Below are 144,179 nucleotides of genomic sequence, written 5' to 3'. Positions count from 1 at the left end.
TTTCTGGAAGACAACCTAGAGGCGGGAACATGATAAGCATTCTGATTAGTTTGTTGTTATGTGGCTCATGTTTAAATTAACTTGCTCTATGGGGAAATTGCGGTGGGGGGTTTCCATTCTTAGGTGAGTCTGTAGCCCCGAGGGGCAGTATCTCTGCATGGTTGTTTGACCCATGTGTGGGGCGACACGTCATGCTGGGTGTGCCTCCCCGAACTCGGTCCTTTATAGATCACGGCATATTCCAAAGTTTGTAGCTCATACCTTATTGTCTTTAAATTTCCGCCGTGTTTCTTTATTTCATTTGAGCAGATAACAGTGCGTTGTCTCTTCGTGGCGACTTTCCTCCTTTGCCGGGTTCGTCAGTAACCTGGGTTTCACAGGGATGCCATCCATTGGTTGTTTTGTGGCTTGTCTTTTCTTTTCTCCTTTCCGATCGAAACCTTTTGAAACTCTACCAATATTTGCACTAAAAAAGAACGAGAATGTGAAAAACAAATTGGTTCCTGCGGATACTTCTTTGCCTCCACAAAACACCTCCATCCATGCCCTCCTGAATCTCCCACCAATCAAAGGGCATAAGAAATGCAGAAATTGCGTGTCATGCTCAAGTACACTGGAAGGAACCACATTTACATATGGCCTGAAACAAATCAAACATGATGATTTCACGAACTGTAACACAACCAATGTTATATATTGTGTAGTGTGCCCATGTGGCCTTGTTTATGTGGGCAAAACAAGCCAACCGGTTAAAACAAGAATATCACAACACCGCTCAAGAATCAGATGCAGGAAGGAAGATGCACCTATGGTCCCACACTGTATTGCTATGAATCATGGACCAGATGACATAAAATGGACAGTGGTCAAACATATTAAAGGCAAAAATGTGCCCCATAATTTATCAAAGCAGGAAGCTATAACCATCATGTACCTTGGCACTGTAGACAATGGATTGAATGAACTTGCAGAAATCTCCAGCTTTGTATGATAAAGTTCCACCTCCCAAGGTTTAAAGGAAGCCATCTCTCTGATAACGTCATGACACAGACAACTATGGAGCCACATATGACGTTATGACACAGACAATCATGAAGTGACAAATTATTTGCTGTCATCACATTTAGAAACCCGAATATACACTCTGTATAGAAAAATGTGAGTTAACCAATACTTTCTCCTCAAAAGAGCTGGCAAACCACAGCCCAAGATAAACGTCTTTTAAGTTCACAGCACTACAATAAAACCGGGAAAGTAACTTTAATTTCCAAACGTCATGGAAACGGACCGGAACGATATAGAGCCAACAACTTAACATCCGGAGAAAATGTACCGCAATATTCTTAAAAAGTTACAGATGGCCCCAGAGACGCACCAGCTCATTATAGAAAACGTAAAGCTTCCACAAACCCGGGATAACCAAAAGCTTTCTGTTACCATGGCGACAGGCCCCTCGACCAATAGGAAAGCGGAATCTTTACCATAGCGCAGCTCAACCAATGGAAATATTAAAAAGTCAGGCAAAGTGCAAAAATAGCCAGAAAACGGCAATCAGCTCTACCTCAGGCCGCTGATTTCTCAAGAACAACAGATGACACACAGGACAACCTGCCCCCATGACTTGTAATGGTGTCTGTGAATCCACATGCTCGTTAAAACAATTTAGTCCCGATAACTCCGGACCCATAGAAAGCACAACGCGCCATGGCAACCCGCCTCACACCCAATAAGCAAGCTGCTTTCAAACCATGGGCGAGCACAACCGATCGGAAAGGAGAAAAGAAAAGACAAGCCACAAAACAACCAATGGATGGCATCCCTGTGAAACCCAGGTTACTGACGAACCCGGCAAAGGAGGAAAGTCGCCACGAAGAGACAACGCACCGTGATCTGCTCAAATGAAATACAGAAACACGGCGGAAATTTAAAGACAATAAGGTACGAGCTACAAACTTTGGAATATGCAGTGATCTATAAAGGACCGAGTTCGGGGAGGCACACCCAGCATGACGTGTCGCCCCACACATGGGTCAAACAACCATGCAGAGATACTGCCCCTCGGGGCTACAGACTCACCTAAGAATGGAAACCCCCACCGCAATTTCCCCATAGAGCAAGTTAATTTAAACATGAGCCACATAACAACAAACTAATCAGAATGCTTATCATGTTCCCGCCTCTAGGTTGTCTTCCAGAAAACCCCCCCGGAAAAGACTCCCAAACACGAGCCCACCCCCAGAAGAAAGCATCATTCTGCCGGTTGTTTCAGCGTTTGAAACAATGTAAAGACACGAAGGATAAAATATGAGAACAACCACTGTTCTACTATAATGGGTACGTGATCCCTAATATTTACTAAACACAAGTGTACATAAGACTTCTGATCCCCCAACTAAAACATGCCCCTTATAAGCCTACAGGTATAGCATGATGTCCTACAAAATACTACCATGAGCCCTGATGAAGACCTTTCCTAACTCACATCCTGTTACTTGAAAGAAGGTCGAAACGCGTAGGCTTACTACCCAGGCCAGGAGAACCAGATGCCTTATGATCTAATATACTAATAGGACATACAGTGAGAGACGTATCTCACAATAACGGCCAAAAAAGCCTCAAAAGACTTCTCCGACCTCATACAGGACAAAATTCACTGTTTCTTTGTTGGAAATAATCATACCTCGAAGAATAGTTTATTCAGTGAAAGAGAGTAGGACTGTTCTAGCGAATTTGGCAAAATAACAAATTTGCAAGCCCACTTTTTGTATGTTTTAAGAATCATAACATCAAGATCAGAGTTTTCCTTAATGTTGTAAATTGTCCATTTTTGTCTTTATGTAATGTAATGAAATGCCGTAAAGAATTTAGTTTAATTATTGTTTCTTGTTGAATGTATTCTACTAATGGAGATGATTTAAACAAATGTGCTATCACCCTATTGTGCAATATTGAAAAAAGTTTTTTGAAGAAAATGCAAAAATTTAAAATGCTCACAATGTCAATAAAATAGGACATTGGGTAAAATCGATTGTACAATTCATGGTGTCAGAGGCAACTGCCTTTTTGCTATATGAAAGGCAATGGGTGCCTTACAACTAAATTATTGTTGTTGAGGTCTCTAAGGTAAGTGCATAATCTAATGTCCTCCCCGCGGGCTTTCTTAGCAATAACTACTGGAGCAACCCAATCTGAGCAAGTGGTTACTACTACCACAGTGGTAACATTTGAATCTATAGCTTTCTACTCCACAAATGTGGCTGGCACTCCTGTCAGGTTTTATTTTACATATGGTGCAGGTTGAGCCTTGCTTGCTGCCATAGTCACCCTAAAAATGACCCAAAAAGGGTATAATTCTCAGAAGAACTAAGGTTTTTGAGTATCTGGGAAAGAAACAACCAGGGAAATGTAACCCAACATTATGCAATTCAGAAATGAAACTGAGAATGACGTGCAAATGGCGTGAGACGGTCACCTGTAACCTTTTCAATGTTCCATTTTTCTTATGAAAATTCCGCGAAGTGACGCATATTGGTTTTGAGAAATGTCCAAATGGTGGCATGATTGACGATTAGGACTTGTCTGGTGATGGACTTGCGGTCAATAGTTCATCAATAAAAGAGTATAGCCCACATTCCACTCGACGAACTACCTCGCAGAAGTGACCCCTCGGGTCATGACGCTTGTGTAGTCTCCCTCAGCCATCATCTTTGGCTGAAGCTATAATGCTTATTGTATTTTGAAATGGTCTCTTTCTCTCTCCTCTGCATTGCCGTTATTTAAAACATTATTATACTCCTTGATTTGAGAGTTCCCGAATATCTCTGCCACTAGCTGAAACGCCTCCACCAAGACAATTATGCGTGAATAAGATACAGAAAAAATGGTGACCTGTCCGCCCCTTTCCCTGTCGAGAAAGGGATGCGACAGGGAAGTGTTCTGGCCCGACACTTTTCTCCCTTTTTTTAAATGGCCTAATCAAAACCCTGCTAGATGGGAAAGACATTGATGCGCCGAGGTTGGCGAACCGCAAAATTTCAGCTCTTATGTTTGCAGATGATACGCTTCTACTCTCCAAATCTCCCATGGACATGCAGAGGGTGCTTGAGGTATTCAGCACCTTCTGCAAAAATCGGGGGCTGGAAATGAATCTACAAAAAACCAAGTACATGGTTTTTAATGCCAACACTTTGAATTGCCAATTTCCCTGATCAGACAGCAGGCCCTTAGAGAGGGTGTCCATCTTTGACTACCTCGGGATCACACTAACTGAAAAGATGGAATGGAGGTCACAAATAAAGAAAGTTAGCCTCAAACTGACCCAGTCTTAGGGGGCATCATAAAAGTCTACAAAAGTTGCACGCAGAAAGTGATAGGCCCTGTAGCAGAAATATATAAGACCCAGGCAAGGGGCGCATCATTGTATGGGGCAGAATTGTGGGGTCACTGCTCATCTACCTCCCTCGCAATGACAGAAAATTCATTTCTTAGACAACTGTTGGGCCTCCCTATAAGCTCCCAACTAACACCACTTAGGATGGATCTAGGGATTACCCCTATAGCAGATGTAGTCTCCTCTAAACCTCTCCTATACTGCCGACGCCTTTGGAGTACACACCAAATTGGCTGAATACAGAGAGGAGCTGAAGGATGTTCTGCACATCCAAGGTGCTGGGAAACTCCCTTGGCTAGCCTATATTAGGAATACATGTCAGGCCGTAGGAAGGTTAAATATGTGGACAACCCCGGATGAGACGTGTCCAATAATCCCCAGAAGGACACTACTTGATTCCTACAGAGAATTCAAACTGGCCCTACTATGGCATGGGTCTAAGCCCGGCTGTTTAACCTCCAGGTTCCTGGATATTAAGCAGCAATACAGGATAGAAACGGCACTTGACCACATCCAACTGCTTCTAGCCAAAAAACGTTATATCCAATTAAGACATGGGGCACTCCCGCTCCGAGCACTCACGAATAAATGGCAGGGAGCCCACACTCTAGACTGCCCTGGGTATGACCGAGCTGAGGAAACTGAAATACATGTCCTATTCTTTTGCCTTGTCTATGAGAAGCCTAGGTCACGGTGGCTTTTACAACTGTGTAGAAATATGGGGATCAGACATTGCGCAGATGTGTACAGGCTTTTTAAGTATGAAACCGATTCACTTATTGTGTTTACCATCTCACGGTTTCTATACTCTATGTGGTGTACCTGCAGAGCTATCCTTAAGCAAACTCCCTTGGAAATCTGTAGCCCCCTAGAAATCCCTACATACATATGCTTTGCTTAGTCATGCAATAGATGAAACAATGCGGTTTGTACACACCTACAGTATGGTTATCCCCACTGCAAATTAACCTTCTTTGATGGCCTTTTAATTATATAATTTTATCTCTTTTAACCTGGACCTTTTTTAACAACTCCTATAAAAAAATGTAGACAAAGTCAAAATGCTTTTAGCAACCAATAGGCATTTTATCCATCAATCAATTAGCTTTTAGCCATAATATGTGCTATTTTACTTCATCTAGTAACCAATGCAGAAATTGCAAATTCTTTGTACATTGCACTTTATCAAGCTATAGAACCCTGTGTAGGGAGTCAATCTAAGAATATATTAAAAGCTTCTATAGCCTGGAGTATTCCAATTTAAAACGCATATATCATGTACATAGTTTTTATAATGATAAATTGTATTCTTATTTCTTTTTCTTTTTTTCTTTTATGTACTACAATGTATGCATTGTTTTCTTCTTTGTATGTGCTTTTATGGCATGTAGGGTCGAAATAAAGCTTTTCTTGACTTGACTAAACATTATTGCATTTGCATGTTCTTGCTCTCCAAGAGAATTTTCATTAAGTTTGCACATTCTCTCTGCAAATGTTTCATTGATCATGAAATGCATTTCTCTCCTTGCATTATTTTAACATATATCCTTCCCATTGCTAATATTAAGAAATATATTACTCCCATAGCACCTATCAAGAAAGACATTTTTCTTCTTGCGTTCTTGCATGTATTGTGACTATTGTCTGTCTGCGTATATTATCATGAAAAGTACTTCTCTATGGTTTTAAGTCTCATTGCAATTGCGTCTACTGCTCTCTAAGACAATCTTGACACTGTTGCATATGTTTAACTCACAAATGTTTATCCTCTTGTTCCTGTATTCCTATTGTTCTAAAAGCATTCGTGTATATGCCTTTGTTATATTTCTAACATGTGTCCTTTGCCATTTAGTCTTTGCTAAGACACCCCGTCTTATTATTGCATTATAAAGTGTTTTCTTTACGCTTCTTGTTGAAGTGGTTTTGGTGTAATAAAGTGCAGCAAATCCTAATTCAATCCCTACCTCTTACACGTGTGTTTTCTCATATTAGACCGCTCATCCCGGCTCCAATTAAGCTGCCCCAGTTCCACATGAGAAATTCCATCCTTTAACATCTGGGGTGCTAGAAATTCTAAGTGAACCAAGTGCCTAAAATTGGATTACCTGACTGAATATTTGAAAACTTGTGATTGGTGTGCAAATGACAAGACTCCAGAAACTGATTATGCTTGACAGCGAAACTGTGATTCCCGTGGGAGAAGCCCAAGTATGGACCAGGACCTTCTTCTGCCGGGAGGACCTGGTACAGTGGAGGCCCAAATGCTGGACAGATTTGAGGTGAGTCCTGCTACTTGGCGTAGGCTTTGACAAATAACATTTTTAAGGCCTGGTGGATATTGCATCATGTCTCGTCAGTCAAGAGGAAAGAAACACAATGCATTATAGAGTCAGGCTTTCAGAGGTGGGACACTTCTACTAAACTGGGTCCAAAGTTATATTCTTCACCATTCTGGTAATGCATCATGGTAGGCTGGGCTGCCTCAGACCAGAGCCTAGCACTTGTTTACATCCGTTCACAGTGGGAAAAGTGCATTAATTTAACACAAAATATTCTCCGAGTTAGAGCAGTATTTAAGACAGGACCGCTCGGAAACAGAAAGATGAAAACCCTGCTCATTGTTTCTGAGCTGTGCAATAACTCGAAGAAATAGCGGGTTAAATTAATTCACTTTACACACTGCGGGTGCCTAAAACCAGGCGCCCTTCATGCTATGCATGGCCCCTGGTTTGCTATGAGCTGACTTCATGCTGCAAGAGGGTACTAAAAGTAAAAGTGCATACTGGCATCACATAAATCATGCATATCATCTGTTTTCTGCCTCAGTTGGAGGTCTAGTTTATGCCGTGGTTTAGTGGTGTAGCATTTTACATACACTCTAATCGCACATAAATTGAGAGTAAATGAGGTGACATTGATTCACCTCTGCTACTTGAGAGCATCCTATAATAAGCCGGGTATCCAAGAGTCCACCGTTCCCATGTCTGTTAAGGAGACTAACAGCCAGATTCATGAAGCTGAAATAGGCCTGCAAAGGGCCAGATTCTGAGAATCTGGCCCTTTGCGAGCGCTATTTTTGCATTTGGGATTCATCATCCCAAATGCAAAAATCGCAATTATAGAACTCGCTAAATTGCGAAAAATGGCATTTAAGGAATCTCAATTAGAGATTCCTTAAATGCTATTCATGAACCTTTTTAAAATTGCGAATTCGCGATATGGGGCCGCTATTTACAGCGAAGTGTAACTTCGTGGTAAATAGCGAAAACTTAGAAAAATGCACTTTAGTGCATTTTTCTAAGTTGTATGTTACACACACACATGTCCTTTGGACATGTGTGTGCGCAATACCAGTGTACATTTGCATTTCAGGGGTGCTACAGGGTGTCCTTTGGACACCCTGGCACCCTTGAAATCGCTTCCTTATTTGCGATTCGCTAATTGCGAATCGCAAATAAGGTATGACTCCCCATTCATTCCTTAGGCCCATAGGAAGGAATGGGAAAGCTATTCCTTATTTGCGATTCGCAATTAGCGAATCGCAAATAAGGAAGCAGTAGAAATCGCAAAAAATATTGCGATTTCTACATGCATCCCGTTTTGCGAGTCTTTAATAGCGATTCCTTAAAAATCGCTATTAAGGACTCGCAAAATGGCACTTTGATGAATCTGGGGTTTACTGCTAGATGCATCAACGTTCGATTTTGCGAGTCCTTAATTGCAAAGTTTAAGGATTCGCATTTAGGGACTTGCAAAATCAGATGCATGTAGGATTTGCTAAAATATTAGCAATTCTTAAATATTCCGCATCTGCGACTTGCAGAGTGCGATTCGCAAATAAGGAATGACATCTCATTGATTCCTATGGGCCAAAAGGCCCATAGGAATGAATGGAGAGGAATTCCCAATTTGCGATTAGCAATTAGCTAATCGCAACTTGAGAATGCAATCTCAAGGGTGACGGGTATCTAAAGGGCACCCTGTTGCACCCCTTAAATTGACCTGGACACTGGTATTGCGCACACACATGTCCCAAGGATATGTGTGTGTGTGCAACATACTACTTTGAAAGATGCACTTTAGTGCATTTTTCACAGTTTTCGCTATTTACCATGAAGTTTGATTTCACGGTAAATAGCAACCCCTATCAGCGAAATCGCTAGCTATTTTACATTCATGTATTGCATTTAATGAATCTCAATTTGAGATTCCTTAAATGCAATCGCAAATAGCGATTTATGCATTGGCGATGATGCCTCCCAAATGCATAAATACCGGTCGCAGAGGGGCAGATTCTGAGAATCTGGCAGATTCTGAAAATCTGCCCCTTTGCGAACGGTATTTCGCTTGATGCATCTAGCTGATGGACTTTTAACCCATAGCTATTCGATGACGCACTTGCTCAAGTGAGGTAAACACGGGAAATGCAGCGTGGAAGGATGACGCGGTGTGTCGTTGTTTACATACCGCTCAGGTGGATTTCACATGCCAGTTAAACTCCACTAATGCTCTTGAAACAAATGATTAACGGAGGAAGCAAACGCGGCTAATCTGCAGCTCCTACAGATTACAGCCATGCTATTTAACCAATGAACAGGCCAGAAGCACTGAGGTTTTAGAGTTTTTAATTAGCAACTCAATGCAGTACCTTTCCAATTGTCAGCCAGGCATTGAATTAGATTTAGTCGTTGCACACTTGTTTAGAGTGACGTTCTATGCCTAGCTCGACGTCTGTGAATTTGTGTTGAATTCTAAAATGCTGTATAGTTGCTTCCCTCACTTTGTTTTCTGTTTGCTTTATTTTTATTTTTGTGCAATGTGATTGCTTGGTGATCTGTCACATTTATATTGGTACATGTAGTTGTATCATTAATGACTTGGTGGCAAAGCAAATGCCTGCAAGTGTTGTGTTTATGCCCTTGCACATGATATCAGTATTAACCCTTTAAGTGCTGCCGTCGGCCAATGGTCGTCACAAGCACTACCTTGCCAGTGCTGCGCACGACCGTTGGCCGACGGGTCAGCATTCGTTATTCGAACGTTCAGCACTGGGCGCTGAACGTTCGACGCTCGGAAGGTGTTAACCTTCATTCTACCTTTCTGAAGCCTCTGCATTATGTAAAGCTATGCTTTTCAGAAATGTCTACAAAAAATGAACAACAGAAAGAGAAAAGGGCCCATTAGGATCATGGGCAGATTGCCACCGCCCGCACGGCGGTGGCGATCTGCTCGTGATCCGACCCCACCCGCCAACCAATTCCCCCCGGCCATATTACTATGGCGGGGGGGACAGCGGCGGATGGAAAGACCGTCTACCCCTTTTCCGCCCAGCCAACGAGTTGACCAGCGGAAAAGGGTTTAATATGGTGGCGGTGTCTGTTAGACACCGCCATCCATTGAACTATGCAGGCGGGAACATGCCTCTCCGTTGTGGCAACGCCGCCACGGAAAGGCATGCAGTGTTTGACATTGGAGGCAGTTGTGGGCCCCCAGGGACTCTGGGTGGTGGTGGGGGTGCACAATGGGGGTACCTGTGGTACCCCCCAGCAGTTCATGCACAACATGGCAGGCACCGCACTGTGCCTGCCATGTTGTGCATGGAAGTGCACAACATGCCTTCCTGGCATTGTGGAGGGTGGTGCTGAGTGCACCGCCAGCTACAATGACAGGAATGTAGGATGCACCGCCACTGTGGCGGGTGCATTCTAATTGCACCCACGGGACCCCCACCCTTATGGCGGGCGGTCCTGTTTCCCGATAGGGTGGCGGGCAGACAAAGTCCGCCCACCATCCTAATGACCCCCAAAGTGTCTGTTTTCTCATGGTGAACAGGTCTTTGTCGGATGAGTAATCACAAAAGAACCATAACTATTGAGGTCTCATGACCATTGGCCATGGTTTTTGAGGATATCTGGAATCTCGTTGTCAAAAAAAGGTTAATCCACAGGACTACTAATTGTGATGGCAATGATCTGTGAAGGTATATTTGCGAATACGTTTTAGAGACCACTGAGCAAGGTGGTGACATTGTTAGTGGCTAGCCTTGTGAACTCTACTTTACTTCTCTCTGGATGTGTTCTAACTGGTTCCATGTTTAAATATCGATGAAAGAAATATCGAGGTAAAAATATCGATAACAAAAATATCGTCCCCCTATACCTAAACAGGTAAGTACAATATTATCGACTCAAAAATATGGATGTAAAAAATATAGATGTAAAAAATATCGACTTTAAAAAACTACATCTCTTAAATACAATTAATTAAATAATATTAATATTCTTAACAAAATAAATTGCATTTAATATATATTTTGACTAATTATAACAAACAAACTTAATTTAATAATTATAAACACAAAAAAGAATATTTATACACACTTAAATACATTTTATTAACTATTATCTTTATTTAATTTATAAAAATTTTTGATTATATAAAAATAAAAAAACCACAGAAATAATGTAAAATAAAATAAAATATTCTATTTGTAACACATTAAACTATTTAAAAAAAATTACATTTAATAACAAAATAAAAACATTAGTAGTTCAAACGTTGGATACCGAGGGGGTAAAGATTACTATTTCCACTCCAATGAGTGCAACAGAGGGGAAAGCATTGGATAGCGGAGGGGTAAAATTGCTATTCTCACTCCAGTGAGTGCAACAGTAGGGAAGCGTTGGATAGCGTAGGGGTAAAAATTACTATTCCCACTCCATTGAGTGCAACAGTAGGGAAAGCGCTGGATAGCGGAGGGGTAAAAATTACTATTCCCTCTCCAGTGAGTGCAACAGTAGGAAAAGCGCTGGGTAGCGGAGAGGTAACATTTACTATTCCCACTCCAGTTAGTGCAACTGTAGGGAAAGTGCAGGATCGGGTAGGGGTAAAAATTACTATTCCCACTCCAATGAGTGCAACAATAGGGAAAGCGTTGGATAGCGGAGGGGTAAAAATTACTATTCCCACTCCAGTGACTGCAACAGTAGGGAAAGCGCTGGATAGCGGAAGTGGAAAATATTACTATTCCAACTCCAGTGAGTGCAACTGTAGGGAAAGTGTTGGATAGCGGAGGGGTAACAATTACTATTCCCACTCAAGTGAGTCCAACAGTAGGGAAAGCGCTGGATCCCAAAACAATAAAAAACAAAACCATCAACATTCTTATAAAATTTTATTTCCAATATTAACATAATTAATAGATCATTTTTATTGTATTATTATTAACAAAGATAATAAATAAGAATTATTTACACATTATTTAAGACTATATTATCCACGACACACACCTAAAATTATTTACACATTTACATTTAATAATTACCAATTAATTGATGAAAATTAATTCATTATGTTTTAATTAATCAATAAAACATTAATTACTCACCACCTTTCACACCATTTACACACATAAACACCACAGCACGCACCTAAAATAAATTAAACATTTACAATTAATAATTAATTAATGGTAATTAATTTAAAAATATTTAATAATGAATCAATAAAAAATTAATTACTTACCACCCTTCACACCATTTACACATATAAACAACACAACACACACCTAAATTAATTAAATAATTCACAACATTATTTTATAGTTGACTAATTGAAATTAATTAACAACTAATTATTAAACTATTATTAATTATTAAATTAACATATTAATTATTCAATACATTCTATATAATTAAATTACTTCCCACCCTATTCCCCTATAAACCCGCAACCCGCTACGGAACTAAAAACGCTAAATTCAAGTTAAAAACAAAACAAAATTAACTTCTATAAATTATTATTTAAATCAATATAATTACATTACTTCCCATCCTACTACCTATGAACTAGAACTCGCTACGGAAATAAAAACGCAGAATGTTACTTAAAATATATTAATAACTAGTAAAATTCTAAAACATATAATAAAATTACAAACAATTCTCATTATAAACACTAAAGTGCATAACATTATTAATAAAGCAATATATTTGTCAATTATATTTTTGTAAACGATATTTATTACAACTGTATTTTTGTAAACTATATTTATTACAATAATATTTTTGTAATCGATATTACTTACCTGTCAGTTGATATTTTTGTCAACTATATTTTTGTTGTCGATATTTCTTCCCCACAATATTTTTTTCTGTGATATTTATGTCCCACGATATTTTTCCGTTGATATTCCTGCTCTGCACCATTCTTACTATCATGAACAGGCAAAGTATGAAAGGTTTAGATGGAAGGGCCATGTTAAATAGGCCAAACATTGGTAAGTAGAAATGGTTTACTTAATGCTAATTTGTTCATGAGAAAATGTTCATTTTGGCTGCATCTTTCGATATGGTGGTCATGGGAAATGTTTGTCCTACAGCAGCTTCACCTCAAGAAAAATCAGTGTAACCTATGGATAATTTTGCTGAAGAAGAGGACAAAGTACAACCCATAGTCGTACCACTAAAAGCCAAAGTGTTGAAAGAGAAATTCAAAGCACGTACAACTTTAAACATTGAACCACAGATCCCATTGTGCATATTTGTAATTTGTAAAGGGAGACGTATAGCTGAGATTTAGTAATCATCCACTAAGTGACTATCTCATAGGTAAACCAAAAGTCAGGAGAGAGTCACAATGGAGAAAACCTAACCGACAATGAGTTACGACTCTTACGTGGCAGGCAGTGTGAGCTAAAGGCAGTAAATAATCATAATATTTAATTTCAAGATGTGCAGCAATGAACTGGAAAAAGAACGTTCGTACTGAGTTAAGACGACTGACCATTACTGCAGCAAGATAGGAACAGCTCCAGAGGAAAGTTTGAGGAAAAAAAGAGAGTTTCAATACACAGTTCTAGACGGCTGCAAGGGAACAGTATAGGATGCTAAGGGCCCAATTCTGATAAGGGTTGGAAAGCTTCCCAACTGAATTGGTTTGGAAATGGTTCCCGAACCGGATCGGGAGAGTCCGACCCACGGAGTACGATGCATCCGGATGCTTCTCGATACGATTTGGTTGAACTCCCATTGACTTCAATGGGAGCATATGTTCCTACCCGCATAATAATTGGGCCATCGGTCGGTAAGACATGTTCCCGATCTGATTTTGAAGGAGCAAATACCGTTAGGAGGTCTTCCAAACCACATCAGAATCAGGCCCTAGGCGGAAATGCTTTCCTAACTGCATCAGAATCAGGCCTTTAGTCTACATCTAACAAAGAAAAAGGCGAGCAGCAGACCAAGGTCCTGCACATCCAGTCCTTGTGTACAATGAATTTTTAGGATGGTGCAATCACTTTCCACACCCGCTGTCCAAAGGTGTCAGAAACAGTCATTTTTTTTCCAAAGAAAGCGGAAGGTGCACACGTTGTGGAGTCAAGACGCAGCACTCAAAGTATATTCCAAAAGTACATCTATTTATTTCAATAAATCTTTAAAACTGGCACACAGCCAACGCATTTTATTCTCGTTTTCTTTTTGCCAGTGGGAACTTCGTCAGGGCTGTAATTTTCATAGACAAGACATGACTTTAGAACCACATTGACCAACATTTAAAAAACATTTAAAAAACATTTATAGACAACATTCAAAAACATTTAAAAGAACATCTCCAAATTGATGATAGCAAATAACCAATGATTACATACCATACAACTAATTCTATCAAGGACAATAAAACTCCAAAATGATAACAATCTGACTCCAAGAAAGAAAGAACAGAAACAAAAAATCCTGATCGCACATATAAAACACAAATGTCACAATCCATCAAACCATATAAAGTTGTCACGCAAAAAGCATACACTATCATAGTAAACGCCTATCTATAATACAAAAAAAATGTTTTTATATGCATTTTTTCACCCCAATAGTGAGATAGTAAAATTTATCCTTAAAATTTCCATATACTTTGAAATAACTCCTTGTTTTGACAGTAGTAAAAAATAAGTACCACTATAGGTTGCGATCTCATTGTCGTTGACATGAGACTGGAACAAAATTATAAATGATCATGTAAAACAGGACATTTATGTAGAAGGTCATAATATGACAAAGGTTTTAATAAATTATACTTTTAAAAGTGTAGTCTCTATGTTGATACTCCAAATAACTAAGAGACCTATGGAAGGAACTGCAAGTGGGTAAACAAGGTCTAAACGAAGGAGAGAGGCAAAGAGAATAATCAGATCTCCCCTCTTGTGTATTGTCTTAAGCAAAGAAAGTAACAGGTAATAGGTTGTAATGTCAAAAGCAATCTGTATTTCCAAACTCTAGGAAGAGAAGGAGAGTAAAAAAAGGTAATTTAGAAACTGGTTGGCCGGAAAAGGTATCTAATGAATTAACCAAGCATATGCACAGTCCATGCACATAAGAAGGAAAAACTGTATATAAATATAGCAGTGGCTAACAAATGGTGCACCTGTAATGGAAGTGGGAGGCACCAAAAATAAAGGAAATTGATAATTAAATATGGACCCAGATGACTAAGCGTGGACTCACCTAATATATAGGAGCAAATCTTTCAAGAGGGAGGACTCCAATGGGCGCAATAATATAGATGTGGCCAGTCTCAGGTAGCGAGATAATAGAAGAAATCTTTAAAGAGAGGGAAAGAAAAAATTGTGCGAATTTAATAGCACAAAAATAAGCCTCCAAATAACAAAGTATATACCTATATCCAGATCGCAGAGATACAACCCAATCCATAACCATTCTAAGGTTGGGCGGGTGCATAGAGATGCGCGTCAGTGGTGTTATGAGCTACGCAGACGCATATAAAGAGAAGCACTATACGACATGTAACAGGAGACCAATATACTCGACCCAAACTATGGGAGGTGTCAATCTCTATCCTTAGTAGTAATCAGAAACTTACAAAGGAATGAAACTGCCCATGGTTATAACTCAGTACAAATGGGACAGGACGCCGCTACGCAGACGCATGTAAAGAGAAGCACTATACGGCATGTGACAGGAGATCAATAAACTTGACCCACACTATGGGAGGTGTCAATCTCTATCCTCACTAGTTAACAGTAACTTACAAAGGAATAAAAACTTAGTCTACATCTACCAGTTTACCATTGATCCACTAGTGACACATCTAATTACAACATTCTTTCCCATCATATTGCGGATTAACTCAGCTTGCTTCTGTTATCATCCACGCCTTTGCTTTAAAGACATTGGGGAAATGGCATTTAGTTTTAGGCTTTAAGGAGCAGTATTTGCAAAATGTGTACGTACTTGACAACTTTAAATATATGCTGCAGTTAAGTCTGTGTTAGGGTTACAGTTGAAAGATCACACAATATCAGGGACAATTATTGTACTCACAATTTTAACCTTGTTAATATAAATGGTTTTTTATATTCAGAAATAAATAAGATTGTAATGTAACCTGTACTTTTAATATATTTGTATTTTTCATATATCACAATATGTGCTTCAACAATATTCCTACAATATTTTAGCAATATGTCGTGCTCCAACACGTACAATGAGATAGTTCCATTTTGCAGGGTGTTATTCACATGCTTCAAAAACATGCTTAAAATAAGTATGAAAAAAGTTAAATAATAATGTAGAAAATATGTCTGCCTCGAATTCATTGTGAAAACATGATTCAACAACTATTGCCATAATTCTTTGTGGACATTAAGAGGAATAATTTGGCTCTAACATCTGACTGACTTGTGATCCCCTCAAATAATATATGTAGGAAAGTAGGATCTGCTTTCATGGTCACCCCCACTTTTTGCTGGTGTAATTATGTTTTACTGACTAGTCTGACTGGGCTCCTGCTAAACAGGATCCCAGTCTCTGTGCTTCTACCCTAAATTGGACATAGTGAGTACTTAGGTACACTACGAAACCTATAAGTCACACATAAGGCAGGCCTTTCAATCCTGAAGGCAGGGTGCTCAGTACTAAGTGTGCGGGTTCCCTTGCCTTAGCAGGACACCCCTACAATCCACAGAGTCCATTATCCTGGTTTGTAAGTGCATCAGCCATTGAGACATATAGAGTGGCCATGTGTCATTACGCAATGGCCATCTCTTAACTGTCGGGAACGCACCCTGTTGTGTTTGGTAATCATACCCCCACTCCATAAATGGTGGGGGCGGTATGATTGCATGCACAGTGAAGCTCCTCCTTGAGGCCCTCAGTGCTCCCAGTACCAGTCTTCTAGGCCCGGAGAGCATACTATGTCTGCTGCTGAACAGAGACACGTTTCAGCCCTCCTGCTGCTGAGCCAAGCTCAAGCAGAGGAAGGCAGGACATTAGGTATCCTGTCACAGGGAAGTGTGACAACCTCCCAGACAGGACTTAGTGTATTGGTACAGGGTGGGGGTGCTTTCCAGCGCCACTCAGACTGCTTGAAGGGCACATTTGGTGCCCTCCTTGCATACTCCAGTTCAAACCAGTTCAGGGAGCCGTTGGCTCCCGCTCTGGCACGAAACTGGACATAGGACATGAGAGTATCCTCCCCACTGTCCAGCCCCTCCTCTTGGAAGGAACTGAATCGTTCCAACTGTTTCCTTAGGGTACTTAAGGGCTTACCTGTGGGTGGGTCCCTAAATTCGTTGTGGGACACGATTCAGATCCAACACCACTTCAATTCGACAGTCTGGGCACTCTGGGCATCGCTGGCCTTCCCTTTTGTGAACCGAGACTGCAACTGGGAAGACTCCTGCTGCTCCTCATCTCATCGTCCTGCACATTTGCTGCAACGTCTGTGCCTGTACGCCACAAAGGTCCTTTACAAGGCCTGTTGATATCCAACACACCCAAAGGAATCTCCCTTGGAGTGAAGGAGTAACTTCCTTGCATCTGCAGGAACCTTAACGAAGCTGACTGGTCTGATGTTCCTGAGCTCCCGCGAACTCTGAAAGGTTTTTCAACACAAGTGGTGTGTCTGCTACTCCCTCAATGCCTGCACTGTCTTCCTAGCAAGTTGGAGGCCAATTTTCCTCATCGGAACTGCTGGAGCAGTACCCCCTGTGCACTGTGTCAATTTGCTGTTGCCATGACTTGTTGACTCTCTCCTCCAGAGATCTTCAGGCTCCAAAAAGCTCCAGCCGCAAGCATCTTCACCTGCACCGCATCACATGCACCACAGGCCTTCATCCTCTGGTGAGCTGCTTGAGGTCCTCTTGTGACTCCTGTACCTCTGGCCTGTAGGTCCTCTTGAGGGTCTTCTTCAACTTCAGTGGGCTCCTGTACTTGCTCCGGGCCGCTCTGACTTACCTGCTCGTGGTGAGTCACTTGGATCTTGCTGGTCCAGACACTGCACCTTTTTCAATCAAAGTAGCGCCATGAAACCACCCCGGTGTACGTGCGCTTTATAAATGTATTTTAACATAACATAACAGCAGACAGAATGCGTCAGTTCTGAGATGTTACAAGGATGTGGTGCAAGATCCTGATGCATTGAAGTTGAGGATCCTATCAATAGGGCTTGAGATGTGAGGTCCAGTGTAGAGGATGCGAGGCCTAACCGAGGTGATGAGTCAGTTCGGAGGAGCGGTGAAGCTACGGTGCAGAGTTTCATCATCGAGGGTGCCGCCGATGATGGGTGCGAAAAGCTGCGACCAGGAAAAGCTTCAAGCAATGGCGGTTTCGAAGGTGATGCATCGGTCTCAAGATGCAGGAGATGGTGATGTGAGTCTTTTGCAACAGGTTCAATCCACTCAACAGCAGTGGATGGTTCTGCTTGGGGATGAGCCACTCAGCCATTAATATGTGTTATTTATGCTCAGGGATGCGTCGCTCAGCAGAGAAGATGCATCAGTCCTGCTGGCATGCACTCTAGGCCCACTTCCAAATGTTCAGGACTGTGGTGGCACTACTTGAAGGAGTCCAGGTGCTTGGGTTGGAAGCCTGTTTTCCCCAGAGGCTTCAGATCAGGAGGCCTTTGGAGCCACTCTGGGTTCTGGGATCAAGTGATACAGGTCCATTCCTTCTTACCGAGGCAGGAGGGCAGCAGGCCAGCTGGCCAGCGAATTAAAGCCAGAGTCCAGCAGAGTGGCAGTCCTCCAGCAGCACAGCAGTCCTTCATCCTGGCAGAATATCCACCTATCCAGAAGTGTACAGTCTTGGTGTTGTCTGAGATCTAGTACTTATACCCAGTGGTGCCTTTGAAGTGGGGGAGGCTTCAAAGACATGCCCTTAAAGTGCACACATGTGCTGCCCAATCAACCCTGGCCCAGACTAACTACAGGGGATCGGCATCCCTTTGTGCGGAGACAGGACAGCTTATTCAGGTGTAAGTGAGGCTGGGTCCAGCTCCTCCCTCCCATCCTATCAGGATAGCCCATCCAGTCCCACCTAAGCTCCTATTGTGTGTGGCTGTCTAGGAAGAATACACAAAGCCCAGCTGACCACTACACCCAGGCAACTTGACCAGAGCCAGGCTGCAGGCACAAAATTGCTAAAGCAAGAAAATGCTTACAATCAGATGGAGGGGATACCTGTTAGACCTGGCATCCTTAGCGTCATTTCCCCAGTCTATTTGCCTCTACCTCCTGGTTTTTTTACAGTTATGTTGTACTTCGTCTTTGCTAGTTTTATACCTTTGGGCACTTTACCACTGTTCATCAGTGATAAAGTGCAAGTGCTCCTGGTTTAAATTGTAATTCTGATTGGTTCTCCATGATTGGCATATTTGATTTACTGATAAGTCCCTAGTAAATTTCACGGTGTGTGCCCAGGGCCTGTACATCAAATGCTACACTCATGGGCCTGCAGCACTGGTTGTGCACCTACATGAGTAGCCTTGTCTGCAATGGATGTCCACGTTCAGGATCAAATTGAGCTTGTACTACCTCACGTTCTGTTGTGCTTTGAACGCACAGTGCACCTCTTTGGCGTATCTTTGCTTCGCGAACTGGATGAACTTTGGTTCCTGTTGTTTTGGCCTGTATGGCTTCATTGCTTACAGCATGTTGTTTGCTGTCCCTTGTGTACTTACGTGTGTGCCCTGGACATGTGCTTGAAAATGGTTGAACCTTTGGACATATATGTACTAGTGGAACCACTGAAGGCCCATCTGCGCCGCTGTCCCTTGAGGATACCACTGCTCCTGGCCGCATTCTATGAGCTTCCCTGACTAGCCTCAGAGCCTAGTGGTTTGAAAGTAAGCTCTGTCTCTACCGAACATCAGGTGAATGTATTCACTCTCTCGGCAGCTGCTGTGGTGGTTGAAGGGGAACATATTTGATCTATCGATTTGCTTCTAGGTGTGCCTCTGGGAACGTCGTCTGCGGATGCTGGGAACAGCAATGTTTCATCTGCCACTCAGAACATGTTAACATCTGGCTCTCCGTGTGGTGGTAACTTTTTATTCCACCTGTTTTTTACCCATCTAAATTAGTTTTAAATTGTCTTCTATTTTTATTTATTTTATATTTTTTATTGCACTTGGCTTTCTTTATGCTTTTAGCCTCCAAATGGCATAAGTTCTTTGTTTTTCTTGCAGCTTTTATCATATACATCTTTTAGCTCTTCCTTTTATATGTGCAATTTTAAAGGATATGATTAGTTTTCTTTAGATAGCTTCTTAGTCGACTTATGCATGAGGAGAGGGTGTCTTGTCATGTCCCGGAGTTAGGCCTGGTAGGAAATAGTGCCATTTTTACATATACAGGTTCATTCCTTTAGTTGCCTTCTCTTTTGTCACATCGACTTTGACACACATTTGCATTTGTGACACAGGTTAGTTTTAAGAAACACTGAGTTTGCTGATACAAACAATTTCATGTGAAAACCATCACTCTGCCTTGGCATTATGTGCAAGATCCTCACGTGCGTGATGCAATGTGTTATTATTATGGCAACACAGCTATCTGTGGAATACAAGCAATAGCGGCCTTATCACAATCACGGTCCAGGGCAAGGATGCTGTTTTCGATATATAACTCTTTGTTTCCAAATGCAATCAGAGGAGACACTTCTGCTGACTTTGTGGGGTCCCTGCAAGCTGAAGCTTTTAACCTAGCAGCTGCCAGACATTTCCATGAGGGGGTGTCCAGTTTGTGACCAAGAGGGGATACTATACTCTTACCCATCTGGTAAAGAGATTAGATCATCCAGAGGTGGGGTTCTTGGTGGAACACACATTTGTATCCTAGAAACATAGCTAGGGTCTGCACTGTAAGACTATGCTAGATTGTTATAGTATTGTATATGTATGCTTTCCTAATTTGTCTCAACAAAATGATGTCACTTCTCATAACTTTCTTCTGCTTCTGTCTATTGATCATCGTAGCACATATGTTCAATACAAGAATCACTTTGTTTCAATAAGTATTGAAAAACGTCTCTTTGTGTATTCTTTGTATATTTCTTTGAGAAAAAGTGAGCCTGAGTGATTGAGCAAAAAGTTCTAGGTCTGTCTCCATTGTTCCTGAGGGAACAGAGTCATCATGTTCAGTGGTTGCCAGAACTGTTCACTCCCTGCCTAGGTTTACGGGGGCTAACGGTGGCACTGGGGGATCTATGACAGAATTTCGACGGACAGAATTTTGACCTACACAAATATCGGCGTAATTATATCGATAGCAAAAATATCGATGCCCTATGTACAACATGGTAAGTACCAAAATATCGAAAAAATAATATCAATGTTAAAAATATCGTTGTCAAATATATCGATTTTTTTAAATTTAAAATAACATAAAAAATACTGTAAATAATACTTATTAATTACTTAGACATATTTAAATATATATAATAATGGTTAAAATAATAATAATACATATTTAATAAAAAATAATAATATTTAAAAATCATATATAATATATAATTACTATTCCCACTCCAGTGGGTGCAACAGTAGGGAAAACTGACCCTGAACCCTAAAAATACCCCTTTACCCAAAAACCTAAAACTGATCATGAACCCTAAAAATACCCCTTTACCCAAGAACTGAAAACTGACCCTGAACCCAAAAAATACCCCTTTACCCAAAAACTGAAAACTGACCCTGAACCCTAAAAATACCCCTTTACCCAAAAACTGAAAACTGACCCTGAACCCTAAAAATACCCCTTTACCCAAAAACTGAAAACTGACCCTGAACCCTAAAAATACCCCTTTACCCAAAAATTAAAAACTGACCCTGAACCCTAAAAATACCCCTTTACCCAAAAACTGAAAACTGACCCTGAACCCAAAAAATACCCCTTTACCCAAAAACTGAAAACTGACCCTGAACCCTAAAAATACCCCTTTACCCAAAAACTGAAAACTGACCCTGAACCCTAAAAATACCCCTTTACCCAAAAACTGAAAACTGACCCTGAATCCTAAAAATACCCCTTTACCCCAAAAACCAAAACTGACCCAGAACCCTAAAAATACCCCTTTACCCAAAAACCCAAAACTGACCCTGAACCCTAAAAATACTCCTTTACCCAAAATTAATTAATATTACAATTAAATTACTTCCCACCCTATTCCCCTAAAAACCCACAACCCGCTCCAGTAGTAAAACATATAATTTAGTTAAAAATATACATAAATTATCAATTAATTATTCAATTAATCAATTAAAATAATTCATTGCCAATTAATATTTAATAGCAAAATAAATTAATCATTAAAAAATAATTATTTAATTACAAATAAATTACTTCCCACCCTATTCCCCTATAAACCCACAACCCGCTCCAGTAGTAAAACATATAATTTACTTAAAAATATACATAAATTATCAATCAATTAATCTATTAAAATAATTCATTGCCAATTAATATTTAATTGCAAAATAAATTAATCATTAAAAAATAATTATTTAATGACAAATAAATTACTTCTCACCCTATTCCCCTATAAACCCCAACCCGCTCCAGTAGTAAAACATATAATTTACTTAAAAATATACATAAATTATCAATTAATTAATCAATTAATCAATTAAAATAATTCGTTGCCAATTAATATTTAATTGCAAAATAAATTAATCATTAAAAAATAATTATTTAATTACAAATAAATTACTTCCCACCCTATTCCCCTATAAACCCACAACCCGCTCCAGTAGTAAAACATATAATTTACTTAAAAATATACATAAATTATCAATTAATTAATCAATTAATCAATTAAAATAATTCATTGCCAATTAATATGTAATTGCAAAATAAATTAATCATTAAAAAATAATTATTTAATTACAAATAAATTACTTCCCACCCTATTCCCCTAAAAACCCACAACCCGCTCTGGTAGTAAAACATATTAACATATTATTTACTTTTATATATTTTTTAATTATAAAAACATATTAAACACATATTATACCAATTAATTTAAATACTTAACTAAAATTTCTATCACATATTAGTAAATCGAAATTACTTACATCGATATATATGCTATCGATATTAGTAATTTCGATATTACTTACCTTAGGGTCGATATTCTGGCCATCAATTCTGGCCATCGATATTCTGTCCCATCGATATTAGCAACTCGATATAAGTGTAAGTCGAAATTAAAAATTCGATATTTTGACTGTGTACCGGCACTGGGAGCTAACTGGTCTAAGGGACAACATATCCTGTGGGAGAGCACGGAATCAATCTGGCACCATCCTAAATTTATGTCGCCCACAAATCCACAGTTTCTACATGTTAGAAATGGGGTTCTCTAATTGGCAGAGGTAGGTACCTTTGTCCAAGTAGGGATCCTTGCTTCTAGTCAGGGTAAGAGGGATACACACAATAGATAACCTCTGCTCACCCCCTTGGCAGATTGACACAAGCTGCTTTGCTTATCCTACAGGCACTGTGTAAAGTATTTGTATTCAAAGCAAACAGTGAAAACACCACAAATAGAAGCCACACCAGTTTAGAAAAATAATGTATCTTTATCTAAACCAAACAAGACCAAACCAGAAATATTCCAACATAGATATATCAAAATAGCACTTAAAAAGAGTTACTTGCAGAAATAGCACTTCTAGAAACAAATAGCTCCACCTGGGGCTATTATGACATCATGACAGGCATAAATCCAGAGTACGGCACGACCGCGAGGTGTGCGGCTTCAGGCCCAGAGTCATGCGGATCCTTAAACAACAGCACTTTGGAAAATGAAACAATGGATGGTGCACGACGTCGTGGAGGTGAGGTGTTGGTGCCGAGGCCAGTTTCTTGGTTGCCATGGGGGAGGTGAGGTGTCGTGTCCGCGAGGAAGCGACGTGTCGAGTCCAGGACAGGGGAAGACGGTGGCTGTGAGGCATTGGTTCCAGTGTGGCAATGCGAAGTCAAAGAGTCCATGAAGTCACCCTCGTTGCTTATCGACTCAGCGATAACGTGATGCTGGTGCTGGCGGTGACGGCATGTGTGCGAGTGCTGGTGTCGGACAGCCAATAACTCCAGGTGTCGGTAGGTATCGAAGTGCATCAAAGTTGTGGTGCAGGTGGGGCGGTGCATCTTGCACTTCACAAGCAGGACCCCAGGCCTCGGTGCAGGCCACTGAGTCACTGGCAGCATCGGAGTTCTTTTTCTTGCTTTCTTTAAGTTTCGTCCAGTTACCAACACCAGGAACAACCTCCAAAGGCCAAACACTGGATAGGCGACTTCTGACAGGTCAGCACTCCCAGCAATGGAGTTCAGGGGAGCAGGTGATTAAGTCTCTGTGTCCCTGATACTTCAAACCAGTAGGCCTGCACACACAAGCCCCTGGAGAGTCTTTTTCAAACAGGTTCTCAGCAAAATTCTAGTCTTTGCCCTCTTCTTTGGCAGAAGCAGCCACTGTAGGCCAACCCAGCAAAGCACACAGCATTAGGCAGTACCCCTCCTTAAAGCTCTCCAGCTCTTCTCCTTGGCAAAAGGTTCCTATTGAGTCCATGCTAATTTCTCACAGGCAGAGCTCAGTGAGTCAGACTACCGCCCTCCCTCTCCGAACCAACAGAGATCAGATGTGGAGTGCCCCAGATATCCTTCCTCAGCTCCATCATCCTCTTCAACACCTACATGGCCCCTATTGCAACAATCTTCAGAAACCATGGACTCAACAACAACGACACCCAGCTCATCCCCTCCCTCACCAAAGAATCCAACATAACTAGGCACAACTTCCAAGAAGGGGTGAAAGCTGCTGCACCTGGATGAAGAAGAGATGCTTGAAACTCAACTCAGAAAAAACAGAAGTCCTCATCCTTGGCTCCACCCCATCTGTCTGGCACAACACTTATTGGCCCCATGCCCCTGGAAAACTCTCCACCCCAACAGACCACGCACAAAGTCATGGCATCATACTAGACTCAGTGCTCACGAAGACCCGCCAGATCAATGCTGTATCAACAGCCTGCTTCAACACCCTCTGTGTTCTCTGAAAAACGTTCTGATGGACCCCACCTGAATCCAGAAAAACAGGCATGCACGCCCTCATCAGTAGCAGACTGGACTACGGCAATGCTCTTTATGTTAGAATAAACAAGAAACTACCTTGTAAGCTCCTAACCGTCCAGAACGCTGCAGCCGGACTGGTCCTTGACATCCCCCCAACACCACATTACCCAATATCTCCATGATCTCCACTGGCTCCCCATTGAAAGAAGAATAACCGCCAAGCTCCTCACTCACGCTTACAAGGCCCTCCACAACATTGGGCCAGCATACTTAAACAATCATCTCTCTTTCTCGCACCCAAGAGACAACTCCAATCAGCTGACCTCTCTCTGGCCACCGTCCCACGCATCTACAAGACCAGAACGGGAGGGAAGTCCTTCTCCTACCTCGCAGCCAAGGCCTGGAATGACCTCCCTCTCCACCGCTTGCAAACCCACACACTGCCCCAGTTCAGGAAGTACCTCAAGACTTGGCTCTTCGGATGATCCCAGCACTCAACGGAGTCGCCCTCAGCACCTTGAGACCCTCATGGGTGAGTAGTTGCGCTTTACAAACACCTGATTGATTTATCTAATTCCCTGGGGTTTAAGGTCCACTACTAATACCCCATTTTGTCTTTTTTTTCTTTGTGGCAACAGTCTCTGGGCCCAGTTCAAACCAGTTCTGTCCTCTCTAGTGCAGCATCACTACAGGAGGTGGAGACAGCATTGTGCAGAGGACACACTGCCTATTCAGGTGTAAGTGAAACTCCTTCCACCATTCTAAATGCAGCCAAGGTCTATTCAGCTCAGCCATGAGTCATCAAGAAAAGGCAGAACAAACCTCAACCCCGCCCCCCTTGTGGCTGTCTACAGTGAATGCACATCCCCAACCCCTGTCACTCTAAAACTAGACAGTCAATACGCAAAATAGCAGAGGCATACAGATTGGTTAAATACAAAAATGTCTACTTTCTAAAAGTGACATTTTCATGCACACAATTTAAAAACCATCTTCCTAAAAAGATGTGTTATTAAATTCTGAGTGAGATCAGACAGCCTAAACTCCACTTCTCTATTTTGTCTCAATAGAAAGTTGTACTTGTAAGATGTTACAAAGTAACTCCCATGATAGGACAGCTAGCCTTTCAATAGTGAAAAATGAAATTGGCATTATTTCACTATCAAGACATGTAAAACACACCAGCATATGTCCTACCTTTTACCTACACTGCACCCTGCCCATGGGGGGTACCTTGGGCATACCTTAGGGGTGCCCTACATGTAACCAAAGGGAAGGTTTTGGCCTGACAAGTGGGTGCACTTACCAGACCGACATGTCAGATAAAAACTGTGCATGCAGACATGCAGTAGTAGGTCTGAGTCACATATACAAAAGGCAACTTTTGTGGGTGGCACAATCAGTACTGCAAGCCCACTAGTAGCATTTGATTTACAGCCCTGACACAGAGAAGACTGAGGTCCTCATCCTGGTACTTTCGTCCTCTGCCTGGGATGACATAATGTGGCTCTCCGCCCTCAGGGACCCTCCCACCCCGACAGACCATGCCTGGAACCTCGGCAACATCCTTGACGCCTCCCTCACCATGACACGCCAGACGCCGCCGTTGCCTCCACCAGCTTCAACTGCCTCCACATCCTCCGAAAGACCTTCAAATGGACCCCCCCTGTACACAGAAAAACTGTCACCCACGCACTCATAACCAGCAGACTGGACTACGGAAACGCCCTCTACGCCGGCATCAACAGTACCCTGCTACACAAGCTCCAAACCATCCGGAACGCAGCGGCCAGGCTCGTCCTTGGGACCCCACGACACGAACGCATGACGCAACACCTTCGAGATCTTCACTGGCTCCTGGTCGAGAAGAGAGTAACCTTCAAGCTTCTCTCCCATACCTACAAATCCCTCCACAACATCGGACCTAAATACCTCAACGATAGAGTCAACTTCGCACCCAAAAGAACTCTCCGGTCGGCAGACCTTGCCCTAGCAGAGACACCCCGCATCCACAGAAGCAGATCAGGAGGAAGGGCCTTCTCCTACCTCGCAGCCAAAACCTGGAACAAACACCTGATCAACATCAGACGATCCCCCAATCTGCACATCATCAGGAAGGACCAAAAGACCTTGCTCTTCGACTGATCCTGAGCTGCCTACACCACCCCCCCAGCGCCTTGAGACCCTCGCAGGTGAGTAGCATGCTTTACAAACCCTGATTGATTGATTGATTGATTGATTGATTGATTGATTGAAACACTCAGTGCACTTTACTAGGGACTTACCAGTAAATCAAACATGATAATTATGGACAACCAATCATGATAACAATTTACACAGCGAGCGCTTGCACTTTGACACTGTTCAGCAGGGGCAAAGTGTCCAAAGCATGTAAGCCAGCAAAATCGAAATCCATCACAGCATCAAAAATACAGGCGGTAGAGCCAAAAAGTCAGGGGAACCACGCCAAGGATGCCAAGTCTAGCACTACTGATTACTGGAAGCTACATGACACAACATTTTTGGTATGTCCCAGTGTGGATCTAGTGAAGAATTGTTCTGAAAAGGACCACAAACTGAATACTGCGGAGGCCAATACTACATTTGACAGATGAGAGGGTGTTCACAGCAGAAGTTTCAGCAGGTCCTCTAACAAGCCATTCTAATTTCTTGCTATGAATTAACCCACACATTGTTTCTTTTTGTCAAACAGTATATGATTTGTTTCAGCTAAAACCCATACAAATAAATAATAGGCACTTCCATATAAAACAAACGTACCCACATATCAACTAATTCGCTAAATATAAACTTCTTCAATCAATTTCAAGTTAAAAATTAAAAACCAAAGAAAGTCATTTCTTAGGAAGTTCCAAACTAACAAGATCAAGGAGGGGACTGGAGGAAATATACTTTTTGAGTCAGTATGGAGCAGCAGTCTTAAACTTTTTCTGTAGAGAGAGCTATTTCAGATTAGTGAAAATCATCATGACATGCTGAAGGCTAAGCAACTCTCACATTGTTATCAGACACCCCTACACCTATCTACATTGACTTTAAGCCTAACGTTCACAGAGCTAGATACTATGGTTTGAACAAAAAACTTACACTAGGGGCACTGTGACAGGGCTGTCATGTGTGTCAGTGAGAGTGTCTTTATGAATGAATGAATGAATATGTGTGTGTATGAATGGGATACAAGTGTATGGGTGAGTGAGAGCCTGTGTATAATGTATCTTTGGCACAGGGCATACCTTTTGCCTTATGTGGCACCATTACATGTATAACACAAACATGCAACCATTTTTTTTAAATGAGAGAAATTTAGAGTGCAGAAAAATGTTCTCCGAGAATGTTCATAATACTGAACGTTTTGTGCATTTAAAAGTTTTCCCACTTACAATAATAATAGCTGTATTTTTCAGTTATAAATATGGCGCCGTGTCTACCAGCCACTGGGAGCAAAATGTCTGCTGTGTGTAAAGGCAACACTTTGAAATGGGAGAAAATGAAACCCATAGAGTTAAATTTATGTTTATACCGATTCTATAAAATTCTTCCTATACATTTTCTCCCATCTCCAAGTGTCAGATTTACAAACACTAGGCATCTTGCTTCCAGTGGTCTGTAGACAATGCACCACATTTATATCAGAAAAACAGCAGTTTGTTTAAATGAAATAAAATTAAAGTGAAGAAACATGATTCATAAAACAGTAAGACATAATTTGCTTAACTGAAAGTGGAGAAAGACATTAAGACTTAATGTTTCATAGAAATACTTTTCTTCACTTTAAATGTCTCCCATTTAAAAAAATGACTGTATTGTTCAGCTATGAATATGGCAAAGTGTTTACTGGGCACTGGTAGCAAGAGCATGCGATTTGTAAATGTGACACTTTGAAATGGAAGAACATGAAAAATGAAGAGTTCTCACACTTAAATATGGAGTAGACAAAGACTTTTATATGAGTTAAATACCTCACTGTTTCAGTTCTTTCATCAACTTTGTCCCCCCAGCCTAGTTCATAAATCTGACTGAACACTTCTCATTACTAGGCTATCTGCAGCCTGATAATAATGTAATATAAACAGTTGCCTTAAAACTGTACAAGGAAAATGTGATATGAACTCAAGGCTGCAAGCTACTCTAAAGGTGTCTGCAAGCTACTAATAGCTTGCAATAGACCGATTGGAGACACTTGGTCTGGAGGTATGGTGACGTAGCCTCGCTTCAAAGTCTTATATTGTGCTATCAGAAGGGCCGGACTGGGAACCACAACCGGCCCTGGCAAAGTGCTCGGCCGCCCCCCCACCCGTGCGGCGCACTGGGGGATTGCCCGGTGCCCGCTATGGCCAGTCCGGCCATGGCTATCAGAAGAGAGGGCGAAGGAGTTGCTTCCCTTTGAATAACGTTTTAGCGCACAGCAACATAGTGTTTCAGTGTCTCTCTGCCCCCTGATTCATGATTACAGTGTTTTGAACGTCCCTTATAGGTGGACCACCGTTTTATCTAGGTCCACATTTGTAGAAATGCAGCGGGTTTGTATTTCTGATAATCAGTGTTTATGACCCCTGTCTGTCTGCACCCTCATTGGTGGCAGGGACGTTTTTGTTGGCCTTTTGTATTCTCGTAAAATTACAAATAAAGATATTAAAAAACACTGTAGAATCCTTGTCTAAATATGATATAGAGACTTCCCTCCAACTCTGGCTGTAACTCGTCCATATTGGATTCATTTATTTTGGAAGACAGAATTTCCAGTTTGGATGATATTAACCTTCCTTTCCCAGTAGTTTTGTAGCATAAGGACAGCATGTTCTCCCAGTAATGCCGTTTAATTTTTAAAATACTTGATATGTTCATCAAACTCGGGCTGTCCCAATAATCCACGCATCTTATTTATTTTAAAGCTTGTTTGATGTGGTGCAGTCATGGAGTTTTTGATGAGTCATTGTTGGCTCAGACATGCATAAGTGATTTTAAGTAGACTTGTGGTGCAAAGTTTGTTCAAAGTCTGGCTCAATAAAGTACAGGTTTTAAGTAAATAGCATTCTCGATACTGGTTATGCCCAGTGGCGGCCAGTATCTCAGAAAAGTAGCTGGGGCAGGGGGCGGCGGCCAGGAAGGTGGGTTCTCAAGGGGGGGTGGGGTGGATGACACAAATAAGCAAAAAAAGACAGCTTACCTGTCGCATCACCGGGTCGGCCCATCACGCTCTAAGAGGCTCCTCTTCTCTGCAGGCAGAGGCTCCACTGGCTAATCCTGACGCTGCTCTCATGCTGCAGGTGGCAGCATGAAGGCAGCATTAGGATTGGCCTGAGCACCGTGAATTTGCGCTTCCAGTTAGACTGGGATCTTTATCCTGCTGTCTCCAACCAGGCAACGCAGCTGGGTTGGAGACAGCTTCAGTGCGCATGAGGGTTTGGCCTGCCTGAGACGGCCAGCCACACCGACGTGCACTCATACCAGTGCTTAACACTTCCACTAGGGTCGGACTGGGAACAGAAACTGGCCCTGGCAAACTGCTCAGCCGGACCCCCCTTGGGATGAGGGGGAGTGCAGCTGAGCAGTTTGCAAGGGCCGTTTTTGGCCGTTTTTGTTACAAGGGGCCGATATTGTCGACCCCGGTAACAAAAACGGCCCCCAGGGGCCCAAAACCAGCCCCCACCCTAGCGGGCTACCAAGGAAACTCCCGGTGCCCGCTATGGCCAGTCCAGCCCTGACTTCCACTCGTACTTGTCCCCCACTCGGCCCGCCCCCAAAACTCAGCAGCAACAAAAACAATAATAAAGCTGGTTTATTATCGATTTATTTTCAAGTTTAAGACTGCAGGTGGGAGGGGGACACTCCTCTGCCATAGCTGGTTATACCCAGCTCTAATTTCAATGCCTTCATAGGAGTGCCTGGGACTGTGTACCTTTTTGAAGCCCCAGAGTTCAGCACCATACATAGTTGCGGTCATTGCTTTCATTTTGTAGATTTGCAAAATAAACCTTATGGACTCTTCGACAAAGTGTTGCATGCAGGCCCGGACAGTTTCTGTATTCTGGCTCATTTCAGTCACCTTTTACTCATTCGCTTCACCAAGGGCAGTTTGTGGTCAAATCAAATTCCCAGGTGGTTGAAAGTGTAAACTCGCTCCATGGCCTTTTCTATGACATGAAATGGTTTTGTCAAGGTGGCTTTTGGAATCAAAACCATACTTTTTGTTTTGTTAACAAGTTTTGTTGGTGTCATAGAAACATTCAGAACTTCTCCGCTGCCGGTGCATAACTGGTATGTTTCTGCCAGCACTAGGGCGTTGTCTGCAAAGAGGAGTGGGACTTATTTAACTCCTATCATGGGAATATGAAAGTTTAGGTCAAGGAGGAACCTTCCAGTGTGATTGATGTACAAATTAAACAAAGTTAGTGCTAATGCACAGCCATGTAGAACCCCTAGTTGAACCGAGAAGTGTGGCGTGCATTTCCTCTTGTGTCCATATCTGACCCGACAATGGCCTTGTGACGAAGCTGTTGTAATGCCAACAGGAGATTTACTGGCATCTCTTGTTCTCTCAAAGTAGACGAAATAAGACTTCTGGCAACCGAGTAAAATGCTGGTTTTAGGTCTATGAATACAATTAACAGGATGGATTTTCTCAACTTAGTGTATTTGATACTTGTGTCATAGACTGGCATATAATTCCTACTTTTTTCCTAAATCCCACTTGGAGTTTGAAAAGAATCTGGTCAATTTCGGCCCTGTTAGATATGTTTTAAATGCTACTTTTAGTGGGTATCACAATGAGTGCTGCTGACCACTAGCAGCATATTATTTATAGGTCCTGGGTACCCGTGGAACCTAATAAGAGGGACTAATAATCAGGAGTAGGCCAATTTTACCATGTTTTAGGGAGAGAGAACAATCACTTTAGCATTGGTTAGCTGTGGTAAAGTACACAGTGTCCTAAAAGCCAACACAACAGGTTCAGCAAAGTAAAAGAGAGAAAGCAAAAGGTTTGGGAGAGAATCCGCAATTGGGCCCAGACCAACAGAACCCCTTCCAGCAAAAAGCCTAGGTAGACTAATCGATACCTTGATGAGCTTCCAGGCTTAGGTGATAGAATGTGGACAGTGGGCCTCTTCTGCTGTGGCACTTGTCAGTTCCATGCCTCCCTGAACTCAGTTGGATCCCTCTGTCTGAGCTCTCCTAAACTACAGGGCTGACCCATGGGGAGCCCTTCACCTCACCTGTGGACCTTATCTGTAAAGCTCCTAAACCTACCTTGCTCACAGATGCATCCAAGAAGGCAGACAGTAACACTGTGGTCAACAAAGTAATGTGACCTATTCCACCCCTTGAATCAGCCTTCTGTCCCTAACCCAAGGAAAACTCTGCCCGTAAGGACAACAATCAAGAGCCAGACCCCAGGCCATTTACTGCCAGGTATAGGCTCCAAGTGGGGGTCTTGGGCAGGTCTCACTTCTGGCTTTGGAGCTAGCAAGGAGATTTCTAACTGCTCCTGAGTGTCCTCTGAAGTTTCTGAGAGTGGGGTCAACTGCCCAGGGTGATAGGTACCCTACGTCTACTCTCCCTTCCACCAGGGGTGATACCCTGAGAATGGATCTCCAGCTCAGAATCTGTACCCTAAGGCTGAACAGGAGTGAGTTCTCCCACCCCATTCCCCTCTATCAGGGCTCCCATACCCTCTTTTTGAGAGTGGTTTCCCAAATATTCAGAGCTTTCAGGGCCCCTTGTGTGGCCCAGTTCTTCTAACACCAGTGGTAACTCATTTCCCAGAATGCATTCAATGGACATTTTTGGGCCCTACTATACATTGTGCCCTGGGGCACAAAGGGAATGTGCACCCACTTAGTGCACCCCTGGTGCACACTGGTATTACAGAAGGGGCCGCAGACACTTGTGATCCTCTTTCTGTAATACTGACAGTGCTAGCAGGTGCCAGCATTACCCTGAGAGGGTGTTCCCTCATTTGCATGGATGCATGGTCCCATGCAAATGAGGGAATCAATTTGCCTCTGTGCCTACCCTGAATTACCAACGTGGGCGCAGAGACAAACGTCTTTAGGATGTGCACTGAAAGTGAGTCACTAAATGGTGGGTCACTTTCAGTATACCGCCTAAATGCAGTTCTCTGGAGGGGATAGGACACCCAGACATCCCCCTGCAGGCGGGTGCAGTCACTCACTGCACTCACCAGTCAGAGGATCTCCCTCCCCTCTAAAAAGCTTGAAGCAGACGCTTCATATTTCACTTGCTCCAGGTTACTACTTATCCCCAGGGCCATATTGACGACCCTGTAGAGTTTCCATAAGTGGGTGGTTTGTTGTTACACAGAGTCCACCTGTTTGTAACCTAATTGTGAACTTCACAGTAACATTAAAATCGCATATGAAGAACTTGATACCAGATTTGACCTCTTTATAAATTCTCATTGATTGGCTTTTTTTCTTTTCCCTAATTCACTTCCATTCTGCCTAACTTTGTGCATCTGTGCCTCTGGCTGCTAAAAGCTAGCACATAATCACTGAGTAGCACTGTACAAACACAAATACTGAATCCCACCACTGAACACCAACAGTAGAAATTAGGTTTTTGATTAAAGGGGGGCGAAGACCCTTCTCAAGCATCAAGACAATGCCTGTGTTTAACCCTCTTGTGGCTTGGCACAAAAACTTTACTCAGAGGCAATGTGTGATGTGTATTTATGCAGCACACAAACAGTAATAAAGTGAAAACACAACACAAGAAAAACCCCAAACCAATTCAGAAACATAGAGATAACTTTAATACATAAACGAGAACAAAACAACAACATCAGTAGAACACAAGATATGCAATTAAAAAGGTTTAAGTAAAAATAGCGCCAAGAAGCAGAAAGCGCTAACTGCGGGTATCTGATTGTGCTGGGCCATGTAAAAGTCACATGTTCAGGACAACCACCCTGGAGTGCAGGTCGAAATCAGGGGCCTGGTTAGTCCTGCTAAAAATTTGCCTTCTCAATGAGCAGAGTTCAAAATCTGAGGATTACACAAGAGGAGCTCCACTGATGGTAGCCACGGGTCCAGGACCTAAGGGGGCACCTCGTTGGGATCAGGAGCTCACTCTAGCAAAGGCCAGCAGGGCTCAGGCAGGTCTGGTTGCAGGTCCAGGCAGGTCTGGTTGCAGGTCTAGACAGGGCAAGTCGCAGCAGGCCAGCTGGGCAGTTGCAGGGAGGCCTCTAGAGCTTGTTGTGTCACAGTAGCTCAGAATAGGAGGCCTGCTAACTAACTCTTAGAGTCACTCAGGTCAGTCTTGAAGGAAGGGAGCAGGATAAGTCTTCCTACTCAGAAAACAGGACAGGCCTCAAGCAGCGGGGCATTCCTCTGAAGAACAAAGCAGGCCCCAAGCAGCAGGGCAGTCCTCTGGGGAACAAGGCAGGTATCAAGCAGCAGGGCAGTCCTCTGGTGGCAGCAGGGCAGCCCTCTTAAGCTCAAGGTAGGCCTCAAGCAGCAGGGCAGTCCTTTGTGGAACAAGGTGCTCCTTTTTCTGTGATGTCCACAGGTCCAGGAGTGTACTGATGAGTGGCTCAGGAGATCCAATATTTTTACAGGGTGGCACCATTTGAAGTGGGGGAAATTTCTGATTCACTCCCACATCTGGTTTTGGAAAGTTTTTTCCTTCATCTTTTTTTCCCCTGTCTGGGCTCCAAGAGTTCTAGGGTAGCAAAAGGCTGGTATCAAGTTTCTTTTTGAGGCTGTCCTTTAGAAATGTAAGTGGGGTTAGGGAACAGCTGTGTCTTTCCTATCCTACCAGATGGCCGTCACCCACCGACACCCAGGTCCTATTGTTTACTGTCTGTGCCCAATACGCATTCCTAATGAGGAAGCAGTTAACAGGCCCAGGTAGCCGAAAACTCTTAGAAGACCTCAGAAAGTTTAGGGCATGAAAATGGCAACTATTTGAAAGTGGTATTTTCAAAATTGTAATCTAAAATCCAACTTTACCATTAAAGAAGATGTTAAATTACAATTCATTTGAGTCCAAATATGACATTTCGACCTACTCCCGATCAAACGTTATCACTTATAACATGTAATAAGGTAAACAATGTTATCCTATGGAAGAGGTAGGCCTTAGAATAGTGAACATGAAATCGAGTTTTAGGTCAAAATGGGGGTGCGCAGCTCAAAAGAGTCCAGTACGACTGAGTAAATGGAAACAGTCACTTCTTTATATTTGTAAATTTTCGTAAATTTTAGAACATTCCCAACGGCCATGGAAACTACGGTTACTACATTTGGGAGAGGCCTGATGATCCTATTATAGATACTGGTTCTCTTGTCGTTGCAACTGAGTACTAACATATTTCTGTAGAACGGATCGCCGCTCTGTCCTTCCGCCCCTAGACCATTCAGTAACAAACGTAGTTCTAACATTTGATGCAGACTCAACGGGGCTATGCCCTACAGATTCCTCCTTACAAGAACCTCATTTGACGAAATGGCGATGAAATCCTGGAATCAGAAACTCTAGAATTACTGGACCTGACTGTCTCCGTATTGCTGACTACGATTTTTGCTATTGACTTTCTGGCTACTCCACTGACCTTACAGGAGACTACGGTAATCCATGAGCAGCCCGGTCACGATATTTGATACATTGTGACACAGCGAGCACAGATACTCTCTGAATATATATATGGTGGATACAGACTGATTTAGAAAAAACAGCTTCTTGTTGCCCTGAAGAAGTTCTCCGCAGGGAGCGAAACGCGTTGGTTGATTTGTGAATTGGGAATGTTCTCAAAAGAGTCCAGTACGACTGAGTAAATGGAAAAAGTCACTTCTTTATATTCGTAAATTTTAAGAACATTCCCAACGGCCATGGATACGGGTTCTCTTGTCGCTGAGTACTAACATATTTCTGTAGAACGGAGCGAAACGCGTTGGTTGATTTATGAACTGGGAATGTTCTTAAAATTTACAAAAATAAAGATGTGACTTTTTCCATTTACTCAGTCGTACTGGACTCTTTTGAGCTGCGCACCCCCATTTTGACCTAAGGTTTTCGTGATGCGGTTGCACAGAGAAGCCGTTCAGCGGTTGGCGTACGGGTTTGTTGCACAGCGATCTTACTTTTGGGAACTGGTGTGAGGTGCGGCATCGAGTGCCCGCCTCTGCTGTCTTGTAACTTGGGGTCCATGAACTCAGGAGTTTTTCACTACTAGCACATGTAAAACTTTAAAAAAACATAAGCTCTAGTTTTTAAATGCAATGCAACCTGTTCAATAGGCTGTTTGGAACCTGCTGTAAGGGCGGCTTATATGTATGAAAAAGGAAGGTTTAGGCCTGGCAAAAGGTTTATTTTGGCGAGTTAAATTGGCAGTTTAAAATTGCAGCACATGCTGCAGTGGTAGGCCTGAGACATGTTTTAAAGGCTGGGTGGCACAATGAGTGATGCTGCTCTCTAGTAGCATTTAATGTACAGGTCCTGGGTACCAGTGGTACCATATACTAGGGATTTATAGGTAGATTATATTTGCCAGTCAGGTGTAGGCCAGTTTTACCATGTTTTAGGGCGAGAGCACAAGCACTTTAACACTGGTTAGCAGTGGTAAAGCGCACAAGGCCTTAATAGCCAACAGAAACAGATTCAGCAAAGGAAGGGAGTGAAGGCAAAATGTTTGAGGTGACCCTGGGCCAAGTTCAACAATAGAATTCTATTTCCAGGCTCTAAAACCCATAAGGATCTCCCTACTCTGGTCCAAACGACTCTTCTAACAATGAGCCACTGTCTTCAAAACGCACATTTAATGCTGCCATCTGCAGCGTTGAATCCTCTGCCAGGCTTACCCTCCAGAACCAGAAAAATAGTGGCCAGGGGTTGACTCACTTGTAGGAAGTAGGAATCCACACTGAAAAGTACCTTTATGACAATGGGACCATTTAAGCCTTCCAGACATTGATTAAGGTATATGGGTTCCATGGTAAAGAGTTTTTACCTTATGGCAAAAATGTGGAACAAGGTGGTTTGGAGTCCTGCATACATACTGTTCTACAAATACTATACACCATTGGGAATGGACGTTGATTCATCACATGGCTTTACAAAGCTATTCTTGGACATACTGGTGTCTCTTCAACCCCTTAGAGATCAATTGGAAGGTTCCCAGGACAGATATATAACAACAATAAATGGCAAAGGCCCTAAAATACCCATGAAAAGTATGCTTGTTTTAAGTTTATTCATTTTTGTTATACAGAGCCTAACTCACACCACATAAAGTGCATTCAATATTCTAAGTAGCATCTGCAGCCTGTCCTAGATGTCATGTTATACCAGCTGAGTTATGACTCATGTGATGCTCTTGTGATGAATTGTAATAGTTCTGAGAAGAGGTCAAGTGCTGCATCGTCAAAATAACCAGTAGGCTAAGTCTTGAGACCACAGAAGCCTTTTTACTAGGCATCGACTCCAGACCTAAAAACACCAAAGTCACTAATAAATTAATTGGTCTGGCCCTTATTTTTCCCAATTGGGTGATCACTATCAGATGGAAATCCCCACTCCCCCTTTTAGTAAACATGTGGCCTAGACACATAAAATACTGGGCCAAGGCCAAAAGCCAAGGGTTTCATAGGGAAGAGGCATGGGAACTGTTAAGATGCCCCATCGCAGAGCATTGGGACGTACTCTAACAGACTCTTAAAGATGATTGAAAGGATGACGAGCAGCACTATAAAATGTATCCCTCTCTTCAGAGTCATCATTATTGGGACCATCTGCTGTACAGTGTGGGAGGTGTACAGTTTCTTAGGGTTGCCCTAGGTAGCTGTTCATTTGCTGTTATCCCATCCTGAGTGTCTACTGTTATTTCTCTCTGGATGTCCAAAATGTTGCAACATGTTTCTATATTAGTCTTACTTTAGGCCACTACGATCTTTTATCAGTATCTACCTCAATCAATCAATCAATCAATCAATCAATCAGGGGATTTTAAGTAAGCCTGGGTGGAGTGTACGGAGTGGCACTCCGGCGAGGGCCACGGAGTTTAAACAAAAACTTAGTGGAACTCTGCTGCACTCTGCTCCGCCCCAGTTGGACCTACAATAAAAAAAAAGATTAAAAACCCACTTACCAGCTCTCTGGTGGTGTCTGCGGGCCATCCTCCATATCGCCGTGGTGTCTCTCCTCCTTGCCGCCGCCGTCCTCATCATTGCTGGTCATAACTCCCCTAAGTTTACGTCTTGTGTGGACTCCGCATGCGCAGTCCACGCAAGACGTAAAATTACGTAAAATGTAGGTACTTGCAGCGGTGGCAACGAGGAGGCGGTAGCGAGGAGGAGCGACACCATGGAGAGATGGAGGACGGTCCGCAGACACCACCAGAGAGCAGGTAAGTGGGTTTTTGGCACAGGGCCTGAGCAGCGTACTCTGCTCTGCCACAGAGTCAGAGTTTTGCATCAACTCCGCATTCCAAGTGGAGTGCGGAGTTGGTAAAACTCCGCAAACTCCTCTGGCAGAGTGGAGTACGCCACCTGGGGTTCATTTTAAGCGTGCTACTAACCAGTGAGTGTCTCAAGGCCCTGGGGGGGCGAAGCTCCGGTCAGTTGAATAGTCAGGTCTTGAGGGTCTTTCTGAAGATGTGTAGGTGGGTGTGCATCTGATGTCGTTCGGGAGCTCGTTTCAGGTCTTGGCCGCAATGTAGGAGAAGGTTCTACCACCTGTCGTGGCTTTGCGGATCTGCGGGGGTTCGGCGAGGGTGAGGTCAGTGGATCAGAGGTTTCTCTTGGCCACATGGAAGGAGTTTCTATCGTTGAGATATTCGGGTCCTGTGTTGTGGAGGCATTTGTAGGCATGGTTGAGTATCTTGAAAGTTAATCTCTTCTCAATGGGGAGCCAGTGGAGGTTTCGCAGGTGTGGGGTGATGTGTTTATGTCGAGCGATGCTGAGGACAAGTCTGGTTGCAGTGTTCTGTACGGTCTTGAGTTTGCGGAGCAGAGACTTGTTGATCCCGGCATGGAGGGCATTTCCATAGGCCAGTCTGCTGGTAATGAGTGCATGGGTGACGGTCTTCCTTGACTCGGGGGAGGGATCCATTTGAATGTCTTCCAGAGTATGCAGAGGGTGTTAAAGCAGGTGGAGTCATGGAGAGGGAGGAGTCAAGTATGATGCCGAGGATAAAGGCATGGTCCGTCGGGGTGGGGGCTACTGAGGGCGGTGGGCCACCAGGTATTGTCCCATGCTGAGGGAAATGGTCTGAGGACGAGGACCCCTGTCTTCTCCAAGTTGAGCTTCAAGCAGCTGCTGCTCATGCAGGATGCAACGTCCTCCATTTTTTCCTGGAAGTTGAGTCTGGTGGTGATGGGGTCTTTGGTGAGGGAGAGGATGAGCTGGTTGGCGTAGAATACTATGCTGAGTCTGTGGTGTCTGACGATAGTGGATAGGGGGCTATGTAGATGTTGAAGAGCATTGGGCTGAGCCATGATCCTTGGGTTACTCTGCAGTTGATCTTTGTGGGTTCAGAGAGGAAGGGTGTAAGTCTGATTCTTTGGGTTCTGCCGTTGAGGAAGGAGTAGAGCCAGTCGAGGGCAGTTCCCTGTATGCCGGCTTCGTGGAGTTTGGTGGTGAGTGTGAGGTGGGAGACAGTGTCGAAGGCTGCAGAGAGGTCGAGTAGGATCAGGGCTGCGGTGTGTCCTTGGTTGAGGAGGGTGTGGATGTCGTCTGTAGCGGCAAGTAGGGTTGTCTCAGTGCTGTGGTTGCTGCGGTACCCGGATTGGTAGTGGTCAAGGATGGCGTTCTTTTGGATTAATTTCATTAGTTGGGCATTGACGGTCTATTCGGTGACTTTGGCTGAGAAGGGGAGGAGGGAGATGGGTCGGTAGTTCTTGTGTGTGTAGGGTCTGCTGAGGGCTTCTTGAGTAGAGGCCTGACTTCTGCATGTTTCCAATCATTGAGGAAAGTGCCGGTTTCAAAGGTGGTGTCAGGGGTCCATGGGGGCCCCTGAGTGGATGCCTTTCATGGTTGATACGGTATCATAGGTGGTGACTGAGGTCCAGGAGGAGATAGTGGGCTGGCTGGCAGTACTGGAGGAGGGGGTGGTTTCGGCATCAGGTGTCTGGTCATTGAATTTGTCATAGAGGCCCTTGATTTTCAGATGGAAGTAGGAGCCAAGCTTGTTGCAGAGGTCTTGGGAGGGGGTGATGTCTGTGGTTTCGCTGGGGGAGTTGGTAAATTTCTGGATGACGCTGAAGAGTTCCTTTGAGTTGCTGGAGTTGATGCGGATCTTGTTCTGCATGAAAGTCCTTTTGGTGGATCTGATGAGCTGGTGGTATTCTGTCATGGCATTCTTGTAGGTGGTGTGGTCCTCCGAGGACATGCTGTTTCTCCAGATCTTCTCGAGACGTCTGCAGGTGCACCTGGATTCTTGGAGGTTGGCTGTGAACCAGGTGGCCTTTCTGGGGCATTGTCTGTTGGGGTTACGCATATGTGAAGTTCTTTGGCTGCGAGGTTGGTGTTGGTCCAGGCGGAGGGGGCATCACAGTTGAGGGTGGAGTTGAGCTGCTCCTCGGTGACCTTGCTCCAGTTCCTTCGCGAGGGACGGGGCGCAGGTTTGGGGGTGGTGGGTTTGTTGACATGGAAGCGTATGCAGTTGTGGTCCATCCAGGGCGGTTGAGTGGATGTTTTTACCTCCTGCGAAGATGGGGTCGAGGGTGTGTCCTGCCTTGATGGTGGGGGTGGTGATGAGCTGTTTCAGTCCAGGAGGGTGAAGGGATATAAAATGCGATAAATACAAGTTGTTGGCCTAATATTCTCAATATAACCCTGTATACGTATATCGGCCTTACATTATTCACAATGTATTATTATAGTAAGAAACGATTCACTACAGCAATGTATAAACCTATTGGTATAACCAGAGCCATCATGTTTCGATTCTCCGTGTTTAAGTACTAATTCCCTGAAAACACGTGATTAGGCTTTCTGTACAAAATCATGATGGCAGACATGGTAGTCTGCTTCGCTTGCTAGTTTCTAGCTCAGGAAAACCCAAGGTCACACCTACCCTTCTTGTGGGATGCGCACATTCTAGCAGAGTCCGTTCTTGTACTCCCCGAGCTACAGATAGAAAGGAAGGCGCCTCGCTGATCTGCCCCCGGAATAGCTGAAGCTTAGCTACCAATAATCAATTGTGCCTTATATGGGTTTTCCTGTTGGCTCACTGACAAGTTGTATCTTTCCTAGTAAGGTTATATTGTACTGTGTTTGAAAAGTATATATGCTTTGCCCTGTTTGTATGAAAGCAGTCTCCTCTGCGCACCTCTGAGGGTCGTGTAGACTGAGGCTCCCCTGTCAGGGCCTGTATCTGCAGAATAAACAATTGAACCTTCTCCATTGCCGACTGACTTATTATTTCTGAATAAGGTATACGGGCTTTTGGTGAGTATAGTCCATCAGTATAATTTTGGTGGTTCCTTCAGAGGGTGGCGGAGTTACTGAGATTGTTGAGGTGGACATTGAGGTCTCTGATAAGTATGTAGTCCATGTGGCGCGATGATGTCGGCAATGGTAGTGGTGAACATTGTCGAGGTCTGGCAGACCTGTAGGCGAGGGTGCCCCATAGGGTTGTCCTGGGGCTGGTCTGGATCTGGATATGAAGGTGTTCAGTGGTGGGTGGGCTGATGCTCGAGCTGGAGGTGGTGATTCAAACGGCGCTCTTGTGTGCGATGGCAAGCCCTCCACCGGGGCGGTTGGGGCGGCCCTTCCTCCGGATCTTGTATCCATCAGGGCTGGCGATGGCGGAGGTGGAGTTGGTCCAAGTTTATGTGAGGAAGGCGATGTCTGGCGAAAGGGTGTCGAGGAGGTCCCAGATCTCTACTGTGTGTCTGTGAAGGGAGTGCACATTGAGAAGGATGCACCTCAGGGCTTTGGAGGTGCTGCTGTCCGGTGGGGGGGTGGCAGTCATAGGGGTGCGGAGGGTGGTGAAGGTTTAGCAGCATTGACAACAGGAGAACTGGCCGTAGCTGGTGTTTGGCTTGAATATCTAACAGTTGTTGTTCCTTCCGGGGTTGAATGTGAGGAGGGCAGCTGTGTCGTAGCGGTGGGTGGTCGAAGATCCAGAGTCCAGAGCACTGGTTGCGGTCATGCACAGACGGGCTTGCCTTTACCACGCCTTCGACGCGCCCGCTGAGTGCATCCGCTGTACGAACCTGTAGCGCCCACCATTAAATAGAGAAAGGGGAGGGAAACGCAGCTGGGAGGCGGGAGCGGGAGTCGCAGGGGGGATGGGCCACAGGAGCAGCAGCGGCTGTAGAGGGTGATGACAACGAGCAACGGAGGACACAACAAGGGCACAGAAGAGGCAAACTTTACAAAAATAACTACAAGTTAGAAAAACAAATACAGGCACAGTTATAAATGCATTCACAAAAACACTCACCAGGCACAAGCGAGTCGACAGTTTTCGAACCCTACTCATTAGGAGAGGTGAGGGGGCAGCGGCCGCAGCCCAACAGCGTAGCTGCCGGGCCAGAGGGCAGGGTCCGTGACCAGGAGGTCAGAGGTCTTGCTCCCACGGCCGAGCAGCTGCCGCCATTAAATAGGGGAGGGTGGTGAAGCTGGGAGGAGGAAGCGAGATCAGCAGGAGAGAGGCGCCACGGGGGCAGCAGCTGCAGGAGAGGCCAACAGAAACGGGCAATGGAGGACACAACAAGGGAACACAAGAGGCAAACGACAAAAAATAACAAGTACAAGGCAGAAAACCAAATACAGGTACAGTTATAAATTCACTCACAAATACTCTCACCAGGCACAAAACAAGTGGACAGGTCTCGAATCCCTACTCAGTAGTAGAGGTGAGGGGTCAGCAGCAGCGGAGCTGCTGAGGAAGAGGTCAGAGTACCTGACCAGGTATTCAGAGGTCTTGCTCGCACACCCGAGCAGCGGCCGCCATTAAATAGGGAAGGGGGAGGGAAGCGCCGCTGGGAGGCGGGAGTCAATAGGGGGGAGGGGCCACGGAGGCAGCAGCGGCTGGAGAGGGTGACAAAAAGTGGCAACGGAGAACATAACAGGGGCACAGAAGAGGCAAAGTTGGCAAAAAATAACAACTACAAGGCAGAAAACCAAATACAGGCACAGTTATAAATGCAGTCACAAAAATTCTCACCAGGGACAAAACGAGTGGACAGGTCTCGTACCCCTAGTCACCAGGAGAGGTGAGGGGGCAGCAGCTGTGGCCCAACATGGGAAATGCGGGGCAGAGGGCAGAGTCTCTGACTAGGAGGTCTACCTGTCTTTGAAGCAGTTTTGCATAAGCCTTTGATGTACTATCAGGACACTCCTGGGATGACAGTGGGAAAGGGGAACAAAAGAAAATTGGCGGATGGGTAGAAATTTCAATTTTTTTAGTATCATTGTTATTTCTGTTTTGAAATTTTTATAATATGGGACGATCATTTTACATTAGACTGTGAAACTGGATGAAGTGATACAGCAGTTCCTAGACTGTTTGTCGTGTTATTGTATATATCACAATGTTAATTACAGAGTCATGTAGTCTGTCTTTATTAGCTTTTTAACATCAATTAGCAAATCTGAAAAAGCAAATATTTGAGTTGGGCTTCCACCTCTCTCAACATATATATATATATATATATATATATTCACTGAAAAAACCATAGGTTATAGACCATATATAGTTAGGAATTCGCATTTACAAAACCTTATTTTACTCACACAAAACCATTGAAATTCCATATATAGTTAGTTGCACTAACTATATATCGCGCACCCGCAATCCACTGCTGATGATGTCACATATTACATCATTCATGACATGGTCAGTGACATCACTGATGACATCACTGATGACATCTCAAATGACATCACTGATGACATCTCAAATGACATCACTGATGACATCACTGATGACATCTCATTTGACATTACTGATCACATCACTGATGATATCATTCATGTGATAATACGATGAACCTCTTCAGACTCTAATATAACCTTAGATACAATCAGTGTAAACAGACACTCACAGACTGTCACTCATCCATGGAGTTACTCACACACCTAGTCAGTCATGCAAAGAATCAATCACACCTCCATTTCCTCAACTATACAGTTATACAAACTGTACTTATTCAAACATATACTAACACATATTTACTCTCTTATACAATCCCTGATACAAGTTCACAATGATCCATACAGCCACTCACACATTCACTGACTCTTATGCACAATTATTTATATATGTCAACTCTCACATGTACTGTGTTTTACATATGTACTTACTTTGACATGTAGCACTGAGATATCCATTCACTCACCAATACACTCATGCACACAGTCAACCGCCCATACAGCTGTTTCCACATGCACTTTTGAAACCATACATCTAGTGAATCAACTGCTCACACATCTATGCACAGAGTCATACACCTCCCAGCCACCCACACACACACTCAGTCTCCCATACAAATACTTGGGCAACCAATCAATAACCCATATAGTTACTCATATAGCTACTTATCAACACATGCAACAGTTTACAGAACAACAGACATAATGATGCACAAATTAAGACAGTTTAGTCACTAACCCATGCACTCAGTGAGACACATTTAATCACTCACTCATACAGTCAGTCATGCACCTACTAAATCCTTCATCCAGACACTTATACATCCACTCATTCTTCAATATGTAAGACATATTTTAACTTTACAGAAACATCCAGTCACTGGATGATGTCATCAGTGATGTCATCAGTGATGTCATTTGAGATGTCATCGGTGATGTCATCGGTGATGTCATCAGTGATGTCACTGACCATGTCATGAATGATGTAATATGTGACATCATCAGCAGTGGATTGCGGGTGCGCGATATATAGTTAGTGCAACTAACTATATATGGAATTTCAATGGTTTTGTGTGAGTAAAATAAGGTTTTGTAAATGCGAATTCCTAACTATATATGGTCTATAACCTATGGTTTTTTCAGTGAATTTTCAAGGTTTTGTAAATGCTAATTCCTAACTATATATGGTCTATAACCTATGGTTTTTTCAGTGAATTTTCAAGGTTTTGTAAATGCTAATTCCTAACTATAAATGGTCTATAACCTATGGTTTTTTCAGTGAATATATATATATATACATACATATATAAACATATATCATCTGTATATCTATATAAATACAAACATAAATGCATGCATACATATACTTATATGCATACAGATGCATGTTATTTACATGAAAGTTGAAAAAACACTAATAAAAGCAAAGCTAAAAAGCCACCTCATTACAAACAGAATGGCTTTAACTTAAACGAGGGCGAGATCTATTGCATTTTCAATGCTTGTTTGCTTTGGTTCCATCAAGAAGGCATTCAGATGTGTCACACATTTGCCATAAATTCTGAATGTTAGCACTCTAGTTGCACATTAGATCACTGTAGCAAAGCTACTGCTCACCAGGGACGTCTGCTGCTGGTATTCCAAGTGCATGTTTCAGTCTGCATGTCAGAATTTTTTTAATGAAATAGAAGAGGATTTGAGAAGTCACTCAAAATTATCCCTAATTTTTCTTTCTGAAGCACTAATCATACTTTCTATGGCAAAATTAACCCCCTCATGTTGTTCCTTTTTAAATTGAGTGTTTTCAGACTTACCACTTCATTCCAATCAAGATGGCTTCTGGTGTGCCATACTTTTGTCATAAGTAAGACTGTTAGCGCTCTAGTTGTTCTTTAGAACACTCTGGGACATTCTGTCATTGGGCTATACTTGGGGTACATCTGGGTGATATTTGGGCTACATTTAGGCTCTTTTGTCTCTGGTGGCCATCTTGGGAGACTGTATGTCAGAATTTTTTAATGAAATTGAAGAGGGTTTGAGAAGTCACTCAAAATGTGCCCTAATTTTTCTTTCTGCAGCACTAATCATAATTCATATGGCAAAATATACCCCCTCATTTTGTTCCTTTTTAAATTAAATGTTTTAAGAGTTACCACTTTATTCCAATCAAGATGGCTTCAGGTGTGCCATACCTTTGTAATAAGTAGGACTGTTAGCGCTCTAGTTGTTCTTTAGAACACTCTGGGACATTCTGTCATTGGGCTATACTTGGGCTACATCTGGGTGATATTTGGGCTACATTTGGGCTCTTTTGTCTCTGGTGGCCATTTTGGGAGACTGCATGTCAGAATTTTTTAATGAAATAGAAGAGGATTTGAAAAGTCACTCAAAATGTGCCCTAATTTTTCTTTCTGCAGCACTAATAATACCTTCTATTGCATAATATACCCCCTCATTTTGTTCCTTTTTAAATTAAATGTTTTAAGAGTTACCACTTTATTCCCATCACAATGGCTCCAGGTGTGCTATACCTTTGTAATACGTAGGACTGTTAGCGCTCTAGTTGTTCTTTAGAACACTTTAGGAGGCTGCAGTAGAGCACAAAGGAATCAACTGACAGTCTCTGTCCTTGTTGGATGTACATGTTTTACTGAGAATGTCAGACTTCATTTTCACATGACTGAGAAAGATAATGTGAATTTACAGAAAATATGCTTTCAGTTTAGCTTATAGATCCCCTTCCAAACCACTGTGGGAAAATCATGAGATATTAGTTTTCTTTCAAACAATATTCATGATATCACAGCAGAAGGTTTTTTCACATGGTAAAATCACCTTAGAACCCACCACAATTCCTAAAACGAGTATGGTACCATCAACAAATGATTTATAATGTAACTAAAGTCCTAAAACCCTCTATTAACTACAATGCTTTTTAATGAGGTGCTATCATGTATATTGGTCCCAAGATGTCTGCCAACACTTCTTGGATGAAGTGCTGACAGCCAATCAGATCAGATGTGTGGTTAGGCTCCGCCCAGATATATATCTTTTTTTGAACCTAAATTACTCAAAATCCACTGGAGCACATATATTGAGACCTAGCAAAGGCACATCGGGCTAACAGTCCCTACAATTTTGCCAAGTTTCGTGCAAATCCATTCAGCCGTTCGAGCTAAAAGTGAGGCCAACCGCCCTACGGAAATTAACATGGGAAAAACGTGTTTTGGGACCCCCCTTTTTTCTCAGCCCCCCCTTGATGAAACCCCCCCAAATTGTCAGGGGCTGCTCAGAAACAAAATGTTCCATTTTCCTGAAAATTTCAGCCAATTCCGTCCACAAACGCCAAAGTTATTAGACATAGAATTTTCAAAAATCCCATAGAGAAAAAATCCTAACTATATATACCTACTGGCGACCGCCAGTAGGTAATATATATATATATATATATACATATCGGAAAACACTTGCTTCTTTACAAGAAAGTAGACGGCACTCCAAGCTTCGGATGTTTCAAGATTTATTGGCAGACCCCCCTGCCCCCAAAAAGACAAACACGTTTCGCCGTAAAGGCTTCCTCAGTGTCACAGTGCATAACAGTTTGCGCCATTTTATCTCCACCCCTCTATCAACATCAAGAGAGGACTAAAGTGCCATGTTCGTATTTCGGCAGACATCTTGTAATGTACATCAGTTTATAATTTATAAACTATTCAAGGAGAATGGCATACCAAAAAAGTGCTCGTGCTGTTAAAAACAAACGGGAGAACCCCATAAAATTCATTGTGAATCACATTGCTTGTTTGGAAACAGATAAATTCAACAAAAGCAATTCATTGAAAATTCATGCACAAGGTTTGAATCCACGGTACGTAATGAAAAAAAGTGCATAGCCAAAATTACCTCAAGGTTAATTCAATGTGGAAATTACATGTTTATATGTTTCTTACATCTCTCAACATGATTTAAGAGAATCTAACCGAGGTTTACTTATAGTTTATGAATGCACAGTATTATAACATGCCGTGAGTATCTAGAACCTGCGTATATGTTTTTATACATTGTCCGCACAAGCCTGTATTGTTCCGCCCTGTATGGGCAGGTATTTTTTACCCTTTTCTCTTGCCCTGAATGGGCCTGAGTCTCCCTCTCGTCCAGATTTCCAAAATTTGGGAGTACAATATCTTAGTAGTGCTGAGGGAGAGTGTGTGGATGATGTGAATATGGCCTATGTTTTGTGTCTGTTCAGTTATCCTGTTCTCATTGGCCCACCATTACACTGTCCTTTGTTCCTTTGTTTCCTGACCCTTTTGGTTGGTTATTCCAAGTGCACCCAAAGTTCTTCATCATTATTCAGACCCACGGGTTTCATTTGAGGAAACAGAAATTTTAGGTAGTCAGTGTGTCCCCCCCTCGCACCCTATCCATGTACCTATGTCTCATGTATGTCCCTGTTATCATGTAATATCCCTTCCAGTGCCTGTCATAATAATGCCCCTGCATTTTCGTCCAATGTTAGCATGTCAGTTATTAGGCCTTCCATGTATGTAATGTTAATTCCACTCTAAGACCTACGTTTCCAATGCATTTACATGGTGCACTTTTAAATATCGCGAAGCACACGTTTTTGTGGCTCAGCCGAGCCAGGCCCTGAATTCAGGCTCTGAGCCTCTTCTGTCTCTGAAAGCTGCAGTTTAGGTATATATCCCTGACCTCTGTCTTACTCCCTGCCCAGCCGAGCGGTGCCCGGCCTGGCCTGCCTGCCAAAGACGGTATTTTTCCTACAGTTATCTGCTCAGCCTCCGCAAAAACACATTCCAGTCTAGTGAAATAGGTAAACATATTTCCGCCTGCAGAGCATAGGGCCCAGCCTTCCTGTCTCCATGCAAGTGATTTAGTGAACCCGTTGCCATAGTATGCCCATGGCCCCGCGCATTGCATTAAGATATATATGCACCCACTAGCATTCAGTGATGAACGGCCTCTGCTCGAGAGACCTTTTTCTACAGATAATACATCCTCCAAATACAAGATATCAGATATGCCAAGGGTGCAGGTCGTTCCGACAACCCAGACTCCAGACTCCTCTACTAGTGCTAAAGTCAACCCCTCCAGCTCTCCCCAGCTACACGTCAATCTCACGTCATGTTCAGTTGCGCGCACATGTAGGGTAAAGGTTTCTGCTGACCCTGCAGATTTTCTCTATGCATCCACCCACCTATGACACTTCTATGACTCATCAAGTGCACACCTACGTGTGCGCCTCCTTACACGCCTTCTTTTACGCCCATATGTTCTTATCTCTCTCTATCTTCACTTGTTACGCCTACTGTATTCATTGCAATTGTATGATTTTACTATATATAATGTGTGATGTTAATAAAACGTTAGATATCCCTTCCTGAACCTTAGTGGTGATGGAACCCGATTCTCAGTGACTCGAGTCATCTTAATTAAAGCCCGTATGACTCAGATACCACGGACTCTGCCTCTCATTTTTATGAGCTATTCTTATTGCTATTAATGTATGGAAAAATAGTCCCGGTAATTTTATTTACCACATAATGGCACAGCATTATCTGTTCTTACACAAGATCAAGCAGGAATAGGGACGAGTCCCCTTCCCCATGCGCCGGCGATGTAAACGCAGCCCCCTGACCCCTTCTACAGCCGTGACGGACCCTTCAGTGCACATTCGCGGGTTTTCTGCTAACTCCCTCAGGCCCACGGAGGAGACGGAGACTGCGACCAGGCATCCACACGAGGCGGTGAGGATTGCGGACTGTCCCGACCAGAGCCCAAGCCGAGAGAGCAAGGTCCGAGGTATCCAGAGGCCCACCTGTTTCCGAGGCGCATGCGTAGCAGCAAGAAGTCGTAGCAGTCCAGTCCAGTGTCGAGTTTCCGAGGCCTTCAGCTCTGCTTCCTGGTGAGTACTGTTGTTGGGAACGCATATAGACGGGTTCATTTATTTGAGCCCGGTCAAGACGGGTCTGGGTACACAGATCCGGTAAAGACGTGTCCACTAGGTGGATGCGGTATGACGTGTCTCTTTAAGAGACCGGTATGACTGTACTGTTCTAGCAGTGCATCCAGTATTCTAGTATTGTTTCTCGAGATTTTCAGAATTGTGTTGTTCTATGTACCAGGCAGTATCTGTTCGCAATGTTTTAATGTCGTGGTATGAATGATTGTTTACAGTTTATTATTGTGCTTAATGTGGTTTCGTTTAAGTCAGTTCAAATATGCCGCTGTTTTCGAAATTACGTCAGATAGGAACCAGGAAAGGGATACTCGAAGAGGCAGTTCCCGTCCCGCCTAGGGACACTCCTGGACATTTCATGTACCACAAGCATGGCTTAGATGCCATACTGTACTTAGATTTATGGGTGGACTACACTAAAGACCTGGAAGAGAAATATAGATGGCCTGTGTCAGGGACATGGGATGCCGATTGCATCATGAGAGTAGAAGAAGCATTGTGGAAAAAGAAAGCCAGACAATCCCAGAAAGATGCCATAGAATTGTGGTGTAAAGAAGCGCATAGAAGAACAGAGAAAGAAACTAAGAAAGCAGAGAGAAGTAGAGAAGCATCAGAAAAAGCCCAAAGAATTACTAGAAGAAGGTGAACGAGTTAGAACAGAACAATTAGACCGACAAAGAAATATCCTTGTTAAAGGCATGTATCCCCTTCTCGCCGAGGGCCTACCTAAAGTGACCCCGGAAGTACCCAGTAACTTGCCGCCACCACTGATCCCGACTAAATTCCATAGTCATAAACAGACCGCAGCGGACATTTTTCTTTCTTCCTATTTAGATGACGCTGCTCCAGAGTATGTAAACGTACGTGTACCTCCTCCTACTAATCCTCCTCCCAACCCTGTTAATAACGCGGCTCCCCCCACTGTTCCTCCTGCTACCAACCCCCCTCCGAATCCTTTTCTCCCAGCACCTGTAGCCCAAGATCAACCTGCATTACCAGCGACAATGCTGGCGGTGACACGACCTGTTCTGATATCGGCCGGGTGTCGGAGCGCATGTAGTGCGGGGAGATGCCGCGAAATCATGCCTGGGTGCGCTCCCAGCAACAGACGGGGAGAGTTGGACCGCACGCTCCCGGTGGCAAGATGGCGCCCGCCGGGGCTCTGGGAGTCCGGACCGGTGCCTCGCGCTATACGCCAGGAGCAGCACGGGGGCACTTGTATGCGGCCGCAGCGGAGGAGTGGCGGCACTCCGACAGTGCCATTCCCTGATGCGAGTTCTGGAGGGCACACGAGGAGGCAGGTAGCGGTGATCGATGACGGCCCGCCATTTTGGCTGTCCTGGTCTCTGCCTCGCCTCTCCACAGACCCGCGGTCACTCCGAGCATGGTCGTGACGCCACCCATCCATCGGCGGCGATCTGGGAGCTGGAGAGTCGATTGCTGCCCCCAACACCGCACTGAAGCACGAAATAGCCCCCGATCGGCAACAATCGCCTGACTTCAAAATGGCGTCCAGTGTTGAAAACGGCCGACGGAGCCGATCCGGAATATCTGGGGGTGTACAGCACCATCGGGACAGAGGTGAGCAGCGGACCACGCGCTTCCAGGGACAAACCTAAAGGGATTTTCTCTCTCTGCAGCAAGGACATAATTAACACACGAGGGTAATCACCCAACCGTTGCTTTGGACTGCCTTTCTCCCCCCGGACTTGCAGCACTCTTCCTGGACTTTCAGACCTGGACCTCTGTGTTCCCCGCCATTTTCTCTCTATGACTCACTTCTTCTTCTACCTTTCTCCTCCGCCTTTTTAGCGATCTCTCACCTCCCCCTCTCTGTCATAGTGACCTCTCTATTGTCTCTCCTGATGCCTACTTGTGACTATCTGCTTCCCTCTCTGGTTTGTCTCACTTTCCTGCCCTTCTCTGTCCCTCCCTTGGTGATGTGACTTTAAAACCAGTCTTATCCCCTCCCTATGTATATAGAGATAACTCTAATCACTAGTATATACAGTAGATGTGACTTTTAGAGTATATCCATGTGTATCCCCTCCCTATGTATATAGAGATAACTCTAATCACTAGTATATGCAGTAGATGTGACTTTTAGAGTATATCCATGTGTATCCCCTCCCTATGTATATAGAGATAACTCTAATCACTAGTATATGCAGTAGACCGTTGTGCTCTCTTCCATTGCTATGTGACTCTTAGAGTATATCCAGTCTTACCCCTTCCCTTTGTATATAGAGATAACTCTAATCACTAGTTTATGCAGGAGTCCGCTCTGCTCTCTACCATTCCTATGTGACTCTTAGAGTATATCCATGTGTATCCCCTCCCTAAGTAGATAGAGATTTCACTAGTATTTGCCTAGAATATATCCATTTGTATCTCCTCCTTGTGTGACTTTATCTCTTGTACATTTGCAATTTTTTTCTGTTTGTACCTTTTTATCACGCATGTAATCCTAAGTCCGTATGTTTTCAACTGGTTCTTATGTAAGTCAAAAATTTGCTAATTCGTTTTGTACCGTCAGTCCTTATGTTTGAAACTGGGTCCTTATGTAAAGCGCTCTGACACCTTCGGGTAAAGTTCGCGCTATATAAAATTGCATAAATAAATAAAATAAAATAAATAAATAAAGCCAGTAAAAGCCGATTCAAGCCTAGGCGATTCCAGTTTGGGAGCAACGGGAGGGGGCCCCTCCACCCCACCTCCGTTAAAACGATCATCACTACGAGAACTAGCATTACAGCTCACGCCAAAAGCAGCTACACACGCATCTCTTAGACAGCACCTTACTGATTGCATATATGATCCAGTACCAGGGGAGGGTTCAATGATTATATACTCAGTACGATTAAGACGCGTTACAAATTACTTGCTTATTCTACCAGACATGAAGGAACATTTAGACAAAATATACCACTTCATTAGAACGGGGGAGGGACCAGAAAGTATTCTCGAAGCCATGGCACATAGAAAGGTGGAGCTTCAACGTATGCTCTTACGGTTTTTGATTAATTGTTTGATAAGGGAACAGGACCAGCCAAATAAAGAAGTAACTAAAGTCATGACAAACTGGAGTGACAACATAGCTGCTGGTAAACATGATAAACAGTGTTGTGTAGAAGCCTTGTACAGAAAAATTCGTAAAGAAATTGTTGAGATACACGAGAGAGAACAGGCGGAGAAAGAAGCCGAGGAAGAAGATGACAAAGTCACAGAGGACGATGATTTAGCAATTGAGGAACCAAGTAAAATAAATTACGTAGGTAGGGCAAGACCCTTTGATAGACCCATACGACTAGAATACAAGAAACGTCCTCTTTCTCCCATACCAGAACAGTATTCCCTTGAACACGTATTCCAAGCCACTGGCCAAGCATTAAAAAGACGAGTAGGGAGTAGCGAACTTAGTACCATGCATGAACAGGAACTAGCCCGGTCAGCAGTACAATGGGCTGGCAATACTAACATATATAAGGATGACGTAGTATCGCAAACATTTTTGAGTCTTCCTCCCGAAGAACAGCGTTTAGCTGGTATGTACATGATTCAACATCTCATCACACTGTACGAGAATCAGCATTCTGATCCAGGTCCCCTATATAAATTATTGGACGATTTACTCCTAGCAAGATGGAGAGGTCTAGGTACCGAATTAATTAATGTTATACTAGAACAACGACATAAATACATGACTTTCCTGACTCCACATTTTATTCCTGTTCCACACCAAGAAAGGAAGACCTTTTACATAGACAGACAGAATCCCTTACGAGAGGTTCATCCCGTTAGAACTGACGGGGGTGCGCTTCAACGAGTATACGTTTACACTTCCTTGACAAAAATGGAATTATTGGAAATGAAAAAATTACTGCCTTGTCATGATAAAGATCCGGCAGGGTTCCACCGAGAATTAAAAGACATGCTCCGCATGGGAGAGTATACATATGCTGATACGATTAAAATGTTGAAAGTCCTGTTACCTGCAGGCATTTACGAAAAACTCAAAGAAAAGGAGTGGGAAGTGGGAGAGAAAAAGATTAACTGGGCAGAATTAGAAAACGAGGATAATACACGAACCCCTGGTACTGGTCTCGGGGATAAAGTTAAAGAACTACCCGAGCTATTGATACAGGTTTTGCCGAGATTATTGATTACCAAAAGGGAAGATTGGGATGCCATTTCAGCCTGCAAACAGAAACAAGATGAAGACACTAGTGATTTTTATTCTAGATTTGAAAAATGTTTTATTATTAATAGCGGCCTAAAGACAAGTAGTGAATCGTATCCACATCTTTTTGTGACCAAATTAGTAGAGAATCCTTACCCCAGATTAAAAATAGAGTACTGAAGGTTGAGAGTACCTGGCAAGCTAATAGCCCTTCCCAAATGTTACAAATGTTACAATACCATCAGAATCGAATTAGAGAAGAACAGGAACACGAAAAGAGACGTATGAAGGACACGAAAATGAAAGTACTAGTTGCACAATCAGTTCCAGCCACCGATGGTCAAAGAAAGGGCGCGGCACCTGTAAAGGGGAACTGCAACTACTGCAAGCAGCCAGGTCACTATATAAATGAATGTACTGTCCTGAAACACAATATAGCTACAGGCAAATCGAAAGAAAGACCGCGTCCTCCTAGACAGGAACACATCCCACAGAACACGCAACCCCGCAGAACGCACAACAGACAGTAGCTGTACCCCAACCCATAGCTGCCACACAACATGTCACACAACAAATGTACCAGTACGCACAGTCAGACTACCCAGATTATAAACAGTATTCATGAAACGGCCTAGAGAGGGAGGTTGGCTTGCCCCTTATCGAGGTTCCTGTAGATCAAGAGGGTCCCTATGTACATAGTCATGTATTAGGGAAAGATAGAAAATTTCTGATTGACACAGGGGCGAGCAGAACTACCATCAGTCACGACGAGGTTCCAGGGGCGCCCCTCTCAGGCTCACGAAATACTTCCCTGGGATTTTCAGGAAAGCCTATTGTTAACGAAGTGTCAAAGCCAGTTTCTCTAGAAGTTGGTCCATTGTCCCGTACTACAGACTTGTTGCTTACGAAATCATGTCCAGAAAACTTGCTTGGTATAAAAACGTTGAAAAAACTAGGAGCAGTGATTTGTTGTTCTCCGGAAGGAGTGAGATTGTTTTTACGTGATTTTAAAGAACATTATGAGTTGAGAGATTTTGATCCCAGACTTCAGAATGTACCACAGCATTTATGGGCGCAAGGTCCGACTGATGTAGGTTACATGCACATTACACCATACCGTGCCACACTCAAACAAGGAGTTGTACTGCCACGAATCCGACAATACAAGTTACCACCTGAGGCTGTAGTGGCCTTACTGAAAATTGTTGACGAACTCATTGCACAAGGAGTGGTTATAGAAACTGACTCCAATGTATGTAATTCTCCTATCATTCCGATTCTTAAACGAACTGACCCAAATGCACCACCGGTCTACAGACTAGTGATTGACCTCCGGGAATTGAACAAATGCATAGTACCCCAGTACCCGGTGGTCCCAGACATCTCTTCCCTATTGACTGCAATTGATTCCGAAGCAGCGTTCTTTACTGTAATTGATCTCAAGAACGCCTTCTTTAGTGTCCCCATCCATCCGGATAGCCAGTATCTCTTCGGATTCTGTTTAAATGGCCGAAGCTTCAAATTTGCAAGGGCTCCTCAAGGGTTCACAGAAAGCCCTAGTATTTACAGTCAAGCACTGAAATGACAACTAGACAGTATTCACATGCCTACTGACACTGCACTGCTTCAATACGTTGATGATCTATTGATCACAGCGCAGACAGAACGAGACTGCGAACGTGCATCACTGACAGTCTTATACTTCCTGGCAGAAAAGGGACACAGAGTGTCCCCTTCGAAGCTACAATTCTGTGCCCAGCAAGTGGTATACCTTGGACACTTGCTGTCCAAGAGGGGTAGACAGTTGACACCTGACCGGATTCAGTTAATTGCACATCTTCCACAGCCCAAGACACAAAAGGAAGTACGGGCCTTCATTGGCCTCCCTTCTTACTGCAGACAATGGATTCCTCAGTATGCATATCTAGCCAAACCACTTATACAGTTGACAACACAGGAGGCAGCGACTTCGACTGTCCTCCCTTGGACTCAGGAACATACACTTGCTTTTGATGAACTGAAGAAAGCCCTATGTCAAGCACCTGTTTTAGAGACACCATGTTACAGCAAACCTTTTACACTTTTTGTCACCGAACGCGATGGCACAGCATTATCTGTTCTTACACAAGATCAAGCAGGAAAACACAAGCCTTGTGCTTACTTTTCTAGTACATTGGATCCAGTGGCCCAGGCTCTGCCTGCGTGCCTAAAATCAGTTGCAGCAACAGCCCTAGCTATCAGACAAAGCGACTCCATAGTGTTAGGACATCCCATGACAGTACAGGTTCCACACTCAGTGGAAGTTCTCTTAAACAGGACACAGACACAACACCTGACCATAGCAAGATTGACAGGATATGAATTGACACTGTTCCAGCCACACATAGAGATCAGGCGTTGTAACATATTAAACCCTGCTACACTTTTACCCTCAATCACAGCAGAGTCTACACCACATGACTGTGTGGAAGTCATTAACACAGTGACGAAGCCAAGACAAGACTTGACAGACATCGCATTACCCGACCCAGACCTGACACTTTATGTGGATGGTTCATGTATGAGAACAAGCACAGGAGAGTTAGTGGCCACATATGCAGTGACCACCGATACTGAAGTCATAGAAACACATCGAATTGACACCTTGTCTGCCCAAGCAGCAGAGCTCATTGCTCTGACACAAGCCTGTATACGAGCCAAGAACCTGAAAGTAAACATATACACAGATTCACAGTATGCATTCGGAGTCGTTCACGATTTCGGTGTTCTCTGGCAAGAGAGAGGTTTTTTGACCTCTCATGGAGCCAAGATACAGCATGGTCCTCTCATTCAAGCTCTGTTAGATGCAATACACTTGCCTACAGCAATAGCCATCATGAAGTGCAAAGCACATACGAAACTCACTGACATTATTTCTCAGGGTAACGACCTGGCAGATCGAATGGCCTAACTTACAGCACAGACTCATACAGACATTCCATCTGACACGACAAAGACTGAAGTACTATCACTGACGAATTGTATGACAGTCAGAGATCCCTCACAAGATGTACTCGACATACAGACACATGCCACTCCAGACGAAATCAAGACATGGACCGAACAAGGAGGGGTCCAAACCGATCAGGGATGGATGACAAAGGGAAAAGCCACATGGTTTCTTCCCGACTCTATGGTTCAAGCTATCATAAATACAGCACATAGTCCAGCACACTTAGGTGAAAAAGCCATGTTAGACAGTATACAAAATATCTGGTTCAACAAGCATTTACGTGCAGCAGCGAAACAGAAAGTGCGTACTTGCATGATCTGTTGTCAGTTTAATCCAGGCAAAGGCATTCCCGTGGAACAAGGTGGATTCCATCCTCCTGATCATCCTTTTGAAGTCCTCCAGATGGATTATATCCAGATGGACAGATGCCGAGGATTCAAGTATGTCCTCGTTGTTGTATGTGCCCTATCCAGATGGACAGAAGCGTACCCAGTCCCAGATTACACTGCTGTGACCACTGCCAAACAGTTGGTCCGTGAATTCTTTCCGCGATACGGTTTGCCCCGAGTCGTGTACTCAGATAATGGACAGCCATTCTCTTCTGAATTAATGAAACAAGTATCTCTTCTGTTAGGGTACCAGTGGAAGTTCCATTGCGTACGACATCCAGAGGCAGCTGGCCTCGTCGAGAGACACAATCAGACTCTAAAAACACGGCTAGCGAAGGTCTGTGCAGAAAAAGGCGTGGATTGGATGGTAGCCCTGCCGGTTGCCCTCTTTTACATGCGTATGGTAGCTCATTCCAGAACCGGACTATCTCCATATGAGGTTGTTTTCGGTAGACCGCCAAATATGTGGGGTACGCCTATGCCTAGAAAAATCACAGATGTTGACGGTAATATGCTGACAGATTACCTGGCTTCCTTGATGTCTGCACTACTTTCTTGTCGTTCACAGGTTGCCGCCGCTTTCCCAGACAACACCCAGGTTAAAGACCACGTCATTGTCCCTGGTGATCTCGTCCTAGTGAGAAATTTTGACCGGTCAAGCCCTCTGGAGCCGCGTTGGAAGTCACCGAAGCTCGTACTACTGACGACGAGGACGGCTATTAAAGTGGAAGGACGTAAGGGCTGGATCCATGCCCACCACGTGAAGCGATTTCATGGACTTGGCGCAGGAAAGGATTCCAAAGACTGTTTTGCGAAGGTTTCTGAGAACAGTTCTGATACTGACACTAAACTCCCTTTGTTAGAAAAAACTCTGCAACAGGAATATCGTTCTAAGCTACGGTCTAGTAAGTCAGACAGCGTTTAATTGTTTAAGTCCCCCTCGGGTGAAGCGGTTAGACAGGTTCCTGACAAGACCCCTGACGAAGGGGCTTCGCCCCGAAATGCATTGGGTGTTATTGAATTGTTTTTAATAATTTTGTATATACATTCGCACGTATTTTGATGGAAGCACAAAATTTGATGATGTGTAATGATTCATTGTTTAATTGCATATGATAACTGTAATGTTATAAAATTCACATGACAGACACTGGATGAAGTGATTTATATTTTGACAAAAGGAGTACTTATTCCTGTTGTGCGTGTTGGAGTCCTGGTGGCCTTTTGGCACCAGGCCACATACAGTCTATAGTCATAGTGTGCAGGCAATAATCCAAACACAGCACACATATTGGTTTACAAGGTTTGAATTGAACTATTTAGAGTGCAGCACCCGCTCATTCATATTACCAAAATATAGAATGCCAAAATATCGAATTCCTATCTACAAACAGGTAAGTACAAAAATATCGAATCCAAAATAAAGTCTGTAAAAAATATAGTCAGTCAAAATATCGATTTTTTTTAAATGTCTTAAAAGTAATTTAAAATTAATGAAATAATAAATATAATTAACTAAAACATACTTAAAAATACTCAAATAACCTTAAAATTAAGATATAATTAATTTAAGTTATTAATAAAAAATGTACAATATTTTACTGTAGGATAGCAGGAGGGTAACATTTAATATTACCACTCCAGTGAGTGCAACAGTAGGGAAAGCGTTGGATAGCGTAGGGGTAAAAAAAACTATTCCCACTCCAGAGAGTGCAACAGTAGGGAAAGCGTTGGATAGCGTAGGGGTAAAAAATACTATTCCCACTCCAGAGTGCAACAGTAGGGAAAGCGTTGGATAGCGTAGGGGTAAAAATGACTATTCCCACTCCAGAGAGTGCAACAGTAGGGAAAGCGTTGGATAGCGTAGGGGTAAAAAATACTATTCCCACTCCAGTGAGTGCAACAGTAGGGAAAGCGTTGGATAGCGTAAGGGTAAAAATGACTATTCCCACTCCAGAGAGTGCAACAGTAGGGAAAGCGTTGGATAGCGGGAGGGTAAAAAATACTATTCCCACTCCAGTGAGTGCAACAGTAGGGAAAGCATTGGATAGTGTAGGGGTAAAAAATACTATTCCCACTCCAGAGAGTGCAACAGTGGGAAAGCGTTGGATAGCGTAGGGGTAAAAATTACTATTCCCACTCCAGAGAGTACAACAGTGGGAAAGCGTTGGATAGCGTAGGGGTAAAAATTACTATTCCCACTCCAGAGAGTGCAACAGTAGGGAAAGCGTTGGATAGCATAAGGGTAAAAATTACTGTTCCCACTCCAGAGAGTGCAACAGTAGGGAAAGTGTTGGATAGCGGGAGGGTGAAGATTACTATTCCAACTCCAGAGCGTGCAACAGTAGGGAAAGCGTTGGATAGCATAGGGGTAAGAATTACTATTCCCACTCCAGAGAGTACAACAGTAGGGAAAGCGTTGGATATTGGAAGGGTAAAAATTACTATTTCCACTCCAGAGAGTACAACAGTAGGGAAAGCATTGGATAGCCTAGGGGTAAAAATTACTATTCCCACTCCAGAGAGTGCAACAGTAGGGAAAGCGTTGGATAGCATAGGGGTACAAAATACTATTCCCACTCCAGAGAGTGCAACAGTAGGGAAAGCGTTGGATAGCAGGAGTGTGAAAATTACTATTCCCACTCCAGATAGTGCAACAGTAGGGAAAGGTTTGGATAGCGTAGGGGTAAAAATTACTATTCCCACTCCAGAGAGTGCAACAGTAGGGAAAGCGTTGGATAGCGGGAGGGTGAAAATTACTATTCCCACTTTAGTGAGTTTAACAGTAGGGAAAGTAATGATTTAATATATTATTAAAAATAAATTAAATATCAATACCAATAAAACATTAATTGAAATTAATAACCAATGTAATATTATGTAATAATTAATTAGAAATACAACTACATATTAGTTATTACAAATAAAAACCTATTCATAAATATTTAACAACTAATTAATTTTCAATAACAAAAACTAATTAATAATAAAAAATAATACCAATTAAAAATTAACAGTAAATTAATTATCAATACACAAAAAGTATTTTTAATATGTAATTAATTACAATTACATTACTTCCCACCCTATTCCCCTATAAACCCACATCCCACTACAGAAAATACATTAATACAATTATCATAATTATCAAATATTTAATTAATACAAAAGAATTACCAATTAATAAAAAATAATTGCCAAATAATAGAAATTGATTACCAATTAAAAATTAATTAACAATAAATTTAAAATCAATACCAATAAATGTAAAAAATTATTTACTTAATTACAATTAAATTACTTCCCACCCTATTCCCCTATAAACCCACAACCCGCTACAGAAAATAAATTTAGAAAATTAACATATTTAACAATCAATCAATTAATACAAATTAATTGGCAATTAATAAAAATTAATTACCAAATAAAAAATAACAATAAATTCAAAATGAATACCAATAAATAAATAAAAATATTTAATTAATTACAATTAAATTACTTCCCACCCTATTCCCCTATAAACCCACAACCCGCTATAGAATCAAATTACGCAAAAATTAAATAACATAAAATTCATTACTTAAAATACATTAAACATACATTACAATAATTAATATACACTTTTCACACATATACTAACATACAAAACACTTTAAAAAAAATGATATTATTAAAAAATCGATATATTTAATGCCTATATTGTATACTTCGATATTTTGACTTCTATATTTTGAAAATCGATATTACTTACCTTAAATTCGATATTTTTAACCACTATATTGTGTCCATTCGATATTTTGTCCATTCTATATTTTTACTTCGATATTATGTCCATTCTATATTTTGGAATAGATATTATGACTGTTTACCGACGTCATCCTGGCCGAGAGGGGTGGAGCTTGTAGAGTGATCGGCTCCAGTTGTTGTGTGTTCATTCCTAATACCGCACCATCAGTGTATGCAGCAATAACAAGACTCCATAAGATAGCTCACCAGATACACCAGAATCCTGGCACCTGGACTTGGTCCGGTTGGCTCTGGAGTGTGATATCAGCCTGGAGATGGAAAGTATTGTCATTCCTAGGAATAATACTGCTCATAATATTCAGTTGCTGTCTCTGTCTGCAATGTGGCCCAGCGATTTGCGGCTTGTGTGCCACTGCTTGTATTCCCCGTCCACGTTCACGTTCCCGTGCTCGAATGAAAAAAGACGAGCAAATGATGTTATATGAACAAATAGATGGTCTCATGAAAATCGATATATCTTGAAGGGCGCAGTAGGGGACAAGGAGGGAATGAGGAAACAGAAATTTTAGGTAGTCAGTGTGTCCCCCCCCTCGCACCCTATCCATGTACCTATGTCTCATGTATGTCCCTGTTATCATGTAATATCCCTTCCCGTGCCTGTCATAATAATGCCCCTGCATTTTCGTCCAATGTTAGCATGTCAGTTATTAGGCCTTCCATGTATGTAATGTTAATTCCGCTCTAAGACCTATGTTTCCAATGCATTTACATGGTGCACTTTTAAATATCGCGAAGCACACGTTTTTGTGGCTCAGCCGAGCCAAGCCCTGAATTCAGGCTCCGAGCCTCTTCTGTCTCTGAAAGCTGCAGTTTAGGTATGCATCCCTGACCTCTGTCTTACTCCCTGCCCAGCCGAGCGGTGCCCGGCCTGGCCTGCCTGCCAAAGACGGTATTTTTCCTACAGTTATCTGCTCAGCCTCCGCAAAAACACATTCCAGTCTAGTGAAATAGGTAAACATATTTCCGCCTGCAGAGCATAGGGCCCAGCCTTCCTGTCTCCATGCAAGTGATTTACTGAACCCGTTGCCATAGTATGCCCATGGCCCCGCGCATTGCATTAAGAAATATATGCACCCACTAGCATTCAGTGATGAACGGCCTCTGCTCGAGAGACCTTTTTCTACAGATAATACATCCTCCAAATACAAGATATCAGATATGCCAAGGGTGCAGGTCGTTCCGACATCCCAGACTCCAGACTCCTCTACTAGTGCTAAAGTCAACCCCTCCAGCTCTCCCCAGCTACACGTCAATCTCACGTCATGTTCAGTTGCGCGCACATGTAGGGTAAAGGTTTCTGCTGACCCTGCAGATTTTCTCTATGCATCCACCCACCTATGACACTTCTATGACTCATCAAGTGCACACCTACGTGTAAGCCTCCTTACACGCCTTCTTTTACGCCCATATGTTCTTATCTCTCTCTATCTTCACTTGTTACGCCTACTGTATTCATTGCAATTGTATGATTTTACTATATATAATGTGTGATGTTAATAAAATGTTAGATATCCCTTCCTGAACCTTAGTGGTGATGGAACCCGATTCTCAGTGACTCGAGTCATCTTAATTAAAGCCTGTATGACTCAGATACCACGGACTCTGCCTCTCATTTTTATGAGCTATTCTTATTGCTATTAATGTATGGAAAAATAGTCCCGGTAATTTTATTTACCACACATTGTCTGGAGGTCAATGATGTATTTTGATTCCACAGCCCTTAATGTTCTTATTTTATCTCCACCCCTTTCTTGTCTTTCTAGCTGGTCAATGAGAAAGAAAGATAGTAAATCTCTATTGCTGTTATGATGGGTTTCGAAATGGCGTGCCACCGGATAGTTCTTATCTTTATTAGTGATGGCACGCATGTGCTCTAACATACGCTTTTTTGCTAGGTTCATGGTGCTCCCAATGTATCTTTTTGAGCATGGGCAAACCAGACAATATATAACATATTCTGAATTGCAATTCAGAAATTTGTTAATAGTTCTAGTGGGACGTGGGTCGTTGGGTTTACCGTCATACCTGATTTTCTTGTGACTATACTTGCACGCTTTACAATGCATGCAAGAGTAGAAACCCTGAACAGGTTTCGAAGTGGGTGACTTAGGGGGGTCCTTGTAGTGACTCCTCGTCAGATGGTCTCCCAAGGACTGGCAGCGTCTATAGGTAATCGCAGGTTTCGGGGGTATTATACTTTTCAAGACTGTATCTGTTTTTAGGATGTGCCAGTTGTTATTGAAAATTTTGACCAATTCGTTAGATTTCATGTTATAGGTCGTGATCATTCTTGTTACTGTCTTGGACTCCACTATCTTTTTTGTATTCTTGCTCTGTAGGAGGTCCTGTCTGTCCGTAAGCTCCACTCTCTTAGAGGCCTCAGCTAATGATGTCTTAGAATAGCCTCTCTCTAGAAATCTAGAAACCGCTTCATCTTGCGCCTGTAAAAAGTCATTGTGCTCTGAACAATTTCGTTTCAGGCGTAGAAGTTCACCAAACGGAATGTTCTTTATCATACTTCTAGGGTGGTGACTTGCCGCATGGAGCACGGCATTTCCTGCCGTTGGCTTGCGGTAGAGTTTTGTTTGAATGGAGCCCCCTGCTGCAAAGACCTCAAGATTCAAGATAGTGGACTGATCTATCACTGATTGTGTTAGTAAAACTTAAATTGAGACTGTTGTTGTTTAGCGTTGCCACAAACTCCTCAGCCGAGTGTCTGTCGCCCCGCCAGACCACAAACAAGTCGTCAATATATCTTGTCCAGATCATGATATGATCCAACCATTTTTCGCTGGTCCCCCCCCAGGCCACGCGCTTCTCCCACCAGCCTATGAAAAAGGTTCGCATAGCTGGGGGCGAAGCACGTGCCCATGGCGGTCCCCCTGGTTTGACGATACAGCACAAATGCGAGAAGGAAAATATTATTATAGAGACAGAACTCAGTCATTCTGAGAAGCATACGATTATGTTGGTGAAATTGTATGTTTTTCTTCCCAAGAAATTGCTACAAGTCCCTCTTGATGTCCAATGCAGGTATACAAATTGGCTAGAAAAGAGAAGAAGTGCTAGCCCTCGGGATGATTCACCTCACAATTTTCGAGAATACAAACAAGGGAAAACCTTTTGTTTGTATGGGTTATTTTATTTAAACCCTTTTATAAATTTTTGATCATTTTTAGAAACATTTTTTCATGGGTGAGAAAAAACACTAATTACAAACATTTACAATATTTACAACTATCATACATACAGCTATCATACAATTAACCAACAACTGACATATATACAAATGAATCCACATTTATATACAAGCTTCTTTTACATGGAAAATGAAGTAACAATTTGAACACCACCAGGGCACTTTAATGACTTGAATTCCCACAAAGAATTCCCACAAAGACTAATTATTTGTGGTATTTGTGGTGGTCGAATTGTTACTTAATTTTCCTTGTAAAAGAAGCTTGTATATAAATGTGGATTCATTTGTATATATGTCAGTTGTTGGTTAATTGTATGATAGCTGTATGTATGATAGTTGTAAATATTGTAAATGTTTGTAATTAGTGTTTTTTCTCACCCATGAAAAAATGTTTCTAAAAATGATCAAAAATTTATAAAAGGGTTTAAATAAAATAACCCATACAAACAAAAGGTTTTCCCTTGTTTGTATTCTCGAAAATTGTGAGGTGAATCATCCCGAGGGCTAGCACTTCTTCTCTTTTCTAGTTATATTAGGTCCAGCTGCCCCTCTGTCCCAGGACCAGACTCCGTTTTGTATACAAAAAAAAGGTATACAAATTGGCGACATCTAGGGTGATGAAAAGCATGTCCGTTTCCCATTCGATGCCGTCAATAATCCTAAGGAAGTCTTGGGTATCCCTCACAAAGGAAGGTAGATCCTTAACAAAGGGAGACAAATAGTTGTCAATGAATCTAGAAGTAGCTTCTAAAAGACTGCCTATAGACGAGACGATGGGTCTCCCCGGTGGATTCTTGATGTCCTTATGCACCTTTGGCAGGTGGTAAAAAGTGGGGATGATTGGATGTTCACAATGTAGGTACTCAAATTCATTTTTACTGAGCATTCCTTCTCCCAACCACCCTTTTAGTAGTTCATGATAGTCCGAGGTGCACCTTTCAAAGTCCTTTTTGCTAATTGTCTCGTAGCAGTCTTTATTTTGTAGTTGTTTCAAGGCTTCTAGTTTATATTGCTCTTTGTTAAAAATCACAATGTTCCCCCCCTTATCGGAGGGTTTAATTTCAATTGTATTGTCTTCCTTAAGTGACTTGATGGCTTACCATTACATTCTCGAGATGTTAGAATTACTTCTAGTCATTTCAGTTTTTTTGGTGGTTATTTAATCCAGATCTTGTAGGATAGCGTCGTTAAAAACATTGATGGCGTCATGTGTTACATGTGGTAGGAACCTTGATTTTCTTTTCAGGTTGCTGGGATCCCTCTTTTGCACAATTTCCTCTCTTCTGAATATTTCATTCGAACTTGGCACTTCTTCCATTCCCGCCAAGGAATGTGTTACTTGGAGGAGAGGTAAGTCATTGTCAGTAAGATCGTTACCAGATTCCATCGATGTTACTGTACTTGTTGGCAATCCAGATTGTGGACGTATAGCAAAAATTGTATCCAATTTTAGTTTACGTACAAACTTAAAGATGTCAATTCTTGTTTGTACTGGATCGAATTTGGCCGTAGGGCAGAAGGTCATACCTCTCTTCAGCACCTTCTCTTCGTGTGTTGTAAGTTTTCTTTGAGAGAGGTTTATGATGGTATTCTCCTGTTTCACCACCTCCCCCTTCTGCCCCTGCTGCGGGTTACCATAGGCGTTGCACCTTGTGCGGCCCCTTCTGCCGCGACTTGTTTTCCTCCTCTTTTTGCGGCTGCTTTCTTCACCATCTGGGGCTGTGGCCGTTGTCGCGTTTCTTTCATGACCTGAAATTCGTCTAAAAAAGGCCCTGCACTGCTGGGTTCTGTGTCTCTTCTTCCACTGGTTCTTGTGGATTCATCCTCTGATGTTGATACTTTGGATTCAGAGGTAACAGTAGCTGTTGCCGATTGCACCCCCTGTGCAAGTCTCTTTCTAGTAGCATCGAATTTCTTCACAAAGGTGAGTATCCGACCCGTTAGGTAATCTTGCTCGTCCCTTTGGAACTTGGTTTGCTTCCTTTTTTTGATTCCATTTTCATATTCTTTCAGTCTTTTTTGCATGTTCACACGCAGATCGTCAATGGTCTTCACATCTTTGTCTTTCGCGATTGCTTCCTCAAGTTTCTGGATCTCAGCGAGGGCTTTTTCCCTATCACTCCATGCGTATTTTATCAGCATTAACAGCATGTCTTTGCTGGAGTCTGCAGTGTACGCTGCCCAATCTTTCAATAATTGGGGGTCCGGGTTTTCATAAGATGGAACAGTGAAAATCCGCAGACCACTAGGGACTCTGTTGCAATCTACGTATATTTGGAGTGACGTCGCCTCCCACCACTTCCTTATCTCTCGTTCTTGGATCTTTTCTAGTTGCTGGAATAGTGTTTGTAAATTGCTCATAGGTATTTGCTGGGTTGTCAGGAACTCCGTTTTTTTTGTAACTGCATTGAGGCTTTTGAACACATCATTCGCTTCCCTTTCCCTCTCTGCAATTAGGGACATGATATTGGGAGAATCAGTAGCACTTTCGTTACGCGTTATATGATAATTAGCAAATGTCATGTGGGGTTAAGCGCAGTTAGCGGGGGTCTGCCGCTGTAGCTTTAAACGGGACAGAGGTGTAGATGTTCCGAATTCATGTCACGGAGTACTTGCGCGTGCAGCACTTACCCTCTCCGAGTGTCCGCAGTGGCCAGCGGCGTACCGCAGTCTCACGGGTCAGGCAGGCTGTAGGCAGATTTCCTCCGTGTGTTTGATAATCCCGGTTCCGCTATACGGGCGCCTCCATGGATTTCTTCGACCTCGGGGCAAACGGCCACATTAACTTCCTGCACCGGACGGTCACCGCCGTCGCTCCGCCCACGTCCCGGGTGCTGGCGTCTCGCGGTGGTGAGCCGCGTTTACATCGGAAAACACTTGCTTCTTTACAAGAAAGTAGACGGCACTCCAAGCTTCGGATGTTTCAAGATTTATTGGCAGACCCCCCTGCCCCCAAAAAGACAAACGTGTTTCGCCGTAAAGGCTTCCTCAGTGTCACAGTGCATAACAGTTTGCGCCATTTTATCTCCACCCCTCTATCAACATCAAGAGAGGACTATAGTGCCATGTTCGTATTTCGGCAGACATCTTGTAATGTACATCAGTTTATAATTTATAAACTATTCAAGGAGAATGGCATACCAAAAAAGTGCTCGTGCTTTTAAAAACAAACGGGAGAACCCCATAAAATTCATTGTGAATCACATTGCTTGTTTGGAAACAGATAAATTCAACAAAAGCAATTCATTGAAAAATCATTCACAAGGTTTGAATCCACGGTACGTAATGAAAAAAAGTGCATAGCCAAAATTACCTCAAGGTTAATTCAATGTGGAAATTACATGTTTATATGTTTCTTACATCTCTCAACATGATTTAAGAGAATCTAACCGAGGTTTACTTATAGTTTATGAATGCACAGTATTATAACATGCCGTGAGTATCTAGAACCTGGGTTTATGTTTTTATACATTGTCCGCACAAGCCTGTATAGTTCCACCCTGTATTGGCAGGTATTTTTTACCCTAAAAAAAAAAATAATATATATATATATATATATATATATATATATATATATATATATATATATATATATATATATATATATATATATATATATATATATATATATATATATATATATTACCTACTGGCGATAGCCAGTAGGTATATATAGTTAGGATTTTTTCTCTATGGAACTTTTGAAAATTCTATGTCTAATAACTTTGGCGTTTGTGGACGGAATCGGCTGAAATTTTCAGGAAAATGGCACATTTTGTTTCTGAGCAGCCCTTGAAAATTTGGGGGGGTTTCGTCAAGGGGGGGCCGAGAAAAAAGGGGGGTCCCAAAACACGTTTTTCCCATGTTAATTTCCATAGGGCGGTTGGCCTCACTTTTAGCTCGAGCGGCTGAATGGATTTGCACGAAACTTGCCAAAATTGTAGGGACTGTTAGCCCGATGTGCCTTTGCTAGGTCTCAATATATGTGCTTCAGTGGATTTTGAGAAATTAACGTTCAAAAAAAGATATATATCTGTAACAGCGCTCCGGGCAGCGCTCCGGTTCGCTTACTTTTCGCGTAACGGAGCTTTGCGTAGCGAAGCTGATTGGCTTTCCGGTGTCTGTCAACATTCTAAACAGTCCGTAGCGGCCGCCATCTTGTCTCTCGGTAGGATCGAGAGACAAGAAGAGGTGAAAAACGAAGGGGGAATTTAATGAAAGGGGGCAAGGTAGACCCCTCTTGACCCCCTAGGAATGATGTTGGGGTTATTAAAGGGTCCCGTGGGGAAAATAAAAAAAATTTGATTTTTCACGGTAGAAGCGCTTCCCGGGCCGCGAACTGGGCCGCAAACTGGTAGCGAAACGGGAATTCGCCATTTTGTGTTTCGTTTTAATTAAATTACAGGGTATAAGGGGGTACGGGAGATGTATCCTGACCCCTTATGTTTTCTGAGGGTGGCTGAGGAGGCTCATATATGTTGATACATGTCTTCCAGCGGCTGTGCGTGAGCGTTTTATTTTTTTTGCTGCGTGACGTCTGTTAACGTTCGATTCGATGGAAATCAGGAAGTGTTGACCGCCAATTTGTCACTGCGATAAAATATTTTGTTATAAATTAATCCTTATTGATAAACATTGTCTGCGCCATCTTGCCTTTTTTCCAATGCCACAATTTTGTCGTGCACGGCAGCCATTTTAGATGCCTTGACCAGACCCACTCTCTGCACGCCGTCGATTCTCAGCACGGCTCCCCACCCTCGCAAGCATCTCCCCCACGCACTGGTCACCCCCGCTCTCTCTCTCATGCATGGGCCATAAACCTCCCCCCATCTGCGCTGTTCTTCTCTGAGAATCACACCCTGTGCCCGCCCGACACCTCCCTTTCACCCTATTCACTACCGCACCCTCTGACACTCCTCTTCCTCTGTGTCCGATTGTCCAGGCCGGTCCCAGGCTATCACCTAGCCCTGCGGATGTAGTTTATGGCCCCAGCTGTAGAGAATCCAGACATGCCAACCCTCCCGATTCAGGCGTGAGACTACCGATTTCAGTGCTAGTCTCCCGCCTCCCGATTCCTGCAAGCAAAAACCCGATTCCTCGGGGGTTTCAGCTGACAGGGCTTGGTATTGTGTTACGTGCTAATTCTTCCAGGAAACGTCAGAGGGCCGATGCAGGGGCTCTAGAAGGGGTGATAAACCATTTAAGCCTCATTAACAAGCGCATGGTCTTTTAAAGATCTGTGAAGTACTCGGTGCGGCGGTGTGTGTGCCCTGTTTCAGGAGCGGGCGGGGGGGGGGCACTGCCAGCAACTTGCCAGGCCAGGCAGTGTTCAACACTTGCATCACCCTTTCTCTGCCTGCTATTGCGCTCCATGCTTCGGAAAGGTAAGAAAAAGAACGTGCATTTGAGTTTGAAATGTCCGATCCTGCAGCAGCACACTTCCAAAGCCCACACATGACAATAACCCGATTCAAGGCCCCATTCTCCCGATTTTTTTTTTTTAAATCTCCCACTTTGCTCTTCTGAAATGTTGGCATGTATGAGAATCATCCCTCTTCTAAGGAGTTACAGTAGATGAAGGCCCCCACCCCATGAGATCCGTCACACCATACGGGTTCTTACTATCTGATAACCATCCTGTACTGTGCTTGGGGAGGGGATTCTCACTGTGAGGGTGTGTGGGTCCGAGCCTGAAGCGGAAGATTCCAGGGATGCCTCTTTGTACATCAAAGTTTTTACAATTATGTGTCACATTAAAAATATACTCCAACAAAGTAGTAGGATTATAACACTTTAATAACTTATAAATATATAGAACGCAACAAAAACAGTAAATACATTTAAACATTTTTTTGAAAAAAGAAGCAACAATGGTCAGTAGCTGTGTTTTGTGCGAATAGTCCCAAGGCAGCACAACGTGCTGAGTTCTGGACGGCACCCAGGTGATGTTACCTGGGTGCCGCACTGGTTTTTGGTATCCTACAATGCAGCTCTGAAAAACGGCGTGGGGCGTCCCGGGGGGTGCGCGGGGAGGCCTCGTCAGTAGCGGTCTGTTGTGCGAATAGTCCCAAGGCAGCAGAACGCGCTGAGATGTGGATGGCACCCAGGTGATGTCCAGTAAGTTGCCGCACTGGTATTGGCATCCTACAATGCTGCTCCGAAAAACGGCGTGCGGCGCCCCGGGGGGGGGGGGGGGGGGAGAGGCGGCGTGAACGGGCCTCCCCAGGTGGCGGCTCGTGTGCTGTAGTGGGGCGCCCCTTTACCGTTTCAGTTGCCATTCCGCCCGCTTTTGGTACACTGTGCCAAAATCCGCCATTCAGCTGAGTTGCGCCTACTCTTGCGGTTCAGTGATAGGCGGCTGCCACAGGACTCTCAAAATGGCGGCAGGCTCTTTCCCTTTTGGGCCTGGTCCACTAAAATGGCCCTGTGACACCTTGGAACTCGGACGCTTGTCTGCTAGGTCTTGGATCCCATTCTCGAAAGCGTCTCGAAAGAGCGGGAGCAACTCAACTACATGGTGAGCGAGACGCTGTAGTCGCAAGAGCGGGCGGTAAACAGCTGAATGGCGGAAGAGGCACAGTGTAGCAAAAGCGGGCGGAATGGCAACTGAAACGGTAAAGGGGCGCCCCACTACAGCGTGTCTTCAGGTCAAACGGATTGTGGGACAAGGTCCAGAATGGAAGAGTCATCAAAAGGCAAAAAGTTCCGCCGGACCCCGGGAGCCGGCCGCCTATGTCGGGGGCGATCTCAGGCTACACCAGTGCTATAAGACTTGGGGAGGGGGTCGGAGCCAAGCGTCTTCTCCGAGTCCGTGCCATCACACCGCCCCTCGGGGGCCTCCGTCAAGCGGTTTAGGGAGGTACCATATCACATTGTTTTCAAATGCAGTCAGGTCCACAAACGGCCCTCACTTACTTTGAGAATAGTGAAGCTGCAGTAGGTGCAAATAAGCTTCAGACATTCAGACAGTGTTACAAGCGCTGCTCAGAACTCTGAACTATGGCACCCAACATCCAGAACTTATGCCATTTGAGCATGGCAGTGACATCGAAGCAACTCAGGGACCAAAACCATGAACGTACACTCACGTATGAAAATCTTACTTGGGGAGGGGGCAGGAGGCATGCGCCCCCTCCCAGTCCGCGCCACCACACCGTATGTTGAAAATCTGAAGCCATCGTTCTACAAACTCAACCAGCCTTGGATGGAAAAATCTAGAAGAATGTACAAACTGAAAACCAGTTTTGGTCTGCATAGCATCAGCAGCAACGCTTGCTATCAGAGTGCATGAGTTTCATGCTCGATCGATTGAGCTAGCCGGATCGGGCAACAAAAAGTATAAAATAGTTATGTAAATAGTTATTTAATAAAATGTTTTACCCTGTTACTTTGCTGGTGTGTTGTATATATTTATAATATTTGCATAGGGTTTGTCGTTATTTTGGGTGGGGTGGGGTGGGCGGCGGAGTCGAGCTGTCTTGCAGCCATCATGGTGTGGAGCTAAGTTCATCTTACTAGTTTCGTATTTCTCATGAGGGGTTGTTCTTAATGTTTCTATTTTAGCGAGGTCAAAAACAGATCCCATTAGTGGCCTACTGATTTTGCTCGATTCCTTTTGTTTTTTTTAACTATTTTTCACTATCTGCAAAGACTAAACAGAGTATTGCTTGTTTGTAAATACAGAATGAACCAAAGAGAACCAATTCTAAAACAGTAAATGCTTGGATAGCAATCAATCAAATAGAGAGAGAAGCAGGCACGACGGATTACAACGGGGGCAAAGGCCTGCGTTAACTACCCTTCACTATCTGCAAAGAGAGAGTACTGCTAAGAGAAAAGAGGGGGGGAAGGGGGGGCAGCGTTCAAAGCACATCAGCGTGCATAAACACGAAAATGTTTTTACCTATCATGTACTTGACATTTGACAGCATTTGATATTTGGTATTAAAAAACCATTGAAATTCACAGAAAAAACCATAGGTTTTAGGCCATATATAGTTAGGAATTTGCATTTACAAAACCTTGAAAATTCAATGAAAACACCATAGGCTATAGACCATATATAGTTAGGAATTAGCATTTACAAAACCTTATTTTACTCACACAAAACCATTGAAGTTCCATATATAGTTAGTTGCACTAACTATATATCGCGCACCCGCAATCCACTGCTGATGATGTCACATATTACATCATTCATGACATGGTCAGTGACATCACTGATGACATCACTGATGACATCTCAAATGACATCACTGATGACATCACTGTTGACAACATCCAGTGACTGTATGTTTCTGTAAAGTTAAAATATGTCTTACATATTGAAGAATGAGTGGATTTATAAGTGTCTGGATGAAGGATTTAGTAGGTGCATGACTGACTGTATGAGTGAGTGATTAAATGTGTCTCACTGAGTGCATGGGTTAGTGACTAAACTGTCTTAATTTGTGCATCATTATGTCTGTTGTTCTGTAAACTCCTGCATGTGTTGATCAGTAGCTAGATGATTAACTATATGGGTTATTGATTGGTTGCCCAAGTATTTGTATGGGAGACTGAGTGTGTGTGTGGGTGGCTGGGAGGTGTATGACTCTGTGCATAGATGTGTGAGCAGTTGATTCACTAGATGTATGGTTTCAAAAGTGCATGTGGTTACAGCTCTATGGGAGGTTAACTGTGTGCATGAGTGTATTGGTGAGTGAATGGATATCTCAGTGCTACATGTCAAAGTAAGTACATATGTAAAACACAGTACATGTGAGAGTTGACATATATAAATAACTGTGCATAAGAGCCAGTGAATGTGTGAGTGGCTGTATGGATCATTGTGAACTTGTATCAGGGATTGTATAAGAGAGAAAATATGTGTTAGTATATGTTTGAATAAGTAAAGTTTGTATAACTGTATAGTTGAGGAAATGGAGGTGTGATTGATTGTTTGCATGACTGACTAGTTGTGTGAGTAACTCCATGGATGAGTGACAGTCTGTGAGTGTCTGTTTACACTGATTGTATCTAAGGTTATATTAGAGTCTGAAGAGGTTCATTGTATTATCACATGAATGATATCATGAGTGATGTCACCAGTGATTTCATTTGAGATGTCATCAGTGATGTCATCAGTGATGTCATTTGATATGTCATCAGTGATGTCATCAGTGATGTCATTTGAGATGTCATCAGTGATGTCATCAGTGATGTCACTGACCATGTCATGAATGATGTAATATGTGACATCATCAGCAGTGGATTGCGGGTGCGCGATATATAGTTAGTGCAACTAACTATATATGGAATTTCAATGGTTTTGTGTGAGTAAAATAAGGTTTTGTAAATGCTAATTCCTAACTATATATGGTCTATAACCTATGGTTTTTTCAGTGAATATATATATATATATATATATATATATATATGAGTGTGTGTGTGTGTGTGTGTGTGAAGAAAAGTATGCTGTCTCAGCACTTCCTTTCGTTGAACCAAAGACAACACAAATCCCAAAATTCAGGCACAGGTATATTATTTATTTTAGAGCTGCAAAATCTGACGTGTTTCGGGCGGTTGCCCTTGCTCGCAGATATATATATGTCATGAGTGATGTCACTGACGATGTCATGAGTGATGTAATATGTGACGTCATCAGCAGTGCATAGAAGGCGCGCTTGTTATAGTGAGTCCAACTAACTACAACGTTGGAATTTCAATGGTTTTATGTCAGTAAAATTTCCAGCTAACTAGAACTGGTGTGAAACCTATGTTTTTTTCAGTGAATTTAATAGGTGTTTTTTAAATGCTAATTCCTAACTATAACTGGTGTGAAACCTATGGTTTTTTCAGTGAATTTCATAGGTTTTTTAAATTCTAATTCCTAACTATAACTGGTGTGAAACCTATGGTTTTTTCATTGAATTTCATAGGTTTTTTAAATGCTAATTCCTAACTAAAACTGATGTGAAACCTATGGTTTTTTCAGTGGATTTCATAGGTTTTTTAAATGCTAATTCCTAACTATATATAAGGCCCCAAACCTATGTTTTTTTCAGTGAATTTCAAAGTTTTTTTAATAGCAAATGTCTATAGCTATGAAGTGTAATATTTGTGAAAATGAATCCTATATTATAAATTTATGTTAAACAATTTTTTTTATGTATATTGTTTTTTTGTTGTTGTTTTTTTTTGCCCTGAAGCGCTCCCGTTGCGCGCCCCGGTGAGCGCCCCGGAAAGCGTAGTCTTTTGAAGCGCCCCGGGGCGCGTACCGGTGAGCTTCCCATTAGTGCTATTGCCACGAACAAAAACAACATCGTGACGTATCGCGTAGCCGCGTGATGCGTCATATGACGCACAGCGTAAGCACACCCGGAAGTACGCGAGCACATACGATCGCGAAACGTCCTGACGCGCTTACGTGGCGCGCCCCGGTAGCGTAAGGGCGTCGGGTCATGTGACCTGAAAATAACACTTTTCATTGGTTCACAACACTTTTGGTTTCCAAATGATGAAAGCCCTGCTCATGTGACTTGAAAATAACACTTTTCATTGGTCCAGAACAGTTTTTTTTCTCCAAATGATGAAAGCCCCCACCTTTTTTCCTTATTCTGACTTTGTCCTTTGACTGAGGAAGACCTGTTTTGAGATCTGTCTCTAATCTCCTCTAATTTTAAATGGCTACAGTAGCAGCAGCAGCTGGAGCATCTGCCCCACCACCACCACCACCACCATCAAAAAGACCACCAGAAGATCACATTGGTGGTCAAGAAGAAGAGGAGGAGGATGATGAAGAGGAGGGACAGACAAGGCATTTCCTGCCTGAAGTTAATCAGCCCTACAAACCCAAAGAGCACTTCATATGGCAGTTCTACAAAATCCCAAGGGGTTTAAAAAAAGTCAACGCTGCGAAGGTAACTTGTCTGATTTGTGATGCAGAGCTGTCCAGGGGGAACCCTAACAAAAAATATTCCTTCGGGAATCATACCATGATTCGGCACATGATCCGTTGGCACCCAATCAACTATTCTGCTGCAGAGGTAAGGGACCTCTGCAGTAAGCTACCCCCATCAACATCAAGACCCTCAACATCGAAAGAACCAACTCCATCGGGTTCAGAGGCAACAGAGACAATGCCTATCATACAACCAAAATTTAACGATTTTAAAATCATGGCAAATATTGTGGAAAGTTAATTTGCTATGGTGAGCGAAGTATAAAACATCATCTGTGCTGGGAATAACCATAAGTGCACGAAAAATCCCTAATTTTTTCTGGTTATTTTTTTGCTCCAGTTGAGCCATTTACAATTGAAAAATACAAAAAAAATATAAAACTGTTCAGAAACCCAAAAAAAGTAAAAAATGTTCAAAAAAACAATAAAACATATAAAACAACAAAAAGAAGAAAAAAAACAGTTCTTTTTAGAACTACCTCCAATTTTTAAGAAAAAACAACATTTTTTAAAAACTCTGTCATTCTTTGTTCCCCATGGTACGCTCCCGGTACGCTCCCCGGTGTGCGTACCGGGCGCACCCCCGTGCAAATGGAAAAAAAAATTAATATTTTTTTTCGCCCCTCGGGGCCCTTTTATGGCCTCCACATCAATCCTAGGGGGTCAGGGGGGTCTACCCTGCCCCCTTTTGGTCATTTCCCCCGTTGTTTTGGCCACCTCTTGTGTCTCGATCCTACCGAGACACAAGATGGCGGCCGCTCCGGACTGTTTGGAATGTTTACAGACACCCGAGAGCCAATCAGCTTTCCGCGTGCGAACTCGCGTAGCGCGCGGTTAAGCTCCCCGGTGCGCGTACCGGGGCGCGCTTATAGATATATATATTTTTTTGAACCTAAATTACACAAAATCCACTGGAGCACATATCTTGAGACATAGCAAAGGCACATCGGGCTACCAGTCCCTACAATTTTGCCAAGTTTGGTGGAAATCCATTCAGCCGTTCGGGCTAAAAGTGAGGTCGACCGCCCTATGGAAATTAACATGGGGAAAACACGTTTTGGGACCCCCCTTTTATCTCGGCCCCCGCTGGACGAATCCCCCCCAAACTTTGAAGGAAGGACCGGAGCTCCGCAAGGCAAATTCGAGGAAATTTTAAGGCACATTCGTCAACGGGCGCCAAAGTTATTCACAATAGAATTTTGAGATTTTGCATTAAAAAAATCCTAACTAAACTACCTACTGGCGACCGCCAGTAGGTAATATATATATATATATATATATATATATATATTTTTTGCGATGGGCACGTGCTTCGCCCCCAGCTACGCGAACCTTTTCGTGGGCTGGTGGGAGAAGCACGTGGCCTGGGTGGGGAACAACGAACGGTGGATGGACAATATTGTTCTGTGGACCCGCTACATCGACGACTTGTTTTTGGTGTGGCGGGGTTCACAGAATGAAGCTGAGGAATACATCTCTGATTTGAACAAAAACAATCTAAATCTCAGCTTCACTAGCAGCATGAGCAAAAGTGAGGTTTTCTACCTAGACCTACGGGTCTTCGTGGAAGACAACAAAATACAAACCGCTGTCTATAGAAAACCTACGGCGGGTAATACCATACTTCACTCACACAGTTACCATCCCCGCAGCGTTATTAATAACATCCCCCTGGGAGAGTTTTTGCGAATGAAACGCAACTGCTCGACCACTAAGGAGTTTGTGAGCTCTAGGGAACAGTCTAAAATGAGATTCTCTCAAAGAGGCTATGGGAAAGGGATTCTCACACAAGCAGAAGTGAGGAGCGATTTGGTCGAAAGAAAGGACCTATTAATTGACAGAATTAGGCCCCCAGATAATAAGATCAGGCTAATAACTGACTTCTCTGAAAAATCTCCAGAAGTCTTCAACGTAATGCGGAGGAACTGGAAGATTCTAAAAACAGATCCTGTAATCGGGAAGTCACTGTCTGACCACCCTTTGATAACCTACAGAAAGGGGAAATCTTTCAAAGACCATCTTGTAAATAGCCACTATGAAAAAAGAAGAAAGAGAAAATCACCTGTTTCCGGCTTCTATCCTTGTATGAAGTGCAAGGCCTGTAAGAATTCCCAGAAAGTCAAGGAATACTACATTCCTGGCCAAAATAGGAAAGGTAGAATTACCAAACTGGTGAACTGTAATTCTGACTACACAGTCTATTGTCTAACATGTCCCTGTGGGAAGAGGTATGTAGGGAGCACGGTGAAACAAACCAAGCTCAGGGTCCTGGAACACATGAGGGCCATTTCATCAAAGGACCCCAACTACCCAGTAGCCCGTCATTTTGAACAGGAACATGACAGCAATAGTAATTTGTTGACCTATTTCATCTTGGATCAGTTGGTCAGAACAGAAAGAGGGGGCAATTGGGTAAAAAAATTGAGGACATTAGAATCAAGGTTTATTATCCAGTTGCAGACCAAAACCCCGGGAGGGATGAATAATGAAGAAGAGATGTGGACTCACATCTGAACATCCCTCTCACATCTCTTTCCCTCTTGTTTTAGAACCAGTAATGTAGATTTGTAAATAGTTTTTTCTTTAAGCAGAGCAGTCTGACAAGCTACCACTAATGTTTCGTATATCATTTTAAATGTTTGGTAAAAATGTCAAATGCAGTTATGAATTCGGTGATTACATTCAGTCATCCATGAATTGAATAGCCCATTCAGGGCTAGAATGTCAACAATGTCAATGCCCATCTAGGGCTAAATTGTATATAATTCAACTGCAACGTAATTGTGGTAACGTCTAAACATGTGAAATGATGTGACTTTCACGTGAAATTACAGGTGAAACTCACATTTGCAGGTACTTGCGGCGCAATTACCATCTAGATTTATGGTTCAAAAGCGAGAATGAGTAATTAAGTCAATTTCTTTTCTCATTTTTCAATTGATGTGACAAATGAATTATCGATTTTGGTTTTCTCGCATCCTGTATATATGTATATATGTAATATAGTAGATTGCACATTCAAAGATGGCCGCCGCGAAAATAATGAATGCATTGCCTTATGTACCCTCGTTTATGTTAATGCACATGAAGTTAGTCACGTGATCAATGACGATCACAGTGTTTCTTAATTTAAATGTAATTCAAATAACTGACTATCGAGGAGGTTTCTGATGAATAAATGATTTGGCTGACCTACGCCGTATTGGCTTTGAGTGCTCTCATTTCTCCAAACCCGAGAGTTGGGGGTTTTGCGTTTTGCCAATATATATATATATATATATATATATATATATATATATATATATATATATATTCACTGAAAAAAACACAGGTTTCAAGGACGTTGTAGTTAGAAATTAGAATTAACACATACCTTTGATAGTCACTGAAAAAAATACAGGTTTTAGGGCTGTTATGGTTAGTTGGACATTTCACTCGTACAAAACCAGAGAAATTCGGTAGTTATAGTTAGTTGAGCCAACTATAACTCGCGCCCCAGCAATGCACTGCTGATGACGTCACATATTACATCACTCATGACATGGTCAGTGACATCACTAAGGACATCACTGATGACATCTCAAACAACATCACTGATGACATCATTCAGTGACTGAGTGTTTTTTAAAAGTTTAGGAATGATTTTATATATATATATATATATATATATATATATATATATATATATATATATATATATATATATATATATATATATATATCCACTGAAAAAACCATAGGTTTCACACCAGTTACAGTTAGGTGGAAATTTTACTGATATAAAACCAATGAAATTCCCACGTTATAGTTAGTTGGACTCACTATAACTTGCGCGTGTAATGCACTGCTGATGACATCACATATTACATCACTCATGACATGGTCAGTGACATCACTCATGACATCACTCATGACACCATCCAGTGAATGTGTGCCTTTCTGAAAAATAAATATGTTTTATATATGTATATGTAAAGGTCAATGGAAGAATAAATATTTAAACAAGTGTCTAAATGGATGGTTTTAAAAAAAAAAATGATTGGTTAACTAGCTTATTAAGTGTATCTTAGTGAATACATATATTAGCGAGTAATGTTTAAATATTTAAATATATGTATCAGTGTTTCACTTTGTGTATAAGTGGCTGCATGGGTTGGTGAGTAGCTACATGTGTGTTTATATGGGTTATTAGATGTTTTTTTTAGTATCTTTATAATTGTCTGTTTGATTTGGTGGGGGTGTTACTTAGCACATAGGTGCATCAATGACTGACTCACTGTTTGTATGTGTTTTGAAGACAGCATATGTGTCGGACTGTATGGGTGAATGAGTGTGTATATGTATGTGTTAGTAAGTGAATGACTGTCTCACTAGTGTCTTTATCAGTAACTACATATGTTTTAATCTAGTATATGTGAGTATTGATGTATATAAGTGAGTATATGTGAGAGTGAGAGATTGAAAGAGTTCTTGTTTTAATAAGTATGTGTTTCTATAAGTGATTGTTTAAGAGAGTAAGTATGTGTAAGTTTCCTTAGAAGTAAGGTGGTAGTGTGTGTATAGCTGTATATGCAAAAAAATGGATGTTCAATAGTTTATTTGCATGTGTGAGTATGTATCTGAGCAAGTTTTGGAAGACTGTCGGTGTGTTAACAAATGTAAAGGTGTTTCACTACATATGATAAGTGAGTATATGTATGAATGACTATATAGAACTGTTGGTGAATGAGTGGATGTGCATATAGATGGTGGAATTACTCAATTGGTTGTTGTAACTGGTATAGGTATCTCCACTTTTTTGTAAATGTTAGTTTCAATTTTTGAATATGTGTTTCAAGGGTTACTTTACAGTGAAAGGAGGTCAGTCACTCTGTCACAAGGATGGTGTCATCAGTGATGTCATGAGTGATGTCACTGACCATGTCATGAGTGATGTAATATGTGATGTCATCAGCAGTGCATTACACGCACAAGTTATAGTGAGTCCAACTAACTATAACGTGGGAATTTCATTGGTTTTATATCAGTAAAATTTCCACCTAACTATAACTGGTGTGAAACCTATGGTTTTTTCAGTGAATTTAATAGGTTTTTTAAATGCTAATTCCTAACTATAACTGGTATGAAACCTATGGTTTTTTCAGTGAATTTCATAGTTTTTTTTAAATGCTAATTCCTAACTATAACTGGTGTGAAACCTATGGTTTTTTCAGTGAATTTCATAGGTTTTTTAACTGCTAATTCCTAACTTTTTATATGGACTCATACCTATGTGTTTTTTAGTGAATTTCTAAGGTTATTTTTTCGCAAATATCTATAGCTTAGAAAGGTATGTTTTTCTAAAAATGAATCCTATATTGTATATTAATATCATATATATATTTTTTTTAAAGTATATTCTTTTTTTTTAGATTTCACTCAGGAACGCTCCCGGTGCGCGTACCGGTCAGCGCCCCGGTGCGCTTACCGGGCCGCGTCCCGTCAGCGCACCAACAAAAAAAAAGAAAAAAAAAGGAGAGAGCATGAGGAATCCACCAATCATTGCTTGTGATTCAACAGCAGGGAAACTCCACAATTTTTTATTTGTAAACTCCTACTGTTCCAACTGCCATTTCATTCCCACACTTCATCTGACTGCACCAGAACCTTCTCTCATCATGTATTCTGTATGGATTATTGGACATAGCTACATCCACTGGGCTCAAAGGTATGCAGCAAGCAGAAATTATCACAACCTTGATTTATCAAATGTGGAAATCAAGTGGATTGGCCAGAGAGGATTGAGATGTCATCAATTGATACCATTGGTGAAAACCTTTTTGCATCTGCCAAACCCTGACCTCTTAATAGTGCACTGTGGTGGAAATGATTTGGGCACTATGACTGGGGTTGGTCTGGAAATGCTTTTAAAGGACACCTTTGATCAATTGATGACACTTTTTCCACAAACTGCCTTGGTATATTCCAATATATGCCAAAGACAGAAATGGAACTGGTCCAACCAATTTTGTCCACAATTTGAGAAAGCACGGAAACATGTGAATAAATCTGTTTCTGCTTACATGAGAGACTTTGGAATGGGTTCAATATACAACAACAACTTGCGTTACAACATGCAAGACATCTACAGAGGAGATGGTGTGCACTTCTCAGATGAGGGGAATAGAATATTCCTCCTGAATTTAAGACTGTGCATTGGAACCTACTTGTAGGTACCTAAATCAGCCACAGAACCCAAAAGCTCTTTTCAGAGCTACCCTACCTCTGATCATTCAAAACGTTTATCTTTTTCTAACTTTTTTCACTATTTTTCACCAAAGTACGCTCCCCGGTACGTTTACCGGTGCGCGTACCGGGCGCTCCCCCCGCGAAATTTAATTTTTTTTTCTTTTTGGCCTGTATGAGCGTCCTAAGCCCCCCTCAGAAAACCTAGAGGGTCAGGAAGTGTCTACCGTGCCCCCTTCTACCCATTCCCAATGTTGTTTGTCCTCCATCTTGTGTCTCGATTCTACCGAAACACAAAATGGAGGACTCCCGTAACGCTGCCGGTACGCGTACCGGTGCGCGCACCGGTAAGCGCTCCCAAAAAAAAGGTGGGAAAGTAATTTACAGAAAAACCACTGGAGACACTTACACCAAATATAGAATGCGTCCTACTGCATAGCAGTCCCTACCATTTACCCAAATTTGGTGGTATTCCATTGAGCCATTTGGGCTGTAGCCCTGTCTAAATATCCTGAGGTAAATTACATGACAAAAACACATATGAAACTGTTTGAATTTTCAACCAATTAAAATGTTACTTACATTTTGTACTTTTATGTGCTGACATTTGATTGGTTAAGTACATGAATATATATATGAAAAATGAGAGGGAAACACAGCCATTTTGACTAACACTACCTAAGGTACATTTGGAAGAAATTTTGACAGAAAACTTCAACTACTTTGAAGAAGGTAAGTTGTTAATTTGAAAGGAGAACTATTTTATGCACTTTAAGTTAATTTGGGAAAACGTTTTCAGATAGTTATATACTGTCCCTCTGTAAGAGTTAGACATTGAGAAAGGCTTGTCTATTACAATTATGGATTGAGTTAGGCTTCTCTGGTATAATTATGAATTTACTTAGGCTTCATCACAGGCACTTTTTAATAGTTCTACTTCCTGCCTGAAACCATACACTGCCCAAAGATAACTTCACTGTTAAAAACTCACAAGTACCTGTCTGAAATTAAACCCAACAGTGCCCTATCTCTACTGATATATTTATTTGTTATGCAATTTACAGCAAGAAAATGGAAGCCCAACAAAATGAAAATAATATTTCATTTGAAATTAATATGGAAAACAATCCTAAGGAAGACAAAGATGAAATAGACTTTTTGGATCACACTGTAGACCAAGACTTAATTAAATGTGTTGAAGAAATTGAATCATGGAATGAAAAGGAGGACATACCTGATGAATTAATGTTGCAAATTCTTTCAGATTTTGAAAAATCACAACAATAAATTTAAATTAAAAAATTAAAAATTGTTTGAGACATTATTCTTTTTTATATGTAAATTATGAAATAGTACCAAAATAGATATAATATAAAGTGAGACTTAAAATATACTGTGCAACTTTCTTGTGTTACATAGTAAGTTTGCTCATAGTTACTTCCTTTCTCCCACTATATTATCTCCAATGTGTATTTAACATCTCTTTATCATCTCCTGCCTCCATATTCTTTCTGCTTTCCTGACAGACTATGGTATGAATTCCATATACCACAATAACTTCTGTAACAACATGCAAGATATCCACAAAGGAGACAGTGTATATTGAATTTTAGACTCTGCATTGGTACCTACATGTTGGTACTTAAATATTTTTTTTTTTTTAAAACAACAAAAAGAACAATTAATAAACATACAATATTTGAAAAGTCTATCATTCTTTTTTCCCCATAGTACGCTCCCCGGTCCGCTTCCCGGTGCGCGTACCGGGCGCTCCCCCCGCAAAAAAAACGAAAAAAAACTTATTATTTTTTTGGCCCCTCGGGGCCCTTTTAAAGCCCCCACATAAAACCGATGGGGTCTGGGAGGGTCTACTCTGCCCCCTTATGGTCATTTCCCCCTTTGTTTTGGCCACCTCTTGTGTCTCGATCCTACCGAGACACAAGATGGCGGCCGCTCCGGACTGTTTAGAATGTTTACAGACACCCGAGAGCCAATCAGCTTTCCATGCGCAAGTCGCGTGGCGCGCCCGGTGCGCGTACCGGTGCGCGCTTATAGATATATATTTTTTTTTAACCTAAATTACTCAAAATCCACTGGAGCACATATCTTGAGACATAGCAAAGGCACATCGGTCTACCAGTCCCTACACTTTTGCCAAGTTTGGTGTAAATCCATTCAGCCGTTCGGGCTAAAAGTGAGGTTGACCGCCCTATGGAAATTAACATGGGGAAAATGTGTTTTCGGACCCCCCTTTTATCTCAGCCCCCGCTTGATGCATCCCCCCCAAACTTTCAGGGAAGGACCGGAGCTTGACGAGGCCATTTTGGGGACATTTTCAGGCAGATTCGTCAACCGGCGCCAAAGTTATTCCAAATTCTGAGATTTAACATTGAAAAAAATCCTAACTATAACAACCTACTGGCGACGGCCAGTAGGTAATATATATATATATATATATATATATATATATATATATATATATATATATATATATATATATATATATATATATATATATATATATTACCTACTGGCTATCGCCAGTAGGTATATATAGTTAGGATTAATTCTCTATGGAACTTTTGAAAATTCTATGTCTAATAACTTTGGCGTTTGTGGACGGAATCGGCTGAAATTTTCAGGAAAATGGCACATTTTGTTTCTGAGCAGCCCTTGAAAATTTGGGGGGGTTTTGTCGAGGGGGGGCCGAGAAAAAAGGGGCGTCCCAAAACGCGTTTTTCCCATGTTAATTTCCATAGGGCGGTTGGACTCACTTTTAGCTCGAACGGCTGAATGGATTTGCACGAAACTTGGCAAAATTGTAGGGACTGTTAGCCCGATGTGCCTTTGCTAGGTCTCAATATATGTGCTCCAGTAGTTTTTGAGAAATTAACGTTCAAAACAAGATATATATCTGTAACAGCGCTCCGGGCTGCGCTCCGGTTCGCTTACTTTTCGCGAAACGGAACTTTGCGCGCAGAAAGCTGATTGGCTCTCCGGTGTCTGTCAACATTCTAAACAGTCTGGAGCGGCCGCCATCTTATCTCTCGGTAGGATCGAGAGAGAAGAAGAGGTGAAAAACGAAGGGGGAATTTAATGAAAGGGGCAAGGTATACCTCTCTTGACCCCCTAGGAATGATGTTGGGGTTATTAAAGGGTCTCGTGGGGAAAATAAAAAAAAAAATATTTTTCACGGTAGAAGCGCTTCCCGGGCCGCGAACTGGGCCGCAAACTGGTAGCGAAACGGGAATTCGCCATTTTGTGTTTCGTTTCAATTAAATTACTAGGTATAAGGGGGTGCGGGAGACGTATCCTGACCCCTTATGTTTTCTGAGGGTGGCTGAGGAGGCTCATATCTGTTGATACATGTCTTCCAGCGGCTGCGCGTGAGCTTTTTTTTTTTTTTTGCTGCGTGACGTCTGTTAACGTTCGATTCGATGGAAATCAGGAAGTGTTGACCACCATTTTGTCACTGCGAGTAAATATTTTGTTATAAATGAATCCTTATTGATAAACATTGTCTGCGCCATCTTGCCTTTTTGTCCAATGCCACAATTTTGTCGTGCACGGCAGCCATTTTAGATGCCTTGACCAGACCCACTCTCTGCACGCCGTCGATTCTCAGCACGGCTCCCCACCCTCGCAAGCATCTCCCCCACGCACTGGTCACCCCCGCTCTCTCTCTCATGCATCGGCCATATACTTCCCCCCATCTGCGCTGCTCTTCCCTGAGAATCACACTTTGTGCTCGCCCGACACCTCCCTTTCACCCTATTTACTACCGCACCCTCTGACACTCCTCTTCCTCTGTGTCCGATTGTCCAGGCCGGACCCAGGCTATCACCTAGCCCTGCGGATGTAGTTTATGGCCCCAGCTGTAGAGAATCCAGACATGCCAACCCTCCCGATTGAGGCGTGAGACTACTGATTTCAGTGCTAGTCTTCCGCCTCCCGATTCCTGCAAGGAAAAATCCGGGGGCATATTACCAACAACTAGCGATAATTTTTGTCTCTAACTTGTTTAGAGACAAAACTTATCGCCGCACATCGGCGAATTTTATCGCAGATAAACCTTGCTATTAGCAAGGTTTATCGCAAATGCGATAAAAAACGGCCGCAATGCATGAATATCGCTGAAAAGTCAGCGATATTCATGCATTATCCAGCAAATGCTCTTAGCCATGTTATCCACCTTCCATTGGATAACATGGCTAAAAACTGCTCAGGGCAGGTGTTAGCTTTTGGAGATATTCGCGCTTAGCGCGAATATCTCCAAAAGTTGGTAATAGGAGATAGCGATGGTTAGGGACTGTTTCCAGTCGCTAACATCTTGGCACGCCCACTTTGCATGTCATTAGTGATAAATATCACTGACATGCAAAGCGGGGCCCAAGATGGTCGCTATCTCCTTTTAGCTGTCACTAACTGGTGTTAGCGACAGCTTGGTAATAGGGAGATAATTTTATCTCCTTTTTTTTGGCTTTTAAAGCCAAAAAAGCGGAAATAAACCCCCTTGATAATATGCCCCACGATTCCTCGGGGTTTCAGCTGACAGGGATTGGTATTGTGTTACGTGCTAATTCTTCCAGGAAACGTCAGAAGGTCGATGCAGGGGTTCTAGAAGGGGTGATAAACCATTTAAGCCTCATGAACAAGCACATGGTCTTTTAAAGATTTGTGAAGTACTCGGGGCGGCGGTGTGTGTGTGCCCTCTTTCAGGAGCGGGCGGGGGGGCACTGCCAGCAACTTGCCAGGCCAGGTAGTGTTCAACACGTGCATCACCCTTTCTCTGCCTGCTATTGCGCTCCATGCTTCGGAAAGGTAAGAAAAAGAACGTGCATTTGAGTTTGAAATGTCCGATCCTGTAGCAGTACACTTGCAAAGCCCACACATGACAATAACCCGATTCAAGGCCCCATTCACCCGATTTTTTAAAAATATATAGCACTCCAACAAAGTAGGATTATAAAACTTTATTAACTTTTAAATATAACGAACGCAACAAAAACTGTAAATATATTTAAACATTTTTTGAAATTAACCAGAACTATAACGATAACAACAACAACAACAATAATATAACTTTTATGCCTAAATTACGCAAACATTTAGCTAATCTGCTAAAGGGGGGAGTCGCCATTTCTTTACAATAATCAATAATGAAAAATCAACATCAATAGGGTTGTCCGTATTCCCGATGCAGCACTATAGTGCAACATACACAGCACCTGGGGTGTCAAGAGTGAACAGGTCCTAGCTGCTTAACCAATGACTGACAAATGCTATATTAAACACTTACTATGTATAATACTTGCGTTCACAATAGTTTTTCTTTACAAAACAGAACAAAAGATGTCCCCTGTAAGTAAACCCATATTAGCTGTTTCAGTTATTGAACATCCTAAGGTTTTATGACATGGGGAACAGTGGTGATATCCTTGGCGGGTGATGGAACTGGGATTGTTAATGGAAAAACATCTACAAAGAAAACTATTGGTGAATTATACTTCTCCGGAAACTATAACGATAACAACAACAACAACAACAATATAAATTTTATGCCCAAATTACGCAAAGATTTAGCTAATCTGCTAAAGATGGGAGTAGCCATTTCTTTTGATAATTTATTTATCCATCCGTAGCCTCTCTAATCTCCATTACAATATGTTTCTTGCTGTCGCTAGCTGATGAAAAAACTAAAGTGATAACTTCCTCATCCTTATTTTGTCTTTCTTTGTTCCTTAAGATGTTATTTGTGTCAACCTCTTCCGAGAATGCTGATGCGTTAGGGATTTCCTTGTGTTTCTTAATAGCATTGGTGTCTGCACACTTCTTTGTCAATTCTGTGAACATGATAACTGCTTCATAGACAGACGATATCTTTGTTAAGTCATTAGTGTTAAGTGTGTCTGAAACTACAGTGCCCTTCTGTTTTTCTTTCTTCAGGCTCTACAGAGTTTTGTGTGTTGTTCTTTTGAGCGACAATTATTCCAGAGGTTTCAGGTTCACTTGTTTTGTCTTGCAGTGAGTTAACAGCTTTAGAGACTTCATGTTTATTTGCTATGTCCTGCTGTTCGTCAACTGCTTCAGAGACGTCAGCCTCATTTGTTATGTTTGACTAGATCCTGGACCTGCCCGGCCGCGCCCAAAATGGCGCCGGTGTAAATGGGACTCGTAACTGCTTGTTGTGTACTGGTTGCCCAACCTTGATATCACGAGATACGTATGCAGTTTTGAAGCACATGGCGGAGGCTCGTCTGCTGTAGTGGGGCGCCCCTTATCGTTTCAGTCGCCATTCCGCCCGCTTTTGCTACACTGTGCCTTTTCCGCCATTCAGCTGTTTACCGCCCGCTCTTACGGCTACAGCGTCTCGCTCACCATGTAGTTGAGTTGCTCCCACTCTTGCGGTGCAGCGATAGGCGGCTGCCACAGGACTCTTAAAATGGCGGCCGGCTCTTCGGATTTGGGCCTGGTCCAGTAAAATGGCCCTGGGACACCTTGGAACTCGGACGCTTGTCTGCCAGGGCTTGGGTTCCATTCTCGAAAGCGTCCCCTCAGCCTTGAAGATTGTACAAAAGTCTTGGGGGCCCTCGACTCCCGCAGGCTTCCGGTGGGGGGCGGCTGCCATGATTGCTTGCGGAATGGCCACGACGGAGCTACGAGATGGTGGTGCTCTCATGGTGACGCCAGCTTCAGTCTGAAACATCCAGAAACAAGGTGGGGCTTTCATCGTTTGGGAAATTTTTTTTTTAATCCAATGAAAAGTGTTATTTTTAGGTCACATGACCTAGTCTTACATCATTAGGAAAACAAAAGTAAAATGAAACAATGAAAAGTTTTATTAACAAGTCACATGACCTGTTATGCTTACGTTACGCGCTGCGCGGCGCGCTCTGGATCGTTTCCGGGAAGCTGCGCCTTGCGCACCGGAGCACTTCCGGGTGCGCTAACGCGGCGCGTCATATGACGCATTACGCGACAACGCAGGTCCAGAATATAGTCAAAATGTCTCCACCAACCAGCGGTTGGAATACAACCGCTTTCAGCAGTCCAAAAAGTTCGGTTAAATCTTAAGAGCGGGAGCAACTCAACTACATGGTGAGCGAGACGCTGTAGTCGCAAGAGCAGGCGGTAAACAGCTGAATGGCGGAAGAGGCACAGAGTACCAAAAGCGGGCGGAATGGCAACTAAAACGGTAAAGGGGCGCCCCACTACAGCGTGTCTTCAGGTCAAACGGATTGTGGGACAAGGTCCAGAATGGAAGAGTCATCAAAAGGGAAAAAATTCCGCCGGACCCCGAGAGCCGGCCGCCTATGTCGGGGGCGATCTCAGGCCACATCAGGGCAACACGACTTGGGGAGGGGGCAGGAGCCAAGCGCCCCCTCTCAGTCCGCGCCATCTCACCGCCCCTCGGGGGCCTCCGTCAAGAGGTTTAGGGAGGCACCGTATCACATTGTTTTCCAATGCAGTCAGGTCCACAAACGGACCCTACTTACTTTGAATAGTGAAGCTGCAGCAGGTGCAAATAAGGTTTAAACAGTGTTACAAGCGCTGCTTAGAACTCTGAAGTATGGCACTCAACATCCAGGACTTATGCCATTTGTGTAAGGCAGTGACATCGAAGCAACTCAGGGACAAAAAGCATGAACGAACATTCACGTATGAAAATCTTATTTGGGGAAGGGGCAGGATCCAAACGCCCCCTCCCATTTCGCGCCACTACACCGTATGTGGAAAATCTGAAGCCATCGTTCTACAAACTCTCAACGCTTGCTATCAGTGCATGAGTTTCATGCTCGATCGATTGAGCTAGCCGGATCGGGCAATAAAAAGTATAAAATAGTTATGTAAATAGTTATTTAATAAAATGTTTTACCCTGTTTCTTTGCTGGTGTGTTGTCTATATTTATAATATTTGCATAGGGTTTGTCGTTATTTTGGGCGGGGTGGGTGGCGGAGTCGAGCTGTCTTGCAGCCCTCATGGTGTGGAGCTCAGTTCATTTCACTATTTTCGTATTTCTCATGAAGGGTTGTTCCTAATGTTTGTATTTTATCGAGGTCAAAAAGAGATCGAATTAGTGGTCTACTGATTTTGCTCGATTACTTTTATTTTTTTACACGATTTTTTACTATCTGCAAAGACTAAACAGAGTATTGCGACTTTGTGCTTGTTTGTAAATAGAGAATGATCCAAAGAGAACCAATTTTAAAACAGTAAATGCTTGGATAACAATCAATCAAATGGAGAGACAAGCAGGTACGACGGATTACAACGGGGGTAAAGGTCTGCGTTAACTACCGTTCACTATCTGCAAAGAGAGAGTACTACTAAGAGAAAAGAGGGGAGGGGGGGGCAGCGTTCAAAGCACATCAGCGTGCATAAACACGAAAACGTTTTTACCTATCACGTACTTGACATTTGACAGCTTTTGATATTTGCTATTAAAAACCATTGAAATTCACAGAAAAAACCATAGGTTATAGTCCATATATAGTTAGGAATTTGCATTTACAAAACCTTGAAAATTCAATGAAAAAACCATTGGTTATAGAACATATATAGTTAGGAATTTGCATTTACAAAACCTTATTTTACTCGCAAAAAACCATTGAAATTCCATATATAGTTAGATGCGCTAACTATATATCGCGCACCCGCAATCCACTGCTGATGATGTCACATATTACATCATTCATGACATGGTTAGTGACATCACTGATGACATCACTGATGACATCTCAAATGACATCACTGATAAAATCACTGATAACATCTCATTTGACATGACTGATCACATCACTGATGATATCATTCATGTGATAATACCATGAACCTCTTCAGACTCTAATATAACCTTAGATACAATCAGTGTAAACAGACAGTCACAGACTGTCACTCATCCATGGAGTTACTCACACACCTAGTCAGTTATGCAAAAAATCAATCACACCTCCATTTTCTCAACTATACAGTTATACACACCTTACTTATTCAAACATATACTAACACATATTTACTTTACTCTCTTATACAATCCCTGATACATGTTCACAATGATCCATACAGCCACTCACACATTCACTGGCTCTTATGCACAGTTATTTATATATGTCAACTCTCACATGTACTGTGTTTTACATATGTACTTACTTTGACATGTAGCACTGAGATATCCATTCACTCACTAATACACTCATGCACAGTCAACCGCCCATACAGCTGTTTCCACATGCACTTTTGAAACCATACATCTAGTGAATCAACTGCTCACACATCTATGCACAGAGTCATACACCTCCCAGCCACCCACACACACACTCAGTCTCCCATACAAATACTTGGGCAACCAATCAATAACCCATATAGTTACTCATATAGCTACTTATCAACACATGCAACAGTTTACAGAACAACAGACATAATGATGCACAAATTAAGACAGTTTAGTCACTAACCCATGCACTCAGTGAGACACATTTAATCACTCACTCATACAGTCAGTCATGCACCTACTAAATCCTTCATCCAGACACTTATACATCCACTCATTCTTCAATATGTAAGACATATTTTAACTTTACAGAAACAAACAGTCACTGGATGTTGTCATCAGTGATGTTATCAGTGATGTCATTTGAGATGTCATCAGTGATGTCATCAGTGATGTCACTAACCATGTCATGAATGATGTAATATGTGACATCATCAGCAGTGGATTGCGGGTGCGCGATATATAGTTAGCGCATCTAACTATATATGGAATTTCAATGGTTTTATGCGAGTAAAATAAGGTTTTGTAAATGCGAATTCCTAACTATATATGTTCTATAACCAATAGTTTTTTCATTGAATATATATATATATATATATATATATATATATATATATATATATATATATATATATATATATATATATATATATATATATATATATATATATATATATATATATATATATATATATATTCACTGGCAAAACCATAGGATTCACACATGTTATAGTTAGCTGGACATTTCACTCATACAAAACCATTGAAATTCCCCCGTTATAGTTAGTTCAGCTAACTATAACTTGCGTGCCCGCAATGCAATTACATCACTGATGACATCAGCCAGTGAATGTGTGTCTTTCTGAAAAATACATATTTTTTATATATGTATATCTTAAAGTCGATGGAAGAATAAATGGGTAAATAAGTGTCTAAATGGATGTTTTTTTTGTAAAATTGATTGTATAACTGACTTATTAAGTGTATCTTAGTGAATACATGTATAAGCGAGTAATGTTTAAATATGTAAATATCTGTATCAGTGTCTCACTTTGTGTATTAGTGGCTGCATGGGTTGGTGAGTAGCTACATAATTGTCTATATGGGTTATTAGTTGGTTTTTTGAGTATCAGAATGAGTGTCTGAATGGTTTGGTGGGGAGTATTACTTAGCCCATAGATGCATGAATGACTGACTCACTGTTTGTATGTGTTTTGAAGACAGCATGTGTGCAGGACTGTATGGGTCGATGAGTGTGTGAATGGGTGTGTTAGTGAGTGAATGACTGTCTCAATAGTATCTTTATGAGTAACTACATATGTTTTAAACTAGTATATGTGAGAATTGATGTATATAAGTGAGTATATGTGAGAGTGAGATATTGGGGGGTTGGCCGCATTAAAATTGGATAGCAACTTTTGCTAGACCTTTGTTAGTGGTATTACAACATTAGGATCAGGGGAAGCACTATTTCTGGCACCTTCTTTGTTAGTTGATGTTTGTAATATAGAGTGTGATGATTTATCAGGAAAGGTAGTTGGATACATAGATTATTTCATGATACAACTGGAAGAAACACCCTCTGGGGTCTTATTATTTAAAACAAACAAATATGCATGAATTTTAGGAACAATACCTATATTCAGTCTAGCAGAGGGCATATATTGAATGATATTGAACAGGGTTTTGATATTGAGAATTAATATCAAATGCCATTAAGTTGATTAATTGTGCAGCACAAAATATTTTAAAAGCATAGCCCAACTACAAAGTGGAAGGATTAAGAAGGGAATATGACATGACAGATGGTTTGTGAAAAATGATGGTTTTATTAAGATCGTTAGAGTGGATATATTTATATATTTATTACATATCGATTTATATATTTATTCATTGCAACTGCAGTGGCCTAAACATATTTTGCACATTATGTGATCATGTTTGCTGCTAAAAATTATGATGCTGCTATCTATCAAGCATATTTTGCACACTATGTGAATATTATGGTGCTGTATTCTCATGCTGCTACTATGATGAAATTTAGCAAGTTTGCACATTATAGGAAATGTTGGGCTATTGTAGTTCAATGCTGCTATTATCTAATCGCATATTTGCACATTAAGTGATAATTATGCTGCTATACCAAAATGCTGCTATAAAAATGTAAGTGACATTTAATTATTTTTTCATGCACTTTGACAAAAGTTGTTGTATCATTACATTGCGATTTTTGCACAATTGGAAAGCTATGTGCTAGAAAGTAACTTTACTATGTGTATGGAAGCGACACACCACTTCCTGTTGAGCACTTTATAACGCCTACCCCGCTATGGCAATGCGTCATGTGATCAAGACCCGATAGGGGTTGAAACGCGTCATGGCAGACTGGCTGGTCGAATTATAGTAAAGAAATACTGATTGGCACAAGTACTTGGATCCACTTGCATCTCTTTGTTGTGGGAGAACAACTGTTAAACCAACATTGGAGACATATATATATATATATATATATATATATATATATATTCACTGAAAAAACCATAGGTTATAGACCATATATAGTTGGGAATTCGCATTTACAAAACCTTATTTTACTCACACAAAACCATTGAAATTCCATATATAGTTAGTTGCACTAACTATATATCGCGCACCCGCAATCCACTGCTGATGATGTCACATATTACATCATTCATGACATGGTCAGTGACATCACTGATGACATCACTGATGACATCTCAAATGACATCACTGATGACATCTCAAATGACATCACGGATGACATCACTGATGACATCTCATTCGACATTACTGATCACATCACTGATGATATCATTCATGTGATAATACGATGAACCTCTTCAGACTCTAATATAACCTTAGATACAATCAGTGTAAACAGACACTCACAGACTGTCACTCATCCATGGAGTTACTCACACACCTAGTCAGTCATGCAAAGAATCAATCACACCTCCATTTCCTCAACTATACAGTTATACAAACTTTACTTATTCAAACATATACTAACACATATTTACTCTCTTATACAATCCCTGATACAAGTTCACAATGATCCATACAGCCACTCACACATTCACTGGCTCTTATGCACAGTTATTTATATATGTCAACTCTCACATGTACTGTGTTTTACATATGTACTTACTTTGACATGTAGCACTGAGATATCCATTCACTCACCAATACACTCATGCACACAGTCAACCGCCCATACAGCTGTTTCCACATGCACTTTTGAAACCATACATCTAGTGAATCAACTGCTCACACATCTATGCACAGAGTCATACACCTCCCAGCCACCCACACACACACTCAGTCTCCCATACAAATACTTGGGCAACCAATCAATAACCCATATAGTTACTCATATAGCTACTTATCAACACATGCAACAGTTTACAGAACAACAGACATAATGATGCACAAATTAAGACAGTTTAGTCACTAACCCATGCACTCAGTGAGACACATTTAATCACTCACTCATACAGTCAGTCATGCACCTACTAAATCCTTCATCCAGACACTTATACATCCACTCATTCTTCAATATGTAAGACATATTTTAACTTTACAGAAACATACAGTCACTGGATGTTGTCATCAGTGATGTCATCAGTGATGTCATTTGAGATGTCATCAGTGATGTCATCAGTGATGTCACTGACCATGTCATGAATGATGTAATATGTGACATCATCAGCAGTGGATTGCGGGTGCGCGATATATAGTTAGTGCAACTAACTATATATGGAATTTCAATGGTTTTGTGTGAGTAAAATAAGGTTTTGTAAATGCGAATTCCCAACTATATATGGTCTATAACCTATGGTTTTTTCAGTGAATTTTCAAGGTTTTGTAAATGCTAATTCCTAACTATATATGGTCTATAACCTATGGTTTTTTCAGTGAATTTTCAAGGTTTTGTAAATGCTAATTCCTAACTATATATGGTCTATAGCCTATGGTTTTTTCAGTGAATATATATATATACATACATATATAAACATATATCATCTGTATATCTATATAAATACAAACATAAATGCATGCATACATATACTTATATGCATACAGATGCATGTTATTTACATGAAAGTTGAAAAAACACAAATAAAAGCAAAGCTAAAAAGCCACCTCACTACAAACAGAATGGCTTTAACTTAAACGAGGGCGAGATCTATTGCATTTTCAATGCTTGTTTACTTTGGTTCCATCAAGAAGGCATTCAGATGTGTCACACATTTGCCATAAATTCTGAATGTTAGCACTCTAGTTGCACATTAGATCACTGTAGTAAAGCTACTGCTCACCAGGGACGTCTGCTGCTGGTATTCAAAGTGCATGTTTCAGTCTGCATGTCAGAATTTTTTTAATGAAATAGAAGAGGATTTGAGAAGTCACTCAAAATGATCCCTAATTTTTCTTTCTGAAGCACTAATCATACTTTCTATGGCAAAATTAACCCCCTCATGTTGTTCCTTTTTAAATTGAGTGTTTTCAGACTTACCACTTCATTCCAATCAAGATGGCTTCTGGTGTGCCATACTTTTGTCATAAGTAAGACTGTTAGCGCTCTAGTTGTTCTTTAGAACACTCTGGGACATTCTGTCATTGGGCTATACTTGGGGTACATCTGGGTGATATTTGGGCTACGTTTAGGCTCTTTTGTCTCTGGTGGCCATCTTGGGAGACTGTATGTCAGAATTTTTTCATGAAATTGAAGAGGGTTTGAGAAGTCACTCAAAATGTGCCCTAATTTTTCTTTCTGCAGCACTAATCATAATTTATATGGCAAAATATACCCCCTCATTTTGTTCCTTTTTAAATTAAATGTTTTAAGAGTTACCACTTTATTCCAATCAAGATGGCTTCAGGTGTGCCATACCTTTGTAATAAGTAGGACTGTTAGCGCTCTAGTTGTTCTTTAGAACACTCTGGGACATTCTGTCATTGGGCTATACTTGGGCTACATCTGGGTGATATTTGGGCTACATTTGGGCTCTTTTGTCTCTGGTGGCCATCTTGGGAGACTGCATGTCAGAATATTTTAATGAAATAGAAGAGGATTTGAAAAGTCACTCAAAATGTGCCCTAATTTTTCTTTCTGCAGCACTAATAATACCTTCTATTGCATAATATACCCCCTCATTTTGTTCCTTTTTAAATTAAATGTTTTAAGAGTTACCACTTTATTCCCATCACGATGGCTCCAGGTGTGCTATACCTTTGTAATAAGTAGGACTGTTAGCGCTCTAGTTGTTCTTTAGAACACTCTGGGACATTCTGTCATTGGGCTATACTTGGGCTACATCTGGGTGATATTTGGGCTACATTTGGGCTCTTTTGTCTCTGGTGGCCATTTTGGGAGACTGCATGTCAGAATGTTTTAATGAAATAGAAAAGGATTTGAGAAGTCACTCAAAATGTGCCCTAATTTTTCATTCTGCAGCAGTAATCATACTTTCTATGGCAAAATATACCCCCTCATGTTGTTTCTTTTTAAATTAAATGTTTTAAGAGTTACCACTTTATTCCAATCAAGATGGCTTCAGGTGTGCCATACCTTTGTAATAAGTAGGACTGTTAGCGCTCTAGTTGTTCTTTAGAACACTCTGGGACATTCTGTCATTGGGCTATACTTGGGCTACATCTGGGTGATATTTAGGCTACATTTGGGCTCTTTTGTCTCTGGTGGCCATTTTGGGAGACTGCATGTCAGAATGTTTTAATGAAATAGAAAAGGATTTGAGAAGTCACTCAAAATGTGCCCTAATTTTTCATTCTGCAGCACTAATCATACTTTCTATGGCAAAATATACCCCCTCATGTTGTTTCTTTTTAAATTAAATGTTTTAAGAGTTACCACTTTATTCCAATCAAGATGGCTTCAGGTGTGCCATACCTTTGTAATAAGTAGGACTGTTAGCGCTCTAGTTGTTCTTTAGAACACTCTAGGAGGCTGCAGTAGAACACAAAGGAATCAACTGACAGTCTCTGTCCTTGTTGGATGTCCATGTTTTACTGAGAATGTCAGACTTCATTTTCACATGACTGAGAAAGATAATGTGAATTTACAGAAAATATGCTTTCAGTTTAGCTTATAGATCCCCTTCCAAACCACTGTGGGAAAATCGTGAGATATTAGTTTTCTTTCAAACAATATTCATGATATCACAGCAGAAGGTTTTTTCACATGGTAAAATCACCTTAGAACCCACCACAATTCCTAAAACGAGTATGGTACCATCAACAAATGATTTATAATGTAACTAAAGTCCTAAAACTCTCTATTAACTACAATGCTTTTTAATGAGGTGCTATCATGTATATTGGTCCCAAGAGGGCTGCAAACACTTCTTGGATGGAGTGCTGACAGCCAATCAGATCAGATGTGTGGTTAGGCTCCGCCCAGATATATATCTTTTTTTGAACCTAAATTACTCAAAATCCACTGGAGCACATATATTGAGACCTAGCAAAGGCACATCGGGCTAACAGTCCCTACAATTTTGCCAAGTTTCGTGCAAATCCATTCAGCCGTTCGAGCTAAAAGTGAGGCCAACCGCCCTATGGAAATTAACATGGGAAAAACGCGTTTTGGGACCCCCCTTTTTTCTCTGCCCCCCCTTGATGAAACCCCCCCAAATTGTCAGGGGCTGCTCAGAAACAAAATGTTCCATTTTCCTGAAAATTTCAGCCAATTCCGTCCACAAACGCCAAAGTTATTAGACATAGAATTTTCAAAAATCCCATAGAGAAAAAATCCTAACTATATATACCTACTGGCGACCGCCAGTAGGTAATATATATATATATATATATATATATATATATATATATATATATATATATATATATATATATATATATTCACTGAAAAACCCATAGGTTTCAGACATGTTATAGTTAGCTGGACATTTCACTCATACAAAACCATTGAAATTCCTCCGTTATACTTAGTTCAGCTGACTAAAACTCGTGCGCCCGCAATGCACTGCTTATGACGTAACATATTACATCACTCATGACATGGTCAGTGACATCAATCGTGACATCACTGATGACATCTCAAATGACATCACTGATGACATCATCCAGTGAATGTGTGTCTTTCTGAAAAATAAATATTTTTTATATATGTACTAGCAGCCCGCCCCAGCGTTGCCTGGGCAGAAAGGGGCTGGGGGCAGTACACCCGCTCCCGCCCCGACCCCCTCCCGTCCCGACTCCTTCTCGCCCCCACTCCTCCCGCTTGCCACTCTGTACACACCCGCTCCCCTTCCGGCCCGACTCCCTCCCGCCCTGATTTCAAGGTTTACTTACGTCAGCTGCCGCTCCGCTCCTCTACACATGCAAGGCAACCTTGAGAATTCTGCTACATGTTTTATTTGTAATAATTATATTGACATTCATGCAGTACAAAAAACATTGTTTGGAGTGAGTTTGCTAGCGCTCCGACAACTACACACCCCAGCCTTCTGGATGACGGCTACCTTTTTGAAGCCTGTGCACACCATGTGAATAAAACGTACGCACAAAAGATGAGGCGTAAAACAAATATCTGGAAGCTGTTGATGAAATCAAGGGCCTTATGGGTTCCTGTTGAAGGGAACTCAGGTTTCCCCAGCGTTGCCTGGGGCAGAAAGGGGCTGGGGGCAGTACACCCGCTCCCGACCGACCCCCTCCCGTCCTGACTCCCTCCCGCCTGCCCCTCTGTACACACCCACTCTCCTCCCGCTCCGACTCCCTCCCGCCCTGATTTCAAGGTTTACTTACCTCAGCTGCCGCTCCGCTCCTCTTCGCCATGACGCGCCCGCGCTCCTCACTTCACCGCAGCTCCATGTTTGCCACTCCAACACGTCGTCATCTCGCACGTCGCGTCACGGCCAGCGCTAGGTCCCGGCCAGCGCTACTTTCAGGGGACTACTTTGTTTACAAACTCAATTTTTTTAATTTACTTTTTAAAAAATTATATGTCCATCTACACACCCTGACATTTTCATAGATGTATCGGGTGTGTAGATTGGCGCTGTGGTTCCCGAGTTTACCTGGCCAAAAGGTGCAAGTTCTCTCTTTATAATAGTAGTATAGATATCTAAAGGTCGATGGAAGAATAAATGGGTAAATAAGTGTCTAAATGGATGTCTTTTTTGTAAAATTGATTGTATAACTGACTTATTAAGAGTATCTTAGTGAATACATGTATTAGCTAGTAATGTTTAAATATGTAAATATCTGTATCAGTGTCTCACTTTGTTTATAAGTGGCTGCATGGGTTGGTGAGTAGCTACTTAAGTGTCTATATGGGTTATTAGTTGGTTTTTTGAGTGTCAGTATGAGTGTCTTTATGGTTTGGTGGGGGGTATTACTTAGCCCATAGATGCATGAATGACTGACTCACTGTTTGAATGTGTTTTGAAGACAGCATGTGTGCAGGACTGTATGGGTCGATGAGTGTGTGTATGTGTGTGTTAGTGAGTGAATGACTGTCTCAATAGTATCTTTATGAGTAACTACATATGTTTTAAACTAGTATATGTGAGAATTGATGTATATAAGTGAGTATATGTGAGAGTGAGAGACTGGAAGAGTTCCTGTATAAATAAGTATGTGTTACTTTCTATAAGTAATTGTTTAAGAGAGTAAGTATGTGTACATGTCTGTAGAAGTAGGTGTAGTGGTGTGTGTATAGCTGTATATGCAAGTAAATGGATGTTTGATAGTTTATTTGCATATGTGAGTATGTGTGTGAGTAACTCTATGGATGAGTGTCGGTGTGTAACAGGATGTATAGGTGTATGAGTACATATGATGAGTGAGTACATGTATGTGTACTATATAGAACTGTTGGTGAATGAGTGGATGTGTAGGTAGATGTTGGAATTACTGAATAGGTTGTTGTAACTGGTATTGGTATCTCCAATTTTTTGAAAATGTTAGTTTCTATTTTTGAATGTGTGTATCAAAGGTTATATTACAGTGAGAGGTCTGCCACTCTTTCACAAGGATAATGTCATCAGTGATGTCATGAGTGATGTCCTTTGAGATGTCATGAGTGATGTCATGAGTGATGTCACTGACCATGTCATGAGTGAAATGTCCAGCCAACTATAACATGTGTGAAACCTATTGTTTTTTCAGTGAATTTTTAAGGTTTTTTTTAATTCTAATTCCTAACTATAACGTGGCTGAAACCTATGGTTTTTACAGTGAATTTCTATGGTGTTTTAAATGCTAATTCCTAACTATAACATGGCTGAAACCTCTGGTTTTTTCAGTGAATTTCAAAGGTTTTGTAAACGATCATTTTTAAATGTATTAATTTGTATATTTTTATATACTGATTTACTACATTGTTTTTAACTATTTATTTTTAGATATTTTATTTTTAAATTACATTACATATTTGTAATATAAATTGAAAACAAAAATGTTTTTAAAAATATTGAAATTGTAATATATATATATTTTTATTTTATATATTTTTTTATTTATATATATATATATGCAGCGTGATCAAGGGCATAACTTGCCAGAAACGCGTAGCTGCTCTGTGCATCGAATAAAAACTTGCTGATGCTGATGCTGAATCATCGTGGTCCGTCTCCCTTTGTTTGCTGGCGTGCTGGGTCTGAGACGCCGAGAGATTCGAGGAGGAGTCACGTGGTATATATATATATATAAATAATTATTATAGCAGGCAATGATATCCTATGGAAGGACATTCAAGTTACTGGTAAGTATGGTTAGAATTACTTTTCAGGATCAGTAGTGGGCTGAAACATGCAGCACTGAGGTCTCTCCTGATAACAGGTGAGTAAATCGGAATTTGTAGTTCAGCTGATTTTAGAAGAACTTTTTGCTCAATAGTGAAGGAAGGGGGCGGGACCTGAGGTGACATGTGCAAACACACCCTGTGGCGAGTTTTATGGTGGGTAATTACTTCCTCTTCAATCCTGAGGTCTCCTGTGGGCTAACTAGCCCACCAGGAACCTCCAGTATAACCCAGGGAGCTGCGTTGCAGAGAGGTGTTCATGTGCCATGCCCCCTTTTTACAACACTCTGCAACGCAGCTCCGTGGCGCTTACTGGAGGTAACTGGTAGGCTAGTTGGTCCCTAGGGGACCTCTGGACTGAAGAGGAATTAATTCCCCAACTTAAAACACGCCACTGGCATGTTTGCACACATATCACCTCAAGCCCAGCCCCCTACATTCACCACTGTGCAAACGTGTCCTGTAGCGCGATTAAGTTGGGGGATTAAGTCCCCTTGCATACAGGGGTCCCTGGGGGCCAACTAACCCAGCTGGAACCTACAGTATGCGCCAGGGGGCAGCGTTGCAGCAAGGTGTAAAAAGGGGCGTGGCCTCATTACACCTCTCAGCAACACAGCCCCATGGTGCGTTTCCAGAGAGGGAACTAATTCCCCTTGAATACTGGGTGTCCCTGGGGGCCAACTAGCCCACCAGGAACCTCAAGTATGCGCCAGGGGGCTGCGTTGCAAAGAGGTGTTAAAAGGGGCGATGGCCTCATTACACCTCTCTACAACGCAGCAGCACCCTGGCGCATACTGGAGGTTCCTGGTGGGCTAGTAGGCCCCCAGGGACGTCCAGTATTCAAGGGGAATTAGTTTTTGCTCTGCAAATGCGCCAGGGGGCTAACATGCTGCTCCCCATGTAGAAAAGCAATCGTCTTTGGTTTTTGGAAGAGAGAGCAGGTTTCCTGCTCTCTCTTCCAAAAACCAAAGCAGTTTGCTATGGTCGGTCACAGACCCCCCCAATTGAAAAATGTAGTGCCCCGGGGAGGTGGCGGTCCCCAGGGCGTGTGGGGGGCTTGAGCCCCCCACACAGGTATTTTTTATTTTAAAAAAAAAAGCCCCGGGAAGTGGCGGTCCCCTGGGCTGCGGGGGGCAGTGTGCCCCCCACATACATAATGTTAAAGCCCCGGGGTGGCGGTCCCCGGGGCTGGGGGGCCCCAACATTCCGTCCATCATCTTGTGTGTTTTGCTGTTCACCCTATGTTGGAAGGGTATGCCCAGATGTGGGTCCCGTGCTCACTACGCCATCTATCCTGGCTGAAGACGGCTGATAGACAGAAACTGGTCCTAGGATGCTTGATTCCGGTCCAGGGAAGATATGGCTTAGCAGTTCGCATTTGCACTTACTTTGGTATTTTAAAACCTTCACCCCTCCTTTTCACTCAGCCGAGTTAGGCGCTGAGGGAATCACCGTGACACACCGATGAGCTGCAGGGGCGGTGGACATATTGGGCAGGTACGGGCACATAGAGCTCTAGTGGTTGCCTCCTCGGGTGCATATAACTACAATGATAGCTCGTCCGCGCAGCGGAAGCGTGCAGCGGACGCATGCAGCGGGCGCTCCGATGGTGCGCCAAAGGTAAGCCCGTCTGCGCCCGTCCGCGCCACGTCGAGCCCAGAGCCCAAAGGTGCTGCACAAGACTGTCTTTTTGCCAACGCTGTCACTCGGTTAACTTACTCGGGCTCTGCCTTATGCGACATCAAAGCCAGAGCAATTAATGAATCAGTGGCCAGTATCTGCTGCCCGCTAAAGCTCCCGGCAGTCCTGGAAGGCTCAGTAGCCTGTAGATCATGTAATTTCCATACTTTTGCTGACACCATAGCACGGAACGGCCTACCCAACAAATTCCTTCGAAGTACGAATTCCCCCAAATATATTTTATGCAATGCACGTTCACTTGCCAAACACTCTATAGAGGTATGGGACATGATTGTTTCCCACTCCCCTGATGTTTTTTTTATCACAGAAACCTGGATGACAGCGACTAATCTCCCTGCAATCTACTTGGCCATTCCTGAGGGATACAAAATTATTCATTTAGACAGAGTGGGTAAAGTCGGCGGCGGAATTGCCATTGCCTTCAAAAACCACCTAATGGTCCAAAGGCTGTCCTCCATTACTAAGCACACCCTAGGAATTTTTAAAATTACCTGGTCCCCCTCAGAGGTTTGGAGCGGCGCTTTAGTTTACGGTCCTCCTGGCCCTAAATCGAATTTTGCAAATTATCTGATCGAACATATAGCCATGCAAGTTCTTGCCTCCACAAAATGTATCCTACTTGGCGATTTCAATTTCCACGGTGAAGACATAACTAACCCAGAGGTTAATAAACTGGTTTCCAGATTAAACCAAATGGGTTTGGTCCAAAAGGTGGAAGGCCCTACACACCAGGAAGGACACACCCTGGTCCTGGTTTTCTCCAACATGGAAGGTCTGAGCTGCCTTTCCATTTTCCCTCTCACCTGGATGGATCACTTTATGATTATTTTCTCGAACAAATCTCAGCTTACCCCCTCCCCCCTGATTACGCACGTCAGGAGAAGAAACGTCGAGGTAGACCATTGCATAAACTCACTCTGGAGGCATTCAACATGGCTATGTCGAATAACAAGGAAGTCCACAATAATAAAAACAATAAAGACAGTGCGTATGAAAGTGTAACGGACAAATTGGCCAACTTTAACGCAAAACTGACGACCTCATTTGACCTAGTGATCCCTCAATCAAATCTCAGCTTGACTCAGAAACGACTATCTGCCCCCTGGTATTCAGGTAAACTAAAAATAGATAAAGCCAGGTGCAAGCACATTGAGAGACGTTGGAGAAACACTAAAAATCACCAAGATCGATTAGTATACAAATCGGCTCTAGCCAATTATCATAAAAACATCAAGACGGCGAGACGTTCTTATATTTTAAATAAAATTGAACTTGCAACCAACTCCTCCAAAGCTCTATTTAACATAGTCAAAGACTTTGTGGCACCTCAGGCATGTAAGGAGACACCAGCGGAGTCACAGACACTTTGCAATTCAATAGCAGATTTTTTTCATAATAAAATCGAATTACACTACAGTTACCATTTCTAGCCTAGAGGGTGGGAGGTCAACATCTCCCGCTGGCTGTCTTGACCAGTTCAACCTCATCTCCCCGGATGAGGTAGAGACTCTCCTGAAATCAGCAAAATCTGGTTCGCCAGGGGACCTCTGCCCTCCTAAAATTATGGCCCTCCTTTCCCCTTGCTGTGCACAGGACATTACAGAAATATTTAACTGCTCAATTCAATCGGGTATTATCTATCTGGAAAGAAGCCTTTGTTCACCCTATCCTAAAGAAAGCAACCGCAGACCCCCAGGTGCTCACTAACTACAGACCTATATCACTGCTTCCCCTTCTCAGTAAACTACTAGAAACCTCAGTAAATAGACAGCTCAGTTTTTATCTGGAAACAAATGGGATTCTTCATCCATCTCAATCTGGGTTTCGCCCGGGGGTTAGCACAGAGACAGCAATCCTTGCTGTAACAGATTCTCTGAGACGGTCTCTTGATGCAGGTGGTTCAGTGGTTTTGATTCTCCTCGATCTCTCCGCAGCATTTGATACTGTCTCCCACAGTATGCTTGCGGAGAGATTATATGCCTGCGGGATACGAGAAAAGGCCTTAAAATGGCTCAACGACTTTCTGACTGACCGCTGGCAAACCATCATGTTAGGGCCCTATCGATCAAAAAACATATCGGTTGGACAAGGGGGTACCCCAGGGCTCTTGCCTAAGCCCCACGCTGTTCAATATGTATATGGCCCCACTGGCTTCTATCATCGAACCTTTCGGTTCGAAATTATTTCATACGCTGACGACACTCAGCTACTGTTCCCAATCGGTTCCAAACCAGAAGAGGAGAAAGTGCGTTTCTCAGAGGGTATGCTGGCCATCTCCCAATGGATGACCGAAAATCGCTTACAGCTGAACCCTGAGAAAACGGAGCTAATGCTCATGGGCAAAGCAGCGTCCTTCTGGAATGAGAAATGGTGGCCAGACCTTTTAGGAAAGTCCCCTGTTCCTACATCTTCAGTAAAAAACCTGGGCCTAAAATCAGACCAAGCCCTCACCATGAAGGACCACATCTCAGCCACAGTTAGCTCCTGTAACTACAGCTTACGTCTTCTGCATAGAATTATACCTTTTCTACCAGATAGCCATCGTAGAACCGTGGTACAAGCACTGGTCATCAGCCGCCTTGACTACGCTAACGCCTTATTGGCGGAAGTGTGTGAGACCTCACTGGCTAGACTTCAAGTCATTCAGAACATGGCCGCCAGGATGACTTTAAACTTCCCCCCTGGCTCTCCATCAATCCCCCTACTGAAGAAACTCCATTGGCTGCCAATAAAGAAACGCTCGTTCTTTAAAATCTGCTGTCTGACGTTCAGAGCCTTGGAAGGCAGGGGTCCGAAATACCTTCAAAAGCTGCTTGTCCATCAGACCTCGGATCGAAATCTGAGATCTAATTCCCTAGCACTACTGAAAACCCCACGTATTCGTCTGGCCCGCACTGGTGGCAGAGCTTTTTCTTATGTTGCTCCTAAATATTGGAATCAGCTCCCCTTACCCCTACGAAAATGTACCTCCTATCTGGTTTTCATTAAACTCCTGAAAACGTTCCTGTTTTATCTGCTCCCGAATCCATGACTTCATAATCACTTTCCTGCCTCACTATACCTGCTAGGTGGAAGCGCCGAGATGCTCCCAGGTGATTCATGCGCTATATAAGAACTCTTAACATAACATAACATAGCATAACTGTTCCCATGAGGCACAGGGACAAGACTGATTTGCATATGGCCATGTCTGAACTGGAGTGGCTTGGTGAGCAAAATAACAATGGATTAAACCCAGATCTGTGACTGGGGGTGAATGTTTTGCCATCGTGCAACATTCCGTCCATCGTCTTGTTTGTTTTGCTGTTCACCCTATGTGGGAACGGTATGCCCAGACGTGGGTCCTGTGCTCACTACGCCACTGGAGTCAAGCTATCCTGGCTGAAGATGGCTGATATTAGAAAAAATAAGGTTTATGCCCAAATCACCCTCCCATACCTGAGCAAGGGACATCAAATGATGTAAATGAAAAAGGAATTGGTACAGAGGGATCAATTCAACATTTAATTGCAAGCAAGATATAATTAATTACCCTGTTGGTCACAAATATTTTTTTAAATCATTAATGTTCACAAGTTATAAAAACATATATACGTGTCAAATGACAAGGTGGCACACAAGAAAAATTAAATAACATGAACAATTGCTACATATAAACTAAGGACTGTACAACCATGTAAACAACCTAGCTAGCATTCATCGCTATATACAATACAATATACAAAATATATACATCATATGTACAATATATACACTACATACACAAAACATATATACCCTAAAGGAACATACAAAATTCTCACGGTATCCACTCTTATCTCAAAGTGATACACATCAAAGGAAGTCCTAGAAGCGCCAGAGGTATAACTCCACTAAAAATTATTTATCAGGGCGCTTGTAATAGAATATGAATTAATTTAAACATTTATAGGGACTCCTTATCAAAAGGTGTCGACGCAGTTGTGGTCGCATTTCAGCCAGTCGTCTCTTATGGCTTCATCAGGACAAGGGTACTAAAACAATGATAAGGACATATATTATACCAAAACAAATAGAAATGCCAATCCAAATCTCACCCGTCTGTGACAATGCAGTGCCAAAAAAGAGGGGGAATATAAGAGTTATTTTATTCAATGAGTATCCAGGTATGAAAAAAACCACAAGTAACTTCCACCTCAGAACCCAGTCAAAGAGAAGAAAGGAAAAAATACACCAAAGTGACAACACTGTGTCAGCTCCACAATCATTCGTCTATCAGGAATTAGTGGTGAGGAGCCAAGAGAAAACATATGCAAAAAAGCAAAAAAATCTAACACCACCAGCATCAAAATCCTATTATACCTTCAAACTTGGTTCAAAAGGGGATACTCCAGTCCCAAATTGCGGGACAGTATCCCCGTCGGTACACACTCCACATGTCTCTGAGGAAAACCTATAAAAACTTCTCAGCGCCTTTAAGAGTCCAGAATTTCAAGCAAAAATAAACTTTCTCACAACTCTCCAGGGGAATTAACAATTATGCAGGAGGAGAACACATGTACCACATACCTAATGGGACACAAAACTTCGGCGCCCACTATAGTGTCCAGGCGATCGCTTAATTTTCTTGCTATTAAATATAAACTTTCTCGCAACTCTCTTCCTCCTAATGCAGAAAACAAAACAGAGACAAAAGCGGAGACCCCTGTTAGTCGTGGTAGCACAAAATAATCTTTCCTGTACACATCGTAGGGGAGAGACTTCCACAGTCCAAGTCCTCCTATATATGCGCAATGATCGGTAGCAAAAATGGGGTCTCGTGTGTTTTGCTGTTCACCCTATGTGGGAACGGTATGCCCAGACGAGGGTCCTGTGCTCACTACGCCACTGGAGTCAAGCTATCCTGGCTGAAGATGGCTGATAGCCAGAAACTGGTCCTAGGATGCTTGATTCCGGTCCAGGGAAGTCATGGCTTAGAGGTTTGGGCTGGACTGTTCCCATGAGGCACAGGGTCAAGACTGATTTGCATATGGCCATGTCTGAACTGGAGTGGCTTGGTGAGCAAAATAACGATGGATTAACCCCAGATCTGTGACTGGGGGTGAATGTTTTGCCATTGTGCAACATTCCATCCATCATCTTGTGTGTTTTGCTGTTCACCCTATGTGGGAATGGTATGCTCAGACGTGGGTCCCGTGCTCACTACGCCACTGGAGTCAAGCTATCCTGGCTGAAGACGGCTGATAGACAGAAACCAGTCCTAGGATGCTTGATCCTGGTCCAGGGAAGACATGGCTTTGTAGTTCTGAGGACCTCAGGACTAAAGTGGAATTCTTTTCCCAGGCAGCACTGCGCCAAGAGGTGCGTTTGCAAAGTGGTGTAAAAAGGGGGCATGGTGTAATTCCGTTCAGCAGTTCGGGCTGTAGCCGCGGCTAAATGTCCCTATGGAAAATTGCATGGGGAAAACACATTTTGGGACCCCCCCTTTTTTCTCGGTCCCGCTTGACGAATCACTCCGAAACTTTCAGGATAGGAGCAGAGCGCCCCATCTTCTTGGAGAATTTCGCGAAGATTCGTCAACCGGCGCCAAAGTTATTCCAAATAAAATGTGGCGGATTTCCTATGGATACTAGGTCCTAACTATAACTACCTACCTAATTTATTTATATATATAACCTCGCAACTTGCCTCATCGCAGGGGGAGCACTCAGGAGCTGGTGCCATCAGTGGGATCAAGGCAGTATCCCGTTACTGTATTCACACAAGTTCGAAGATTCGAAAATGATGGCACTCCACTCGGGAAACTTTTCAACAGCGTTTTATTTCACAGCTGCGATCACCTAAGCGTTTTGAACGTTTCGTTCATGATCACGGTAAATATTCAAACAGTGAGTCCCTTTTCACTTTTACATTATATACACATGTGACACGCAATGCATTGTGGGCATTGTAGTTAAATTAATGTCATTTAACTAAGATACATTTTACAACCAATTTCTGTATTGTGTGTCTTTATATGTCGGTTGTATTGACATGGGTGCGTCATTTTAGTTTTGTGGTCAGTGTGATCAGCGTTTATCGGACTAAGTGCCCTCTATTGCCATGCATGTAGTGTCTGTGTTGAAATATTATGTGTCAGTGAGAGTCATTACTTCCAGACTTGTGGTGTAGCGGTGATGAGTACACCCTATATGCTTGTTTATATGTGAAATGTTGTACTGTGAATAAATTAACTCTTTGTAACACGACTATTGCAGTGTAGCGACAATGGGTGTGGCTCCATGTTTCCTGGGCTGAGTGCCCTTGCCACCGCTAATAATTACCACAAATAGCTGTAAGTGTGTTGCTGTGTGTATTTCAGTTCGTATTCATAGTGAAGGCAATATATATACATCGATTTCTACAAACATTCCAGTCCGTTCAGTTAAAGATGCATGTGAAGTTCCGCATCTGTATTGAGTCCCATCGGTTGTATAGTTTTAAATCTCATGATTAGTTTTGACTCAAGTCGTCTCAATTGCAATTTCCTGTCCCCCCCACGCTCATGGGGAGGTACTGCAGCCAGACCTGAGTACGACATGTTAGTCCATGTTTATCCCGGATGGTTTGACATGTGTTTTGCCATGGCATAAGAGAAGTCTCTTTTCTGTATTGCCCTTGTGTGCTCTAGGATACGTTTTTTTAAAGGGCACGTCGTACTTCCAATATATCTTTTGCCACACTGGCATTGGAGTAAGTATACAACAAAAGGAGTTTCACACGTTATTTGTTGTTTTATTTCAAATTTCTTTCCAGATGGTTCCAGCAAGTTTTTAAAGTTTTTTCCAATTTTGCAGGCCTTACATACTAGGCATTTCGTAAATCCTGTTTGTTTCGTTCCTACTAGCCATGTTTGATCTTTTCGCAGTTCAAAGTGGCTATGCACCAGGTGGTCTGACAAATTAGGAGCTCTTTTGTATGTGATCGATGGTCTTTATCCTATCTCATTTCCAATGTCAATGTCTTTATATATATATATATATATATATATATATATATATATATATATATATATATATATATATATATATATATATATGCGTGTGTGTGTGTATATACATATATAGCTCCAAACTCGCCTTACTGCATCAAATCCAAAAATTTGAACAGACAAGCGTAGACCCAGGTTTTCTTAGTGCATTATTTTATTTTGCCAATGCCGCCATGACGCGTTTCGAGAGATCCCTCCCTTGATCACATGACATCGCATTGATTTTTTGTATCGCTTTTAAAGTGCCAGTGCCTTGCAACCTCTTATAGACATAGTAAAAATACTTTTCACGTACATGTCTTTCTAATGTTATTCATAACAGCTTAAATGCTTGATTATTTATCCATTTTTTCAACTTCTTCATGGAATAAATATTATATATATATATATATATATGTATATATATATATATATATATGTGTGTATAGATATATATATACGCCAAGGTGTATTGAAGAATCAGTGGGTTTATGAGTGTCTGAATGGATGATTTACTGGGTGCTTGACTGACTGTGTAAGTGACTGAATAAATGTGTCTTAGTGAATGTATGGGTGAATGACTAATCTGTGTGAATGTCTGTATCAGTCTGTCAGTTGTTATGTAAGTGGTTGCATGGGTTGGTGTGTAGCTACCTATATGGGTTAATGATTGGTTGTCTGAGTACCTGTATGGGTGCCTGAGTCTCTGTGTTGGTGGGAGGGGGGATGTATGACGGTACAACGCGTACCGTCACAACGCATCCCTTTACCACGCATCCCTTACAACGCAAGTCGTTACCACGACTTGCGTTGGGGGTGCGGATTTCGAATAGTATAATTTACTATTCTAACACCAGTCCCCGTGGACCCTAGGGAAGGGGTTGGGATAGTAAATTAACTATTTTTAATCCTTTAGCGCCCTCCAGCGCAAGTCGTGTTAACGACTTGCGTTGTAAGGGATGCTTGGTAAAGGTACCGCGTTGTAAAAACTTTGTGGTAAATGATGTTTCCCTGGGGGGGGGGTGTGACTCCCTGCATGGATGTGTGAGTGGGTGAATAACTGGATGTATGGGCTCATGAGTGCATCTGAGCGTATGGCTGAGTGAGTGTGCGTACGGCTGTGTTGGTGAGTGAATGGATGTCTCAGTGGTATATGAGTGAGTAACTACATATGTAAAAGTGTTGAGTGTTGGAGTATATAAGTGACTATATGTGAGAGTGAGTGATTGTGAGAGTGGCTGTATAGATGAGTGTGTGCTTGTGTCAGTGATTGTATAAGAGAGTAAGAATGTGTTAGTATATGTATGAATAAGTGAGGTGGTGTGTCTATAACTGTATAGGTGACTAAATGGTAGTGTGATTGAGTCTTTGGGTGACTGATTAGGTGTGTGAGAAATTCTATGGGTGAGTGGTGTTGCGTGAGTGTCTATATGGGTGTATGAGTGTATATATCAGAGGCTGTATTCATGAGTGACTGTGTGTATGAGTGACTGTATGGGTGAGTGAGTAGATGTGTGTGTAGACTTATGAATGAGTGAGTGGGTATGTTCTAACTGGTATTGGTTGTCTATGGTTTCGAGAATGGTAGTCTGTATTTTAGAGTGGGTGTATGAAATATTATATATTAGGGTGTGAGGAGGTGCATCAGTTATTAAGTGCATGATGCCATCAATGATGTCATTTGAGATGTCATCAGTGATATCATCAATGATGTCACTGACCATGTCATGAGTGGTGTAATATGTGACATCATCAGCAGTGCATTGCGGGGGTGCGAGTTATAGTTAGCTCAACTAACTATAACAGCTGAATTTCTCTTGTTTTGTACAAGTGAAATGTCTAACTAACTACAATGTCCCTGAAACCTGTGTTTTTTTCAGTGGATATCAAAGGTTTTTTAAATGCTAATTTCTAACTTTAACGTCCCTGAAACCTATGGTCTTTTCAGTGAATTTCGAAGGTTTTTAAATGTTAATTTCTAACTATAACGTCCTACTTGGTCGCCAAAGTCCCTCAGGAGTAAAGTGGACTCCATCCTCCAACCAGGACTGTGCCAGGAGGCATGTTTACAGAGTGGTGGAGAAAGGTGAGGGTGGCCTCAGAAGACCTCATAGCAATCCCACTGTGTGGGACTTACTGGAGGTAACACGAGGGGTAGTTGGACTCCAAGGTCAGCCTTGGGGGTCAACTACCCCTCCTATTACCTTCAGTAAGTCCCACACAGCAGTATTGCTAAGTTCTCATAGCAGGCCATGCCCCTTTCCCCAAAACTCTGTAAACTCACTTCCTGGTGAGCTCTTGGATGGGGATTAAAGTCATCTTCGCTGCTAGGGGTCCTTAGGGGCCAACTAGCCTACCTGATACCTCCAGTATGTCCCAGATAGTGGGATTGCTGATAGGAGGACACAGGCCACGCCCCCTTTCTCCACCACTCAGCAAACGTGCCTCCTGGTACATTCTGGGTTGGGGGATTAAGTCCCCTTGAATCCTGAGGGTCCTTGGGGCCCAAATAGCCCACCGGGTACCTCCAGTAAGCCCCACACAGCTGGATTGCTGAGAGTGGTCCGAGGCCATGCCCCCTTTTTACACCACTTTGCAAACAAACCTGCTGCCTGGGGGAAGAATTCCACTTTAGTCCTGGGGTCCTCAGAACATAAGAGGACCTCTTCACCCCACCAGCAATGCACCAAGAGACATGTTTGCAGAGTGGTGTAAAAAGGGGTGTGGCCTCGGACCACCTCTTAGCAATCCTACTGTGTGGGGCTTACTGGAGGTACCTGGTGGGCTAGCCGATTTCGGCCCCAGGGACCCATCCCCCGGGGCATGACCACATTTTTTAATAAAAAAAAAATCTTTATAAAGGAGTGGGCCACGTGGACCTCTTCCCTGGGCCACTTTTGATCCCGGGGACCCCAACCCCAGTGGCCTGGCCTCGTATAAAAAAAAAAAATTACGTCAGGGGCCTTCCCTGGGCCACGTCTGGCCCCGGGGACCCCATCTCTTGGGGCCTGGCCAACCGTTATTTTTTATTAGGTCTCGCCTATTATATCCCGCAGGGATAAATAGGCGAGTATATAGTAGGCAAAACAAAATCTCTACCAAGTGCGGATTACGTCCAGTAAATGTGATGCTCTCGTGTGAGACGCGCGTGCACGTCAAACCCATCAGCCTCGCACCCATTTGCTCCCCGAGCCAGGCATCAGAAGCATCAGACTTCAAAGGAATCCCTTCTGCTACCCTGCCCCCCCGCCACACCAGCCACGTCACAAACCACCATTTGTCGCTTCATCGCATCAGACTGGCCACAGCAATGCCGAGAGCTTCAGACTTCAAAGGAATGCTCTCCCCCGCCCCCCTCTGCGCAATGCCAGAGCTTTTTTAAAAAAATCATTTTTGCGCGCTACTCGCGGGCTGTTAGTGCCTTACAATCCCTGAAGCACTCACAAACGCCATGTCCATACAGTTGTGGCTCCGACTTGTTGTCTCGGGCATCTTTCATTTTCAGTGTTGTTTTAATGTGTAGCCAGCTGGGGCTGAAATCCGAATCGATTTTCAGTTTGGCATTCACATCATTGCGCTTCAGACTTCATAGGAATGCTCTCCCCCGCCCCCCTCTGCGCAATGCCAGTTGATCGCAAGACACACACAGACATCCTCTTTTAATTTAACGTTTTAGACACAGCACCAGTAGAGCCGAAGCTAGACACACACATCCTCCTTACTTAAATTCTCCACTCTGATGCGATTTCTAAATACTTTAGACGGTATGTTCAATTTTTATTTAAAAAAGCTACCCATCTGATACTGTTTGCATATCATTCACACATCAACTTAGTTAAAAAAACTGTCTCCAACCAGACTCTGTGATTTTTTTAACTTACTCACAAAAGACGTACTTGCGCCGGTAGCACTGTAACCAAATCAGGTGATGGACCGAATGTGGATCAATGTCACACATTCACCCCAGTCAAAAGATCTGGGCCCAAATCCATCGTTTTTTTGCACTCCACAGCACCCTGGGTTAGACAATGGCAATATGCAAATCAGCTCTGACCCTGTGCCCCATGGGAACAGTCCAGTCCGAACTACAAAAGCCATGTCCTTCCCAGAACGGAATCAAGCATCCGAGGACCGGACCGGTTTCGAGGCAACACCTCTCATCAGCCCGGCTAGCTTGACTCCAGTGGTGTGGATTGCCTGGGACCCACGTCTGAGCATCCCCAGCGCACTTATGGCGGTATTGCAAACAAAACAGGTGATGGACCGAATGTGGATCAATGTCACACATTCACCCCAGTCAAAAGATCTGGGCCCAAATCCATCGTTTTTTTGCACTCCACAGCACCCTGGGTTAGACAATGGCAATATGCAAATCAGCTCTGACCCTGTGCCCCATGGGAACAGTCCAGTCTGAACTACAAAAGCCATGTCCTTCCCAGAACGGAATCAAGCATCCGAGGACCGGACCGGTTTCGAGGTAACACCTCTCATCAGCCCGGCTAGCTTGACTCCAGTGGTGTGGAGTGCCTGGGACCCACGTCTGAGCATCCCCAGCGCACTTATGGCGGTATTGCAAACAAAACAGGTGATGGACCGAATGTGGATCAATGTCACACATTCACCCCAGTCAAAAGATCTGGGCCAAAATCCATCGTTTTTTTGCACTCCACAGCACCCTGGGTTAGACAATGGCAATATGCAAATCAGCTCTGACCCTGTGCCCCATGGGAACAGTCCAGTCCGAACTACAAAAGCCATGTCCTTCCCAGAACGGAATCAAGCATCCGAGGACCGGACCGGTTTCGAGGTAACACCTCTCATCAGCCCGGCTAGCTTGACTCCAGTGGTGTGGAGTGCCTGGGACCCACGTCGTTTTTTTTGGTAGCACTGTAACAGCATCTTGCTCTGACATAATTTTAAAAAAAACACTTTATAGCACAGCTGCATAGTGTTCTGTACCATTCACAACTATATCCAACAACATGGTGCAATAGCAGTAAAAATAAACATTTATTTCAATGTAATCTCCGGGAAGGCTAATTTTTGCAGAGTAAAATTAGCATCGCCCTCACACACCCCTCACCCACTCCCTCACCCACCCTCTCACTCACACTCTCACCCTCACACACCCTTTCACCCTCACACACCTTCTCACCCTCACACAAACTCACTCACCCTCACACCCCCTCACCCTCACACACCCTCACACACCCCCTCACCCTCTCACACCCCACACACCCTACGACCCCACACCCCCTCAACCTCACACACACCCTCACTCTCACACCCCCTCACCTTCACACACCCTCACACACCCTAACCCACCCTCACCCTCACACACCCTCTCACACCCTCACACCCCCTCACCCCTCACCCTCACACCCCCACACCCTCACCCTCACACACCCTCACACCCTCTCACCCTCACACACACTCTCACCCTTACACACACTCTCACCCTCACACACACACTCACCTCACACACCCTCTCACCCTCACACACCCTCACCTCATGCCTCACACTGCTGCACGCCACACACTGCTGCACACCTCACACTGCTGCACGCTGCACACTGCTGCATTACTCATACTACTGCATGTGGCACACTGCTGCCCGCCTCACACTGCTGCCCGCCTCACGCTGCTGCCCGCCTCACACTGCTGCACGCCTCACACTGCTGCACACTGCTGCATTACTCACACTGCTGCATTACTCACACTGCTGGACGCTGCACACTGCTGCATTACTCACACTGCTGCATGCCACACGCTGCTGCACGCCACCCACTGCTGCACGCCACACACTGCTGCACGCCACACACTGCTGCATGCCACACACTGCTGTATGCCACACACTGCTGCACGCCACACACTGCTGGACACCTCACACTGCTGCACGTCTCACTCTGCTGCACGCCTCACACTGCTGTACGCCTCACACTGCTGCACGCCTCACACTGCTGTACGCTGCACACTGCTGCATGCTGCACACTGCTGCATTACTCAACCTGCTGCATGCTGCACACTACCGCACGACTCACACTGCCGCACGCCTCACACTGCTGCACGCCTCAAACTGCTGCACGCCTCACACTGCTGCATGCCTCACACTGCTACATGCCTCACACTGCTGCACGCTGCACACGGCTGCATGCTGCTGCATGCTGCACACTGCTGCATCACTCAAACTGCTGCATGCTGCACACTACTGCATGACTCACACTGCCACACGCCTCACACTGCTGCACGACTCACACTGCTGCACGCCTCTCACTGCCGCACGCCTCACACTGCCGCACACCTCACACTGCCGCATGCCACACACTGCTGCATGCCACACACTGCTGCATGCCACACACTGCTGCACGCCACACACTGCTGCACGCCATGCACTGCTGCACAATTCACACTGCTGCATGCCTCACACTGCTGCACACTGCTGCATGCTGCACACTGGTGCACTACTCACACTGCTGCATGCTGCACACTACCACAAGACTCACACTGCTGCACGCCTTACACTGCTGCACGCTGCACACTGCTGCATTAGTCACACTGCTGCACGCCACACACTGCTGCACGCCACACACTGCTGCATGCCACACACTGCTGCACACCACACACTGCTGCACGCCACACACTGCTGCATTACTCACACTGCTGCATGCTGCACACTACCACATGACTCACACTCCTGCATGCCACACACTGCTGCACGCCTCACACTGCTGCACGCCACACACTGCTGCATGCCACACACTGCTGAATGCCACACAACACCCCCACATCACTCTAGGACACCACCACCTCATTCAGGGACACCACCACATCACTCAGGGACACCACCACATAACTCAGGGGCACCACCACATCACTCAGGGGCACCATTACATCACTCAGGAACACAACCACATCACTCAGGAACACAACCACATCACTCAGGGACACCACCACACCACTCAGCGTCACCACCACATCACTCAACTTCACCCTCCAACTCCACCATCCAACTCCACCCTCCAACCCCACCCTCCAACTCCACCCTCCAACTCCACCCTCACCCTCCACCCTCCAACAGCAACTCCACCCTCCAACCCCAACTCCACCCTCCAACCACAACTCCACCCTCCAACCCCAACTCCACCCTCCAACTCCAACTCAACCCTCCAACTCCACCCTCCAACTCCAACTCCATCCTCAAACTCCACCCTCCAACCCCAACTCCACCCTCCAAACCCCAACTCCACCCTCCAACCCCAACTCCACCCTCCAATCCCAACTCCAACCCCAACTCCACCCTACAACTCCACCCTCCAACTCCACCCTCACTCTATCTATTGCCCTCCCCCTCACTCTACCACTCTACCGCCCTCACTCTACCGCCTTCACTCTACCACTCTACCGCCCTCACTCTACCACTCTACCGCCCTCACTCTACCACTTTACCGCCCTCACTCTACCACTCTACCGCCCTCACTCACTCTACCGCCCTCACTCACTCTACCGCCTTATCTAATTCCCTGTTCACTTCTCTTCTCCCGTACTGATCTGCTGCTCTCTTCCACCGCCTCCTTCTTTAACTCCCTGTTCTCTTTAGCTGTGCTGATCTGCTGCTCTCTTCCACCCACCTCCTTCGCTAATTCCCTGTTCACTTCTCTTCTCCCGTACTGATCTGCTGCTCTATTCCACAGCCTCCTTCTCTAGCTCCCTGTTCTCTTCTCTCCTTCTGTGTCGATCTGTTGTTCTTTTCCACCCGCCTCCTTCTTTAACTCCCTGTTCTCTTCTCCTGTGCTGATCTGCTGCTCTCTTTCATCCCACCTCCTTCTTTAACTCTCTGTTCTCTTCTCCTGTGCTGATCTGCTGCTCTCTTCCACCCGCCACCTTCTTTAACTCCATGTTCAATTCTCTTTTCCAGAGCAGATCTGCTGCTCTCTTCAACCCGCCTCCTTCTCTACCTCCCTGTTCTCTTCTACTGTGCTAATCTGCTGCTGTCTTCCCCCCACCTGCTTCTTTAACTCCCTGTTCTCTTCTGCTGTTCTGATCTGCTGCCTCTTCCACACACCTCCTTCTCTAACTCCCTATTCTCTTCTTTTCTCCCTCTGCTGATCTGCTGCTCTCTTCCACCTGCTTCCTTCTTTAACTCCCTGTTCTCTTCTCCTGTACTGATCTGCTGCTCTCTTCCACCCGCCTCCTTCTTTAACTCTGTGTTTTTCTCCTGTGCTGATCTGCTGTTCCCTTCCACCACCTCCGTCTCTAACTCCCTGTTCTCTTCTCCTGTGCTGATCTGCTGCTCTCTTCCACCCCTCCTCCTTCTTTAACTCCCTGTTCTCTTCTCTTCTCCTGTGCTGATCTGCTGCTCTCTTCCACCCGCCTCCTTTTTAACTCCCTGTTCTATTCTCCTGTGCTGATCTGCTGTTTTTTTCCACCCACCTCTTTCTCTAACTCCCTGTTTTCTTCTCCTGTGCTGATCAGCTGCTCTCTTCCACCGCCTCCTTCTTTAACTCCCTGTTTTCTTCTCCTGTGCTGAACTGCTGCTTTCTTCCACCAGCCTCCTTCTCTAATTCCCTGTTAATTTCTCTTCTCCCGTACTGATCTGCTGCTCTCTTCCACCGCCTCCTTCTTTAACTCCTTGTTCTCTTTTGCTGTGCTGATCTGCTGCTCTCATCCACCCACCTCCTTCTCTATTTCCCTGTTGACTTCTCTTCTCCCGTATTGATCTGCTGCTCTATTTCACCACCTCCTTCTCTAGCTCCCTGTCTCTTCTCTTCTCCTGTGCCGATCTGCTATTCTTTTCTACCCGCCTCCTTCTTTAACTCCCTGTTCTCTTCTCCTGTGCTGATCTGCTGCTCTCTTCCACCCCACCTCCTTCTTTAACTCCCTGTTCTCTTCTCCTGTGCTGATCTGCTGCTCTCTTCCACCCGCCACCTTCTTTAACTCCATGTTCTCTTCTGCTGTGCTGTTATGCTGCTCTCTTCCACCCACCTCCTTCTCTAACTCCCTGTTCACTTCTCTTCTCCAGGGCTGATCTGCTGCTCTCTTCAATCCGCATCCTTCTCTACCTCCCTGTACTCTTCTACTGTGCTAATCTGCTGCTTTCTTCCCCCACCTCCTTCTTTAACTCCCTGTTCTCTTCTTATGTGCTGATCTGCTGCCTCTTCCACACACCTCCTTCTCTAACTCCCTGTTCTCAACTTTTCTCCCTCTGCTGATCTGCTGCTCACTCCACCCGCTTCCTTCTTTAACTCCCTGTTCTCTTCTCCTGTGCTGATCTGCTGCTCTCTTCCACCCCACCTCCTTCTTTAACTCTGTTTTTCTCTCCTGTGGTGATCTGCTCTTCCCTTCCACCACCTTGCTGTTCTCTTCCTCCCGCCTCATTCTCTAACTCCCTGTTCTCTTCTCCTGTGATGATCTGTTCCTCTCTTCCACCCACCTCCTTCTCTAACTCCCTGTTCTATTCTCTTCCCCTGTGCTGATCTGCTGCTATCTTTCACCCCACCTCCTTCTTGCACTCCATGTTCTCTTCTGATGTGCTGATCACCACCACATCACTCTGGGACATCACCACATCACTCTGGGACACCACCACATCACTCTGGGACACCACCACATCACTCTAATACACCACCACATCACTCAGCCCAACCACATCATCACTCAGCACCACAACAGCATCACTCAGCACCACAACAGCACTGTCCTTGCTTGCTACCAACAGCCATTGCCATAGCCAATAGGACTCCCATTAGGAAAGTGTAAGTTAGTGGCTTTGTAAATAACAATGCTATTAATTTATATATTTTCAAAGCCAACACATATTTAAAAAAATGTCATTTACAATACCAATAGCTCACACTTTCCTAATGCGAGACCTATTGCATTGCAAATGCTTGTTTTTATTTTAGAGGGGGACTGCGTGGCCTCCCTCCTGAGGCCAATAAGGGCCCTGGGGATCCCATCCCCCGGGCCGGTATTATGTACATATTGTTACTTGAATGTTGAATGTTCTTGCTTGTGCCATGCCCTGGTAACTACTAGGGCTTCTAGATTGTGAGGACAACTGTTCCAGGAGCCGGTTGAGCAAGTGGATACTGAAGGTGTCCATGTCCGTTCCCCTTTTCTTGTGGTACTTCCAGCAGAATTAAACTTCCAAACTTCAATATTGTGAAGTGTCCTTCTTTACAGCCGGCCTTCGGTTAAAAAAAAAAAAAAAAAAAAAATATTAAAAGGGTGGCCACTTCTGGCCCCAGGGAACCCACCCCCCGGGGCCAGCCCTCCCGTTGGGGACCGAGGGGATCCCCAATTCCCCGCCGTCCCTCCTGGCTTCCCGCCTCCTGCAGGAGCCGACATTGCTTTTGGACAAGGGGAGCTGCTGACATGCAGCGCCCCTTGTCCAAAAGTAATCTGCTCTCGCTTCCACAAAGTAAAGCAGTGTTTGCAATAACAGGGCAGGAGCCGTGCTCCTGCCCTGTCATTGCAAACTGCAATGTCCTGGGGGTAGGCACCCCGGGACATTGCTGAAGCCGGCCCTGGAGGGTGGCGGTCCCCAAGGCCATCTAGGGTTCCAGGAGAGGGGCTGCGCCCTGCATCTTTTTTAATGCCCTGGGGTGGTGGTGGTCCCTGGGATCGAGGGTACACAATGGACCCCCTATTTAAATAAATAGTGCCCCGGGGAGGTGGTGGTCCCCGGGAAGCCCCCCTACACTATAACAAGTTCCGGGGAGGAGGCGGTCCCCAGGGCTGTAGGGGGCCATGTGCGGCATGCATTTAATAATTATCACCCCGGGGAGATGGCAGTCCCCGGAGCTGTATGCTGGTGGCCAGGGCCCCCTACGTAATTTTTTATTTAAAAATTTAAGCCTGGGGAGGTGGCAGTCCCCAGGGCTGCAGGGGGCTGCGTGCCCCCGCATTTAATAATTATCGCCCCGGGGAGATGGCAGTCCCCAGGGCTGTGTGGTGGGGGCAGGAGCCCCCCACGCAATTTTTTATTTAAATGAAGCCCATGGGAGGTGGCAGTACCCGGTGCAGCGGGGGGCCGCGTGCACCCCGCACATTATTGATACCGCCCCGGGGAGATGGTAGCCCCCGGGGATGTGTGGTAGGGGCAGGAGCCCCCCAGGCAATTTTTTATTCAAAAATGAAGCCCTGGGGAGTTGGCAGTCCCCGGGGCACCGGGTCCCGCAGGGCCCCCACATATAGTATGCACATTGCCCCCTGGCCCTGGCCCACTGGGGGCTCATTAAAACGAAGCGCAGGAGCCCGCGCTTCTTTATTTTTGGGCAGGATTCACGAATCCTGCCAATTAAAAACAAAAATCCTTTTTTGGGCCCTGTGTCCCAGGCCTAGGGGGTCAGGGTGTTTCTACCCTGCCCCTTTTTCTTGTCTTTAATTGTTTTTTTAACCTTTATTCTTGTGACTCGGTTCAACCGAATCACAAGATGGCTGCCAACATTTCCTGGTTTGAAGTGTTGGCAGCCAATCAGAATCAAGCTCATGCTCTGGAGGGTTTGCGGATCCACCACGGTCACCAGATATCGATTATATATTTTATGAATTTCTCAGGAACTGCTGAACCGATTTACACCATTTAAAGCAAAGAGGGCACGCTGGACCAAGAGCTACTTTCCTGCCAAATTTGGTGTAATTCCGTTCAGCAGTTCGGACTGTAGAAGCGAGAAAGTTTTCCTATGGAACTTAACACGCTTTGGGACCCCCCGTTTTTCTCAGCCCCCGCTTGATGAATCACCCCGAAACTTTCAAGACAGGAGCTGACTGGAGCACCCCATTAGTTTTGAAAACTTTGCGAAGATTTGTCAAATGCCGCCAAAGATATAGGCAAATCAAACAATGCTTTCCCTATGGAAACTAGGTCCTAACTATAACTATCTACTGGTGTCGCCTGTAGGTAATATATATATGTATATATATATATATATATATATATATATATATATATATATATATATATATATATATATATATATATATATATATATATACATATATATATATATATATATATATATATATATATATATATAAATGTGGAGTTAGCAATAGAAAAACGATACTTCTTCTGTATGCACCTACCTGACAATACTTTTGTTTTTGATACTTTGTCCACAATATTCTTGTATCATGACATGCTTTGCCCCCATATTCAGTAGTACAATCTTTAGCAGTTACCAGTGACTGATTTTCTACGTTTTGGATGTCCCATATTTTTGCCTCCCTGTAGATGATTAGTACAGCCAGGCCGAAAGACTTCTGCGTCTGTCCTTAGAGATGATATTGATATCATGATACTCTTCTCTTCAGTTTCTTCAGCTTCTGATGAAGTTCCTGATGGTGGCTGGGATATCATTGTATCATAGGCTGATTTGTCCTCCATAGTACCATGGATTGTTTAAATTTTATATGTAGAACTGGTGGTAGCTCAGTCTACTGGTTGGACTGAAGTAATCTCCAGATGGGTTTTCGAAGTATAGATCCTCACTACACTTTCACACCTATTCCTCGTCATGGCTCTAAGGCCTGTTGGAATTATCTTATGGATGTGCAGCTTGCACTTCTTGTCACATGGTAGCCCAGGGTTAGTATTCACAATGTCATTGCAATCCTTTCCCAGTGTCTCCTCTTGGGCAACGATTTTTTAATGATTGCTATGATTCAACAGTCTCTGGCATACTATCTTCACTTGTCTGTGCAGGAATTATTTCCTCCCAGATTCTTTAGTGGTTCTTTTTTGGCACTGATATTTCTTTCTTAGTTTTAGGCAGCTGTGCTTTCTTAATGAGGTTGTGGGGGCGTCGCCTCCCTGTTTGTTTCCCACGATATTAAATGTCTAATACGAAAAAAGATTCAATTTTGTAAAAAAACGTTTTTGCGGCAGTGGACTGCATGACCTGTGCAATGAAGTTATGAGGGGAGGGGTGGAGCCTCCACTCGGAGCTGAGAGGTGCCAGGCCTCCTTGGGCTGAAGGGTGCGTGTCGGTTTGGACGGGTGCCTTGCTTTGACCAGTCCGACATGCGCACTTGACTCCTCACCAGGCTCTGCAATGTAGAAGCCCGGGGGATGTTGCCGCAGCCCCCGATCCAGCCAATGTTGGCTCTACTTGAGTCGTAGGGGTGGGACCAGGCCAGCCAGGTGAGGTCTTGTTAACTTGCTCCAACCACGCAAGCACAACTGTAGCCTAAGATTTGTGTTTGGAATTGGTGCCGAGAGTGGGACCCGGCGGACGGTGAGTGTGTTTGATGGCCGCACTGTTACATTCACCATTACTCAGACTGACTCTTGGTTTCGCTGATTTTTTCACTTAGTAGTTAATTGCACCTGATGTCACAGTTCTACCGGAGTGTATTACATCTCTACTTGTGTATTGCACACTCTCAAAACGGACACACGCGGGCACATGTTCTCAAGCACCCACACTGACTCATACCACTGTATGGAAAAGATATCATGCACACTGAAGCACCTCCCCCCCACACACTCTCTATGGATGACACCCCATAACCATGGCGCTCTGCGCTGCTCATGTTACCCAGTCCCTACGTCCACACCACTGCATGCACATGGGCACACACCCCTGCACGAATGACACTCCATTATCAGGGCACACTGCACTGCTTATACCTCAGGGCGCAAATCACTACTCCTGCCACTCAGTCCCCATGTCCACTACATGCACATGGTCACTCACACTATACGGACGACGACAAGACAATGCTACTCAATCCGCAAACCTACTACGCGCAGAACTTCCGTGGGCAGGATGGGTCATCATGGCAGGGGTTGTTAATGTGGATACTAAACACATAGCCCAGGCTGGCACTGGAACACTCCATTGGTGCAGGGGGGCGGGGCACCCAGGCTTTGATTTGATCTGCAGATGAACTGACAAGACACAAAGAGATGCTGTTTTTCTCAAAACAAGTAGTTGGAGGAGAGTTTGCAAGCAGTGGACAGCAATGCAGTGCAATGCGCTCCTGACAGGCTCTAGGAGGATGGAGGTGGGCGGGGAAAGTTGCAAGCACATGTGGTGTGTACAGATTCAGATGCTGGGATGACCACCCCCCCCACCCCCGCAACCCTCTATGTCGCCTTCCCTTGATATCTCTCTTCCTCTACCCCATTTGCCCTCTACTTGCATCTGTCTCTCTCTCCTTCTCTGTCTTTTTTTTCATTTCTTTCTCTCCCTCCCTCACTCTCACATACACACAGACACTCTCTCTGTATCTCGTTCTTTTCTCTCAGCATCTCTGTTTCCTTTGCTTGATCCTTAGCTCTCTTATCTGTTCCCCACACACTCTCTTTAATTTGCTGTATGTATTTTGTATAGCACCAACATACTTCATATCTACTTTTTTATAGCGCTATATTAGCAATATATACGATAACACAATCATGTATTTAAATAATGCTATGCTATGAAAACAAAAAAGGACAAGTGATGGTCCATTGCTGAATAAGTAACAAATGCAGCCACCAGTGAGCACTGTCGTTTGTGGTGAGTCACCCTGAATTTGCACTACTCATAGTGCCAATATTAGCAACGTACCACTCCTGTGAACACAGCAATCTCATAATAAAGAACACACAAGACACATTGTTTGTTGGAGAAAACATTTCTGCAGGTTTATTTGCATATTAAAATATGCCAACATGGTGGGTTAACTTAGGGGCGATGCAAGGGCAGGCAGCAGTGACACTCCTCAGATGCCCTACCCACCTGATGAGCCAAACTGCACCATGGCCCTAACCAATCGGTGCTCACCATTTTGGGGGATTACCCCTTACATCACATGGACCACCAATCCTTGAGGGGGCAGAGCGTATTCAGGCAAGCTCCCGGTTGCTCAGGTTTACAACCGCCTGCAGGACTAACGTGGTGCCGTCCTTCCTCCAGGGTCCTGCCGTAAGGACTCCCTGGGATTGTTTGGCATTGGCACCCTTGTTGTGCTCCTGAAGAGGGTACCCCTATGCACTATTCAGCCTCTGGATTACCCTGCAACTCCACCATGGCTCAGGGTGTGGCACCTGTCATACCAAGGCAGGCATTCTTACTTCGCATTCTTACTTACAACCAGCTGATTCTAAGGCATCTCCCAGGTCCAACAGCAACAGGTCCATGTCCATTCTAGACAAATGAACACCATCCACATCAAAACATCCCGTGGACTTGGCATGCAAGAGACCGTGTCTGATAAATACAAAACCCTATGTTCTGTGAAGTTTGCACAAGGCACAGTTTACTCTCCTATGAGAGATTTCCACCGCCTCACCAGACCTGACCCCATGTCAAACTGGCATGGCGTAATCTCAGACCACCATAATTCACATTCGCCTTACTGGTTGCTCAACTTACACATAGTGGCTTTCATCTCTTGCAGCAGGACCTTCCTACCTAAGAAAGTCAAGTCATTGCCTCCCAGGTGTACGACCAAAATGTTGGGAGGGGATACGCCTCCTTCCAGTCTGTGCCTCCAATTCCTGCTTTCGGCCCATCGTTCGACTGTCGATATAAGAGTAGCCAATCACCCAAACCTTTAATCCTGGCAAAATAAAGAAATGAAGAGTTGCAAAACACTTTTTATTGGAAACACTGCACACAATTCTATAAATACTACTCAAATTGTGCATAGTTTGCTCAAAATTCACACTGCACACATAATACCACATGATGCACTGAAATATTGCACATAGTTTGTTTAAAATTCACACTGAACATATCTTAGCACATGGTGTCGTGCAAGATTGCACTTAGTTTGCAAAGAATTTGGCTGGACACCTATTAATACATGGTGCCACAACACGCACTCTGACCTTGCAGGCTTTACGGGCGAATGTACTGCTTGAAACACTGGGATTTCCACCGCTCAACCTGCCTGATGCGGTCTGGTGACATGCCTATCTTGAATGCTGAAGTAGCTACCCATGAAATGAAATGAAATGAAAAATTGCATTTGTATAGCGCATAACCGCCCTGGGGCCTCGCAGCGCTTAATCCTAAAGGAATGGCTACAAAAAGGCTTGCTAGGATCAAGCATTTCTTGACAATGTTGAGCACGACTTCATAACTTTTTCTACTTGAAACTTAGTAAGGGGTGTGCGGTTAGCATAGATCAATAAGAAGCCTCCCCCCTGGGGCGATGAGCCAAGTAATCTGCGACCAGGCCCACCAGGCAGTACCTCATGTCCCCCAGTTGCTGTAACCAGATCTCCTTCCCCTGCCTCCGCCTAGTTTTACCACGCATGCTGTTACAACGCCAGTTTTACAACCCAAACCTTTACAACGCATAGTGCATTGGGGTGCTGGATAGTGAATAGTTTAATTTACTATTCCAACTCCAGAGCGCCCCCCAGCGCAATGCGTTGTAATGGTTTTCGTTGTAAAACCTGCATTGTAATAGCACCGCGTTGTAAAAGTTTCGTTGTAAAGGATGTTTCCCTCCGCCTGGTCTGTTATGGATCTCTTAAATAGGATTTTAAGGGATTCATCTTTGAGCACTGTATCCTGACCCCCAAATGCATCCCCTGATCGATCATTTTCGGACCTTGCCACTAATTTGCTTATTCTTGGATCCCCAAATAAATTCCAGGCTCAAAGCTTCTGAAAAGAGGGCAGCCTCGTAAGGAGAAAAGGTTGGCTTGTCTACTACATTGATCATGTCTTGTAACATACTGAATTCAATAGGGGACCTGGTGTCGGGAGCCCGGGGTAATCCTCCGGTCCGATCACAGATGCACACTACTTGCTAACTAGCTGTGACCCTTGGTGCTTGAACCAGCAATAGACCCCGATCACTTTGTTTCCCCCGGAATTGATCGCCGTCCCCAGACTGAAAGCTGGGTTGGGAGTACCTTTTAGTCACCTTCTAATTCATGTTGGAGTATTTTTACACTATTATTACTAAAGGACAAGGGAACCCACTAGGTCCCCGATTGATCGCGTACTGAGCTAATTAAGAGATATTTATACGGCCCTACAATTTCTTCCTCCAGGAGCCCTATCACAGGCTACCGCGCTCCGTAGCAGGAGCCATAATAACCAGTTCGTAGGTAAGCGGTCCTTCTTATGGATTGGTGTAACTCACGGCCTCCTCAATATACTGTGGCACGCCTGCTAATGTTAATTAATTCCGGCCCTAGGTACCCCACCGGTTCCTCATAACTGCAAGCAATACCGGACTATAATCTCCAGAAGCGCGCTTCCCTTCAGACCCATTGGGTTCCAGACTAACTCCATTGTGAGGTAAGCTCCACAGCCAAGGACCACCTTAATTATTAAGAAGGGGCACTCCTTATACTTGATTTGGTTTTTGTATACTTTCCACAGGCACAATGCGCCCGTGTCAGCCCCCCTACTAACCGAACGTGTTGTAGGTCAACCCCTCCATGGTCAAATGACAATCGCAGTCTACGAGGTAAGCTATTCCTCCACGTAATCCATTAGCCTCCTGCCCGGCATATTAACTAGCCCATGCTTAATCTGGGCTTATTATCCTTAGGCACCTTACTCATTGGGCAGACGAATTGACTCATCAGCTCGCTCAATATCATCACCCCAAGCTCCAGAACTGGAAGCCGGCTCACCCTCAACTCCGTTAGACCTCGCGCCCACGTAATTAATCCTTCTTGCCAATTACTCAATTACTCTGTTGCACATATGCGGTACGTGCACTAACGGCCCACTACCTTCCATAACCTTTATATATACCACTTGGGCATGCTATAGGCACCAAATTGAACACATCATGTTCACGACACATACTCCTATCGTGGCATGGTTTGATCACTACTTCGCCGTGGATGGTTGGCACAGGTTGCCTGACACCTTTTCACATGGTTGACCATTAGCACCTTAAGCATGGTATGAGTTTGCATTAGAATTGTCCTATGAGTAACACAGTTGATTAATGATTTGTTATATGTCCCCTTCCTTCCTGTCAATACAGGCTTTTAATTCAGGCAAGCAATGAATGTCCTGATGATGATCTATTATTATTAACTGGATCGAAACGCCGTCAACACAATATGTGGTTTAAACAGTAGTGCACTATTATGTGCCAAAAAACCATGTGTTTCCCACCTATGTGAAGCAAATGCACTGTAAATTTCCTTTTTGCTCCTGTTTCTTTATATGCCTGAAATACCCTAATTATATGTACTGTCTAATGTATGTGTAGCATTGTGGATGCAGGATTGTGTCCCACTGTTTCATTGTTGTTCCGTCTGATCTAACATATTTAAATATCGAATAAATTCTAAAGTCCGGCTCGACTTTCTTTGTTATAGTGCATATTGTGGCCTATAATTATTGAAGGAGTATTTTTACACAGCATAGCCGGAGAGTCTTTTGTATTATTAATCCAATGATAATGTTGGAATCCAAGATTCCCAGTTTCATGTTCTGCCGCAGACCCCCTTTTGCGGGTCTGCTGGGACCCATCTGCCTCCCTGCAAGTAACCTTGCTACTTAATACAGCTCCCTTTATGCACTTGCCTGTCACTCAAAAACAACTGGCAACAACGAGAAGCCCTGCAGCTTGGTGAAGAGTAATTTTGAACCAAACATACCCCAGTCCGCGTTTTCAGCATTTATCCTTAAAGGCGTGCGATCTTGGCAAAAAAGGTTTGCCAGGTGGACGGGAGAGGTAGATATACCTGCTCTCCGCCCACTGGCACGCTGGAAATGATGCGTGACACGCCAGACCCAAGAGGGTCCAAACACTAGCTTGGCTGGCTATGTGCCTTCATGTGGCACTAAGGTGGCCGCCCTCCTAGGGGGGCCCCATGCGTGGGCCGCGGGCAGCCTCAGTGAGCAGTGTAAATTCAGGGTGACTCACAAAAAACGTCTGTGATGAGTGAATCTTGGACTGACAGTGGAAAAGATAAACAGGTGCCTACACATAAATAGCTTGGGACAACTCCGGCCAGTGTTCATACTATGATTGATAAGACAGAGCTGTAGACTAAGCACAGAATGTGGTGATCTTGAGTTAACTATAGAGACAGACCGTGAGCCTCTGGTGACAGTAGGTATCTGGGAATGGTGGCTCCATGAATGAATGCTCTCCTTCAGAATCGTTTGACCTAATGGTCAAATGTTCGAATCCTGGCGGGTCCACTCGGCCTTTCACCCTTCCGAGGTCGATACATGAGTGCCCTTCAGTTGTGCAAAAATAAACAAGTGTTACTCAGCCTCGAGGGGTGAACGTGCACTTTACAGGTGTTATGTATGTCTTGGATCTGTACATGCTGTAGGACAGACCAGCCCTTCCATCTTGGCCCTATGTCCACCTGCACGTGCTCCAGCCCTAAGTAAATTTAACAGTGCCACCACATGAAGGTGTAGGGAACACAGTCATGTGGGACCCAGGTCATAGGCAATGTGCCTGATCTGCCAGTCTGGACCACTCACAACCACAAGTGTGCCAGAGGGTATCTATCACTCATCTGTGCAGTCTGTTTACCCATGCAAGCACAATTGGCTATGCTCTCTGCTTGTTCCTGACTGCTCACACAGACCTTGGGGAAGAGGGATGCATCTGTCAGGGCACTCAGAGACTGGTAGACAGACAGGGGGTGTCCAAGAGCTAAAGAGACAGATTAGAGTCAGTGAGGCCAGCAGGCAGAAGGGAACTTCTCTTCCCTGTCCTCACACCCCAGGCCTCGTCACTGTTTACTAAGAACCAGAGGGGAAGGAGTTATCTCGCCAAGCAGGCATTAAAACAAAGCAGCTATTAGGCAAGATCAAATGGTTGTCAGAGGCCCAGAAACAGGTGTGGCAATGGAAGTCGGATTAAATATGGTGAGACCAGGCGACATCGAAATAAAAAGAAGGGAGGGGCCAGAGCCACCAAGTGAAAACAGTAAGTTAAAAAAACTGAAATTTCCATTCTGAGTTACACAGTATTATGTAGGCTGAGTGGATACCTTACACTCGTATGGGTGTGCGAGTGGCTGTATGAATATGTGAGTAGCTGTATGGGTGCGTGAGGGATCCCCTTTTTCCAGTAATTGGCAGTTAATATGTAATGTAAAAGCCACCATTTGAATCAGTTTTTTTCACAACTTTCTATTGGGGGAAGAACCCCTGCACCATCCCCCCACTTAAGGCTCGCTCATTTTCAGGAGGAATATTTTCACCCCACCACTTTCAAAATCCACCAGTCGCCATTGGTTTTAGGCTATGTTTGATGTGAGGAATCTCTGGGGCATATTTACAAGCCCCTATCACCACTGGGGAAATCACTTTTTCCGACGATCCTGTGGCAATAGGTGCTTCGTCTTATTTAAAAGGCAGCGTTAAGCCACTTAACGTAGCTTAACGCTGCCTTGTAAATAAGGCCCCCTTTCCCTCTTTTATGCTATGCTTAGCATAAAATGGGTGGGCAGTGGGTGTTGTGGTAGGCTTTCCATCGTTACACCCATTGATTTTGATGCAGCCCCCTATACACACAGTGGCGTAAATAAGAGGCAGTGCCAAAATTACGACCAGAGAAAACCTGGTCTTAACTTGGCAAAACGAGGAGAAATGCTTTATTAACTTGGCAAAACGAGAATAAATGCTTTATTTCTCCTCGTTTTTAGGTTTCGCCTATTATCATTCGCTTGCGAATGTAATAGGCGAAAATTCAAGGGCTTGATCAACTAGTGAAACCACTGCGGTTTCTTTACAGTGCATGTGAGGTCACGTGACCACAAAAGCGGGTCACGTGACCACACAAGCACGAGCATCTCCCTAATCCGCCTGCCCCCACCAGGCTTCCCTCCGCGCATCTGCCTGCCACACTTCTCCCCTCGCACGCATTCCCGCCCCCCCACCAGGCTCTCACGCGCATCTCCCTAATCTGCCTGTCCCCTCGCTCGCACTCCCGCCCCCATCCGGCCTCACTTCTCCTCCCCACTCTTCCCCCCCTAATTACATCCCTGTTCACGGCCGCGAGGCCGTGCTTCAAAGGGATCCGCAGTCCCGCCCCTAAAAGCTTCTTCGCCGACGACTTTTCTCTCCTTCGCTCCTTCTCATGTTTTCTCATCCTTCTTTGCTGCACTCCGAACCCCCACGTTTATCACCTCCCAGGGCACCCTTGGACTTAAAGAGAGCAGCTTTCTCCTACTTTTTACACTTTCCTTTTTTTGGGCACACATCTGAAGATGAGAGCCAGCAGCTGCCGATGTTGTCATCAGAAGTAACGTTTCGTGCAGGCGGTGGGATTAACAATAATGCGGCAATGCCCCCTCCCGCCAAAACAACATCCAGATCACAAGTTTGTGAACATATTTTAGCTCACATTTAGTACAAACAAAAACACGAACACAGGGGTCTCATACTAACAATACATTAGAACAAATTAAAGCTGCCCTGTGTGCGTTGTGTATGCGTGTATCTCCGAGTATTTGCGTGTCTCTGTTGTGCGATTGTGTTTATGTGCTCGTGTGTCTCTTTGGAGTATGTCTGTTTTGTGTGTTCATTAATGTGAGCTTGCTACATGGCAAATACCCTTCACTGTGACATCTGGTTGTGTTCTGCGATGTCAGTTTTTTTGTGGAAATCACACGCACTGATTGTTGAAAAATAAACCTAGTAGCCCACATGGGCTCGCGCAATTCAACATGGCGGGCAACGTGTGTAGTGTGGCTCCATTCCAGCCTGTACAATCTAACCATGTGTACTCGCCATTAGGTGGAGAAGGTTTTAAACCAGTCTCACCGAGGTCCCCAAAAGGTTTACATCAGGTCGTGCGTTTAATGAAATGGGTTTCAGCGATATTCAATTTTGCTAATGATAAACACACGGCCTGGAGCAGGAGGTTTGACGCCCCCTGCACGCTGAAATGCGAATCTGGACATGATTAAACTTTGCGCTGGCCTCCAAAGCTCTCTGCATTTATTTTTCAAATGGATATTGCCCTTAGCAAATGGGCAGCTTTTAAAAGGTTCCCTAAAGCAAGCGATGTATAGTGTGCTGCAGCCTCAGGATATAATGCCTATCTTTATTTATAACTTGGAGTGTGCAGTGACAGGGCGGCGTGGCTAGAGACATGCTTTGTGACAGTGCGAGTTATAACGTGTGTGAGGGAGAGAAGGTTGCGGCGAGCTGTAATTACAACATGAGCACAAAGACAAATATATTGTTCAATACATAATTCTTTGCACGTAGTATTTGCGCTGAAGTTTTGATTAATGTGTGTGACCAAATGCTATTTACAGAGGAATGCGCCCTGTAATGGCCTAACCAATTAAATATATGTGTGAGAGGTGTGGGTGTATACGTATTTAGAAATATCAAATATAGGGTTTTACAGCATTCAATCGTAGGGGGCGGCCTGTGAGGTATATACAGCCACGTTCAGTACATCCCTCACTTACTAAAACAGGTGGATTAAACGCCACAGACACACGGTAAAACGTGAATGTGCTTCGACATGAAAGACGCACACAGAAGGAGCAGGTACTTGTCTTAATCGACAAACAGATGATTCCCTGCCCAGGGTAACAAGCATTAGATGCCCTTCATCGCCGCATGGAAAAACTCGACCTAAGGCAAAGTTTACCTACATTTGGTAATATTTGTTGATGTGTCTTGGGTTGACACTGTTACATACAAATCGCGGCTTTGCTGCATCTGTTTCCGTTTTTTCTTTGACATGTTGTTGCTGTGTGGATGTAAAAGAAGGTTCGCGCATTGTGTAACCGTATTCCACGCAGAGGCCTGTCTATACCAGGGCTGAGTGGTGGAAGGAAGTAGTGGTGTGGCCCAGAGGCAGGGCCAGGACAATAGATTAATAATCAGTGAAGTGTCCCATGAAGAGATGGGACCCTCTTTCAAAGAAAGGGGAAGCAAGCAGACATAAAAACAAATCAAGCAAGTCATACCAAGACACAGAAAACAAAGCCACTTTTCTCCGTCGGGAAAGTGTCACTAAGCCACCTACATATTTGTATGGAAAATAGTTAAATATTTCGTTACAGGAGTGCGTTTAAGCCTTTTGTCAGCGTACTTTTCATTTTTTTTTCTTCTTTAAATTGCTTCAGGAAGACTGCCTTTTATTGCCCGTCACAAAACAGCGAACAGGATGGATTCCTGCCGGACTGAAAGCAGTCCGGAGGTGCACTTCCGCAACAAAAATGCTGCCTTTGGCATTGTCAATAACAATATATAAATATAAAATGTCATTTACAAAACCAATAGCTCCAACTTTCCAAATGCGAAACCTATTGGCAACGCCAGTGCTTGTTGCTTTTTCCATGTGTGCTGCCTTGTGCAGCACACATGGAAAAAGCAAAATGCCTTGGATTGTTTATGTGTAGGAAGGTGTCCCTTCCTGCACATAAACAATCTTTAAAAAAAGACATTTTGTAACTTCCATGTTTGCTGCATTAAACAGCACACATAGAAGGGACAAAACAGGCATTTAAAGATTGTTTATGTGCGGGAAAGGGACACCTTCCTACACATTAACAATCTTCCCCTGCACGCAGTCACCATTGCACTATGGTGCAAAAGTGTCTGCATTGGCGCTAAGCTGCTAAACTTATTTTTCATTGACTGAAATGTTAACGCCTCTTCAATTGCATCCAGCATTTTAAACATAGTCGTCATTAGTTTGCGCACTTGCTATCTGGATTATTGCCCTTCCTTGGTATGAGTATAGGTGTTAGGGTTCGAGGTATCATACTAGGTGCTGTTCAGAGTAGCGGTGGAAAAGTGAAACAAAGAGAGTCTGAAGTAACCATCTTAATGGAATAAGTCATCCACCAGATTCACTCCCTTGGATTGGTCACACGGTGAGTCCTGGATCTAGGAAAGGCCAGTGAGGTCGAAGTTCGAATTATCCTTAGGCAGACTCAGTGGCTCACTTTAAATAACAAAATGAGGGACTGAATTAGATTTACTTGCATCTCTTGCAATTCAGCTACAGCTATGTCACCTGCTTTGATAAGCAGCCCTTGCACTGGGCTTCTTGTCAAAGTCAGTTGAATTGGCTGGGGCCCATCAGCTGTTTTTAGTATCTCTCTAGGTGAAGTGACCTGATCAGTTCTCCCTTGTTATTTGGAAACCTGACATTGTTTCATGCTGGAGTTTCATGAGTTGTTTTTTCATTGAATCCACTTTTGAAATAAGTTGTTATTTTAATTATGGGGCTTTTCGTTTAAAGGTGGATTAATAAATAGAGGAAATGAGGGGCATATTACCAACGTTTAGCGATATTTACCGCTAACGATGCTTAGCAACGAATTTTTTAACGCTAAGCATCGCCGGAAATTATCGCAGAGATAACTTGCTATTAGCAAGGTTTATCTCAGTAGTGATAAAAATCCTCGCTCTAACTGCCAATTGAGAGATTATCGCTGGAAAACCAACGATAATCTCTCGAAGTTTGGAATTAGCTTGATAATAGGGGCTCACAAATTTAGCCATGATATCCACCTTCCATAGGATATCATGGCTAAGTCAGGAAAATACCAGGTGTAAAAAAAGCAGTGCTAACCGCGGTTAGCGCTGCTTTTTTTATTACTAACAGGGTTAGCAAAATCCTTGATAATAGGAGAAATGTCGCTTAACAACATTTCTCCTATTATTTTTCTCTGGAACGCCCCCTTTGCATCTCATTAGAGATGCAAGGGGAAGTGTAGAGAAAAAGGGTGCTAACATGCGAATTTGCGTGTTAGCACCCTGTTGCTGATAGGGAGATAATTCTATCTCCGCTTTCTTGGCTTTTAAAGCCAAAAAAGCGGAGATAAATCCCTTGATAATATGCCCCTGAGTTTCCAAAAGCTGGCTATACTGTCTCCATCTTGCAGGGAGGTGATGAATTGGGATGTAACAGATCCAGGGGTGAACCCCCACCCCATTTTAGCAAGGGAAGCTTCCACTGTTTTTTCATGTATTATTGTCATTATCATTGCCATAGGGGAAGCTTCAGCATCAACCATTACTTCTTAGCCCAGTTTGCACGCTCTAGATTTTGACCTTGTTGCTCTCATGATGTAATAAAACAAAAGAAACAACATCAGCAGTAGCACAAATGAGTCAGACTCCTAGGTCACTTGTATATAGAGCAGGGGGACATCCCATCTGCAGGTTTCCTGTATTAGGTACAGTAAGAGACCACAAGAGACCACAGGAGAAGTTTGTTATGGATACAAACTTTACACATTACGCATAGACAATATTTTGCAGTCACTGATCAAGGCTTGCCGGTGTACTTCAGTATATTCCAGTATACACCAACACGCTTAGGAAGCAAAAGACACAATAATAATTGCAGGCGCCTGCAGGCCTCAGGAGAACTGTCACTCCCTCAACACTCCTGGTACCGCACTTAGGTCCCAGGACAGTTCAGGAAGAAACAAGGTCCACATGTACTTTTTCCACGTTTCCCCAGTGCCTTCCAATGCATCCCCCTCTGTGTAAGTGATTGTCAGGTTCCTACTTACGTTTCCGCAGGAATGCTATGCAAGATGAAAAGTTCCCAACTTCTCCTGATCACGTATAGCCGCCAACGACGTCAAAGTGTCAACAGTACTCAGGGGAAGAAGGGAAAATAAAGAAATGAGAAATCTCCCACGATGTTCCCCACTCTAGGACAGGACACAAACAGCCAGGGGAGATCTCTGTCGAACAAAAGACAGAAAATGTGAGTATACTTCTATATAAGTCTTTATAAGAAAATATGTGGAATTCTAGCTACCTGGATAGTTTCCTTCTTCCACTAATATTGATAAGTTGTTCAAGTGGGGAATGTGTTTTTATCTAGAGAAATAAAAGGGAAATCTTAAATAAAGAATTCAGGAAATAGAAAAGAAAAAAACAATAAAAGAAAAGAACATTGAAACCCACCTATGGGCATTTCATGACTGGGTTTGTACTTTCAGGACTAATTTCTAATGTAAAGCCAACGTAGGGTAGAAGTGGTAAAAACTAATATAAAAGTAAAGTCCACCTTAACGTCAGGTAGAACTAACTTCCTTTGCTTTTAGGAATGAACTAAGGCAGGGGGAAAAAAAACAGATCTCCAAGGACACGGGTTCCGCATCAGATAAGTATCAAAGTAATTTAAAGATTCTGTGGCATATGTATAAAAAAAGAGTTTTGCGATTGTCAAATTGCGATTTATAGCGATTCTCAATTTGAAAATCTCAAAATGCAATGAACGTAGGATTTGCAAAAAAAATTACAAATCCTACATATTCCTTAATTGCATCTCTCAAATTGCGAATCCCAATTAAGGAATACCTTCCCATACATTCCTATGAGCCTAGAGGCCCATAGGAATGAATGGGCAGAAATTTGCAATTTGCGATTACCAAATAGGTAATCGCAATTTGCAAATGCAATTTCAAGGGGCAAGGGTGCCAAAAGGACACCCTGTTGAACCCCTGAAATATGCATGTGTGCACATGTTGCGCACATACGTGCCCTAAGGGAATGTATGTGCGCCATGTGGCACTTTGAGAAAAGCAAAAAAGTGCTTTTTTCTAGAAAATTGCAAATTACCACCAACATGAAGCTGGTGGTAATTTGTGTTTCCTTAAGGCCAAATAGCAAATTTCTGGTTCTTCCAGAACTACATTTAAGGAATCGCAATTTTCAATTCCTTAATTGCATTAGCAAAATAGAGAATCGCAAATTTTGCGATTCTCTAATTTGCAATGTTCTTTTGGGATGATACATCTCAAAAGGCTTTTTCCCGTTCGCAAATGGGCCGATTCTCAGAAACGGCCCATTGGGAGGGAGGGGTGGGGGGATCGAGCAGACCACAAACCAGCTTTTGTGTGAAAAGGCAGCTTTATTGAAATAGGTGCACATTAACAATTATAAAACCTCGGCCATCGCCTTACAAAACTAAACCTCACTAAATAAAACACTTCCTTAACCCCAACTCCCCGCCCCGCCCCTAAAATTTCTTTGACCCCGCCCCCCACCCATACATTACATCATTACAAAATACAAACCATACCAATCACTGATTAAACATTTAAACCTACGATTCAGACAATCGGTTACACAAAATCCCCTGCCTCCCCCTTGACAACTTTTGATCCCCCAACCTATGCAACCACCTCAACAACTTAACCTGCCCAACTTATCCTATCGGTGACACAACTACGCAACTGAACAACAAAAAATCAGCCAACCCTGGCAAAATACTACTAACCCCCGCCACCCAGAAAGCTGGGGGGGGGGAGGTAAACTACCCCCCCACCCTTTCTGCCCCCCAACTTATTAGCCAAAAAATGTTTGTTTAACCTATCTGGCATATTCCTGAACCTTCAGACACCTAGAAAGCACCTCTCTCAACTCCAGAAGATACAGGTCCATCCCCATCCTAGATAAGTGTACCCCATCACTCCTAAAAAACTCAACAGCTTCAAAGCGAATGTCTCCATGTGTCACTCTCCCAAAACCTAAGCTCCTACAAAATCTGGAAATCTCTAGGTTTACCTTCTTACGTGCCCTGTCAATCGCTTTTGGATTGTGCGCTCCCTTCCATGTCCTGCGAGGCACCAATTCCGTCCACAAAACATGGCAACCTGACCACTGCTCTTTCAAAAGTGCCAAATCTCTCTTCATAGCCCTCAACAACACCACTCCCTTGACCCTGCACAGATAAATTTTCGCCCAAATGAATTAAGAGCACATCTGGGCACTGGCCCCCGACCAAAGACTTATTCAGAGTAGGAATCAACTCACTCCAAAGCATCCCCCCTTTTCCCTTCCACACCACTTTGAAAAAACGTTCATTAAAGCCCAACAATGAACCAAAAGAACTGCGGCCCGCCTGTACATGGGCCCACTTAACAAACGAATGCCCTGGTACACCTGATGGGGGAGCCGACTGTACACGCCGGTGCTCCCTCAAACGTTGACCACACTTAGCATCTCCATCTGCTGTCCAATCCGGTCGCCGTGTTCTGACTATTATTGGAGCGAGCGAGGTCGCTCTTGACCTTCGTGTGCTGGCCGGGCCGGGATCCCCCGACGGTATGGAATGTGCCGCGGGAGGCTCCACCCTCCCTTCTCCTTGGCGCAACTGTGCCGCACTTTGCCCAAACTGAGTCCGCCGTTCCTGAGCGCTCCCTGCCCTGTGGAGAAAAAATGCGGACTGATGAGCTGGGTCCCTTACTCCTGCTAGCCTCCCATCTCTCTGACCTACCCAACGCACCATCCTTAGACCACCTAACCCTGCTCTGCTCCACCCGCCCTGCTCACCCCATACTTACCCCCAAAGTGTCCCTCCCCCCTCCTCATCACTACTCCACTCCAGCATTGCCTGCACTACAGCAGTTGAAGGCCCCGGAACCTGGCACCCACTCTCCCTACCTCCTGTATCTGGGAACTCTCTTGCGGCTGTACCCCTGACCACCCTCGCTCCTACTGTGCCTGACAAAGTACGCTCAACCATACCGTGCTGAGGAGAAACAAGAGATGTCGTACCATCCCCTCCTGCGACGCCACGCACACCTTCTGACCATGCCGGAAAAATATCCACACCCAACCGGCCTGAACCCGCTCCCCCGAAATCACCACCCCAATCCCTCCCACTCCTCCCCCAACACCAAAAACCGGCCCCTCTTGACCCCACATGGGTGCAGATGGCAAAACCTTCGCGCTCTGACAACCCTCCTGAACGTGAAAACCACCCCACCCTCCCACCTGTGCCCATTTCCCCTCCCCAGTGAGCTGCTGACTACCGAGGCCGCATCATTCCTAATAGAATAAGGTGGAGAGAAAAGAAGGGGGCTAGTAGCATCCCTGACTCCCCCCCTGCCTCATAAAACAACATACTGGGCTCTTGTCTGCCACTGGCCAGCACCTTAAGGGATCCGACCTCCGAACAAGGCCTAACCGGAGTGCTCATACCAGCCCCAACCCCCAACTGACTTGCGCCGCCTCCCTGCACCGTACCAACCGGGATCGGCACCAAAAAAGCATGCCGCTCACCCCCCTCAGGCCTAATGTTCTGCGAAGGCCCACTGACAGCCCACTGACAGCCTCAGAAACCTCTACCCCCCCCTCCCGCCTACCCTCACATGCCGCTTCCAACATCGGGGGCGCGGAAACCGATGCAGAGCGTCTCTTAGCAGACCGCGCTCTCTCTTTGACCGCTAGAGCGGAAAGCAGCTCCGGCGGGTCAGCGCGTACCACCTCCACCGCTACAGGGCCCGCCCTCCCACACAAAACCTCCCTCCACTCCCGTCCCCCCCATCTCATCGAGATGCGACTTCGCTATCGGGCCATCTTCTTAAAGCGTGGGCGGCCCCGTTCACTCACGGCTTCCAGCATGGGGCGTTTAGGAGACATGCACGCCGCTACCACAGCTGCCACTCCCACGGAGGCCTGTCGCGCAGGCCACAATGGCCCTGACACTTCACCCAGCACCAGATCCATCCTTCCTGCCTCGCTGAGAAGCCGGAGGGCATCCAGAATCCGAAAAACCCTTAGCTGCCATAGTAAGTCACTACAACAAATTGCCTAACTATACTTCACAAAAAATTCTAACTGCTTAAAGCTCCCAGCCACCAGGTCGCCGAACCTAAAATGGTGGCTGGCATTTATGCTCGGGCTCCTTTTGTGCTACATAAAAAACCAGCCCAAAACAAAATGCCCGCCTTGCTAACTGCTTCACCCCCTCCCCCCACCCCTCCCAAACTGCCCGGGGGGGAACCTCCCTGCCATCGGCTGCACCCCCCCCCCCCCGAACCCCCCTTTGCGAACGGGAAAAGGGCTTGATACACATGGCCCTCTAAGTATGTTCAGTTCTAGAAGAGATGTTACCGTAAAGGATTAACACAGCTTTTTTTGTTGTTTTTTATTTTTCAGGGGGATTTCATCAGACGAGCAGTCACATGGGAGCCGAATGAAGGAGCCAACACAAGTAGGGAACCAAGAGGCGGCCAGGAAACCAAGAATGGAGAGCAGGACATCACAAGCAGGAGACGCAAAGAAGAAGGGAGCAGAACGCTGGCGACTCGACAAAGGACCCGAAGAACAGGAGACCTGGAAGCTCAGGTAAGGACCCGGAAGGGAAAACTGTGAATCCTGAAGCTGGAATGCGAAGGGTCTCGGCTCGGGTCTAAGAGGCTTTTAACTCTGTTGCCGGTTCAGGTGCATGTGCGATAGCAGGACCACCCATTATGGTAGTTCGCCGGTGCCCCGCAGCGACATGCATGAGGGAATGAGACCGGCAAGCATGACAGTGATCTTCACTTGTAGGAAGTCTAAAACAAAATGACCATGTCTGAGAGAGGTGGGAAAGACTAGTGGTGCAGTTCAATTTAACGTTCAATGCACTTGTGCACCGTACTTACACATTGGCTGCGTTAACACATAGTAAGAGCAACACAAACATCCATACCATAATCATTGTATTCTTTGTTGCTAACTGTATTCTTAGGTTGCCCTATTTCCTCTTGTGGATCACATGTTTTGGGCTTTGGTCTCGGTCACTCAAGTTGATTCATTAATATATGCATTGTAAGATTCTGAAGGACAGGCTCTCATTCACCCGAGAGGAGCTCTCCATCTCTACCAAGGTGCTGGTGGAGGCAAGGTTGTATCTCTCTACCTGTGCCACTTCTCAGAACCACGTGTACATTAACCTGGAGCATTTCTGGGAACATTGAGTCACATAGAACCAGCCCAAGGTGTGTCTCTCCCTGGTTACACCTCTCGGTTGACAAATAATGGATGTCTTGATAAAGGTATTTCTATTAGAAAAAAATACCATTAACTCCATGGTTGGAGATGAAATTGTTTTTGATAAAGGCAAGAAACCCAGTAATCTTTTTAAAGTGAACAGGTACACAGTGTTTGGGTCCAGAACCCCAATTGGTTCTCTCGTTCTGGAGATACTGCAGTATGGGATTTGATAATCTTTTGCATGAGAATTTTAGAGATTAGGAAGATGACTCAAATTGTCGTATAGTGCTTCAGTGTTGAAATATGAAAATCTCTGCCTCAAATTTGACGGCGATATAACTAGACATAAGACTCCTTTGAAATGTTAGGTCTCTCCACAATAGACGAAACATGGTTTATTGCATTGATATGATCATCTTTGAGCACAAATGTCCTAACGTGGCCAGAAAGCTGCCATCTTGATGGATTTTTTTCATGGAATCCTCCTGTCAGGTTCAAAACATTGGACAGGAGATTATGGAAGTGTAGCTGCTGTCTCCAGTACCTCCAGGTGTGATTTATAGCATAGGCGATTCAACCAATAGATTGCTGAATTTAAATGTCCAATCGCTGTAGAACCAAACAACTAGCATGTTAAAGATGATGAACAAAGCGCTATAAAAATTGAAGACAGGCCTATATTTAAAAAATCATCTTCAGATTTCAGGATATTGCATCATAATTCACCAACCCCAAGAAGTAGCTGAGACCACGATGGGTCATATATTGACTTGGTAATAGTCATTTAGCTTCTTTACTGGGGTCTCAGACTTTAGCTTCCAATGCCTTACACAGCCTCCTTCTACCATGGTGAAAAGACAACTTCCACTTTACGTTTGTTTTGCCACATCTGATGATATAGGTCCAAAAGAGTTTAATATTAGAGGATATTACTGGTATGGTGGGTGTATATGACGTTTTATAAAGCTGTACTATGATTGCCAATGAAAACATACACGGGCTCATCTAATGGTAATTGTGCAATTCTTCATTGCATTCTAAATAGAAATTTATAATGAAAGGCCTCTGAATTTGGGGGTCAGCCAGACCGTTTTCTTAACATTTTGAGATGCAACTCAATTTCTTGTCGATTTGCTGTATATTTTGGACTTTTAGTTATTTGCCTGGTTTTCTTCATTAGTCCATATATTTCTGTTACTGAGCGCCTTTATGGCAGTTGATTGTTTATGCTCAATGATTGATTTATTGAACTGGGCTATATTTTTTTATTTTGTATTGTACTTTAATATTTTAATAAACTTTCCTGATTTTTCCTAAATGTCTGATCTCGAACTCCATTTTTGAGTCAGTCCTTACTTCATGGCTGTATTTTTGCAATACTTCTTTGAATCTTGATGTTAGAGACACACTGCCTCATTTATTTTTTAGTTCAACACCATTTCCGTCCCGCAATCTAGGTGCCACTATCATACTGGTAATCTAAATGATAGTTCCAGAGCGCCCATACTACAATACATCTACTTTTCACTGATAGATAATGCCAGAATACCCCTTACTATTTCTTCTCAGACATATCCAGCCCACACCGAAACCAAATAAGTCAGAGAATGGTCAGAGTAGCGCAGTGGCTGCTCGCAGAGGGAGTGCTGCGGGGCGGGGGAGGGGCAGGGTGAGAGGTAGTAGACTCAGACTTACGACGGACAGGAGTGAAGTAATTAAATAAAAACAACTATTTACCTTGCACTCGATGCATCACCGAGTTGGCGATGCAGCAAGCGCAAGGTAAATAGTTATATTTATTTCATTAATTACTTTACTCCGTCCGTCGTATGTCCGAGTCCACTACCCCCCACCCTGCCCCTCGCACGCCCCGCCTCACCAGCCCGCAGCACTCCCTCTGCGAGCCGCCACTGGAGATGTGTGACTATTATCTGTCATTCTTTCTGGTCAATGGTGGGTCCATGTGTCCTACCAACACCTGTGTTGAGATCTGAAAGAGAGTTATCTGATAGATTACTTTCCCCACTGCTTCTTCGCTAAAACTGCACTATTGAAAAACATTCAATGATTATTTTACCAGGAACAGCTAATCAGGACAGTAAGGTGCTTAACTTAAGGGGGAGGTGTTTGGGGTGTGGCACATCAAAATAAAATGCATTCTTAACTTGGTCATTGATTCTGGGAGCCTAAGTCAGTACTGCTATGTCTGTGCTTGTTTTTCTCGCTGGCTCTATTTCACTTATTTTACTTGTTGGTTTTTGGATTAGGAACTTAAACATATATAGTGACCAGTTTACCGAAAAATAAAAAATCTGCACCAATAGAAGTACCCCATGAATGGTTTAAAATGTACTACTTTTCAGAATTCACAAACATTGCCCATAGTATGCTTGGGAAGCAGCTACAATCTGAGGTTTCTGGGCATACTATTGGCAAGCCAAAAGACGGTGGGAGGAATGCTTGCATATAGTCTCACCACTGGAAATCACTCGTGGTAGCTGTCCAACCCACTGTTTTTCACTCACCGGACCACTCTAGACAAATGCCCACCTACAGTAGATCATTTCTCACGAGAACAGCCAATCCTGAGTCTTGGACATCCCACTCCTTCACACTGCGGCCCACTGCTTTTTATAGTTGAGAAATTAGAGATTTGTAACCCTTTCATCTCACTGACTCCTTGAGGACTGCTATTGTAATGTGCAATCACCCAGACATGACAAAGTCAAAACAATCTTTAGCTCAGCCAGAGGCCATAAAAGAGCATGTTTAAAATACATAAAAACATTGCAAAAAAAATCTTAGTTAAAAGAGTACAAACAGACCAAGACATGCTGTTGTCTGAAAACTTAAAATTCAACAGATTATTTGTAATTTGACTTGTAAAAGCAATGGTAACGTCTGCTTTTTACAGTAATCACCACAAATATTTTCCATCTCAATTAAAAATTGTAATACTCGAAAACATTTTTGCACTTGCTTTTATTCTGCTGTTTTAGCAAGTTGGGTTTCATTTGTGCAGAGTGAGGCCTGGCAAGTAATAGGTCAGCAATTTTCCTTACTGGGGACCAATCACCCCAGTGTTGCACTAGTCTCTCTCAGGATAATGAAGCAGAGCAGTCTAAGGCCTACTCAGGGGAGGTGGTGTGGGTTAGTAAACACAGTAAACACCATTCTCTGGTACACAGTACTAACACTCAATAAATGATAATCCTGACAGTGCTTTATCTTTCGAAAAAGTAAAAGTACATTTATTTCATAGACCTCCCAGTATCTCACACCTAAACTAGACAGCACATCACAATAAATAAAACAGGCCTATTGGCTTTGTCAAAGGTCTTCATATTAAAAGATAAGTAGTCCACACACTAAAAAACACCATCATTTCATGTAATCAATAATAATCAGGTGCAGTAATCGCTCCTCTGCTCCATGTGGGCAGAGTGTTTTCTTTTGCAGGCTGGCCCGCCCCCTCCAGACACAGGCACGACGAGTCCCAATAGCTGGGGAGAGTGAGGTAGCGCTCCCCCTTTCTTTCTGCTGTTCGCGGGGCTCGAGGATGGCATGAGCCTGGGGAGGGGGGCCCCATGCACATCAAATCCCTAGGTAGAGATAAAAAGAATACTCTTATGCTGACAACGGGTGCCTTGCTCACCCCGGCAGTAGTTTTTCTCTGAGCAGCAGAGGCCCACATGCTTGAGCCTCGCTGGGGGTGGGGTCGAAGGTCACCAATCTTAAAATAGCCCTAATTTGCAACCCGCTGGGTTGAAGTTTTGAAGTTCTTGGTCTCATTTTACTCCTGGTGGTGAGATCCAGCCATCAGGAGCAGTTTTAGCAGACCTCCAAGATGGTGTGCATTGCATGGAGCTGATTCCACTGGCTCCCTGTATCAGCTTCCCTCTTGGTCTTTGATTCTGGTGCTCCTCTCCTCCTTGTGGGTGCCAAAGTACAGATCTTTCCCCCAACTGGTCCTTAGGTGGTTTAGGGGCCAGCCTCACTGGCCCTTGGAGAGACACACTGGTCTTGGGGTTAACCGGGGCAGAGTCCTTAATACTTTATGGCATCAGGGGGTTTTACCTTCCAGTTGTCCATAGCTGCTGCCGCCATTGCAGTACCAGGGAAAATAACAAATAGCCTTTGCGCAAGAGATTTTAGAAGCTAGACACCCTGGACCAATCGCAGAGTGCCACATCACATTCACCTTTGTCCCAAACCATCTACACAACATGCTGGGACAGTCCAAGATGGCGTCTTCCAGAAGTCACTGGTCACATTTACCCTGGGAACCTTAACTCCGCCCTTCAATAACATCACAGTCAGGGCCTTTCCTACCAAATCTCCAAAGAGAAGCCCCCTCCTGTGCTGACTCCAGTTGTCTGGCTTTCACCTCTGTTCAGTAACAGATGCAGATTTTCTTCCCAACTCCTTCCTTC

Source organism: Lissotriton vulgaris, chromosome 3_1 (assembly GCF_964263255.1).
Source record: "Lissotriton vulgaris chromosome 3_1, aLisVul1.2, whole genome shotgun sequence".
NCBI classification, from domain to species: domain Eukaryota; kingdom Metazoa; phylum Chordata; class Amphibia; order Caudata; family Salamandridae; genus Lissotriton; species Lissotriton vulgaris.
Note: the sequence above shows the minus strand (reverse complement) of the source record.